The sequence below is a fragment of the Heterodontus francisci genome, chromosome 37, assembly GCF_036365525.1.
Source record: "Heterodontus francisci isolate sHetFra1 chromosome 37, sHetFra1.hap1, whole genome shotgun sequence".
Classification (NCBI taxonomy): Eukaryota; Metazoa; Chordata; class Chondrichthyes; order Heterodontiformes; family Heterodontidae; genus Heterodontus; species Heterodontus francisci.
The window spans coordinates 45,281,306-45,425,484 of record NC_090407.1 but is presented as its reverse complement, the minus strand read 5'-3'; the positions used below and the strand labels follow the sequence as shown (position 1 = coordinate 45,425,484).

The 144,179-nt window shown below is 44.9% G+C and overlaps 1 protein-coding gene across 1 annotated transcript; it reads left to right on the top strand.

The window, feature by feature from the left end:
- Window positions 1-39,067: 39,067 nt before the first annotated feature.
- Window positions 39,068-117,680, top strand: LOC137352033 (uncharacterized). The gene is made up of 37 exons (XM_068017008.1): window positions 39,068-39,211; window positions 39,731-39,862; window positions 39,983-40,093; window positions 42,860-42,991; window positions 43,763-43,999; window positions 49,220-49,351; window positions 50,123-50,233; window positions 52,348-52,458; window positions 52,600-52,815; window positions 53,587-53,697; window positions 55,664-55,774; window positions 59,650-59,760; window positions 61,603-61,723; window positions 64,055-64,212; window positions 67,944-68,096; window positions 68,469-68,663; window positions 69,371-69,523; window positions 72,667-72,819; window positions 75,247-75,399; window positions 77,952-78,104; window positions 82,759-82,911; window positions 84,775-84,927; window positions 86,728-86,880; window positions 89,080-89,232; window positions 91,326-91,478; window positions 93,656-93,955; window positions 94,244-94,396; window positions 96,365-96,664; window positions 96,953-97,105; window positions 98,612-98,890; window positions 99,179-99,331; window positions 99,683-99,835; window positions 101,342-101,620; window positions 101,909-102,061; window positions 102,497-102,633; window positions 116,328-116,411; window positions 117,509-117,680. The coding sequence occupies exons 1-37, from the start codon at window positions 39,068-39,070 to the stop codon at window positions 117,678-117,680; spliced, it is 5,979 nt and encodes a 1,992-aa protein (XP_067873109.1).
- The last annotated feature ends 26,499 nt before the right edge of the window (window positions 117,681-144,179 follow it).

Sequence of the window (144,179 nt, the reverse complement as noted above, 5' to 3'; positions counted from 1 at the left end):
TCAACACTCTGGGATGTAGATCATCAGGTCCAGGGATTTATCAACTTTCATTCCCATTAATTTCTCCAGTACTACTTTTTTATTAATACAAATGTCTTTCAGTTCCTCATTCTCACTAGTCTTTGCTAATCTTTTCCTTTTACATACTTATAGAAGCTTTTACAGTTTGTTTTTCTGTTTCTTGCTGGTTTCCTTTCATTTCTATTTTCTATTTCTTTATCAGTTTATTGGTCCTCCTTTGCTGAATTTTAAAATGATCCCAATCTTCAGGCTTACTGCTTTTTTTGGCAACTTTATAAGCCTCTTCCTTTGATCCAATACAATCTTTAACTTCTCTTATTAGCTATAGTTGGATCACCTTTCCTGCTGGGTTTTTGTGCCTCAAAGGAATGTTCAATTAGTTGTAAGCCATGTATTAATTCTTTAAATGCTAGCCATTGCCTGTCTACCGTCATACCTTTTAATGCAGTTTCCCAAACTACCACAGCCAACTTGACCCTTATACCGTCAAAGTTTCCTTCGCTTCAGATTGAACTGTATCACTTTTAAACTTAAAGCAAATTTTTATTATATTATGGTCACTATTCCCTAAAGATCATTTACAATAAGATTATTGATTAGCCCTTTCTCATTGTACAATACCAGATCCAAACTATCACGTTCTCCAGGTGGTTCCTCAGCATGCCATTTTACAAAACCATCTCATGTACATTCCAGGCATTTGTACTCCACAGCATTAGTGATAATTAGGTTACCCAGTCTAAATACAGATTGAAGTCCCCCATGATTATTGTATTACACTTGTTACATGCATCTTTAATTTCCTGATTTATACAGTGCACTACATAACCACTACTGTTTTGTGGCCTCTCAACAACTCCTACCAAAATTTGCTGCCAATTGCTGTTTCTTAGCTCTACCCAAACTGATTCGACATCTTGATCCTTCAGTCTAAGATCTTCTCTCACTAATGTACTGATTTGATCTTTTATTAACAGTGCTACCCCACCTCCTTTTCCTTTTTATAAAAGCAAAATACTGCGGATGCTGGAAATCTGAAACAAAAACAAGAAATGCTGGAATCACTCAGCAGGTCTGGCAGCATCTGTGGAAAGAGAAGCAGAGTTAACGTTTCGGGTTTCGGGTAAGAAAGTTCCTTTTCCTTTTTGCCTATCCTTCCTAAATGTTGAATACCCTTGAACATTCAGTTCCCAGTCTTGGTCAACCCTGCAGCCATGTCTTTGTAATGGCAATTAGATCATACCTGTTTACTTCCATTTGTGTTGTTAATTCATTTACATTGTTGGGAATGCTGTGTGCATTCGGATAGAGTGCCTTTAATTCTGTCTTTTTATTATTTTCACAACCTCTAGCCTTACCTGCTGGCACACTCTTGGGTTTTTACACTCTGTCCCTTCCTGCCACACTCAGATTGTCAATTCCATTATTGCTACCTTGCTCTCTTGCCTTCTCCTCTCTCTTTAAACTATCACATCTTCCCTCACTTGATCACTCGGCCCCATTATTTAGTTTAAAGCTCTCTGTACCGCCCTAGTTATACAACTCGCCAGAACACTGGTCCTAGCACAGTTCAGGTGAAGTCTGTCCCAATGTTGGAGCTCTCACTTTCTCCAGTACTCGTGCCAGTGTCCCATGAATTGAAACCCCTTTCTCTCACACTTTGAGCCACATATTTAACTCTCTAATCTGATTTATCCTACTCCAATTTGCTTGTGACTCAGATAATAATTTGAAGATTATTACCTTTGATTTTCTGCTTTTTAATTTAGTCCCCAGCTGCTCATACTCCATGTGCAGAACCTCTTTCCTCATCCTAGCTGTGTCGTTGATACCTACGTGGACCACGACAGCTGGATCCTTCCCCTCCCACTGCATGTTCCTCTATAGCCTTGTGCAGATGTCCCAAACCCTGGCACCAGGCAAGGAACACAGCCTTCTGGACTCTCACTCTTGGCTGCAGAAAGTTGTGTCTATTCCTCTGACTATAGTATCCCTTACCACCACTACAATCCTGGTCATTACCACCAGCAGTGTAAGAAAGTTCTTCCTCATATTGCCCCTGCATCTTCTGCCGAAAAGTTTCAGTCTGTGCCCCCTTGTCCTAACCTCCACCCTATATAACCCCCACATTCTTTAAGCCCACCCTGTGTAAAACCCCACCCTGTATAAACTCCTCATCCTGAATAACTCCTGCCTCCGTATAAACCCCTCACACTGTCTAAACCCCCAACCAGTATAAACGCCCCTCCACATATAACCCCCACCCTGTATAAATGCCCTTCCTCATATAACCCCTAACAAAGAACAACAAAGAATAGTACAGCACAGGAACAGGCCATTCGGCCCCCAACAAGCCTGCGCCGATCTTGATGCCTGTCTAAACTAAAACCTTCTGCACTTCCGGGGTCTGTATCCCTCTATTCCCATCCTATTCATGTATTTGTCAAGATGCCTCTTAAATGTCACTATTGTACCTGCTTCCACCACCTCCCCCGGCAGCAAGTTCCAGGCACTCACCATCCTCTGTGTAAAAAACTTGCCTTGCACATCCCCTCTAAACTTTGCCCCTCGCACCTGAAACTTATGTCCCCTAGTAACTGACTCTTCCACCCTGGGAAAAAGCTTCTGACTATCCACTCTGTCCATGCCGCTCATAACTTTGTAAATCTCTATCATGTCACCCCTCCACCTCTGTCGTTCCAGTGAAAACAATCTGAGTTTATCCAGCCTCTCCTCATAGCCAATGCCCTCCAGACCAGGCAACATCCTGTATAAACACCCCCCCACATATAAGCACCCACCCTGTATAAACAGCACCCCCCCCCACCCCCCATAAACCACCCACCCGGTATAAGCCCCCACCCTGTATAAACTCCTCAACCCTGTATAGCTCCCACTCTGTATTAACCCCACTCTTTATAAACCCCTATTCTGTATAAACCCCACCATTCTGTATAAACCCCACTCTTTATAAACCCCCCATCCTGTATAAATCCTCCACTTTGTATAAACCCACCACATTTATATACCCCACCCTGTATAAATCCCTTACCCTGTATAAACCCCACCACCCTTTATAAATCCCCACTCCATATATAACCCCTACCCTGTATAAACACCCCACCCTGTATGAAACCCCTCACCCTGTGTAACCCTCACACTGTATAAACCCCAACCTGTATATCTCCTTATCCTGTAAAAACCTTCACCCTGTATAAAGCCCCACCCTGTATCAACCCCACACTGTAAGAAACCCCTCACCCTGTGTAACCCCCATGCTGTATAAACCCCAAATAAAAACAAGAAATGCTGGAAACACTCAGCAGGTCTGGCAGCATCTGTGGAGAGAGAAGCAGAGTTAACGTTTCTGGTCAGTGACCCTTCTTCAGAACTGTATAAACCCCAACCTGTATAACTCCTCATCCAGTATAAACCCTCACCACGTATAACCCTTCACCCTGTATAAACCCCACACTGTGAAAACCCCTCACCCTGTGTAACCCCCATGCTGTATAAACCCCAACCTGTATAAAGCCTCACCCTGTAGAAACCCCCCCTGTGTAAACCCCTGTATAAACCACCACCCTGTATAACCCCCCCTGAATAAACCCTCCACACTGTATAAACCCCCAACCTGTATAATCACCACCCAGTATAAAACCTCCCTCACCCTGTATAAACCCCCCCTCCACATATGAACCCCACCGGATAAATCCCCACACTGCATTACCTTTCCCGCAGCAGAGAGAGGAGCAGCAGAGTTGCAGCTTGCAGCAGACACAACCCGTGAAACAGGTTCCAGGCAGAGGATCAGTCTCCTCGACCTGTTTGAACACCAGTGTCTCAGAAGCTCAGCCTATCACGTGAGGTTTTATCAAATAGCTACAGCTCCTAAAAGAAGACCTGCTGCGTGCTGGACCCGGTGACCACAAGTTGCAAGGAGCTGCCAAAATCACCTCCACCCTCAACAATTTTGCCTCTGAATCCTTCCAGGTCTCTGCTGGAGACATATCCAGAAACTCTCAGTCAACGATCCACAAATGCTTAACACATGTGACTGATGGGTTGTTTGCTAAGGCAGCAACTATGACAACTTTTCTGTAATGATGCCAGTCAGAATGAACAGGTACTCAGGTTTGCAACTTTGGCTGATTTCTCATTGGTGCAACCAACCAACCACCCTTTGTATATCCCCCATTGGTCTCCATTAATTCATATCTTCCCATTTATGCTCACGCATGCTTAAAACTGTCTTACCACCCATCGCTCAAGAAAGGACAAGATGGGAAAGTGGTGAAAATGAATAACATTTATGTGAGCTAAATAAAGAACAGAAACTTATCAAAACTACATTTCCTCAGTCACCCAAGTCGATACCCCTGTGTAACTACAAAACATTCCCCTTCCTTTTCCTTATACTCAAATGTGGTGTAACCCTGGTGGCTCGAGCAGAGTTAGATGCAGATCTCTGCTGTGACTGCTCAGATGCACTTAGTCAATGTCCTCTGGATTTTGGAGCCCAGGAAGGGCCCTGTCAAAGACTGCACCATCTGCACCTGCACAGGGGCAGGCTCAGCCATGGGGAGATGAGGCAGCATGCAGGCTACTGCCTGAGAGGGAAGAAATGGGTGAGAAGTGGAAGCGTTTTGAGCGGAGTTCTTCATTTCCATGTCCCCATCATCCTTGTCATGGCCCAGTTACACGTCACTGCTGAAGACTACTTACTGCAGATCAGTGTTGTGCTGTAAGTCCAAGACTAATATTTCAGCCATCCAATTTAAGGTGGCAGGCACGTTGGCATCTAGAGTCTACACTGTGGTGTTGAGGGTCTGCATGGACTCATTTGATTGGATTGTACGATGTCCCCTGGCGCTGGCCACTTTAACAGTGGAAGAAGACAACATCAGCCCCTGATGTTTGAGATGGAGTCTTCTATTCTCTATGTTATCATGGTGATTCCACTTTGAAGGCCTGTCTTCATTGATGACCCCCATGATACAGCATCTGTGTCCAGTTGAGCAGAGCTTGGAGGGCTGCACCCTCTGACACAGTCTCCCCACAACAATCCCTGCCACCACCATCCGCTCTTGCTCACTTCTGAAGTGTGAGTCACCCTGGTGAAAACCCAGCTGTCTCTCTGACTGGTCCCACCGAAGTGTAACTGAGCTGGTGCCTGGTCTGCATGAATCCTGTGATGGTGCATCCTTAGAATGAATCAGCTTCTCTGAGGAATTGTCAGTGACCTCCACTGACTGCTGCATGCATGTCTGGCCCTGTTAGAGATAACAGACGGGAATGTGTCCTGGCAAGGTAAGAATGTTGCAAGTTATCACTACGAAGGTGATCATATTTCACTCGCTGTTGAAATCAATCCAACATGACTGGGTGCTGAATGATATGTGGTCTGCTGATAATTAATTGTGAAACCAGGCAGCTCGGAGCTCCCCATTTGCCTCGCTCCAACAACCAGGGATGATGAAATTCCAACATCTCCTCCTCTCTGCTTGTCCGTTGTGAGATGCTTGGAGAGTTCTCTCTGGTGCTCTCCCTCTCCCTCGTGTTCTGTGCTCTTGTCTCCAGCAAGGAGGGAAAGAACAGACCTATGAATAAGTCTACTGGTGTGTGCTCACCCAATGGATGCAGTGCATTTGTTGAGGGTAACAATGAGGGAGAGGTAATAAATTGCTTAAGGATGAGGCTGAGTGTCCGTGGTGGATGAATAGATGGGGATCTGTGAAGTGCTTAGAAAGAGAAGGGTGGGTGGGTGTCAGAGGTAAGTGGATATGTGGAGTGATGTGCTGGAGGAGGCTTAAAAAGGCAGAGTGAGGGCTGGGGTGATACACAGGGCAGGATGTTGATGAATATGTAACTGTACATACCTTTCCTGAAATGGTTAGGTCATTAAAGTACTTCTGGCACTGAATCCAGCGGTGTGATACCACACTCCTTCTGCTGACCTCCACCACAACCTCCAATCACTCCTTCTTGAACTCCAATACAGGTTTCTTCCTCCCATTACCAGGGAAGAGTATCTGTCTCTGACTCCAAACATCCCCCAGCAGCACATCCAGGGAGAAGTCACTGAAACAAGACACAGCCTTTATCCATGTAGTCTTTTCTTCCCGACTCTAAACTCCTTCAACTTGCATCTGTGGGCTGTTGCTTTAGAAATCACATCATGCAGGTCCTCATCACACACGCTGCCACTGATTGGTCGGGAAACACGGAAGTAAAATGCTAATGAGCTGCCTGCGTTAAAAAGACACTGAAAAATTCTGTACTTACTTTCGGATTTTCTGTGTGATATCGGGTGCTGCCACTCCCAGCACGTCATAGGATTAAAATCAGGGCCTTAGATTCAGAATAAAATGTCAGTCATGGAACAACACTGATTGTTTCCTTAAGTAAGATATTGAGTCAACTGTACTCAAAGAATCAACGATTCTTCATTTGTAGTTTATATTATTGCGAATCAGAAATTCACATAAATTCTGAGGTTTTGATGAAATGATTACAGATAATATATTTCATTTTTCAAAGGGTGTAAGTTAAGATAGCAGCTAACAGCATATGCAGAGTCTGAGATGCTCAACTCAGCCCCTCATAGGACACTGAACCATTCTACTCAGATATTTGGGGGAAATTGATAAGATGGGTGGGTTTGCGAATGGGCGACAGGTTAAAAGAGCTGAAATTGACAGAAACCAGTCAACTTCCACCTTTAACCGGAGCAGGATCAGCCGTGTATAGGAAACACCTGTGCTCTTTCAATACATAAAGTGTTCATTATCTGTTTCTTTAACACTGAGCTTACAGTTTCCTGGGCTTCCCAGAACACACCAGGGAACACAAGGCACGAGGACAGCAGGTATTGATGGGGCTGAACAATTGATATGCAAGAATGGCTGTAGACACATGGACTGCAGCGGTTCAAGAAGGCAGCTCACCACCACCTTCTCAAGGGCAATTAGGGATGGGCAATAAATGCAGGCCTGGCCAGTGACAGCCACATCTCATGAATTAATAAAAAGAAACAGAGATCTCACACCTGCTACCTCGCCTAAATGAAAGGCTTTTGCTCATAGGGATGGTTCTGAGAATGTGATTTCACTGCTTTAACGATAACTGCTACTTGCTACTTTGGCTCAGTTGATGTACTCTTGCTTCTGAATCAGAAGTTTCTCAGTTCTACCCCAATCCTGAGCAAAAGACAAGTCTGATGTTCCAGTGTAGTGCTGCTGGTGATGCTGTCTTTCAGAGGAGCTGTAAAACTAAGGCCCTGTCTGCTTTCTCAGGTGGATGTAAAACGCCTCTGTCCACTATTTCAAGGAAGAGTAGCTGAGTTCTTCTTGGCTAATATTTATCCTTCAAACAAAATCAATTAGCAGGTCATTATCACATTGCTGCTTTCTGTGGTGCAAATTGGCTGCTGCATTTCCTACATTACAACAGTAACTGTACTTCATTAGGTATAATGGTTTTTGAGAAGTCCAGTGGTTGTGAAAGGTGCCATATAAATGCAAGTCTTTTGTTTTTTGCCTTTGATCTACATTTCCTAGCCTTCAGGCTTCACAGCAACATGGAAGCAGCTTATGCAGCTCTACCTTGGACCTCTGATGAGGAACAAGAGGAACATCAGCAGCAGGAGCAGCAGCCCTGTCCTCAACCCACTACTACTCCACAGAACAGAGGTGAGAAACATGGGGCTCCAGCATGTAGGAGGTGATACTCCAACCCAGGGTATGCAGGCAGAGGATCAGCTTCCTGAACATGACTGAGTACCAGTGTCTCTGGAAGCTCAGATTTTCCCAGTAGGTGGTTGCTAGCGTTTGCAGTCTCCTGGAAGAAGATCTCTTTCCAAGTGGACCGGGCAGACATGCATTGCCAATGGCCATCAAGGTCACAACAGCCTTTAATTTGCTCTCCTCCAGCCCCTTCCAGGGATCTGCTGGTGATATTTGTTAAAACTCACAATCTGCTGCCACAAGTCCATCTCACAGGTGACTGATGCCATGTTTGCCAGGGCTGGTACATACGTGCACTTCTCAACAGATGAGGCCAGTCAGAATGAGCAGGCACTGGGATTTGCTGCTCTGGATGGATTCCAATGTTCCAGGAAATCATCAACTGCACACATGTGGCAATCAAGGTGCCTCCAGATCACCCTGAAGTCTTCATCAATTGAAAAGGATTCCAATCCTTCAATATTCAGCTGATCTTCAACCATCAAAAGATCATCATGTGTGTCTGTACAAGACACCTAGGGAGCTGCCACAGTGCGTGCATCCTATACCAGTTCAGTTTCCCACAGATATTCACACTTTCAAGCCGAGTGAACAGATGGCTCCTTGCAGACAAGGGCTACCCTCTGAAGGTTTGACTGATGACACCTTTGAGGAGCTCAAACAATGACACCCAGGAAAGGTGCAATGGAAGCCACATGATCAAACAATCAGGATGCTGAAGATGCCATTCAGGTACCTGGACAGATCTGGGGCCTTCTGCAGTATGCACCAGTCAGGGCATCCGGAATGATAGTCCTCTGCTGTGGCTTGCACAACATCGCACTGCAGTGAGGATGGGAGCTCCAAGAGGTGGAAGGTGATGAGTGCCCTGCATCTTCAGAGCAGGAGGAGGAAGAATAGCAACAGGAGCAGGAGGGAGAGCATGATGTGTTAAGGACACCTGGAGCCACATACTTAATTGTCTGGAGTGCCCATGTGCAAGTATAAATCCTTTCTCTTCCTTTTTCTACTATTACGTGGTCAGCCTCTGTGGCTCCCACAGAGCTAGAGGCAAGCTGCTCATATCCCTGCTCTGACCGCTCAGATGCTCTTGGCCGATATCCTCTGGGTTTTGGACCTGGGCAAAAATTGCCCTACCTGCACCTGTGCAGGGGCAAAATTGGCCATCAGGACAGGAAGCAGCATGCGGGCACTGAATGAGGGAGCAAGGAGTCTGAAGCCAAAGGGCTTTGAGCAGGGTCCCCACTTCCATGTGCCCTTTCTCCATCTTCCCTGTAATGGTTCACCCGCACGTCCCTGCTAGCCAAGAGCTGGAGAGAATTTTTCTGCACTTCAGTGAGGGTCTGAACTGCCAAGGCAAGGTTTTCCTCAATCAGTTCCAATGAAGGGTCACTGACCCAAAACGTTAACTCTGCTTCTCTTTCCACAGATGCTGCCAGACCTGCTGAGTGGTTCCAGCATTTCTTGTTTTTATTTCAGATTTCCAGCATCCGCAGTATTTTGCTTTTATTTTAAGGTTTTCCTCAATCCTGCTTAAGATGGCATTCTGAGTGTGCAGGCCACTGGTGAGGGCCAGCATGCACTTGGTTACTTGCTGCATCTGATGCTCCATGCAAGTGGCCATTCTTTCCATGGACCTAGACAGCAGCATGAAGGCCTGAGACATCATGTTTCATCCTAGAGATGGACTCTTCCAATCTCTCCCCAATTGTGAGTAGTGTGTCTGGAAAAGCTGACAAAACCTCACCCATTTCCTGCTGCTGCTGCAGAATTGACCTCTTCATTGATGGTTCCCAAGGCTCAGCATCTGTGTCCAGCTGAGCAGAGCTTGGAGGGTCCTACGCTCTCTGATGGGGATTCTTCACGGCTGCACCTATCTCCACTATCTGCTCCTGCTCATTTTTGTGAAACACCATGTAACAACCCAACTACCTGTCATGGTCACCCGACCAAGGTGTGTGTGTATCTGAGCTGGTGGAGGGTATGCATGAGTTATGTGTTCGTGCATCCTGAGAGAGCTGGTCCTCCTCTGAGGAGTCTTTGTACTCCTCCTGCACCACCTCTTCAGGGGTGCTTGAAGAGACTGTGGAAGATGAAAGACATGAATTAGAATTGACAAGTTGAGAGGTTTCTAACTCATCATTGTGCAGATTATCACATTTCAATGGCTGCTGGCATCAAGTAAATATGAGTGAGTGTTGTTTGCCATGTGGCTGTGTGAAACTTAATTCTGTCACCAAGTAGCTGGGAGTCCTCCATATCTCCATTCCAATGGCCATGTATGTCATGGCCCAGCTTATCTCCAGCATCTCCTGGAGCTCTCAATGTGGCAATGACTGGAGGGTCATTTCTGATTCTCTGCCTCTTCCTGGTGTTCTGTGCTCTGTTCTCCTACTAGTCGAGAAAAAGAGACCTATGAGTGCAAAGAATTGAATGCTTTGAGAGGATGGAAGGACAATATTTGTGTGGTGTCACTGTCAGGGCTCGGCGTGACTTTGCTCCAAGATGAGGGTGAGTGTCAGTGGTGATGGTCAGATGGGGATATAAGGAGGTCCCTTGACAGAGAGAAATGGGTGTAACTGCAAGATCTGTTGGTTTGAGGGGTAATGTTTAGTTTAGAGATACAGCACTGAAACAGGCCCTTCGGCCCACCGAGTCTGTGCCGACCATCAACCACCCATTTATACTAATCCTACACTAATTCCATATTCCTACCACATCCCCACCTGTCCCTATATTTCCCTTCCACCTACCTATACTAGGGGCAATTTATAATGGCCAATTAACCTATCAACCTGCAAGTCTTTGGCAAGTAGGAGGAAAGCGGAGCACCCGGAGGAAACCCACGCAGACACATGGAGAACTTGCAAACTCCACACAGGCAGTACCCAGAATTGAACCCGGGTCGCTGGAGCTGTGAGGCTGCGGTGTACGCCACTGCGCCACTGTGCCGCTGGGCAGGAGAAGGCTTGGGAAGGCATAGTGAGGGGTTCTGGAGTATGACGCGGATCAGGATCTACTTGAATGTGATTTCCACTCACTTAAAACAGATTGCAAGAGCTTTTACAAGTACATAAAAAGGAAGGGAGTAGCAAAAGTAAATGTTGGTCCTTTAGAAGCAGAGACAGGGAAAATTATTATGGGGAATAAGGAAATGGTAGAGACATTGAACAAATATTTTGTGTCTGTCTTCACAATAGAAGACACACGTTGCATACCAGACATAGAGGGTAACCCATGGGCTAAAAAGAGTGAGAAAATTAAGGTAATTAATATCAGTAGAGAAAAATTATTGGAGAAATTTAAGAGACTAAAATCTAACAAATCCCGAGGATCTGATGGCCTACATCCTGGGGTTCTAAAAGAGGTAACTGCAGCAGTAGTGGATGTGCTGGCTATGATTTTCCAATATTCCCTCGATTCTGGAACGGTCCCAGCAGATTGGAAGTTAGCAAATATTCAAGCAAAGAGAGAGAGAGAAAACAGGAAACTACAGGCCAGTTCACCTGACATCAGTCATTGGGAAAGTGCAGGAATCTATTATTAAGGATGTCTTAACAATGCACATAGAAAATCATAGTATAATTAGCCAAAGTCAACATGGTTTTATGAAAAGAAAATTGTGTTTGACATATTTATTAGAATTTTTTGAGGATATAACTAGCAGGGTAGATAAAGGGGCACCAGTAGATGTAGTATACCTAGATTCCCAAAAGGCATTTGATAAGGTGCCACACAAACAGGCAGGAGAAGGGCTCATGGAGTGGGGAGTAATATATTAGCATAGATAGAGGATTAGTTAATGGGCGGGAAGCAAACAGTAGGCATAAACGGGGAATTTTCAAGTTGGCAGGCAGCGACTAGTGGAATGCGGCAAGGATCAATGCTGGGGTCTCAGCTATTTACAATCTTTTTAAATTACTTAGGCAAAAAGACAGAAAGTAATGTATCAAGTTTGATGACAATACAAAGGTACGTGGAATGCAAACTGTGAGGAGGACACAGAGAGGCTGCAAAGAGATATATACAATTTAGGTGAGTGGTCAACAAGATGGCAGATGGAGTATAATGTGGGGAAATGAGAGGTCGTAAGAATAGAAAAGCAGAATTTTTTTAAAAAGGCGTCAAACTTTTGAATGTTCGCAGAAACTTGGGTGTGTTCGTACAAGGAGTACAGAAAGTTGGCACACAGGTAGAGCAAGCAATTGGGAAGGCAAATGGCATGTTGGTCTTTATTGCAAGGCGATTGGAGTACAAGAATAAGAAAGTCTTGCTACAAATGTGCAGGGCTTTGGTGAGACCACACCTGGAGTACTTTGGACAGTTTTGGTCTGCATATGTAAGAGAGGATATACTTGCATTGGAGGTGGTACAGAAAAAGTTAACTAGATTGGTCCCTGGGATGAGGGGGTTGTCCATTGATGAGAGGCTGAGTAAATTCGGCCTATATTCTCTGGCGTTTAGAAGAATGTGAGGTGATCTCATTCAAACTTACAAGATTCTGAAGCAGCTTGACAGGGTAGACACTGAGAGTTTGTTTCTGCTGGCTGGGGAATCTAGAACATGAGGGCATAGTCTCAAGGAAAGGGGCCGATCATTTAGGACTGAGATGAGGAGAAATTTCTTCACTCAAAGGGTTGTGAATCTTTGGAATTCTCTACCCCAGAGGATAGTGGATACTCCATCGTTGAATATATGTAAGGCTGAGATAGATAGATTTTTGATCTCTCAGGAAATCAAGGGATATGGGTGAGTGGGCGGGAAAGTGGAGTTGAGGAAAAAGACCAGTCACTAATTGGCTGAGCAGGCTTGATGGGCCATATGGTCTATTCCTGCTTCTATTTCTTTTGTTCTTAAATTCTTTCCTGCCCTGATTAGTTTTTTGATCCTTTTGCAGAATTCTATCCTAGAGCGAGGCACTACACTCCTGCTGTTGACCTCCTTAGCCACCACCTATACCTCCTACTTTCCAGCAGCAGGTCTCTTCCTCCCATTGGTGCGGAACAGAATTTCCCTGCAAACCCCTACAGCTTGTATCATCATTCACAGAGCTGCAGTGCTGAAGTTTGTGCTACCTTGTAATGTTGTGCCTTCATTTCTGCAGTTTCTGACTCGAACTAGCTCTACCATGCTTCAACTTTGATCCTCACATGTTCCCTTTTAAATACTTCAGTTGAAATACACTGCTGTGGGTTGTCGTCACACCCGCTCTCTCCAATCGGTCCAGAAACCTGGAAGTCAGATGCAAAGGCAGTGACTGGGTTAAAAAGCCGCTGACAAATGCGCTGCTGAAACCTCTCAGTTTCCCACGCGCTGCTGGGCTACCTGCTGCAAGCGGCCCGGAGAGTTAAAATTCAGCTCTTAGAATTTGAGAGTCAGTGTATTCTGATATTTTAGGGCAATATTTGAGTGCTATTCCTCATCCTCTGACACACTCACTCACAGTTATATGCAGGGAGTTACGGCTTGGCATTCTCAAATGGAAAACATAACAGCCACAATTTCAAATTTTTTAAAGTAATTTCTCTGAAGTAGTTAAGTAGTGTAAAGTATGATGGAAGTCTGGTAATTCCAGTAGTGAATAATTTATCACATTTCTAAGCATCCAATGTGCGACTGGAATTACCTTAAAGTAAAAAGCAATGGACATGGGAATGTTCGATTGCCATTACAATTTAATGTGCCTGTTGATGAAATGGCCTTGGGAGCTGGTTGAACAAAATGAGATGAGGCAGACATCAGCAAGGCATGAAGATGGGGTCACTCAGTCTTCATTCTTCAAAGCTGAAATTTCTCAAGAAGAGAATTTTATATTGCATCCTTAATACAAAGTGAAAACCATATTCAAACACAAATAGAAGCAGAGTGTTCGAGAAATAGCCTTTTAGGTTTTACAGTGGACATTGGGTTGGATGTTCTCTCCTGTCTGACAAATTGGAAACTTCCAAATGACCTATTTTTGCCAGAAATTTGAAATGCTAAATAAAAATAATTTGTGAATATTAAAAAGTATAATTAAAGAAGTGATAAAGTAATTGTATATTTGCTGATTTTTTTCATTTGCTGTTGTGGAATTGCCAGCTGGCACATCAGCATTTCATACCCATCCCTATTTGTCCTGAGGGCACAAAGAATCAGCTATATAAGGCAGTTAAATTGGGCTCTATACACCTATTTGTTAGGTGCTACACAGCCTCCTAACACTCAAAAACAGGGTCCGAGATGTGCACACACACCACCAGCAAGAAGTGTGCTGGACTCCATCTTGGTAAAGGGACATATAACAAGTGACGGCAGCAAGCAGAGCAGGCAGGTGTGATGTCAGTCAGTATGCAATACTGATCTGAAGCCAGTGCTGTCATTTACAGATCCATGCTCCAGCCTACTGCCTGAGCCTTCCACATTAAACGACATGAGGGACCGCTCACTGCATTACCTGTAGGAATCATAAACCACTTGCAGGTTAATTCTTGGACTATTTCTTTTGGCTGCTGGTGTAATTCTGTGTGTTTCTGGAGCTTTCCTATACTTGGCTAAAGTTTCAATAGTTTACAGGGATGGTCTTGGTGCTGAAGTACATTTATATTGTTTTAAAAGTTGTGCTGAAACATGTTGCTTCCAGACATGAATAGTCCGGTAGGCTTTCCTCTTGTAATTGAGCTTGACTGTGCGATTGAAGAGAGGCTACATAGAGTAGGTCAAGCTGCTAGAAGAGGGAGGAGGAAGAGGGAAAGAAGGGCTCTCAGCAGGAGGCCATATCTGAAGAGTATCTTCAGAAAGCAAATTTCTGACCTCAACTTCAGTTATGACCAATGGTTGAGATGTCTTCACTTCAACTAAAATGATTATGACTGAACTCTGCCACTGCTACAACCACGACTCAGAGCAAGGACATTGTCTGTGACTGAGAAAGTGACCGTGGCTTTGAACTTTCATGTGATGCTGCTGGAGATAAGAGAAACATCTCACAGATTGCAGTGTACTACTGCATAAGGGAGGTCACTGACACTCTCTAACCACAGGGAGACAGCTTAAAGAGACAGCCAGAGTCAAGCAGGCGGAGCAAGCATGAGGGTTTGCATGGATTGCAGTCTTCCCCATGGAGCAGTGTGCCAATGACTGCATGCACACTGTCTCATCTGAGCTGGGCCACTTTCATGAACCGAAAGGGAATCCATGCTTTCAACGTGCCCATCTTTCCCGAAATCCATGTTTGAATTCCTCCAATTAGGTTTCCACCCTTGCCACATTACCAAATGGTTCTTATCAAAATCATAAATGACATCCTATGTGACTATGACAAAGGCAAACTATCCTTCCTTGTCTTTCTCAACCAGTTTTCAGTCTTTGACATGGTTGACTACACCATCCTGCTCCAATGCCTCCCCACTGTCGTCTGCTGGGTGCGACTGCTCTCACCTGGTTCCAATCTTATCTATCCAGTCATAGCCAAAGAATCACCTATAGAATATTTACAGCATAGAAGGAAGCCATTCTGCCCATCATGTCCATGCCAGCTGTCTGCAAGAGCAATTCAACAACTCCCACTCCCCCTCCCTTTCCCCGTAGCTCTGCAATTTATTTTCTCTTCCAATTCTCTTTTGAAAGCCATGATTGACACTGCCTCCACCACACTCTCAGGCAGTGCATTCCAGATGCTAACCACTCGCTGTATAAAAAGGTTTTCCTCATGTCCCCTTTGGCTCCTTTGCCATAAAACAGTGTCCACTGGTTCTTGTTCCTTCAGCCAATGGGAGCAGCTCTATCTGCTCTGTCTAGACTCCTAATGATTTTGAACTCCCCTGCCAAACCTTCTCTTAACCTTCTCTACTCAAAGGAGATCAGCCTCAGCGTCTCCAATCTCTCCATGTATCTGAAGACCCTTATCTCTGGAACCATTCTCATAAATCTTTGCTGCACCCTTCCTAAAGTGTGGTGCCCAGAACTGTGCACAATACTCACAGAATCACAGAATTGTTACAGTGCAGAAGGAGGCCATTCGGCCCATCATATCTGCACCGGCTCTCCGAAAGAGCACTCAATTCTATTCCCCCGCCTTCTCCCCGTAACCCTGCAAATTCTTCCTTTTCATAGAAAATTTTCTCTATGTCTACCCTATCAAACCTTTCCAGAATCTTAAAGACCTCTATTAGGTCGCTCCTCAGCTTTTCCTTTTCTACAAAAAAGAACCCGAGCCTGTTCAGCCTTTCCTGATAAGTATATCGTCAGTTCTGGAATCATCCTTGTGAATCTTTTTTGTACTTTCTCCAGTGTCTCTGCATCCTTTTTATAATATAGAGACCAGAACTGTGCACAGTACTCCATGGGGTCTAACCAAGGTTTGATACAAGTTTAACCTCTTTGCTTTTAAATTCTATCCCTCTAAAAATGAACCCCACTGCTTGGTTTGTTTTTTTGCAATGCTGAAAGTTCAACAGTGTAAGGGAAGCGAGTAATGAAAAATAAAAACAATAAATAAAAGTGCTTAGAGATAAATAAATGACAGAAAATCAGACAGGCCTCCTTTTGGGTGTGCAATCCTTCCATCTAATTTTCCCAATGCACTGCAACCTGGCAATCCAATATGCCCAAGTGTAGAAACAGGAAAATCTATCCCATGCACTTCTAGAAAAAATTACATTGCTTTCATGGCGATAGGTGTTGGATTTGGCAGAACTTCCATTCATCATACTCCAGTTAAAGCCGAAACAGAGTTTATTAAGGTTCATTATACCTTCCTTGCTTTTAAACTCTATTCCTCGATGTATAAAGTCAAGGTTCCGATATGCCTTGTTAACCGCTTTCTCTTCCTGCCTTGCCACCCTCAATGAATTGTGCACATATAATCCCAGGCCACTCTGCCCTTGTACCTCCTTTGGAATTGTATCTTTTATTTTATATTGCCTCTCCTTGTTCTTCCCTCCAAAATGTATCACTTCACACTTCTCTGCATTAAATTTCATCTGCCACATGTCCATCTATTCCACCAGCCTCTCCATGTCCTCTTGAAATCTATCACTATCCTCCTCAGAGTTCACAAAACTTCCTTTTTTTTTATTCACTCAGGGATGTGGGAGTCGCTGGCTAGGCCAGCATTTATTGCCCATCCCTAATTGCCCTTGAGAAGGTGGCGGTGAGCTGCCTTCTTGAACCGCTGCAGTCCATTTGGGGGCGGTATACCCACAGTGCTGTGAGGAAGGGAGTTACAGGATTTTGAGCCAGCGACAGTGAAGGAACGGTGATATAGTTCCAAGTCAGGATGGTGTGTGACTTGGAGGGGAACTTGCAGGTGGTGGTGTTCCCATGCATTTGTTGCCCTTATCCTTCTAGTTGGTAAAGGTCGCGGGTTTGGAAGGTGCTGTTTAAGGAGCCTTGGTGCATTGCTGCAGTGCATCTTGTAGATGGTACACACTGCTGCCACTGTACGTTGGTGGTGGAGGGAGTGAATGTTTGTAGATGTGGTGCCAATCAAGCGGGCTGCTTTGTCCTGGATGGTGTCGAGCTTCTTGAGTGTTGTTCGAGCTGCACCCATCCAGGCAAGTGGACAGTATTCCATCACACTCCTGACTTGTGCCTTGTAGATGGTGGACAGGCATTGGGGAGTCAGGAGGTGAGTTACTTGCCTCAGGATTCCTAGCCTCTGACCTGCTGTGGTAGCCACGGTATTTATATGGCTACTCCAGTTCAGTTTCTGGTCAATGGTAACCCCTAGGATGTTGATAGTGGGGGATTCAGCGATGGTAATACCATTGAATGTCAAGGGGAGATGGTTAGATTCTCTCTTGTTGGAGATGGTCATTGCCTGGCACTTGTGTGGCGCGAATGTTACTTGCCACTTATCAGCCCAAGCCTGGATATTGTCCAGGTCTTGCTGCATTTCTACACGGACTTCTTCAGTATCTGAGGAGTCACGAATGGTGCTGAACATAGTGCAATCATCAGCGAACATCCCCACTTCTGACCTTATGATTGAAGGAAGGTCATTAGAATTAGAATTAGAACATTACAGCGCAGTACAGGCCCTTCGGCCCTCGATGTTGCGCCGACCTGTGAAACCATCTGACCTACACTATTCCATTTTCATCCATATGTCTATCCAATGACCACTTAAATGCCCTTAAAGTTGGCGAGTCTACTACTGCTGCAGGCAGGGCGTTGCACGCCCCTACTACTCTCTGCGTAAAGAAACTACCTCTGACATCTGTCCTATATCTTTCACCCCTCAACTTAAAGCTATGTCCCCTCGTGTTTGCCATCATCATCCGAGGAAAAAGACTCTCACTATCCACCCTCTGATTATCTTGTATGTCTCTATTAAGTCACCTCTCCTCCTCCTTCTCTCTAACGAAAACAACCCCAAGTCCCTCAGCCTTTCCTCGTAAGACCTTCCCTCCATACCAGGCAACATCCTCGTAAATCTCCTCTGCACCCTTTCCAAAGCTTCCACATCCTTCCTATAATGCGGTGACCAGAACTGCACGCAATACTCAAGGTGCGGCCTCACCAGAGTTTTGTACACCTGCATCATGACCTCGTGGCTCCGAAACGCGATCCCCCTACTAATAAAAGCTAACACACCATATGCCTTCTTAACAGCCCTATTAAGCTGGGTAGCAACTTTCAGGGATTTATGTACCTGGACACCAAGATCTCTCTGCTCATCTACACTACCAAGAATCTTCCCATTAGCCCAGTACTCTGCATTGCTGTTACTCCTTCCAAAGTGAATCACCTCACACTTCTCCGCATTAAACTCCATTTGCCATCTCTCAGCCCAGCTCTGCAGCCTATCTATGTCCCTCTGTACCCTACAACACCCTTCGACACTATCCACAACTCCACCGACCTTCGTGTCATCCGCAAATTTACTAACCCACCCTTCTCCACCCTCATCCAGGTCATTTATAAAAATGACAAACAGCAGTGGCCCCAAAACAGAACCTTGCGGTACACCACTAGTAACTAAACTCCAGGATGAACATTTGCCATCAACCACCACCCTCTGTCTTCTTTCAGCTAGCCAATTTCTGATCCAAAGCTCTCAGTCACCTTCAACCCCATACTTCCGTATTTTCTGCAATAGCCTACCGTGGGGAACCTTATCAAACGCCTTACTGAAATCCATATACACCACATCCACGGCTTTACCCTCATCCACCTGTTTGGTCACCTTCTCGAAAAACTCAATAAGGTTTGTGAGGCACGACCTACCCTTCACAAAACCGTGCTGACTATCGCAAATGAACTTATTCTTTTCAAGATGATTATAAATCCTATCTCTTATAACCTTTTCCAACATTTTACCCACAACCGAAGTAAGGCTCACAGGTCTATAATTACCAGGGCTGTCTCTACTCCCCTTCTTGAACAAGGGGACAACATTTGCTATCCTCCAGTCTTCCGGCACTACTCCTGTCGACAATGACGACATAAAGATCAACAACAACGGCTCTGCAATCTCCTCCCTGGCTTCCCAGAGAATCCTAGGATAAATCCCATCTGGCCCAGGGGACTTATCTATTTTCACACTTTCCATTGATGAAGCAGCTGAAGATGGTTGGGCCTAGGACACTACCCTGAGGAACTCTTGCTGTGATGTCCTGGAGCTCAGATGATTGACCTCCAATAACCACAACCATTTTCCTTTGCGCTGGGTATGACTCCAGCCAGTGGAGGGTTTTTCCCCTGATTCCCATTGACCTCAGTTTTGCTTGGGTTCCTTGATGCCATACTCGGTCAAATGCTGCCTTGCTGTCAAGGGCAGTCACTCTCACCTCACCTCTTGAGTTCAGTCCTTTTGTCCATATTTTTACCAAGGCTGTAATGAGGTCAGGAGCTGAGTGGCCCTAGCGGAACCCAAACTGAGCATCACTGAGCAGGTTATTGCGAAGCAAGTGCCGCTTGATGGCACTGTTGATGACACCTTCCATTACTTTACTGATGATTGAGAATAGGCTGATGGGGCGGTAATTGGCTGGGTTGGACTTGTCCTGCTTTTTGTGTACAGGACATACCTGGGCAATTTTCCACATTGCAGGGTAGATGCCAGTGTTGTAGTGGTACTGGAACAGCTTGGCTAGGGGCGCGGCAAGTTCTGGAGCACAGGTCTTCAGTACTATTGCCGGAATATTGTCAGGGCCCATAGCTTTTGCAGTATCCAGTGCCTTCACTCGTTTCTTGATATCACGCAGAGTGAATCGAATTGGCTGAAGTCTGGTACCTGTAATGCTGGGGACTTCAGGAGGAGGCCGAGATGGATCATCAACTCAGCACTTCTGGCTGAAGATTGTTGCAAATGCTTCAGCCTTATCTTTCGCACTGATGTGCTGGGCTCCCCCATCATTGAGGATGGGAATATTTGTGGAGCCACCTCCTCCAGTTAGTTGTTTAATTGTCCACCACCATTCACAGCTGGATGTGGCAGGACTGCAGAGCTGAGATCTGATCCGTTGGTTATGGGATCGCTTAGCTCCGTCTATCGTATGCTGCTTCTGCAGTTTGGCACGCAGATAGTCCTGTGTTGTGGCTTCACCGGGTTGACATCTCATTTTGAGGTATGCCTGGTGCTGCTCCTGGCATGCCCTCCTGCACTCTTCATTGAACCAGGGTTGGTCTCCTGGCTTGATCGTAATGGTAGAGTGGGGGATATGCCGGGCCATGAGGTTACAGATTGTGGTTGAGTACAATTCTGCTGCTGCTGATAGCCCACAGCGCCTCATGGATGCCCAGTTTTGCATTGCTAGATCTGTTCGAAATCTATCCCATTTAGCATGGTGGTAGTGCCACACAACATGGTGGACGGTATCCTCAATGTGAAGGCGGGACTTTGTCTCCACAAGGACTGTGCGGTGGTCACTCCTACCAATACAGTCATGGACAGAAGCATCTGCGGCAGGCAGATTGGTGAGGACGAGGTCAAGTATGTTTTTCCCTTGCGTTGGTTCCCCCACCACCTGCCACAGACCCAGTCTAGCAGATATGTCCTTTATGACTCGGCCAGCTCGGTCAGTAGTGGTGCTACTGAGCCACTCTTGGTGATGGACATTGAAGTCCCCCACCCAGAGTACATTTTGTGCCCTTGCCACCCTTAGTGCTTCCTCCAAGTGCTGTTCAACATGGAGGAGTACTGAGTCATCAGCTGAGGGAGGGCGGTAGGTGGTAATCAGTAGGAGGTTACCTTGCCCATGTTTGACCTGATGTCATGAGACTTCATGGGGTCCGGAGTCGATGTTGAGGACTCCCAGGGCAACTCCCTCCCTACTGTATACCACTGTGCCACCACCTATTGTGGGTCTGTCCTGCCGGTGGGACAGGACATACCCGGGGATTGTGATGGCAGTGTCTGGGAAATTCTCTGTCAGGTATGATTCCGTGAGCATGACTATGTCAGGCTGTTGCTTGACTAGTCTGTGGGACAGCTCTCCCAACTTTGGCACAAGCCCCCAGATGTTAATAAGGAGGACTTTGCAGGGTCGACAGGGCTGGGTTTGCTGTTGTTGTTTCCGGTGCCTCGGCCGATGCCGGGTGGTCCGTCCGGTTTCATTCCTTTTTATAGACTTTGTAGCGGTTAGTTTAGTTTTAGTTTAGAGATACAGCACTGAAACAGGCCCTTCGGCCCACCGAGTCTGTGCCGACCATCAACCACCCATTTATACTAATCCTACACTAATTCCATATTCCTACCACATCCCCACCTGTCCCTATATATTTCCCTACCACCTACCTATACTAGGGACAATTGCTAATGGCCAATTTACCTATCAACCTGCAAGTCTTTGGCATGTGGGAGGAAACCGGAGCACCCGGAGGAAACCCACGCAGACACAGGGAGAACTTGCAAACTCCACACAGGCAGTACCCAGAATTGAACCCGGGTCGCTGGAGCTGTGAGGCTGCGGTGCTAACCACTGCGCCACTGTGCCGCCCATAGGTACAACTGAGTGGCTTGCTAGGCCATTTCAGAGGGCATGTAAGAGTTAACCACATTGCTGTGGGTCTGGAGTCACATGTAGGCCAGACCAGGTAAGGACGGCAGATTTCCTTCCCTAATGGACATTAGTGAACCAGATGGGTTTTTACAACAATCGATAATGGTTTCATGGCCATCATTAGACTTGCTTTTAATTCCAGATTTATTAATTTAAGTCAAATTCCAAAGCTATTTCTATCATCCACACATTTTGAAATTGTGCCCTGGGCACCAAAGTCTAGGTTATTAATATAAATCACAAAAGCATCCTACAATGGTTTCTCTTCCCGCTCCAGTACTGGTGACCCTCAAGGATCTATCTTTGGATCCATTCAATTTTTCATCTATGCGCTGCCTCTCTCTGACATCATCCGGAAACACAACAGGTTCTACATGTACACTGACAACACCCACCTCTACCTCACCACTACTAAATTATCAGACTCCTTACCCGACATCCATTACTGGATAAGCAGAGATTTCCTCCTAAACATTGGGAAGACCAATGTAATGTAACCAAGCTAATGTTACCCCACTATTTAAAAAGGGAGGTAGAGAGAAAACAGGGAATTATGGACCAGTCAGCCTGACATCAGTCGTGGGGAAAATTCTGGAGTCCATTCTGTAAGATTTTATAGCAGAGCACTGGGAGAACAGTGGTAGAACCGGACAAAGTCAGCAAGGATTTACGAAAGAGAAATAAGGCTTGACAAATCTACTAGAATTCTTTGAGGATGTAACTAGTAGAGTTGATGAGTGGGAGCCAGTGGATGTGGTTTATTAGGACTTTCAGAAGACTTTCGACAAAGTCCCACAGAAGAGATTAGCGTGTAAAATTAAAGCACATGGGATTGGGGGTAGTTTATTGCTATTGATAGAAAATTGGTTGGCAGACAGGAAATGAAGAGTTGGAATAAACGGGTCTTTTTCCAAATGGCAGGCAGTGACTAGTGGGGTACCGCAGCTATTCACAATATATATTAATGATTTAGATGAGGGAACTAAATGTAATATCTCCAAATTTGCAGATGACACAAAACTGGGTGGGAGGGTGAGTTGTGAGGAGGATGCAGAGAGGCTTCAGGGTGATTTGGACAAGTTAAGTGAGTGGGCAAATGCATGGCAGATGCAGTATAATGTGGATAAATGTGAGATTATCCACTTTGGTAGCAAAAACAGGAAGGCAGATTATTATCTGAATGGCTATAATCTGAGAGGGGAATATGCAACGAGACCTGGGTGTTCTCGTACACCAGTCGCTGAAGGTAAGCATGCAGGTCCGACAGGCGGTAAAAAGGGCAAATGGTATGTTGGCCTTCATAGCGAGAGGATTCAAGTACAGGAGCAGGGATGTCTTGCTGCAATTATACAGGGCCTTGGTGAGGCCACACCTGGCATATTGTGTGCAGTTTTGGTCTCCTTATCTGAGGAAGGATGTTCTTGCTATAGAGGGAGTGCAGCAAAGGTTTACCAGACTGATTCCTGGGATGGCGAGACTGACGTATGAGGAGAGATTGAGTTGGTTAGGATTATATTCGCTGGAGTTCAGAAGAATGAGGGGGATCTCATAGAAACCTATAAAATTCTAACAGGACTTGACAGGGTAGATGCAGGAAGGATGTTCCCGATGGTGGGTGTGTCCAGAACCAGGGGTCATAGTCTAAGGATACGGGGTAAACCTTTCAGGACTGAGATGAAGAGAAATTTCTTCACCCAGAGAGTGGTGGAATTCACTACCACAGAAAGCAGTTGAGGCCAAAACATTATATGTTTTTAAGAAGGAGTTAGATATAGCTCTTGGGGCGAAAGGGATCAAACGATATGAGGGGAAAGCGGGAACAGGTTACTGAGTTGGATGATCAACCATGATCATAATGAATGGCGGAGCAGTCTTGAAGGGTTGAATAGCCTACTCCTGCTCCTATTTTCTATATTTCTATTGTTTCTATGACCAAAGTCTTTTCCTTCGTCTCATCACAAACTCCATTCCCTAGCCACCAACTGCATTCCTCTCCCTGGTGACTGCCTGAGGCTGACCAGATTGTTTGCAACCTTGGTGTCATATTTGACTCTGAAATGAACATCCACACTATCATGAAGACAACGCCATAACATTGCCAACTGCATCCCCCTCCCCCCACCTCAGCACATCTTCTCTGAAACCTTCATTCATGCCTTCGTTACCTTCAGACTTGGCTATTCCAATGCATTCCCACCTTCTTTTCTCAGTAAATTTGAGGTCATCCAAAACTCTGCTGCCCATGTCCTAACACGAACCAAGTCCCATTTACACATTAATCCAACATTGTCTCCCAGTTAAGCAATGCTTCACTTTTAAAATTCTCAACCTTGTTTTCAAAACCCTTCATGGTCTCACCCCTCTCTAGCTCTGTAATCTCCTCCAACCCCACAACCCTCCAAGATCTCTACGCATCCTCAACGAACCTGATTTTACTCACTCCATCATTGGTGGTTGTGTCTTCAGATGCCTAAGTCCTAAACTCTAGAAATTCATCCTTCAACCTTTCCTCCTTTCTACCTCTCTCTTCTCCTTTAAAACCTACCTCTTTGACCAAGCTTATAGTTATTTGTTCTCATATCTCTTTATGTGGCTCGGTGTCAAATGTTGTTTGATTAAGCTCTCTTTTTCATTCAGATGTAAAATTGTTGAATAAACAGCAGGAAGGGGGAGGCAGGAGGTGCAGAAGTCTTCGGGGGTGTGTGCCATTCCCAAACTGGTGCTCAGCATTGGACACCGTTGGGAGTGACAACACCTTGAAGGAGTGCAGTCCAGTCCTTGGCACCAATGGGCAAGGGACTGCACAGGAGGGAACAGCAAAATGTAGAAATGCAGTCAGTATAGGATATTCCATAGTTCGGGGGACAGATAGGCGTTTATGTAACTATCATCATCAATCCTGCATGGTGTATTACCTCCCTGGTGCCAGGGTAAAGGACATCATGGAGAGTGTGCAGAATATTCTGCAGGGAGAAGGGAGTCAACCAGAAGTTTTGGTACATGTCAATACCAAAGGCATAGAGAGGGCAGTTATTGAAGTCTAATGGTCAGACTTTCAGCAACTAGGGAGAAATTTAAAAAGTAGGACCGCGAAGGTAGTAATCTGTGTATTATTCCCAGTGTCACATGCTAGCAAGAGTAGAAGTTGAAAGATAGGGAGGATCAATGCGTGGCTTGAGGCATGAGCAGGAGGGAGGGCTTCAGATTCTTGGGACATTGGGAACAGTTCTGGGGCAGGAGGTAACTATTCAAAAGGGACGGGTTTCACCTCAACAGGACTGGAACCAATGTCCTTGTGGGGAGTTTCACTAGTGTGGTTGGGGAGGGTTTAAACTAAATTGGCAGGGAAATGGGCACCAACATCTCAAAGAACAAAAGAGGAATAAGATGCATAAAGGAGCAAGTGTGCAAGGTAGTATTAGAGAAGGAAGTAGTAACATATTAATATAAAAGCAAAATACTGCGGATGCTGGAAATCTGAAATAAAAACAAGAAATGCTGGAACCACTCAGCAGGTCTGGCAGCATCTGTGAAAAGAGAAGCAGAGTTAACGTTTCGGGTCAGTGACCTTCTGAAGAAGGGCCACTGACCCGAAAGTTAACTCTGCTTCTCTTTTCACAGATGCTGCCAGACCTGCTGAATGGTTCCAGCATTTCTTGTTTTTATTATAGTAGTAACATATTAGATAGGAACAGACTAAGAAGGACTGTAAGGAATACAAAGACAGGTTTAGAATGCATGTATGTGAATGCACAAAATGTGGTGAATAAGATTAGTGAGCTACAAACACAAATAGCCAGATGGGAATATGATGCAGTGACAATAACGGAAACATGGCTTAAAACTGGTGAGAATGCTTAATATTAAGTGTTCAGAGAAGATAGAGAAGAAAAAAAGGGAGATGGGGTGGCAGCACTGATTATTGAAGACATTGTAGTGTTGGAAAGAAATGATGTCCTTCAGGGGGAAAAGACAGAATCCATTTGGTTAAAGTTAGAGTTGAGAAGCAAAAAGGGGATATTCACATACTGGGAGTATTCTATAGGCCTCCAAATAGCGAGAGAGAGAGATAGAAGAGCAAATCTGCAGGAAAATCAGACTTGCAGACTGGTGACTTTAATTACCCACACTGCTGCCACTGTGTGTCAGTGGTGGAGGGAGTGAATATTGAAGGTGGTGAATGTGGTGCCAATCAAGCAGTCTGCTTTGTCCTGGATGGTGTTGAGCTTCTTGAGTGTTGTTGGAGCTGCACCTATCCAGGCAAATGAAGAGTATTCCATCACACTCCTGACTTGTGCCTTGTAGATGGTGAACAGGCTTTGGGGAGACATTATTTATGTGGCTGGTCCAGTTCAGTTTCTGGTCAATGGTAGCCCCCAGGATGTTGATAGTGGGGGATTCAGTGATGGTAATGCCATTGAATATCAAGGGAGATGGTTAGATTCTCCCTTATTTGAGATGGTCATTGCCTGGCACTTGTGTGATGCAAATGTTACTTGTCACTTGTCAGCCCAAGCCTGGATGTTGCCCTCCATCCCAGAACCATAATAGGGTTCCTCTTATCCTCACCTTCCACCCCATCAACCTCCGTATTCAACGGATCATCCTCCAGCATTTCCACCACCTTAAGCTCGATGCTACCACCAAACACATCCTCCCCTCCCCTTTCAACATTCCAAAGGGATTGTTCCCTCCGTGACACCCTGATTCACTCCTCAGTATTCCCCAACACCTCCCCCCTTTGCTGTGACATCTTTCCATGCAAGCACAGGAGATGCCAAAGCTGTTCTTTAACCTTTCTTCTCACTGTCCTGGGGGCCAAACATGCTTCCAAGTGAAGCAGCGATTTATGCATACTTCTTACATTTTTTTTTACTGTACTCGCTGCTCTCAATGTCTCCTCTACACTGGGGAGACTAAACGCAGACTGGTGACCACTTTCTGGAACATCGTCAGTTCAGTCTGCAAACACAACCCTGAGCTTCCTGTTGCTTTTCGTTTTAATTCTCCACCTTGCTCCCACTCTGTCGGTTTTGTGCTTGGCCTGCTATAGTGTTAGAGTCATAGAGTCATAAAGTCTTAGAGTCATAGGGTCATTTACGGCACATAAGGAAGCCATTCGGCCCATTGAGTCCATGCCAGCTCTCCGCAGAACTATGCAGTCAGTCCCACTCCATGGCTCGATCCCCACAGCCCTGCAAGTCTATTTCTCTCAGGTGGCCATCCAACTTCCCCTTAAAGTCATTGATTATCTTCGCTTCCACCACCCTTGTGGGCAGCGAGTTGCAGGTCATTACCACCTGCTGCATAAAAAGGTGTTTCCTCATGTTTCCCCTTCAACCTTTGCCCAAGACTTTCAATCTGTTTCCCCTCGTCCTTGTACCATTTGTTAATGGGAACAGTTTTTCCTTGTCTAACTTATCTAAGCCTTTCATAATCTTGTATATTTCTATTAAATCTCCTCTCAATCTCCTTTGTTCCAAGGAGAACAAACCCAGCTTTTACAATCTAACATTGTAACGAAAATCCTCCATCCCTGGAACCATTCTGGTGAATCTCCTCTGCACCTTCACAAGGACCCTCACATCCTTCCGAAAGTGTGGTGATCAGAAATAGACTCCAGTTGGGGCCTAACCAGAGCTTTATAAAGGTTCAGGATAATGTCCCTGCTTTTGTACTCTATGCCTTTATTTATGAAGCCAAGATCCCTTATGCTTTACTAACCACTCTCTCAGTATGTTCTGCCACCTTCAAAGATTGCTGCATCTGTACCCCCAGGTCTCTCTGTTCCAATGAAGCTCAACACAAGCTCGAGGAACAGCACCAAATCTTTTGACTTTACAGCCTTTCGGACTCAACATTAAGTTCAATAATTTTAGATCATAGCCTCTGCCCCCACTTTTTTTCTTTTATTGTGTTGTTTGCTGGTTTGACCCCCCCACCCCCACCACCACCACCCAGAACCTTGTTTCTTTCTTAATCCCTTTACTTTGTGTTCAGCTGGCTGCTGTCCTGCCATCTACACCTCATCCAGACACATCCTTTGTTTCTTTACTTGACTTTGTACCATGAAATCTTTTATCTTTTAATTTCTCCTACCCTCTACCCTATCACAGATATTCCCTTTTGCTCTCTTTCTGCCATCTCCCTTTCACTTGCTCAACACCCAATACATTTCTAACCTTTGTCAGTTCTGATGAAAGGCCACATGGATCTGAAACGTTAACTCGACACATGCTGCCTGTCCTGTTGAGTATTTCTAGCATTTTCTGTTTTTGTTTTGGAACATTGTGAGTCAATTCAGCTACCCGACATTGTCCCTGCCTCTGAGCAATCTTGTCAAAGGCAGAGTCAACATGGCAGAGGCCACCTGCCCGGCAAGATGATTGGTACCACCAGGATCTTACAGACGGTGGACGGGCCCCCCAATGAGGCCAGAGCCCTAGAGGCGGCCTCCTAGTGGCAGGCCAAGGGGCTATCAATGCCTCCTCTCCTTCACCCCAGCACAGCACCGCTGGGATGCGATAGCCATAGCCGTGGCTGCAAATCATCCTGTGGAAGGGCTCCCCATCCACAATGATGGCCTGACTGCTGTGGCCATACAAGAGTTATAACTTTTTACAATGTTACAGAGGCACCCTTGCTGTATCCTGCCTTCCTCAGCAGTGCCCACCTTTCCCATTGGGGCTGCCAGACAGACATCCCAGTGGGGCCTCTGATTGGCACTGCTGCTTCCCTGCTCCACCTGCTGTAATTGGACGGGCTCCCAGAGATGGATTCTTAATTGGTCGCCTCCGGGAAGATCACAAGTGACGTCTTGACATGGCGTCAATCCAGTACCTGACCCAGAATTGAGAACAATGTCAGGATTGCGCCCAACCGGGAAAATCCAACCCAATGAGAGAGATTTTCGAAATTAATCCTATTTATGCTAATCCCTGATAGTTCCCAATAAAATTCAGTCAGGAGCTGGCCTCTATCAAGGCAGTGCTATCCCATGGCAAAGTTACTGTTGAGGAAGAGTCAACCATTGCTATTACAGCAGATCTTTGCTGTTTAGGCTCAGGCTGTCCGTCCTGTTCAGTGAAGCAATATTGTCTTGCTTGGTGCCTTTCCCACCCTTGAGGAAGTTTGTGCCGCCAGAAAGAAAGTTTTAAACTGTGAGCTGTAAATTATTGTGTATGCACATGGGACCATTTATTTACAGTAAATCTTTGGCCCTGAATCCAGATTTCCCAATAATGATGGATAGTTAAGCCATTTGGCTTGTTTGTGTGGAAAATGTCAGTGAACTACTAACATCATGTTTTATACTTTAGGATAATATTTGTCCTTCCATCCAAATTGCTATTTCCAATGAACTTTTGTGCTGGATTAAACTGCAATACTATTCTTTTGGGAAAAAGGAAACAGTGAAACAGGCAAAAATTACACAGCACGTTATTGAAAATGTATCTTCTTATTGATACTTTATCAGCTTGTTTTCCTTTTGAACAAGATTGCTATTTAAATTGGAAGTGTTCATTGGATGCTAGCTGCCTTGTAAAACAATCTTTCTCACCTGGAATTTAACTGAATAGAAAACCTCGTTTTTACCTTGTTAAAGTTCATAGGGAGTAGCAATTTCATCCAGTCCCCAGTAAATGCAGTACAAAACTCCCTGCAATAGGCAGAAAACTTGCATTTTAGGATCATGCTTTCCCTTGAATTGTAATATCAGTGAACAAGCAGACATGGGAGGAAGGCCAGTAGAGTGTGGCGCTGGATTTTAACTCCATTCTTTTCGCCAAAACACATGAACAATATCAGCTAAAATAACATTGTTCGAAGACTATTACTCCTTTGTTCAAGAGCAATCAAAATTTCTCCTGGGAATGAGAATACAAATGAAAATGGAGAGTTCCAAGTCAGGCCAGTCAGTTTATTATGTGAAGGGAGGTCAAACCATAACAATTTCTTCCCCCACACCTCCTTAACTTTAATAGGGACTAAGATAGATCATAGGGTTAAATGTTGCTAATGCAGACTTCAACTGTTTGAGACTGGTGTCAATACTAATGTATTCATGGCATCTTTATTTGGAAGCAAGACATATTGAAGCTCAGCTTGCCATTTCTATTTTTTGTAGTTGTGCAATTCATAATGTTATATTTTTCTTGCTGCACATTTAAAGTGTACATCATACACAAAGGGTTACACATTTGCAGCTTGAAAAATCATTCTTCACACTTTCCTGACTGGCTTAAGTAACTGGATTGATTCTATAGGTTTATGGCCCTGTGGTTCACATAAATTTACTGATTTACCCAAATATCTGAAGGTAGGAAAAGCTGTCATTACCAATAACAAGCAAGGAACCCACAGAAGTTCATCCTATTAAATTATTTCCAAAGCTAGGAATTCTGAAGCCAATAATAGTCATAACATAAATTAACTTCCTTCCACGCTCAACCTAGCATATAATTGAGAATAGCATAAAGTACAAAATTACACAATTCTAAAAAATATATAATTAAATGTATCCATCAATGTATATTAGCAATACTGGCAAGGCATCTCCCACCTACATGCCTGTAGCTCTCTTAGAATCCACTTCAATGCCAAGGTTAGAATTTTCACCTCGGGCTTACATGCCGAGGACCTCCAGCTTCTATTCACAAATTGATTTGGAGGTATGGGACAGAGAGTAGGGATAAAGGGCGAGTACTCTGATTGATGAGATGTGATAAGTAGTGTTCCCCAGGGATGTGTACTGGGGCCTCAGCTTTTCACCATATAAATTTATTAAAGACTTGGAAGAAAGGAACAGAGAGTTGTATTTCCAAAATTGCAAATGACAGTAAATTAGGAGACAAATGATGTTGAGCTAATAAGAGCAGAAAGTTACAAAAAGATGTAGACAGATTTAATAAGTTGGCAAAACTGTGTCAGATGGAGGGTAATCTGGGGAAGTGTGAGGTCATCCATTTTAGATCCAGGTAAGACAAATGGGAATATCTTTTTAATGACGACAAACTAAAAACTGCAAAGTAATTAACGGATTTGGGTGTCCATGTAAACAAATCACTAAAAACTAGTGCACAGGTACACAAAAGGCATCAAAAGGGTTAATGGGATGTTGGCCTACATCTGAAAAGGATTGGAATACAAAGGGAAGAATCCATGCTTCAGTTGTACTGAGCCTTGGTCAGAATCTGTTTGAGTCTTGTGTTTAGTTCTGGGCACCTCACAAAGGCTATATTGGCATTGGAGGGGGTACAGTGCTGATTTACCAAACCATACTGAGGCTTAAAGGACTTTTTTTATTCATTCATGGGATGTGAGTGACACTGGCAAGACCAGCATTTGTTGCCCATCCCTAATTGCCCTTGAGAAGATGGCAGTGAGCCGCTTTCTTGAACTGCTGTGGTCCATCTGGTGTCGGGAGATCCACAGTGCTATTCGGGAGGGAGTTCCAGGATTTTGACCCAGTGACAGTGACGGAACGGCGATATAGTTCCAAATCAAGAAGGTGAGTGACTTGGAGAGCAACTTGCAAGTGGCAATTTTCCCATGCGTCTGCTGCCTTTGTCCTTCTAGGTGGTAGAGGTCGCGGGTTTGGAGGGTGCTGTTGAAGGAGCCTTGGCGAGTTGCTGCAGTGCATCTTGTAGATGATAAACACTGCTGCCGCTATGTGCTGGTGGTAGAGGCAGTGAATGTTTAAAGAGAACATATGAACATATGAATTAGGAGCAGGACTAGACCACTTGGCCCTTCAAGCCTGCTCCGCCATTCAATAAGTTCATGGCTGAATACTCCACATTCCCGGCTACCACCAATAACCTTTCATCCTCTTGCCTAACAAGAATCTATCTACCTCTGCCTTAAAAATATTCAAAGACTCTGCTTCCACCACCTTTTGAAGAAGATAATTCCAAAGACTCCATACTCTCTGAGGGAAAATTTCTCCTCATCTCTGTCTTAAATGGGTGACCCCTTATTTTTTAACAGTGACCTCCAGTTCTAGATTCTCCCACAAAAAGAAACACGTGGCTGAATTTTTTTCAGCGGGCCACACTCCGCAGCGGCGTGCTGTGGAAGTGGCAGCTTTCCGACACGGAAAGGCCACCGCACGGCCCCTGTGATATTACACACAGGAGCTGATTTAAATGGAGGGGGCGGAACAGTCGCCCCCGATGCTGGAGAGCACGGGCGCCATTTTTAAAGGACTTCAAGCACTTAGCAAAAATTTTCCATTTTTAAAGGCATATTACATTTCATTTGTTTTTCAGAAATAATCAGAGGATGGAGACCCTTTCCCAACCCCCCAATGATTTTTCCATTGCCCTTTATTCTGAAAACTTACTTTATTCCTGACCCGAACATACCCCCCGACCTTCTCACATTTGCCCTTTAACACCTTCCCACCATTCCTACAGCCAATAAAAAGTGTTTTCCCCGCTTCCCCACCCCTCCTGCCCTGATAATTTTATTCCTCCCCCCTGCCCACCAGTGTCATGCCTCGGAACTCCAATGGAGTCTGAAGTAAGGTAATTTCCATTTAATTAATGTTCATTTAAATATTTACATGAAGGCCCCATCAGGGGCTGCAGTGAGGCCTCGCTACCACTGCTAATATCCGTCGGGGCCTTCTTGATGCTGGGGTCAAGGTGGGAATCTCACGGCCACGGCCCTAGATGTCCACATCCTCCCTGTCAAAACCCCTCAGGATCTTATATGTTTCAATCTAGTTGCCTCTTACTCTTCTAAACTTCAGTGGATATAAGCCTAGCCTGTCCAACCTTCCCTCATAAGACAACCCATCCATTCAGGTATTAGTCTAGTAAACCTTCTCTGAACTGCTTCCAATGCATTTGCATCCTTCCTTAAAAAAGGAGAACAATACTGTACACAGTACTCCAGATGTGGTTTCACCAATACCCTGTCGAACTGAAGTATAACCTCCTTATTTTTGTATTCAATTCCCCTCGCAATAAATTATAACATTCTATTATATTTCCTAAGTACTTGCTGTACCTGCATACTAACCTTTTGTGATTCATGTGGGACATCAATTTCTCACCACTTAGATAATATGCTTCTTTTTTATTCTTCCTGCCAAAATGGGCAATTTCACATTTTCCCACATTATACTCCACTTGCCAGATATTTTCCCACTCACTTAACCTATCTATATCCCTTTGAAGACTCCTTATTTTCTCTTCACAACCTACTTTCCTACCTATCTTTGTGTCATCATCAAATTTAGCAACCATACCTGCGGTCCCTTCATTCAAGTCATTTATATCAAGCGGGCTGCTTTGTCCTAGATGGTTTGAGCTTCTTGAATGTTGTAGGAGCTGCACTCATCCAGGAAAGTGGAGAGTGTTACATCACACTCCTGACTTGTGCCTTGCAGATGATGAACAGGCATTGGGGAGTCAGGAGGTGAGTTACTCACTGCAGAATTCCCAGCCTCTGACCTGCTGTTGTAGCCACAGTATTTATATGGCTACTGCAGTTCAATTTCTGGTCATTAGTAACCCCCAGAATGTTGATGGTGGTGGATTCAGCAATGGTAATGCCATTGAACATCAAGGGGAGATGGCCATTGCCTGGCACTTGTGTGGCGTGAATATTACTTGCCACTTATCAGCCCAAGACTGAATGTTGTCCAGGTCTTGCTGCATATGAACACGGACTGCTTCAGTATCTGAGGAGTCATGAATGGTACTGAACATGGTGCAATCATCAGAAAACATCCCCACTTCTGATCTTAAGATGGAGGGAAGATCATTGCTGAAGCAGCTGAGGATGATTGGCCTCGGACACTCCCCTGAGGAACTCCTGCAACGATGTCCTGGGGCTGAGATGATTGATGTCCAACAACCACAACATTTTCCTTTGTGTTAGGTATGACTCCAATCAGCAGAGAGTTTTTCCCCCTGATTCCCATTGACTTCAAAGATAGATAAAGGAGATGCAAATTTAAACAGCCTCCATGGATGGGCCATTGACAGCAGTGAGCTTTACCTGACTGCCCTGGCTAGGCCATTAAACATCTTCCAGCACTGCAATGGTCTTCTAGAAGTCTAGAGGTCAAGGAGGTGGCACATACTGTCATATCAGAGGTGTCATATCTCTTATCCGAAACTGTCAGTTCTTCCCACTCTGCATTTCAGTGAACAGGATATTAGGAATGATTCTGATAGGTTTACTGATCTCCTGTCGGAGCTGGACGACACCATTCTCTTCCAGGTTACCTATTTCCTCCAATGCTGTCATTGCTCCTTTGAACAGCAGCAGCAGCAGGTTTTATATTCAGCTGCTGCTACCTCCACCCCTCCCTTGAATTTCTGCATCCCCTTTATCCACACATGTGTTATGGTCAGGTGAAGAGTGGTCTCCTTGTTTGACCACAACAGGTTTAATTCTTTCTGAAAGTGGATGTACCGGCCAATTCAGTAGCTGTTTGATTACTTACTTGCTATGATGATAACAAGAACCAATTGGACAGGTTTTCTTGAATTTAACAAAGAAAGATGTTAACTTTATTGTACTTAAACCAAGCTAATTAAAATAATAAACTACGCACCAACTTTCACTCACACAAACACTCTAGAGTTTCACACACAAATAGTTTCAGAGTGGGGAAGAGTAGATTGGTTGAGTTACAATCCATAAAAGAAAAAAGGTATACAGTCTGTGGAGTTTGATGATTCAGCTGGCTTCTAGCTGAATTCGGTGGTCCTGAGGTTTTTAATTTGAAGAGATAGATGATTGATTCGGTGGGTCTCTTGGAGACAGTAATGTAGATGATTTCCTGCAATGGGGTTTCTGAGTGTAGCCAGAGTATGCAAAGGTGGTGAGTCAGCAGGCAGAATTTGAAACTTGCATGCTGGAATGGAGAGAGAGAGAGAGAGAAAAAGGGAGAGGAGGGGCTCCCACTTGGGTCTGCACATGTCAGAGTCCAGATGCTTCTACTTGTTGCTGCAGAGAAACATCATCTTAAAATCCCAGGGTGGGGTGGGGGGCTTGTCACATGACAGTCATTCAGTGATTCAAGCACAGTAGTTAGCAGTATTTTTTTGCTAAATAAAAAGAACAAGCAGTTCCCTTAAACTTCCTGGTCTTGGTTCTTGCTGTGATGAGCAGACATTTTGTCTCCCTCCTCACAGGCTTTGCAATGTAGGATAGAGTGTTGCAAATTAGGTGGCCATCTTAAGTTGCCATAAAGTCATGTTGTATCTGTTTTTAAAAATTTTCTTGAAAAGAATATAAATTCAGATCTCCAGTCAGTAGATCAAAGAAAATTATCATTCAACAAAGCACATTGGTGTGACACTTGTTAAACTGTATTCTCACTGCCCCACTTGTTTGCCACCCCATCTCCCCTGGTCTAAGTGTGGTTCTGAGGTACATTTACACAGCCTGCCCACCTGATTATTTAAATTAGCTAATCCTGTGATTTCTGGTGAGGTTAGCCGCAGAGCAAAACTGTAGCCTGTCTCACGTCTGGATAAGTAACTGGGGGAGAATAAAGCACAGAGATGGATGGTACTAGCAGTCAACTTTGGGAATGGCACCTATTTTCCCCAATGAACTTGGTATTGTTGAGTTCCTGAGGAGCTTCCTCAAAGGCTGATAAAATGAAAACCTCCTTCGATATTGCACCTCGTGTGATGACTCATCTTGTTGTTTGACCAACGAAGTAATTTATTTTTTTATTTATTTCGAGATACAGCACCAAAACAGGCCCTTCGGCCCACCAAGTCTGTGCCGCCCAACAACCACCCATTTATACTAATCCTATATTAACCCCATATTCTCTACCACATCCTCACCATTCTCATACCACCTACCTACATTAGGGGCAATTTACTTTGGCCAATTTACTTACCAACCTGCAAGTCTTTGGCTGTGGGAGGCAACCAGAGCACCTGGCAGAAACCCACGCAGACACAGGGAGAACTTGCAAACTCCACACAGGCAGTACCCAGAACTGAACCCCGGGTCGCTGGAGCTGTGAGGCTGCGGTGCCAACCACTGCACCACTGTGCCGCTTGTGGTTTTAGGAGCACCTAAAGTGATAGTGAAGTACTCATACTGGATCCCAGTGTGCTTCTGAGTAAATTAACATGTATCATGCAGTTAGATTTTGTTGCAAGAGTTGTTTCCAAGATAGCTAAAAGGCTATGGGCCCTAGCAATGTATTGGCTGTAGTGCTGAAGATACATTCATCAGCCTTAGCTGCTCCCCTCACAAAATCAATCCGGTATGACTCTGCCTTCTACACGACAATTTGATAGATAATCCAAGTATGTCCTACCGCTAACAACAGGATAAATCCAATCTGACCCAATTGCCACCCTTAACTTCTTCCCAGCCTTCACCAAAATATTGGAAGGACGCATAAGTAGCACTATCTAATGGCACCTACTTACCAATAATCTGTTCACTGATGCTCAATTCACACTTTGCCAGAACTTCCAGACTTCATCACATGATCCAGATATGAACACAGGGAGGAATTTCATGGAAGAGGTGAAAGTAACTCTGCCATTTTCAAAATATCGTGCTGCTGAGTGTGGTGTTAAAGAACCGAGGGGAACTGCGGTAAATGGAGCTCAGGGTCAAAGGGAAAACATCTGCAGTGACTGGAGTTATACAGAACACAAAGGAAGATGGCTGTGTATGTGGAGGCCAATTAGTGAAGCCACAGGGTACCACTGCAAGGAAGTGTCCTTGACCCAACTATCTTCAGCTGCTTTCCATCACAAGTGCAGTGGGACAGGATGCCAGAGGTGCCAACTCATCGTCAGGTGAGATGACACACTACGTCAACTGCAGAGGACTCATGCTGACTTTTAGACTATCAAAGAAGGCTAATGGGTATCTACCAGGAAATGCCTGGAACACTAGGCAGCTTGCCAGATAGCTTGTATACAATGGCTGAGAGAATGATGGAGTCCAGCTCCAATTTGTGTCAAGGCTTTTAGCAGAGCATGGAGAATGCTCTGTTAAGCATGTAACAAGTGGTTGGCTCCATCAACACCACTAAGGCAACCACCATTATGGAGCCTCTGCTGAGCTGTCTCAGCTTCCATGGTAACTTAGACTACTGCTGTGGAAACTCAGGCCGGAATTTTACTCCCCCCCCCCACCCAAAGAGCAGGTGGCAGTGGCGGGAAAAGGACCACCTGCCCCAGGTTAATCAAGGCCCTTGTGGCCAATTAATGGCCACTTAAGTGCCTCCGCCCACTGCCACGTGGATTTTACCATTGGCAGGCGGGAGGGCCCAGGTCTGAGAAAAGCCGCCTGATATGAAAAGCCTACTGAGGTTCTGGGGGGCAGGGGCCGTGCTGATTGGGAACCCTGTACCCAATGGAGGGCTGCCGGAATGTCCCAACCACCCCCAATCCCCACCTTGACTCGCTGGGACCTGACTGATCACCCCCGGCAAGGCCCCAAAAACCTAGCTTTTTGTGCGGCTGTCCTTCCTCTTCATGTGGAAACTGGGTTGCAGTCCCAGCATGTGGCCACCACGCCCAGTGACTACTGGGACTAAGAGTGGCTAGCCTGTTGATTGGCCAGCAGCTCCATTAGGAAGGATTTCCTGCCTGAATGAGGTGGAAGACATGCTTAAGACCAATTCAGGGCCTGGGTTCGTAAAAGCCGGACGGGATCCACAGGCCGGCGCAAGCAGGATTGCCACTGACATTTCGCTTGGTGGATGGCTCCCATCCGCCAAGCAAAAAATTCCAGCCTCAGACTGCTACAATGGACATTCAGACTGCTGCAATGCAAACTCAGATTGCTGCAATGGAAGCTCAGATTGCTGCAATGGAAACTCAGATTGCTGCAATGGAAGCTCAGATTGCTGCAATGCAAACTCAGATTGCTGTAACAGAAGCTCAGATTGCTGCAATGCAAACTCAGATTGCTGTAACAGAAGCTCAGATTGCTGCAATGCAAACTCAGATTGCCGCAATGGAAGCTCAGATTGCTGCAATGGAAACTCAGATTGCTGCAATGGAAGCTCAGATTGCTGCAATGGAAGCTCACATTGCTGCAATGGAAGCTCAGATTGCTGCAATGCAAACTCAGATTGCTGCAATGCAAACTCAGATTGCTGCAATGCAAACTCAGATTGCTGCAATGGAAGCTCAGATTGCTGCAATGCAAACTCAGATTGCTGCAATGGAAGCTCAGATTGCTGCAATGGAAGCTCAGATTGCTGCAATGCAAACTCAGGTTGCTGCAATGCAAACTCAGATTGCTGCAATGGAAGCTCAGATTGCTGAAATGGAATCTCAGACTGCTGCAATGCAAACTCAGATTGCTGCAATGGAATCTCAGACTGCTGCAATGGAAACTCAGATTGCTGCAATGGAAGCTCAGATTGTTGCAATGCAAACTCACATTGCTGCAATGGAAGCTCAGATTGCTGCAATGCAAACTCAGATTGCTGAAATGCAAACTCAGATTGCTGCAATGCAAACTGAGATTGCTGCAATGGAAACTCAGACTGCTGCAATAGAAACTCAGATTGCTGCAATGCAAACTCAGATTGCTGCAATGGAATCTCAGACTGCTGCAATGGAAACTCAGATTGCTGCAATGGAATCTCAGACTGCTGCAATGGAAGCTCAGATTGCTGCAGTGCAAACTCAGATTGCTGCAAAGCAAACTCAGATTGCTGCAATGGAAGCTCAGATTGCTGCAATGCAAACTCAGATTGCTGCAATGGAAGCTCAGATTGCTGCAATGCAAACTCACATTGCTGCAATGGAAGCTCAGATTGCTGCAATGCAAACTCACATTGCTGCAATGGAAGCTCAGATTGCTGCAATGCAAACTCAGATTGCTGCAATGGAAGCTCAGTTTGCGGCAATGCAAACTAAGATTGCTGCAATGGAAACTCAGACTGCTGCAATGGAAGCTCAGATTGCTGCAATGGAAACTCAGACTGCTGCAATGGAAGCTCAGATTGCTGCAATGGAAACTCAGACTGCTGCAATGGAAGCTCAGATTGCTGCAATGGAATCTCAAACTGCTGAAATGGAAGCTCAGATTGCTGCAATGGAAGCTCAGACTGCTCCAATGGAAGCTCAGATTGCTGCAATGCAAACTCAGATTGCTGCAATGCAAACTCAGATTGCTGCAATGGAAGCTCAGATTGCTGCAATGCACACTCAGATTGCTGCAATGCAAACTCAGATTGCTGCCATGGAAGCTCTGATTGCTGCAATGGAAACTCAGATTGCTGCAATGGAAGCTCAGATTGCTGCAATGCACAATCAGATTGCTGCAATGCAAACTCAGACTGCTGCAATGCAAGCTCAGATTGCTGCAATGGAAGCTCAGATTGCTGCAATGCAAACTCAGATTGCTGCAATGCAATCTCAGATGGCTGCAATGCAAACTCAGATTGCTGCAATGGAAGCTCAGATTGCTGCAATGCAAACTCAGATTGCTGCAATGGAAGCTCAGATTGCTGCAATGCAAACTCAGATTGCTGCAATGGAAGCTCAGATTGCTGCAATGCAAACTCAGGTTGCTGCAATGCAAACTCAGATTGCTGCAATGGAAGCTCAGATTGCTGCAATGGAATCTCAGACTGCTGCAATGCAAACTCAGATTGCTGCAATGGAATCTCAGACTGCTGCAATGGAAACTCAGATTGCTGCAATGGAAGCTCAGATTGTTGCAATGCAAACTCACATTGCTGCAATGGAAGCTCAGATTGCTGCAATGCAAACTCAGATTGCTGAAATGCAAACTCAGATTGCTGCAATGGAAACTCAGATTGCTGCAATGGAAGCTCAGATTGCTGCAATGCAAACTCAGATTGCTGCAATGGAAGCTCAGATTGCTGCAATGCAAACTCAGATTGCTGCACTGCAAACTCAGATTGCTGCAATGGAAGCTCAGATTGCTGCAATGCAAACTCAGATTGCTGCAATGCAAACTCAGATTGCTGCAATGGAAACTCAGATTGCTGCAATGGAAGCTCAGATTGCTGCAATGGAAACTCAGATTGCTGCAATGCAAACTCAGATTAATGCAATGGAACCTCAGATTGCTGCAATGCAAACTCAGATTGCTGCAATGGATACTCAGATTGCTGCAATGCAAACTCAGATTGCTGCAATGGAAGCTCAGATTGCTGCAATGCAAACTCAGATTGCTGCAATGCAAACCCAGATTAATGCAATTGAAGCTCAGATTGCTGCAATGCAAACTCAGATTGCTGCAATGGAAACTCAGATTGCTGCAATGCAAACTCAGATTAATGAAATGGAACCTCAGATTGCTGCAATGCAAACTCAGATTGCAGCAATGGAAGCTCAGATTGCTGCAATGGAAGCTCAGATTGCTGCAATGCAAACTCAGATTGCTGCAATGGAAACTCAGACTGCTGCAATAGAAACTCAGATTGCTGCAATGCAAACTCAGATTGCTGCAATGGAATCTCAGACTGCTGCAATGGAAACTCAGATTGCTGCAATGGAATCTCAGACTGCTGCAATGGAAGCTCAGATTGCTGCAGTGCAAACTCAGATTGCTGCAATGCAAACTCAGATTGCTGCAATGGAAGCTCAGATTGCTGCAATGCAAACTCAGATTGCTGCAATGGAAGCTCAGATTGCTGCAATGCAAACTCACATTGCTGCAATGGAAGCTCAGATTGCTGCAATGCAAACTCACATTGCTGCAATGGAAGCTCAGATTGCTGCCATGCAAACTCAGATTGCTGCAATGGAAGCTCAGTTTGCGGCAATGCAAACTCAGATTGCTGCAATGGAAACTCAGACTGCTGCAATGGAAGCTCAGATTGCTGCAATGGAAACTCAGACTGCTGCAATGGAAGCTCAGATTGCTGCAATGGAAACTCAGACTGCTGCAATGGAAGCTCAGATTGCTGCAATGGAATCTCAAACTGCTGAAATGGAAGCTCAGATTGCTGCAATGGAAGCTCAGACTGCTCCAATGGAAGCTCAGATTGCTGCAATGCAAACTCAGATTGCTGCAATGCAAACTCAGATTGCTGCAATGGAAGCTCAGATTGCTGCAATGCAAACTCACATTGCTGCAATGGAAGCTCAGATTGCAGCAATGCAAACTCACATTGCTGCAATGGAAGCTCAGATTGCTGCAATGCAAACTCACATTGCTGCAATGGAAGCCAAGTTTGCGGCAATGCAAACTCAGATTGCTGCAATGGAAACTCAGACTGCTGCAATGGAAGCTCAGATTGCTGCAATGGAAACTCAGACTGCTGCAATGGAAGCTCAGATTGCTGCAATGGAAACTCAGACTGCTGCAATGGAAGCTCAGATTGCTGCAATGGAATCTCAAACTGCTGAAATGGAAGCTCAGATTGCTGCAATGGAAGCTCAGACTGCTCCAATGGAAGCTCAGATTGCTGCAATGCAAACTCAGATTGCTGCAATGCAAACTCAGATTGCTGCAATGGAAGCTCAGATTGCTGCAATGCACACTCAGATTGCTGCAATGCAAACTCAGATTGCTGCAATGCAAGCTCAGATTGCTGCAATGGAAACTCAGATTGCTGCAATGGAAACTCAGATTGCTGCAATGCAAACTCAGATTGCTGCAATGGAAACTCAGACTGCTGCAATGCAAACTTAGATTGCTGCCATGGAAGCTCTGATTGCTGCAATGGAAACTCAGATTGCTGCAATGGAAGCTCAGATTGCTGCAATGCAAACTCAGATTGCTGCAATGCAAACTCAGATTGCTGCAATGGAAACTCAGACTGCTGCAATGGAAGCTCAGATTGCTGCAATGCAAACTCAGATTGCTGCAATGCAAACTCAGATTGCTGCAATGGAAGCTCAGATTGCTGCAATGCAAACTCAGATTGCTGCAATGCAAACTCAGATTGCTGCAATAGAAACTCAGATTGCTGCAATGGAAGCTCAGATTGCTGCAATGCAAACTCAGATTGCTGCAATGCAAACTCAGATTGCTGCAATGGAAGCTCAGATTGCTGCAATGCAAACTCAGATTGCTGCAATGGAAGCTCAGATTGCTGCAATGCAAACTCAGATTGCTGCAATGGAAGCTCAGATTGCTGCAATGCAAACTCAGATTGCTGCAATGCAAACTCAGATTGCTGCAATGGAAGCTCAGATTGCTGCAATGGAAACTCAGATTGCTGCAATGCAAACTCAGATTGCTGCAATGGAAGCTCAGATTGCTGCAATGCAAACTCACATTGCTGCAATGGAAGCTCAGATTGCTGCAATGCAAACTCAGATTGCTGCAATGCAAACCAAGATTAATGCAATTGAAGCTCAGATTGCTGCAATGCAAACTCAGATTGCTGCAATGGAAACTCAGATTGCTGCAATGCAAACTCACATTGCTGCAATGGAAGCTCAGATTGCTGCAATGCAAACTCAGATTGCTGCAATGCATACCCAGATTAATGCAATTGAAGCTCAGATTGCTGCAATGCAAACTCAGATTGCTGCAATGGAAACTCAGATTGCTGCAATGCAAACTCACATTGCTGCAATGGAAGCTCAGATTGCTGCAATGGAAGCTCAGATTGCTGCAATGCAAACTCACATTACTGCAATGGAAGCTCAGATTGCTGCAATGCAAACTCAGATTGCTGCAATGGAAGCTCAGTTTGTGGCAATGCAAACTCAGATTGCTGCAATGGAATCTCAGACTGCTGCAATGGAAGCTCAGATTGCTGCAATGGAAACTCAGACTGCTGCAATGGAAGCTCAGATTGCTGCAATGGAAACTCAGACTGCTGCAATGGAAGCTCAGATTGCTGCAATGGAATCTCAAACTGCTGAAATGGAAGCTCAGATTGCTGCAATGGAAGCTCAGACTGCTCCAATGGAAGCTCAGATTGCTGCAGTGCAAACTCAGATTGCTGCAATGCAAACTCAGATTGCTGCAATGGAAGCTCAGATTGCTGCAATGCACACTCAGATTGCTGCAATGCAAACTCAGATTGCTGCCATGGAAGCTCTGATTGCTGCAATGGAAACTCAGATTGCTGCAATGGAAGCTCAGATTGCTGCAATGCAAAATCAGATTGCTGCAATGCAAACTCAGACTGCTGCAATGCAAACTCAGATTGCTGCAATGGAAGCTCAGATTGCTGCAATGCAAATTCAGATTGCTGCAATGCAATCTCAGATGGCTGCAATGCAAACTCAGATTGCTGCAATGGAAGCTCAGATTGCTGCAATGCAAACTCAGATTGCTGCAATGGAAGCTCAGATTGCTGCAATGCAAACTCAGATTGCTGCAATGGAAGCTCAGATTGCTGCAATGCAAACTCAGGTTGCTGCAATGCAAACTCAGATTGCTGCAATGGAAGCTCAGATTGCTGCAATGGAATCTCAGACTGCTGCAATGCAAACTCAGATTGCTGCAATGGAATCTCAGACTGCTGCAATGGAAACTCAGATTGCTGCAATGGAAGCTCAGATTGTTGCAATGCAAACTCACATTGCTGCAATGGAAGCTCAGATTGCTGCAATGCAAACTCAGATTGCTGAAATGCAAACTCAGATTGCTGCAATGGAAACTCAGATTGCTGCAATGGAAGCTCAGATTGCTGCAATGCAAACTCAGATTGCTGCAATGGAAGCTCAGATTGCTGCAATGCAAACTCAGATTGCTGCAATGCAAACTCAGATTGCTGCAATGGAAGCTCAGATTGCTGCAATGCAAACTCAGATTGCTGCAATGCAAACTCAGATTGCTGCAATGGAAGCTCAGATTGCTGCAATGGAAGCTCAGATTGCTGCAATGGAAACTCAGCTTGCTGCAATGCAAACTCAGATTAATGCAATGGAAGCTCAGATTGCTGCAATGCAAACTCAGATTGCTGCAATGGAAACTCAGATTGCTGCAATGCAAACTCAGATTGCTGCAATGGAAGCTCAGATTGCTGCAATGCAAACTCAGATTGCTGCAATGCAAACCCAGATTAATGCAATTGAAGCTCAGATTGCTGCAATGCAAACTCAGATTGCTGCAATGGAAACTCAGATTGCTGCAATGCAAACTCAGATTAATGCAATGGAACCTCAGATTGCTGCAATGCAAACTCAGATTGCAGCAATGGAAGCTCAGATTGCTGCAATGGAAGCTCAGATTGCTGCAATGGAAACTCAGATTGCTGCAATGGAAACTCAAACTGCTGCAATAGAAACTCAGATTGCTGCAATGCAAACTCAGATTGCTGCAATGGAATCTCAGACTGCTGCAATGGAAACTCAGATTGCTGCAATGGAATCTCAGACTGCTGCAATGGAAGCTCAGATTGCTGCAGTGCAAACTCAGATTGCTGCAATGCAAACTCAGATTGCTGCAATGGAAGCTCAGATTGCTGCAATGCAAACTCAGATTGCTGCAATGGAAGCTCAGATTGCTGCAATGCAAACTCACATTGCTGCAATGGAAGCTCAGATTGCTGCAATGCAAACTCACATTGCTGCAATGGAAGCTCAGATTGCTGCCATGCAAACTCAGATTGCTGCAATGGAAGCTCAGTTTGCGGCAATGCAAACTCAGATTGCTGCAATGGAAACTCAGACTGCTGCAATGGAAGCTCAGATTGCTGCAATGGAAACTCAGACTGCTGCAATGGAAGCTCAGATTACTGCAATGGAATCTCAAACTGCTGAAATGGAAGCTCAGATTGCTGCAATGGAAGCTCAGACTGCTCCAATGGAAGCTCAGATTGCTGCAATGCAAACTCAGATTGCTGCAATGCAAACTCAGATTGCTGCAATGGAAGCTCAGATTGCTGCAATGCAAACTCACATTGCTGCAATGGAAGCTCAGATTGCTGCAATGCAAACTCACATTGCTGCAATGGAAGCTCAGATTGCTGCAATGCAAACTCAGATTGCTGCAATGGAAGCCAAGTTTGCGGCAATGCAAACTCAGATTGCTGCAATGGAAACTCAGCCTGCTGCAATGGAAGCTCAGATTGCTGCAATGGAAACTCAGACTGCTGCAATGGAAGCTCAGATTGCTGCAATGGAAACTCAGACTGCTGCAATGGAAGCTCAGATTGCTGCAATGGAATCTCAAACTGCTGAAATGGAAGCTCAGATTGCTGCAATGGAAGCTAGACTGCTCCAATGGAAACTCAGATTGCTGCAATGGAATCTCAGACTGCTGCAATGGAAGCTCAGATTGCTGCAGTGCAAACTCAGATTGCTGCAATGCAAACTCAGATTGCTGCAATGGAAGCTCAGATTGCTGCAATGCAAACTCAGATTGCTGCAATGGAAGCTCAGATTGCTGCAATGCAAACTCACATTGCTGCAATGGAAGCTCAGATTGCTGCAATGCAAACTCACATTGCTGCAATGGAAGCTCAGATTGCTGCCATGCAAACTCAGATTGCTGCAATGGAAGCTCAGTTTGCGGCAATGCAAACTCAGATTGCTGCAATGGAAACTCAGACTGCTGCAATGGAAGCTCAGATTGCTGCAATGGAAACTCAGACTGCTGCAATGGAAGCTCAGATTACTGCAATGGAATCTCAAACTGCTGAAATGGAAGCTCAGATTGCTGCAATGGAAGCTCAGACTGCTCCAATGGAAGCTCAGATTGCTGCAATGCAAACTCAGATTGCTGCAATGCAAACTCAGATTGCTGCAATGGAAGCTCAGATTGCTGCAATGCAAACTCACATTGCTGCAATGGAAGCTCAGATTGCTGCAATGCAAACTCACATTGCTGCAATGGAAGCTCAGATTGCTGCAATGCAAACTCAGATTGCTGCAATGGAAGCCAAGTTTGCGGCAATGCAAACTCAGATTGCTGCAATGGAAACTCAGCCTGCTGCAATGGAAGCTCAGATTGCTGCAATGGAAACTCAGACTGCTGCAATGGAAGCTCAGATTGCTGCAATGGAAACTCAGACTGCTGCAATGGAAGCTCAGATTGCTGCAATGGAATCTCAAACTGCTGAAATGGAAGCTCAGATTGCTGCAATGGAAGCTAGACTGCTCCAATGGAAACTCAGATTGCTGCAATGGAATCTCAGACTGCTGCAATGGAAGCTCAGATTGCTGCAGTGCAAACTCAGATTGCTGCAATGCAAACTCAGATTGCTGCAATGGAAGCTCAGATTGCTGCAATGCAAACTCAGATTGCTGCAATGGAAGCTCAGATTGCTGCAATGCAAACTCACATTGCTGCAATGGAAGCTCAGATTGCTGCAATGCAAACTCACATTGCTGCAATGGAAGCTCAGATTGCTGCCATGCAAACTCAGATTGCTGCAATGGAAGCTCAGTTTGCGGCAATGCAAACTCAGATTGCTGCAATGGAAACTCAGACTGCTGCAATGGAAGCTCAGATTGCTGCAATGGAAACTCAGACTGCTGCAATGGAAGCTCAGATTACTGCAATGGAATCTCAAACTGCTGAAATGGAAGCTCAGATTGCTGCAATGGAAGCTCAGACTGCTCCAATGGAAGCTCAGATTGCTGCAATGCAAACTCAGATTGCTGCAATGCAAACTCAGATTGCTGCAATGGAAGCTCAGATTGCTGCAATGCAAACTCACATTGCTGCAATGGAAGCTCAGATTGCTGCAATGCAAACTCACATTGCTGCAATGGAAGCTCAGATTGCTGCAATGCAAACTCAGATTGCTGCAATGGAAGCCAAGTTTGCGGCAATGCAAACTCAGATTGCTGCAATGGAAACTCAGCCTGCTGCAATGGAAGCTCAGATTGCTGCAATGGAAACTCAGACTGCTGCAATGGAAGCTCAGATTGCTGCAATGGAAACTCAGACTGCTGCAATGGAAGCTCAGATTGCTGCAATGGAATCTCAAACTGCTGAAATGGAAGCTCAGATTGCTGCAATGGAAGCTAGACTGCTCCAATGGAAGCTCAGATTGCTGCAATGCAAACTCAGATTGCTGCAATGCAAACTCAGATTGCTGCAATGGAAGCTCAGATTGCTGCAATGCACACTCAGATTGCTGCAATGCAAACTCAGATTGCTGCAATGCAAGCTCAGATTGCTGCAATGGAAACTCAGATTGCTGCAATGGAAACTCAGATTGCTGCAATGCAAACTCAGATTGCTGCAATGGAAACTCAGACTGCTGCAATGCAAACTTAGATTGCTGCCATGGAAGCTCTGATTGCTGCAATGGAAACTCAGATTGCTGCAATGGAAGCTCAGATTGCTGCAATGCAAACTCAGATTGCTGCAATGCAAACTCAGATTGCTGCAATGGAAACTCAGACTGCTGCAATGGAAGCTCAGATTGCTGCAATGCAAACTCAGATTGCTGCAATGCAAACTCAGATTGCTGCAATGGAAGCTCAGATTGCTGCAATGCAAACTCAGATTGCTGCAATGCAAACTCAGATTGCTGCAATGGAAACTCAGATTGCTGCAATGGAAGCTCAGATTGCTGCAATGCAAACTCAGATTGCTGCAATGCAAACTCAGATTGCTGCAATGGAAGCTCAGATTGCTGCAATGCAAACTCAGATTGCTGCAATGGAAGCTCAGATTGCTGCAATGCAAACTCAGATTGCTGCAATGCAAACTCAGATTGCTGCAATGGAAGCTCAGATTGCTGCAATGCAAACTCAGATTGCTGCAATGCAAACTCAGATTGCTGCAATGGAAGCTCAGATTGCTGCAATGGAAACTCAGATTGCTGCAATGCAAACTCAGATTGCTGCAATGGAAGCTCAGATTGCTGCAATGCAAACTCACATTGCTGCAATGGAAGCTCAGATTGCTGCAATGCAAACTCAGATTGCTGCAATGCAAACCCAGATTAATGCAATTGAAGCTCAGATTGCTGCAATGCAAACTCAGATTGCTGCAATGGAAACTCAGATTGCTGCAATGCAAACTCACATTGCTGCAATGGAAGCTCAGATTGCTGCAATGCAAACTCAGATTGCTGCAATGCAAACCCAGATTAATGCAATTGAAGCTCAGATTGCTGCAATGGAAACTCAGATTGCTGCAATGCAAACTCACATTGCTGCAATGGAAGCTCAGATTGCTGCAATGGAAGCTCAGATTGCTGCAATGCAAACTCACATTGCTGCAATGGAAGCTCAGATTGCTGCAATGCAAACTCAGATTGCTGCAATGGAAGCTCAGATTGCTGCAATGGAAACTCAGATTGCTGCAATGCAAACTCAGATTGCTGCAATGGAAACTCAGATTGCTGCAATGGAAGCTCAGATTGCTGCAATGCAAACTCAGATTGCTGCAATGCAAACTGAGATTGCTGCAATGGAAACTCAGATTGCTGCAATGGAAGCTCAGATTGCTGCAATGCAAACTCAGATTGCTGCAATGCAAACTCAGATTGCTGCAATGGAAGCTCAGATTGCTGCAATGCAAACTCAGATTGCTGCAATGGAAGCTCAGATTGCTGCAATGCAAACTCAGATTGCTGCAATGGAAGCTCAGATTGCTGCAATGCAAACTCAGATTGCTGCAATGCAAACTCAGATTGCTGCAATGGAAGCTCAGATTGCTGCAATGGAAACTCAGATTGCTGCAATGCAAACTCAGATTGCTGCAATGGAAGCTCAGATTGCTGCAATGCAAACTCACATTGCTGCAATGGAAGCTCAGATTGCTGCAATGCAAACTCAGATTGCTGCAATGCAAACCCAGATTAATGCAATTGAAGCTCAGATTGCTGCAATGCAAACTCAGATTGCTGCAATGGAAACTCAGATTGCTGCAATGCAAACTCACATTGCTGCAATGGAAGCTCAGATTGCTGCAATGCAAACTCAGATTGCTGCAATGCAAACCCAGATTAATGCAATTGAAGCTCAGATTGCTGCAATGGAAACTCAGATTGCTGCAATGCAAACTCACATTGCTGCAATGGAAGCTCAGATTGCTGCAATGGAAGCTCAGATTGATGCAATGCAAACTCACATTGCTGCAATGGAAGCTCAGATTGCTGCAATGCAAACTCAGATTGCTGCAATGGAAGCTCAGATTGCTGCAATGGAAACTCAGATTGCTGCAATGGAAACTCAGACTGCTGCATTGGAAGCTCAGATTGCTGCAATGGAAACTCAGACTGCTGCAATGGAAGCTCAGATTGCTGCAATGCAAACTCAGACTGCTGCAATGGAAGCTCAGATTGCTGCAATGGAATCTCAAACTGCTGAAATGGAAGCTCAGATTGCTGCAATGGTAGCTCAGACTGCTCCAATGGAAGCTCAGATTGCTGCAATGCAAACTCAGATTGCTGCAATGCAAACTCAGATTGCTGCAATGGAAGCTCAGATTGCTGCAATGCACACTAAGATTGCTGCAATGCAAACTCAGATTGCTGCCATGGAAGCTCTGATTGCTGCAATGGAAACTCAGATTGCTGCAATGGAAGCTCAGATTGCTGCAATGCAAAATCAGATTGCTGCAATGCAAACTCAGACTGCTGCAATGCAAACTCAGATTGCTGCAATGGAAGCTCAGATTGCTGCAATGCAAACTCAGATTGCTGCAATGCAATCTCAGATGGCTGCAATGCAAACTCAGATTGCTGCAATGGAAGCTCAGATTGCTGCAATGCAAACTCAGATTGCTGCAATGGAAGCTCAGATTGCTGCAATGCAAACTCAGATTGCTGCAATGGAAGCTCAGATTGCTGCAATGCAAACTCAGGTTGCTGCAATGCAAACTCAGATTGCTGCAATGGAAGCTCAGATTGCTGCAATGGAATCTCAGACTGCTGCAATGCAAACTCAGATTGCTGCAATGGAATCTCAGACTGCTGCAATGGAAACTCAGATTGCTGCAATGGAAGCTCAGATTGTTGCAATGCAAACTCACATTGCTGCAATGGAAGCTCAGATTGCTGCAATGCAAACTCAGATTGCTGAAATGCAAACTCAGATTGCTGCAATGGAAACTCAGATTGCTGCAATGGAAGCTCAGATTGCTGCAATGCAAACTCAGATTGCTGCAATGGAAGCTCAGATTGCTGCAATGCAAACTCAGATTGCTGCAATGCAAACTCAGATTGCTGCAATGGAAGCTCAGATTGCTGCAATGCAAACTCAGATTGCTGCAATGCAAACTCAGATTGCTGCAATGGAAGCTCAGATTGCTGCAATGGAAGCTCAGATTGCTGCAATGGAAACTCAGATTGCTGCAATGCAAACTCAGATTAATGCAATGGAAGCTCAGATTGCTGCAATGCAAACTCAGATTGCTGCAATGGAAACTCAGATTGCTGCAATGCAAACTCAGATTGCTGCAATGGAAGCTCAGATTGCTGCAATGCAAACTCAGATTGCTGCAATGCAAACCCAGATTAATGCAATTGAAGCTCAGATTGCTGCAATGCAAACTCAGATTGCTGCAATGGAAACTCAGATTGCTGCAATGCAAACTCAGATTAATGCAATGGAACCTCAGATTGCTGCAATGCAAACTCAGATTGCAGCAATGGAAGCTCAGATTGCTGCAATGGAAGCTCAGATTGCTGCAATGCAAACTCAGATTGCTGCAATGGAAACTCAGACTGCTGCAATAGAAACTCAGATTGCTGCAATGCAAACTCAGATTGCTGCAATGGAAGCTCAGACTGCTGCAATGGAAACTCAGATTGCTGCAATGGAATCTCAGACTGCTGCAATGGAAGCTCAGATTGCTGCAGTGCAAACTCAGATTGCTGCAATGCAAACTCAGATTGCTGCAATGGAAGCTCAGTTTGCTGCAATGCAAACTCACATTGCTGCAATGGAAGCCAAGTTTGCGGCAATGCAAACTCAGATTGCTGCAATGGAAACTCAGACTGCTGCAATGGAAGCTCAGATTGCTGCAATGGAAACTCAGACTGCTGCAATGGAAGCTCAGATTGCTGCAATGCAAACTCACATTGCTGCAATGGAAGCTCAGATTGCTGCAATGCAAACTCACATTGCTGCAATGGAAGCTCAGATTGCTGCAATGCAAACTCAGATTGCTGCAATGGAAGCCAAGTTTGCGGCAATGCAAACTCAGATTGCTGCAATGGAAACTCAGCCTGCTGCAATGGAAGCTCAGATTGCTGCAATGGAAACTCAGACTGCTGCAATGGAAGCTCAGATTGCTGCAATGGAAACTCAGACTGCTGCAATGGAAGCTCAGATTGCTGCAATGGAATCTCAAACTGCTGAAATGGAAGCTCAGATTGCTGCAATGGAAGCTAGACTGCTCCAATGGAAGCTCAGATTGCTGCAATGCAAACTCAGATTGCTGCAATGCAAACTCAGATTGCTGCAATGGAAGCTCAGATTGCTGCAATGCACACTCAGATTGCTGCAATGCAAACTCAGATTGCTGCAATGCAAGCTCAGATTGCTGCAATGGAAACTCAGATTGCTGCAATGGAAACTCAGATTGCTGCAATGCAAACTCAGATTGCTGCAATGGAAACTCAGACTGCTGCAATGCAAACTTAGATTGCTGCCATGGAAGCTCTGATTGCTGCAATGGAAACTCAGATTGCTGCAATGGAAGCTCAGATTGCTGCAATGCAAACTCAGATTGCTGCAATGCAAACTCAGATTGCTGCAATGGAAACTCAGACTGCTGCAATGGAAGCTCAGATTGCTGCAATGCAAACTCAGATTGCTGCAATGCAAACTCAGATTGCTGCAATGGAAGCTCAGATTGCTGCAATGCAAACTCAGATTGCTGCAATGGAAACTCAGATTGCTGCAATGGAAGCTCAGATTGCTGCAATGCAAACTCAGATTGCTGCAATGCAAACTCAGATTGCTGCAATGGAAGCTCAGATTGCTGCAATGCAAACTCAGATTGCTGCAATGGAAGCTCAGATTGCTGCAATGCAAACTCAGATTGCTGCAATGCAAACTCAGATTGCTGCAATGGAAGCTCAGATTGCTGCAATGCAAACTCAGATTGCTGCAATGCAAACTCAGATTGTTGCAATGGAAGCTCAGATTGCTGCAATGGAAACTCAGATTGCTGCAATGCAAACTCAGATTGCTGCAATGGAAGCTCAGATTGCTGCAATGCAAACTCAGATTGCTGCAATGGAAGCTCAGATTGCTGCAATGCAAACTCAGATTGCTGCAATGCAAACCCAGATTAATGCAATTGAAGCTCAGATTGCTGCAATGCAAACTCAGATTGCTGCAATGGAAACTCAGATTGCTGCAATGCAAACTCACATTGCTGCAATGGAAGCTCAGATTGCTGCAATGCAAACTCAGATTGCTGCAATGCAAACCCAGATTAATGCAATTGAAGCTCAGATTGCTGCAATGCAAACTCAGATTGCTGCAATGGAAACTCAGATTGCTGCAATGCAAACTCACATTGCTGCAATGGAAGCTCAGATTGCTGCAATGGAAGCTCAGATTGCTGCAATGCAAACTCACATTGCTGCAATGGAAGCTCAGATTGCTGCAATGCAAACTCAGATTGCTGCAATGGAAGCTCAGTTTGCGGCAATGCAAACTCAGATTGCTGCAATGGAAACTCAGACTGCTGCATTGGAAGCTCAGATTGCTGCAATGGAAACTCAGACTGCTGCAATGGAAGCTCAGATTGCTGCAATGGAAACTCAGACTGCTGCAATGGAAGCTCAGATTGCTGCAATGGAATCTCAAACTGATGAAATGGAAGCTCAGATTGCTGCAATGGAAGCTCAGACTGCTCCAATGGAAGCTCAGATTGCTGCAATGCAAACTCAGATTGCTGCAATGCAAACTCAGATTGCTGCAATGGAAGCTCAGATTGCTGCAATGCACACTCAGATTGCTGCAATGCAAACTCAGATTGCTGCCATGGAAGCTCTGATTGCTGCAATGGAAACTCAGATTGCTGCAATGGAAGCTCAGATTGCTGCAATGCAAAATCAGATTGTTGCAATGCAAACTCAGACTGCTGCAATGCAAACTCAGATTGCTGCAATGGAAGCTCAGATTGCTGCAATGCAAACACAGATTGCTGCAATGCAATCTCAGATGGCTGCAATGCAAACTCAGATTGCTGCAATGGAAGCTCAGATTGCTGCAATGCAAACTCAGATTGCTGCAATGGAAGCTCAGATTGCTGCAATGCAAACTCAGATTGCTGCAATGGAAGCTCAGATTGCTGCAATGCAAACTCAGGTTGCTGCAATGCAAACTCAGATTGCTGCAATGGAAGCTCAGATTGCTGCAATGGAATCTCAGACTGCTGCAATGCAAACTCAGATTGCTGCAATGGAATCTCAGACTGCTGCAATGGAAACTCAGATTGCTGCAATGGAAGCTCAGATTGTTGCAATGCAAACTCACATTGCTGCAATGGAAGCTCAGATTGCTGCAATGCAAACTCAGATTGCTGAAATGCAAACTCAGATTGCTGCAATGGAAACTCAGATTGCTGCAATGGAAGCTCAGATTGCTGCAATGCAAACTCAGATTGCTGCAATGGAAGCTCAGATTGCTGCAATGCAAACTCAGATTGCTGCAATGCAAACTCAGATTGCTGCAATGGAAGCTCAGATTGCTGCAATGCAAACTCAGATTGCTGCAATGCAAACTCAGATTGCTGCAATGGAAGCTCAGATTGCTGCAATGGAAGCTCAGATTGCTGCAATGGAAACTCAGATTGCTGCAATGCAAACTCAGATTAATGCAATGGAAGCTCAGATTGCTGCAATGCAAACTCAGATTGCTGCAATGGAAACTCAGATTGCTGCAATGCAAACTCAGATTGCTGCAATGGAAGCTCAGATTGCTGCAATGCAAACTCAGATTGCTGCAATGCAAACCCAGATTAATGCAATTGAAGCTCAGATTGCTGCAATGCAAACTCAGATTGCTGCAATGGAAACTCAGATTGCTGCAATGCAAACTCAGATTAATGCAATGGAACCTCAGATTGCTGCAATGCAAACTCAGATTGCAGCAATGGAAGCTCAGATTGCTGCAATGGAAGCTCAGATTGCTGCAATGCAAACTCAGATTGCTGCAATGGAAACTCAGACTGCTGCAATAGAAACTCAGATTGCTGCAATGCAAACTCAGATTGCTGCAATGGAAGCTCAGACTGCTGCAATGGAAACTCAGATTGCTGCAATGGAATCTCAGACTGCTGCAATGGAAGCTCAGATTGCTGCAGTGCAAACTCAGATTGCTGCAATGCAAACTCAGATTGCTGCAATGGAAGCTCAGTTTGCTGCAATGCAAACTCTGATTGCTGCAATGGAAGCTCAGATTGCTGCAATGCAAACTCACATTGCTGCAATGGAAGCTCAGATTGCTGCAATGCAAACTCACATTGCTGCAATGGAAGCTCAGATTGCTGCAATGCAAACTCAGATTGCTGCAATGGAAGCTCAGTTTGCGGCAATGCAAACTCAGATTGCTGCAATGGAATCTCAGACTGCTGCAATGGAAACTCAGATTGCTGCAATGGAATCTCAGACTGCTGCAATGGAAGCTCAGATTGCTGCAGTGCAAACTCAGATTGCTGCAATGCAAACTCAGATTGCTGCAATGGAAGCTCATTGCTGCAATGCAAACTCTGATTGCTGCAATGGAAGCTCAGATTGCTGCAATGCAAACTCACATTGCTGCAATGGAAGCTCAGATTGCTGCAATGCAAACTCACATTGCTGCAATGGAAGCTCAGATTGCTGCAATGCAAACTCAGATTGCTGCAATGGAAGCTCAGTTTGCGGCAATGCAAACTCAGATTGCTGCAATGGAAACTCAGACTGCTGCAATGGAAGCTCAGATTGCTGCAATGGAAGCTCAGATTGCTGCCATGGAAACTCAGACTGCTGCAATGGAAGCTCAGATTGCTGCAATGGAATCTCAAACTGCTGAAATGGAAGCTCAGATTGCTGCAATGGAAGCTCAGACTGCTCCAATGGAAGCTCAGATTGCTGCAATGCAAACTCAGATTGCTGCAATGCAAACTCAGATTGCTGCAATGGAAGCTCAGATTGCTGCAATGCAAACTCAGATTGCTGCAATGGAAGCTCAGATTGCTGCAATGCAAACTCAGATTGCTGCAATGGAAGCTCAGATTGCTGCAATGCAAACTCAGGTTGCTGCAATGCAAACTCAGATTGCTGCAATGGAAGCTCAGATTGCTGCAATGCAAACTCAGATTGCTGCAATGGAAGCTCAGATTGCTGCAATGCAAACTCAGATTGCTGCAATGGAAGCTCAGATTGCTGCAATGCAAACTCAGGTTGCTGCAATGCAAACTCAGATTGCTGCAATGGAAGCTCAGATTGCTGCAATGGAATCTCAGACTGCTGCAATGCAAACTCAGATTGCTGCAATGGAATCTCAGACTGCTGCAATGGAAACTCAGATTGCTGCAATGGAAGCTCAGATTGTTGCAATGCAAACTCACATTGCTGCAATGGAAGCTCAGATTGCTGCAATGCAAACTCAGATTGCTGAAATGCAAACTCAGATTGCTGCAATGGAAACTCAGATTGCTGCAATGGAAGCTCAGATTGCTGCAATGCAAACTCAGATTGCTGCAATGGAAGCTCAGATTGCTGCAATGCAAACTCAGATTGCTGCAATGCAAACTCAGATTGCTGCAATGGAAGCTCAGATTGCTGCAATGCAAACTCAGATTGCTGCAATGCAAACTCAGATTGCTGCAATGGAAGCTCAGATTGCTGCAATGGAAGCTCAGATTGCTGCAATGGAAACTCAGATTGCTGCAATGCAAACTCAGATTAATGCAATGGAAGCTCAGATTGCTGCAATGCAAACTCAGATTGCTGCAATGGAAACTCAGATTGCTGCAATGCAAACTCAGATTGCTGCAATGGAAGCTCAGATTGCTGCAATGCAAACTCAGATTGCTGCAATGCAAACCCAGATTAATGCAATTGAAGCTCAGATTGCTGCAATGCAAACTCAGATTGCTGCAATGGAAACTCAGATTGCTGCAATGCAAACTCAGATTAATGCAATGGAACCTCAGATTGCTGCAATGCAAACTCAGATTGCAGCAATGGAAGCTCAGATTGCTGCAATGGAAGCTCAGATTGCTGCAATGCAAACTCAGATTGCTGCAATGGAAACTCAGACTGCTGCAATAGAAACTCAGATTGCTGCAATGCAAACTCAGATTGCTGCAATGGAAGCTCAGACTGCTGCAATGGAAACTCAGATTGCTGCAATGGAATCTCAGACTGCTGCAATGGAAGCTCAGATTGCTGCAGTGCAAACTCAGATTGCTGCAATGCAAACTCAGATTGCTGCAATGGAAGCTCAGTTTGCTGCAATGCAAACTCTGATTGCTGCAATGGAAGCTCAGATTGCTGCAATGCAAACTCACATTGCTGCAATGGAAGCTCAGATTGCTGCAATGCAAACTCACATTGCTGCAATGGAAGCTCAGATTGCTGCAATGCAAACTCAGATTGCTGCAATGGAAGCTCAGTTTGCGGCAATGCAAACTCAGATTGCTGCAATGGAATCTCAGACTGCTGCAATGGAAACTCAGATTGCTGCAATGGAATCTCAGACTGCTGCAATGGAAGCTCAGATTGCTGCAGTGCAAACTCAGATTGCTGCAATGCAAACTCAGATTGCTGCAATGGAAGCTCATTGCTGCAATGCAAACTCTGATTGCTGCAATGGAAGCTCAGATTGCTGCAATGCAAACTCACATTGCTGCAATGGAAGCTCAGATTGCTGCAATGCAAACTCACATTGCTGCAATGGAAGCTCAGATTGCTGCAATGCAAACTCAGATTGCTGCAATGGAAGCTCAGTTTGCGGCAATGCAAACTCAGATTGCTGCAATGGAAACTCAGACTGCTGCAATGGAAGCTCAGATTGCTGCAATGGAAGCTCAGATTGCTGCCATGGAAACTCAGACTGCTGCAATGGAAGCTCAGATTGCTGCAATGGAATCTCAAACTGCTGAAATGGAAGCTCAGATTGCTGCAATGGAAGCTCAGACTGCTCCAATGGAAGCTCAGATTGCTGCAATGCAAACTCAGATTGCTGCAATGCAAACTCAGATTGCTGCAATGGAAGCTCAGATTGCTGCAATGCACACTCAGATTGCTGCAATGCAAACTCAGATTGCTGCAATGCAAGCTCAGATTGCTGCAATGCAAACTCAGATTGCTGCAATGGAAGCTCAGATTGCTGCAATGCAAACTCAGATTGCTGCAATGCAAACTCAGATTGCTGCAATGGAAGCTCAGATTGCTGCAATGCAAACTCAGATTGCTGCAATGCAAACTCAGATTGCTGCAATGGAAGCTCAGATTGCTGCAATGGAAACTCAGATTGCTGCAATGCAAACTCAGATTGCTACAATGGAAGCTCAGATTGCTGCAATGCAAACTCAGATTGCTGCAATGGAAGCTCAGATTGCTGCAATGCAAACTCAGATTGCTGCAATGCAAACCAAGCTTAATGCAATTGAAGCTCAGATTGCTGCAATGCAAACTCAGATTGCTGCAATGGAAACTCAGATTGCTGCAATGCAAACTCACATTGCTGCAATGGAAGCTCAGATTGCTGCAATGCAAACTCAGATTGCTGCAATGCAAACCCAGATTAATGCAATTGAAGCTCAGATTGCTGCAATGGAATCTCAGACTGCTGCAATGCAAACTCAGATTGCTGCAATGGAATCTCAGACTGCTGCAATGGAAACTCAGATTGCTGCAATGGAAGCTCAGATTGTTGCAATGCAAACTCACATTGCTGCAATGGAAGCTCAGATTGCTGCAATGCAAACTCAGATTGCTGAAATGCAAACTCAGATTGCTGCAATGGAAACTCAGATTGCTGCAATGGAAGCTCAGATTGCTGCAATGCAAACTCAGATTGCTGCAATGGAAGCTCAGATTGCTGCAATGCAAACTCAGATTGCTGCAATGCAAACTCAGATTGCTGCAATGGAAGCTCAGATTGCTGCAATGCAAACTCAGATTGCTGCAATGCAAACTCAGATTGCTGCAATGGAAGCTCAGATTGCTGCAATGGAAGCTCAGATTGCTGCAATGGAAACTCAGATTGCTGCAATGCAAACTCAGATTAATGCAATGGAAGCTCAGATTGCTGCAATGCAAACTCAGATTGCTGCAATGGAAACTCAGATTGCTGCAATGCAAACTCAGATTGCTGCAATGGAAGCTCAGATTGCTGCAATGCAAACTCAGATTGCTGCAATGCAAACCCAGATTAATGCAATTGAAGCTCAGATTGCTGCAATGCAAACTCAGATTGCTGCAATGGAAACTCAGATTGCTGCAATGCAAACTCAGATTAATGCAATGGAACCTCAGATTGCTGCAATGCAAACTCACATTGCTGCAATGGAAGCTCAGATTGCTGCAATGCAAACTCAGATTGCTGCAATGGAAGCTCAGTTTGCGGCAATGCAAACTCAGATTGCTGCAATGGAATCTCAGACTGCTGCAATGGAAACTCAGATTGCTGCAATGGAATCTCAGACTGCTGCAATGGAAGCTCAGATTGCTGCAGTGCAAACTCAGATTGCTGCAATGCAAACTCAGATTGCTGCAATGGAAGCTCATTGCTGCAATGCAAACTCTGATTGCTGCAATGGAAGCTCAGATTGCTGCAATGCAAACTCACATTGCTGCAATGGAAGCTCAGATTGCTGCAATGCAAACTCACATTGCTGCAATGGAAGCTCAGATTGCTGCAATGCAAACTCAGATTGCTGCAATGGAAGCTCAGTTTGCGGCAATGCAAACTCAGATTGCTGCAATGGAAACTCAGACTGCTGCAATGGAAGCTCAGATTGCTGCAATGGAAGCTCAGATTGCTGCCATGGAAACTCAGACTGCTGCAATGGAAGCTCAGATTGCTGCAATGGAATCTCAAACTGCTGAAATGGAAGCTCAGATTGCTGCAATGGAAGCTCAGACTGCTCCAATGGAAGCTCAGATTGCTGCAATGCAAACTCAGATTGCTGCAATGCAAACTCAGATTGCTGCAATGGAAGCTCAGATTGCTGCAATGCACACTCAGATTGCTGCAATGCAAACTCAGATTGCTGCAATGCAAGCTCAGATTGCTGCAATGCAAACTCAGATTGCTGCAATGGAAGCTCAGATTGCTGCAATGCAAACTCAGATTGCTGCAATGCAAACTCAGATTACTGCAATGGAAGCTCAGATTGCTGCAATGCAAACTCAGATTGCTGCAATGCAAACTCAGATTGCTGCAATGGAAGCTCAGATTGCTGCAATGGAAACTCAGATTGCTGCAATGCAAACTCAGATTGCTGCAATGGAAGCTCAGATTGCTGCAATGCAAACTCAGATTGCTGCAATGGAAGCTCAGATTGCTGCAATGCAAACTCAGATTGCTGCAATGCAAACCAAGCTTAATGCAATTGAAGCTCAGATTGCTGCAATGCAAACTCAGATTGCTGCAATGGAAACTCAGATTGCTGCAATGCAAACTCACATTGCTGCAATGGAAGCTCAGATTGCTGCAATGCAAACTCAGATTGCTGCAATGCAAACCCAGATTAATGCAATTGAAGCTCAGATTGCTGCAATGGAATCTCAGACTGCTGCAATGCAAACTCAGATTGCTGCAATGGAATCTCAGACTGCTGCAATGGAAACTCAGATTGCTGCAATGGAAGCTCAGATTGCTGCAATGGAAGCTCAGATTGCTGCAATGGAAACTCAGATTGCTGCAATGCAAACTCAGATTAATGCAATGGTAGCTCAGATTGCTGCAATGCAAACTCAGATTGCTGCAATGGAAACTCAGATTGCTGCAATGCAAACTCAGATTGCTGCAATGGAAGCTCAGATTGCTGCAATGCAAACTCAGATTGCTGCAATGCAAACCCAGATTAATGCAATTGAAGCTCAGATTGCTGCAATGCAAACTCAGATTGCTGCAATGGAAACTCAGATTGCTGCAATGCAAACTCAGATTAATGCAATGGAACCTCAGATTGCTGCAATGCAAACTCAGATTGCAGCAATGGAAGCTCAGATTTCTGCAATGGAAGCTCAGATTGCTGCAATGCAAACTCAGATTGCTGCAATGGAAACTCAGACTGCTGCAATAGAAACTCAGATTGCTGCAATGCAAACTCAGATTGCTGCAATGGAAGCTCAGACTGCTGCAATGGAAACTCAGATTGCTGCAATGGAATCTCAGACTGCTGCAATGGAAGCTCAGATTGCTGCAGTGCAAACTCAGATTGCTGCAATGCAAACTCAGATTGCTGCAATGGAAGCTCAGTTTGCTGCAATGCAAACTCTGATTGCTGCAATGGAAGCTCAGATTGCTGCAATGCAAACTCACATTGCTGCAATGGAAGCTCAGATTGCTGCAATGCAAACTCACATTGCTGCAATGGAAGCTCAGATTGCTGCAATGCAAACTCAGATTGCTGCAATGGAAGCTCAGTTTGCGGCAATGCAAACTCAGATTGCTGCAATGGAATCTCAGACTGCTGCAATGGAAACTCAGATTGCTGCAATGGAATCTCAGACTGCTGCAATGGAAGCTCAGATTGCTGCAGTGCAAACTCAGATTGCTGCAATGCAAACTCAGATTGCTGCAATGGAAGCTCAGATTGCTGCAATGCAAACTCTGATTGCTGCAATGGAAGCTCAGATTGCTGCAATGCAAACTCACATTGCTGCAATGGAAGCTCAGATTGCTGCAATGCAAACTCACATTGCTGCAATGGAAGCTCAGATTGCTGCAATGCAAACTCAGATTGCTGCAATGGAAGCTCAGTTTGCGGCAATGCAAACTCAGATTGCTGCAATGGAAACTCAGACTGCTGCAATGGAAGCTCAGATTGCTGCAATGGAAGCTCAGATTGCTGCCATGGAAACTCAGACTGCTGCAATGGAAGCTCAGATTGCTGCAATGGAATCTCAAACTGCTGAAATGGAAGCTCAGATTGCTGCAATGGAAGCTCAGACTGCTCCAATGGAAGCTCAGATTGCTGCAATGCAAACTCAGATTGCTGCAATGCAAACTCAGATTGCTGCAATGGAAGCTCAGATTGCTGCAATGCACACTCAGATTGCTGCAATGCAAACTCAGATTGCTGCAATGCAAGCTCAGATTGCTGCAATGCAAACTCAGATTGCTGCAATGGAAGCTCAGATTGCTGCAATGCAAACTCAGATTGCTGCAATGCAAACTCAGATTGCTGCAATGGAAGCTCAGATTGCTGCAATGCAAACTCAGATTGCTGCAATGCAAACTCAGATTGCTGCAATGGAAGCTCAGATTGCTGCAATGGAAACTCAGATTGCTGCAATGCAAACTCAGATTGCTGCAATGGAAGCTCAGATTGCTGCAATGCAAACTCAGATTGCTGCAATGGAAGCTCAGATTGCTGCAATGCAAACTCAGATTGCTGCAATGCAAACCAAGCTTAATGCAATTGAAGCTCAGATTGCTGCAATGCAAACTCAGATTGCTGCAATGGAAACTCAGATTGCTGCAATGCAAACTCACATTGCTGCAATGGAAGCTCAGATTGCTGCAATGCAAACTCAGATTGCTGCAATGCAAACCCAGATTAATGCAATTGAAGCTCAGATTGCTGCAATGCAAACTCAGATTGCTGCAATGGAAACTCAGATTGCTGCAATGCAAACTCACATTGCTGCAATGGAAGCTCAGATTGCTGCAATGGAAGCTCAGATTGCTGCAATGCAAACTCACATTGCTGCAATGGAAGCTCAGATTGCTGCAATGCAAACTCAGATTGCTGCAATGGAAGCTCAGTTTGCGGCAATGCAAACTCAGATTGCTGCAATGGAAACTCAGACTGCTGCAATGGAAGCTCAGATTGCTGCAATGGAAACTCAGACTGCTGCAATGGAAGCTCAGATTGCTGCAATGGAAACTCAGACTGCTGAAATGGAAGCTCAGATTGCTCCAATGGAATCTCAAACTGCTGAAATGGAAGCTCAGATTGCTGCAATGGAAGGTCAGACTGCTGCAATGGAAACTCAGACTGCTGCAATGCAAACTTAGATTGCTGCCATGGAAGCTCTGATTGCTGCAATGGAAACTCAGATTGCTGCAATGGAAACTCAGATTGCTGCAATGCAAACTCAGATTGCTGCAATGGAAACTCAGACTGCTGCAATACAAACTTAGATTGCTGCCATGGAAGCTCTGATTGCTGCAATGGAAACTCAGATTGCTGCAATGGAAGCTCAGATTGCTGCAATGCAAACTCAGATTGCTGCAATGCAAACTCAGATTGCTGCAATGCAAACTCAGATTGCTGCAATGGAAGCTCAGATTGCTGCAATGCAAACTCAGATTGCTGCAATGCAAACTCAGATTGCTGCAATGGAAACTCAGATTGCTGCAATGGAAGCTCAGATTGCTGCAATGCAAACTCAGATTGCTGCAATGCAAACTCAGATTGCTGCAATGGAAGCTCAGATTGCTGCAATGCAAACTCAGATTGCTGCAATGGAAGCTCAGATTGCTGCAATGCAAACTCAGATTGCTGCAATGCAAACTCAGATTGCTGCAATGGAAGCTCAGATTGCTGCAATGCAAACTCAGATTGCTGCAATGCAAACTCAGATTGCTGCAATGGAAGCTCAGATTGCTGCAATGGAAACTCAGATTGCTGCAATGCAAACTCAGATTGCTGCAATGGAAGCTCAGATTGCTGCAATGCAAACTCAGATTGCTGCAATGGAAGCTCAGATTGCTGCAATGCAAACTCAGATTGCTGCAATGCAAACCCAGATCAATGCAATTGAAGCTCAGATTGCTGCAATGCAAACTCAGATTGCTGCAATGGAAACTCAGATTGCTGCAATGCAAACTCACATTGCTGCAATGGAAGCTCAGATTGCTGCAATGCAAACTCAGATTGCTGCAATGCAAACCCAGATTAATGCAATTGAAGCTCAGATTGCTGCAATGCAAACTCAGATTGCTGCAATGGAAACTCAGATTGCTGCAATGCAAACTCACATTGCTGCAATGGAAGCTCAGATTGCTGCAATGCAAACTCACATTGCTGCAATGGAAGCTCAGATTGCTGCAATGCAAACTCAGATTGCTGCAATGGAAGCTCTGTTTGCAGCAATGCAAACTCAGATTGCTGCAATGGAAGCTCAGATTGCTGCAATGGAAACTCAGATTGCTGCAATGGAAGCTCAGACTGCTCCAATGGAAGCTCGGATTGCTGCAATGGAAGCTCAGACAGCTCCAATGGAAGCTCAGATTGCTGCAATGGAAGCTCAGATTGCTGCAATGGAAGCTCAGATTGCTGCAATGGAAGCTCAGACTGCTCCAATGGAAGCTCAGATTGCTGCAATGGAAGCTCAGATTGCTGCAATGCAAACTCAGATTGCTGCAATGCAAACTCAGATTGCTGCAATGCAAGCTCAGATTGCTGCAATGGAAACTCAGATTGCTGCAATGGAAACTCAGATTGCTGCAATGCAAACTCAGATTGCTGCAATGGGAGCTCAGATTGCTGCAATGCAAACTCAGATTGCTGCAATGCAAACTCAGATTGCTGCAATGGAAACTCAGACTGCTGCAATGCAAACTCAGATTGCTGCCATGGAAGCTCTGATTGCTGCAATGGAAACTCAGATTGCTGCAATGGAAGCTCAGATTGCTGCAATGCAAACTCAGATTGCTGCAATGCAAACTCAGATTGCTGCAATGGAAACTCAGATTGCTGCAATGCAAACTCAGATTGCTGCAATGGAAACTCAGATTGCTGCAATGCAAACTCAGATTGCTGCAATGCAAACTCAGATTGCTGCAATGCAAACTCAGATTGCTGCAATGGAAGCACAGATTGCTGCAATGCAAACTCTGATTGCTGCAATGCAAACTCAGATTGCTGCAATGGAAGCTCAGATTGCTGCAATGGAAACTCAGATTGCTGCAATGCAAACTCAGATTAATGCAATGGAAGCTCAGATTGCTGCAATGCAAACTCAGATTGCTGCAATGGAAGCTCAGATTGCTGCAATGCAAACTCAGATTGCTGCAATGGAAGCTCAGATTGCTGCAATGCAAACTCAGTATGCTGCAATGCAAACCCAGATTAATGCAATTGAAGCTCAGATTGCTGCAATGCAAACTCAGATTGCTGCAATGGAAACTCAGATTGCTGCAATACAAACTCACATTGCTGCAATGGAAGCTCAGATTGCTGCAATGCAAACTCAGATTGTTGCAATGCAAACCCAGATTAATGCAATTGAAGCTCAGATGGCTGCAATGCAAACTCAGATTGCTGCAATGCAATCTCACATTGCTGCAATGGAAGCTCAGATTGCTGCAATGCAAACTCACATTGCTGCAATGGAAGCTCAGATTGCTGCAATGCAAACTCAGCTTGCTGAAATGGAAGCTCTGTTTGCGGCAATGCAAACTCAGATTGCTGCAATGGATGCTCAGATTGCTGCAATGGAAGCTCAGATTGCTGCAATGGAAACTCAGACTGCTGCAATGGAAGCTCAGATTGCTGCAATGGAAACTCAGATTGCTGCAATGGAAACTCAGATTGCTGCAATGGAAGCTCAGATTGCTGCAATGGAAGCTCAGATTGCTGCAATGGAAGCTCAGATTACTGCAATGGAAGCTCAGACTGCTCCAATGGAAGCTCACATTGCTGCAATGCAAACTCAGATTGCTGCAATGCAAACTCAGATTGCTGCAATGGAAGCTCAGATTGCTGCAATGCAAACTCAGATTGCTGCAATGCAAACCCAGATTAATGCAATTGAAGCTCAGATTGCTGCAATGCAAACTCAGATTGCTGCAATGGAAACTTAGATTGCTGCAATGCAAACTCAGATTAATGCAATGGAACCTCAGATTGCTGCAATGCAAACTCAGATTGCAGCAATGGAAGCTCAGATTGCTGCAATGGAAGCTCAGATTGCTGCAATGCAAACTCAGATTGCTGCAATGGAATCTCAGACTGCTGCAATGGAAACTCAAATTGCTGCAATGGAATCTCAGACTGCTGCAATGGAAGCTCAGATTGCTGCAGTGCAAACTCAGATTGCTGCAATGCAAACTCAGATTGCTGCAATGGAAGCTCAGATTGCTGCAATGCAAACTCAGATTGCTGCAATGGAAGCTCAGATTGCTGCAATGCAAACTCACATTGCTGCAATGGAAGCTCAGATTGCTGCAATGCAAACTCAGATTGCTGCAATGGAAGCTCAGATTGCTGCAATGCAACTCACATTGCTGCAATGGAAGCTCAGATTGCTGCAATGCAAACTCAGATTGCTGCAATGCAAACTCAGATTGCTGCAATGGAAACTCAGACTGCTGCAATGGAAGCTCAGATTGCTGCAATGCAAACTCAGATTGCTGCAATGCAAACTCAGATTGCTGTAATGGAAGCTCAGATTGCTGCAATGCAAACTCAGATTGCTGCAATGCAAACTCAGATTGCTGCAATGGAAACTCAGATTGCTGCAATGGAAGCTCAGATTGCTGCAATGCAAACTCAGATTGCTGCAATGCAAACTCAGATTGCTGCAATGGAAGCTCAGATTGCTGCAATGCAAACTCAGATTGCTGCAATGGAAGCTCAGATTGCTGCAATGCAAACTCAGATTGCTGCAATGCAAACTCAGATTGCTGCAATGGAAGCTCAGATTGCTGCAATGCAAACTCAGATTGCTGCAATGCAAACTCAGATTGCTGCAATGGAAGCTCAGATTGCTGCAATGGAAACTCAGATTGCTGCAATGCAAACTCAGATTGCTGCAATGGAAGCTCAGATTGCTGCAATGCAAACTCAGATTGCTGCAATGGAAGCTAAGATTGCTGCAATGCAAACACAGATTGCTGCAATGCAAACCCAGATTAATGCAATTGAAGCTCAGATTGCTGCAATGCAAACTCAGATTGCTGCAATGGAAACTCAGATTGCTGCAATGCAAACTCACATTGCTGCAATGGAATCTCAGATTGCTGCAATGCAAACTCAGATTGCTGCAATGCAAACCCAGATTAATGCATTTGAAGCTCAGATTGCTGCAATGCAAACTCAGATTGCTGCAATGGAAACTCAGATTGCTGCAATGGAAGCTCAGATTGCTGCAATGCAAACTCAGATTGCTGCAATGCAACCTCAGATTGCTGCAATGGAAGCTCAGATTGCTGCAATGCAAACTCAGATTGCTGCAATGGAAGCTCAGATTGCTGCAATGCAAACTCAGATTGCTGCAATGCAAACTCAGATTGCTGCAATGGAAGCTCAGATTGCTGCAATGCAAACTCAGATTGCTGCAATGCAAACTCAGATTGCTGCAATGGAAGCTCAGATTGCTGCAATGGAAACTCAGATTGCTGCAATGCAAACTCAGATTGCTGCAATGGAAGCTCAGATTGCTGCAATGCAAACTCTGATTGCTGCAATGGAAGCTCAGATTGCTGCAATGCAAACACAGATTGCTGCAATGCAAACCCAGATTAATGCAATTGAAGCTCAGATTGCTGCAATGCAAACTCAGATTGCTGCAATGGAAACTCAGATTGCTGCAATGCAAACTCACATTGCTGCAATGGAATCTCAGATTGCTGCAATGCAAACTCAGATTGCTGCAATGCAAACCCAGATTAATGCATTTGAAGCTCAGATTGCTGCAATGCAAACTCAGATTGCTGCAATGGAAACTCAGATTGCTGCAATGCAAACTCACATTGCTGCAATGGAAGCTCAGATTGCTGCAATGCAAACTCACATTGCTGCAATGGAAGCTCAGATTGCTGCAATGCAAACTCAGATTGCTGCAATGGAAGCTCTGTTTGCGGCAATGCAAACTCAGATTGCTGCAATGGAAGCTCAGATTGCTGCAATGGAAACTCAGATTGCTGCAATGCAAACTCAGATTGCTGCAATGCAAACTCAGATTGCTGCAATGGAAACTCAGATTGCTGCAATGGAAGCTCAGATTGCTGCAATGCAAACTCAGATTGCTGCAATGCAAACACAGATTGCTGCAATGGAAGCTCAGATTGCTGCAATGCAAACTCAGATTGCTGCAATGGAAGCTCAGATTGCTGCAATGCAAACTCAGATTGCTGCAATGCAAACTCAGATTGCTGCAATGGAAGCTCAGATTGCTGCAATGCAAACTCAGATTGCTGCAATGCAAACTCAGATTGCTGCAATGGAAGCTCAGATTGCTGCAATGGAAACTCAGATTGCTGCAATGCAAACTCAGATTGCTGCAATGGAAGCTCAGATTGCTGCAATGCAAACTCAGATTGCTGCAATGGAAGCTCAGATTGCTGCAATGCAAACACAGATTGCTGCAATGCAAACCCAGATTAATGCAATTGAAGCTCAGATTGCTGCAATGCAAACTCAGATTGCTGCAATGGAAACTCAGATTGCTGCAATGCAAACTCACATTGCTGCAATGGAATCTCAGATTGCTGCAATGCAAACTCAGATTGCTGCAATGCAAACCCAGATTAATGCATTTGAAGCTCAGATTGCTGCAATGCAAACTCAGATTGCTGCAATGGAAACTCAGATTGCTGCAATGCAAACTCACATTGCTGCAATGGAAGCTCAGATTGCTGCAATGCAAACTCACATTGCTGCAATGGAAGCTCAGATTGCTGCAATGCAAACTCAGATTGCTGCAATGGAAGCTCTGTTTGCGGCAATGCAAACTCAGATTGCTGCAATGGAAGCTCAGATTGCTGCAATGGAAACTCAGATTGCTGCAATGGAAGCTCAGACTGCTCCAATGGAAGCTCAGATTGCTGCAATGGAAGCTCAGACAGCTCCAATGGAAGCTCAGATTGCTGCAATGCAAACTCAGATTGCTGCAATGCAAACTCAGATTGCTGCAATGGAAGCTCAGATTGCTGCAATGCAAACTCAGATTGCTGCAATGCAAACTCAGATTGCTGCAATGCAAGCTCAGATTGCTGCAATGCAAACTCAGACTGCTCCAATGGAAGCTCAGATTGCTGCAATGCAAACTCTGATTGCTGCAATGCAAACTCAGATTGCTGCAATGGAAGCTCAGATTGCTGCAATGCAAACTCAGATTGCTGCAATGCAAACTCAGATTGCTGCAATGCAAGCTCAGATTGCTGCAATGGAAACTCAGATTGCTGCAATGGAAACTCAGATTGCTGCAATGCAAACTCAGATTGCTGCAATGGGAGCTCAGATTGCTGCAATGCAAACTCACGTTGCTGCAATGGAAGCTCAGATTGCTGCAATGCAAACTCAGATTGCTGAAATGGAAGCTCTGTTTGCGGCAATGCAAACTCAGATTGCTGCAATGGAAGCTCAGATTGCTGCAATGGAAGCTCAGATTGCTGCAATGGAAACTCAGACTGCTGCAATGGAAGCTCAGATTGCTGCAATGGAAACTCAGATTGCTGCAATGGAAACTCAGATTGCTGCAATGGAAGCTCAGATTGCTGCAATGGAAGCTCAGATTGCTGCAATGGAAGCTCAGATTGCTGCAATGGAAGCTCAGACTGCTCCAATGGAAGCTCACATTGCTGCAATGCAAACTCAGATTGCTGCAATGCAAACTCAGATTGCTGCAATGGAAGCTCAGATTGCTGCAATGCAAACTCAGATTGCTGCAATGCAAACCCAGATTAATGCAATTGAAGCTCAGATTGCTGCAATGCAAACTCAGATTGCTGCAATGGAAACTTAGATTGCTGCAATGCAAACTCAGATTAATGCAATGGAACCTCAGATTGCTGCAATGCAAACTCAGATTGCAGCAATGGAAGCTCAGATTGCTGCAATGGAAGCTCAGATTGCTGCAATGCAAACTCAGATTGCTGCAATGGAAACTCGGACTGCTGCAATAGAAACTCAGATTGCTGCAATGCAAACTCAGATTGCTGCAATGGAATCTCAGACTGCTGCAATGGAAACTCAGATTGCTGCAATGGAATCTCAGACTGCTGCAATGGAAGCTCAGATTGCTGCAGTGCAAACTCAGATTGCTGCAATGCAAACTCAGATTGCTGCAATGGAAGCTCAGATTGCTGCAATGCAAACTCAGATTGCTGCAATGGAAGCTCAGATTGCTGCAATGCAAACTCACATTGCTGCAATGGAAGCTCAGATTGCTGCAATGCAAACTCAGATTGCTGCAATGGAAGCTCAGATTGCTGCAATGCAACTCACATTGCTGCAATGGAAGCTCAGATTGCTGCAATGCAAACTCAGATTGCTGCAATGCAAACTCAGATTGCTGCAATGGAAACTCAGACTGCTGCAATGGAAGCTCAGATTGCTGCAATGCAAACTCAGATTGCTGCAATGCAAACTCAGATTGCTGTAATGGAAGCTCAGATTGCTGCAATGCAAACTCAGATTGCTGCAATGCAAACTCAGATTGCTGCAATGGAAGCTCAGATTGCTGCAATGCAAACTCTGATTGCTGCAATGCAAACTCAGATTGCTGCAATGGAAGCTCAGATTGCTGCAATGCAAACTCAGATTGCTGCAATGCAAACTCAGATTGCTGCAATGCAAGCTCAGATTGCTGCAATGGAAACTCAGATTGCTGCAATGGAAACTCAGATTGCTGCAATGCAAACTCAGATTGCTGCAATGGGAGCTCAGATTGCTGCAATGCAAACTCACATTGCTGCAATGGAAGCTCAGATTGCTGCAATGCAAACTCAGATTGCTGAAATGGAAGCTCTGTTTGCGGCAATGCAAACTCAGATTGCTGCAATGGAAGCTCAGATTGCTGCAATGGAAGCTCAGATTGCTGCAATGGAAACTCAGACTGCTGCAATGGAAGCTCAGATTGCTGCAATGGAAACTCAGATTGCTGCAATGGAAACTCAGATTGCTGCAATGGAAGCTCAGATTGCTGCAATGGAAGCTCAGATTGCTGCAATGGAAGCTCAGATTGCTGCAATGGAAGCTCAGACTGCTCCAATGGAAGCTCACATTGCTGCAATGCAAACTCAGATTGCTGCAATGCAAACTCAGATTGCTGCAATGGAAGCTCAGATTGCTGCAATGCAAACTCAGATTGCTGCAATGCAAACCCAGATTAATGCAATTGAAGCTCAGATTGCTGCAATGCAAACTCAGATTGCTGCAATGGAAACTTAGATTGCTGCAATGCAAACTCAGATTAATGCAATGGAACCTCAGATTGCTGCAATGCAAACTCAGATTGCAGCAATGGAAGCTCAGATTGCTGCAATGGAAGCTCAGATTGCTGCAATGCAAACTCAGATTGCTGCAATGGAAACTCAGACTGCTGCAATAGAAACTCAGATTGCTGCAATGCAAACTCAGATTGCTGCAATGGAATCTCAGACTGCTGCAATGGAAACTCAGATTGCTGCAATGGAATCTCAGACTGCTGCAATGGAAGCTCAGATTGCTGCAGTGCAAACTCAGATTGCTGCAATGCAAACTCAGATTGCTGCAATGGAAGCTCAGATTGCTGCAATGCAAACTCAGATTGCTGCAATGGAAGCTCAGATTGCTGCAATGCAAACTCACATTGCTGCAATGGAAGCTCAGATTGCTGCAATGCAAACTCAGATTGCTGCAATGGAAGCTCAGATTGCTGCAATGCAACTCACATTGCTGCAATGGAAGCTCAGATTGCTGCAATGCAAACTCAGATTGCTGCAATGCAAACTCAGATTGCTGCAATGGAAACTCAGACTGCTGCAATGGAAGCTCAGATTGCTGCAATGCAAACTCAGATTGCTGCAATGCAAACTCAGATTGCTGTAATGGAAGCTCAGATTGCTGCAATGCAAACTCAGATTGCTGCAATGCAAACTCAGATTGCTGCAATGGAAACTCAGATTGCTGCAATGGAAGCTCAGATTGCTGCAATGCAAACTCAGATTGCTGCAATGCAAACTCAGATTGCTGCAATGGAAGCTCAGATTGCTGCAATGCAAACTCAGATTGCTGCAATGGAAGCTCAGATTGCTGCAATGCAAACTCAGATTGCTGCAATGCAAACTCAGATTGCTGCAATGGAAGCTCAGATTGCTGCAATGCAAACTCAGATTGCTGCAATGCAAACTCAGATTGCTGCAATGGAAGCTCAGATTGCTGCAATGGAAACTCAGATTGCTGCAATGCAAACTCAGATTGCTGCAATGGAAGCTCAGATTGCTGCAATGCAAACTCAGATTGCTGCAATGGAAGCTCAGATTGCTGCAATGCAAACACAGATTGCTGCAATGCAAACCCAGATTAATGCAATTGAAGCTCAGATTGCTGCAATGCAAACTCAGATTGCTGCAATGGAAACTCAGATTGCTGCAATGCAAACTCACATTGCTGCAATGGAATCTCAGATTGCTGCAATGCAAACTCAGATTGCTGCAATGCAAACCCAGATTAATGCATTTGAAGCTCAGATTGCTGCAATGCAAACTCAGATTGCTGCAATGGAAACTCAGATTGCTGCAATGCAAACTCACATTGCTGCAATGGAAGCTCAGATTGCTGCAATGCAAACTCACATTGCTGCAATGGAAGCTCAGATTGCTGCAATGCAAACTCAGATTGCTGCAATGGAAGCTCTGTTTGCGGCAATGCAAACTCAGATTGCTGCAATGGAAGCTCAGATTGCTGCAATGGAAACTCAGATTGCTGCAATGGAAGCTCAGACTGCTCCAATGGAAGCTCAGATTGCTGCAATGGAAGCTCAGACAGCTCCAATGGAAGCTCAGATTGCTGCAATGCAAACTCAGATTGCTGCAATGCAAACTCAGATTGCTGCAATGGAAGCTCAGATTGCTGCAATGCAAACTCAGATTGCTGCAATGCAAACTCAGATTGCTGCAATGCAAGCTCAGATTGCTGCAATGCAAACTCAGACTGCTCCAATGGAAGCTCAGATTGCTGCAATGCAAACTCTGATTGCTGCAATGCAAACTCAGATTGCTGCAATGGAAGCTCAGATTGCTGCAATGCAAACTCAGATTGCTGCAATGCAAACTCAGATTGCTGCAATGCAAGCTCAGATTGCTGCAATGGAAACTCAGATTGCTGCAATGGAAACTCAGATTGCTGCAATGCAAACTCAGATTGCTGCAATGGGAGCTCAGATTGCTGCAATGCAAACTCAGATTGCTGCAATGCAAACTCAGATTGCTGCAATGGAAACTCAGACTGCTGCAATGCAAACTCAGATTGCTGCCATGGAAGCTCTGATTGCTGCAATGGAAACTCAGATTGCTGCAATGGAAGCTCAGATTGCTGCAATGCAAACTCAGATTGCTGCAATGCAAACTCAGATTGCTGCAATGGAAACTCAGATTGCTGCAATGCAAACTCAGATTGCTGCAATGGAAACTCAGATTGCTGCAATGCAAACTCAGATTGCTGCAATGCAAACTCAGATTGCTGCAATGCAAACTCAGATTGCTGCAATGGACGCACAGATTGCTGCAATGCAAACTCAGATTGCTGCAATGCAAACTCAGATTGCTGCAATGGAAGCTCAGATTGATGCAATGGAAACTCAGATTGCTGCAATGCAAACTCAGATTAATGCAATGGAAGCTCAGATTGCTGCAATGCAAACTCAGATTGCTGCAATGGAAGCTCAGATTGCTGCAATGCAAACTCAGATTGCTGCAATGGAAGCTCAGATTGCTGCAATGCAAACTCAGTATGCTGCAATGCAAACCCAGATTAATGCAATTGAAGCTCAGATTGCTGCAATGCAAACTCAGATTGCTGCAATGGAAACTCAGATTGCTGCAATGCAAACTCACATTGCTGCAATGGAAGCTCAGATTGCTGCAATGCAAACTCAGATTGTTGCAATGCAAACCCAGATTAATGCAATTGAAGCTCAGATGGCTGCAATGCAAACTCAGATTGCTGCAATGCAAACTCACATTGCTGCAATGGAAGCTCAGATTGCTGCAATGCAAACTCACATTGCTGCAATGGAAGCTCAGATTGCTGCAATGCAAACTCAGATTGCTGAAATGGAAGCTCAGTTTGCGGCAATGCAAACTCAGATTGCTGCAATGGAAGCTCAGATTGCTGCAATGGAAGCTCAGATTGCTGCAATGGAAACTCAGACTGCTGCAATGGAAGCTCAGATTGCTGCAATGGAAACTCAGATTGCTGCAATGGAAACTCAGATTGCTGCAATGGAAGCTCAGATTGCTGCAATGGAAGCTCAGATTGCTGCAATGGAAGCTCAGACTGCTCCAATGGAAGCTCACATTGCTGCAATGCAAACTCAGATTGCTGCAATGCAAACTCAGATTGCTGCAATGGAAGCTCAGATTGCTGCAATGCAAACTCAGATTGCTGCAATGCAAACCCAGATTAATGCAATTGAAGCTCAGATTGCTGCAATGCAAACTCAGATTGCTGCAATGGAAACTTAGATTGCTGCAATGCAAACTCAGATTAATGCAATGGAACCTCAGATTGCTGCAATGCAAACTCAGATTGCAGCAATGGAAGCTCAGAAAGCTGCAATGGAAGCTCAGATTGCTGCAATGCAAACTCAGATTGCTGCAATGGAAACTCAGACTGCTGCAATAGAAACTCAGATTGCTGCAATGCAAACTCAGATTGCTGCAATGGAATCTCAGACTGCTGCAATGGAAACTCAGACTGCTGCAATGGAATCTCAGACTGCTGCAATGGAAGCTCAGATTGCTGCAGTGCAAACTCAGATTGCTGCAATGCAAACTCAGATTGCTGCAATGGAAGCTCAGATTGCTGCAATGCAAACTCAGATTGCTGCAATGGAAGCTCAGATTGCTGCAATGCAAACTCACATTGCTGCAATGGAAGCTCAGATTGCTGCAATGCAAACTCAGATTGCTGCAATGGAAGCTCAGATTGCTGCAATGCAACTCACATTGCTGCAATGGAAGCTCAGATTGCTGCAATGCAAACTCACATTGCTGCAATGGAAGCTCAGATTGCTGCAATGCAAACTCAGATTGCTGCAATGGAAGATCAGTTTGCGGCAATGCAAACTCAGATTGCTGCAATGGAAACTTAGATTGCTGCAATGCAAACTCAGATTAATGCAATGGAACCTCAGATTGCTGCAATGCAAACTCAGATTGCAGCAATGGAAGCTCAGATTGCTGCAATGGAAGCTCAGATTGCTGCAATGCAAACTCAGATTGCTGCAATGGAAACTCAGACTGCTGCAATAGAAACTCAGATTGCTGCAATGCAAACTCAGATTGCTGCAATGGAATCTCAGACTGCTGCAATGGAAACTCAGACTGCTGCAATGGAAGCTCAGATTGCTGCAGTGCAAACTCAGATTGCTGCAATGGAATCTCAGACTGCTGCAATGGAAGCTCAGATTGCTGCAGTGCAAACTCAGATTGCTGCAATGCAAACTCAGATTGCTGCAATGGAAGCTCATTGCTGCAATGCAAACTCTGATTGCTGCAATGCAAACTCAGACTGCTCCAATGGAAGCTCAGATTGCTGCAATGCAAACTCTGATTGCTGCAATGCAAACTCAGATTGCTGCAATGGAAGCTCAGATTGCTGCAATGCAAACTCAGATTGCTGCAATGCAAACTCAGATTGCTGCAATGCAAGCTCAGATTGCTGCAATGGAAACTCAGATTGCTGCAATGGAAACTCAGATTGCTGCAATGCAAACTCAGATTGCTGCAATGGGAGCTCAGATTGCTGCAATGCAAACTCAGATTGCTGCAATGCAAACTCAGATTGCTGCAATGGAAACTCAGACTGCTGCAATGCAAACTCAGATTGCTGCCATGGAAGCTCTGATTGCTGCAATGGAAACTCAGATTGCTGCAATGGAAGCTCAGATTGCTGCAATGCAAACTCAGATTGCTGCAATGCAAACTCAGATTGCTGCAATGGAAACTCAGATTGCTGCAATGCAAACTCAGATTGCTGCAATGGAAACTCAGATTGCTGCAATGCAAACTCAGATTGCTGCAATGCAAACTCAGATTGCTGCAATGCAAACTCAGATTGCTGCAATGGACGCACAGATTGCTGCAATGCAAACTCAGATTGCTGCAATGCAAACTCAGATTGCTGCAATGGAAGCTCAGATTGATGCAATGGAAACTCAGATTGCTGCAATGCAAACTCAGATTAATGCAATGGAAGCTCAGATTGCTGCAATGCAAACTCAGATTGCTGCAATGGAAGCTCAGATTGCTGCAATGCAAACTCAGATTGCTGCAATGGAAGCTCAGATTGCTGCAATGCAAACTCAGTATGCTGCAATGCAAACCCAGATTAATGCAATTGAAGCTCAGATTGCTGCAATGCAAACTCAGATTGCTGCAATGGAAACTCAGATTGCTGCAATGCAAACTCACATTGCTGCAATGGAAGCTCAGATTGCTGCAATGCAAACTCAGATTGTTGCAATGCAAACCCAGATTAATGCAATTGAAGCTCAGATGGCTGCAATGCAAACTCAGATTGCTGCAATGCAAACTCACATTGCTGCAATGGAAGCTCAGATTGCTGCAATGCAAACTCACATTGCTGCAATGGAAGCTCAGATTGCTGCAATGCAAACTCAGATTGCTGAAATGGAAGCTCAGTTTGCGGCAATGCAAACTCAGATTGCTGCAATGGAAGCTCAGATTGCTGCAATGGAAGCTCAGATTGCTGCAATGGAAACTCAGACTGCTGCAATGGAAGCTCAGATTGCTGCAATGGAAACTCAGATTGCTGCAATGGAAACTCAGATTGCTGCAATGGAAGCTCAGATTGCTGCAATGGAAGCTCAGATTGCTGCAATGGAAGCTCAGACTGCTCCAATGGAAGCTCACATTGCTGCAATGCAAACTCAGATTGCTGCAATGCAAACTCAGATTGCTGCAATGGAAGCTCAGATTGCTGCAATGCAAACTCAGATTGCTGCAATGCAAACCCAGATTAATGCAATTGAAGCTCAGATTGCTGCAATGCAAACTCAGATTGCTGCAATGGAAACTTAGATTGCTGCAATGCAAACTCAGATTAATGCAATGGAACCTCAGATTGCTGCAATGCAAACTCAGATTGCAGCAATGGAAGCTCAGAAAGCTGCAATGGAAGCTCAGATTGCTGCAATGCAAACTCAGATTGCTGCAATGGAAACTCAGACTGCTGCAATAGAAACTCAGATTGCTGCAATGCAAACTCAGATTGCTGCAATGGAATCTCAGACTGCTGCAATGGAAACTCAGACTGCTGCAATGGAATCTCAGACTGCTGCAATGGAAGCTCAGATTGCTGCAGTGCAAACTCAGATTGCTGCAATGCAAACTCAGATTGCTGCAATGGAAGCTCAGATTGCTGCAATGCAAACTCAGATTGCTGCAATGGAAGCTCAGATTGCTGCAATGCAAACTCACATTGCTGCAATGGAAGCTCAGATTGCTGCAATGCAAACTCAGATTGCTGCAATGGAAGCTCAGATTGCTGCAATGCAACTCACATTGCTGCAATGGAAGCTCAGATTGCTGCAATGCAAACTCAGATTGCTGCAATGGAAGCTCAGATTGCTGCAATGCAACTCACATTGCTGCAATGGAAGCTCAGATTGCTGCAATGCAAACTCACATTGCTGCAATGGAAGCTCAGATTGCTGCAATGCAAACTCAGATTGCTGCAATGGAAGATCAGTTTGCGGCAATGCAAACTCAGATTGCTGCAATGGAAACTTAGATTGCTGCAATGCAAACTCAGATTAATGCAATGGAACCTCAGATTGCTGCAATGCAAACTCAGATTGCAGCAATGGAAGCTCAGATTGCTGCAATGGAAGCTCAGATTGCTGCAATGCAAACTCAGATTGCTGCAATGGAAACTCAGACTGCTGCAATAGAAACTCAGATTGCTGCAATGCAAACTCAGATTGCTGCAATGGAATCTCAGACTGCTGCAATGGAAACTCAGACTGCTGCAATGGAAGCTCAGATTGCTGCAGTGCAAACTCAGATTGCTGCAATGGAATCTCAGACTGCTGCAATGGAAACTCAGACTGCTGCAATGGAATCTCAGACTGCTGCAATGGAAGCTCAGATTGCTGCAGTGCAAACTCAGATTGCTGCAATGCAAACTCAGATTGCTGCAATGGAAGCTCATTGCTGCAATGCAAACTCTGATTGCTGCAATGCAAACTCAGACTGCTCCAATGGAAGCTCAGATTGCTGCAATGCAAACTCTGATTGCTGCAATGCAAACTCAGATTGCTGCAATGGAAGCTCAGATTGCTGCAATGCAAACTCAGATTGCTGCAATGCAAACTCAGATTGCTGCAATGCAAGCTCAGATTGCTGCAATGGAAACTCAGATTGCTGCAATGGAAACTCAGATTGCTGCAATGCAAACTCAGATTGCTGCAATGGGAGCTCAGATTGCTGCAATGCAAACTCAGATTGCTGCAATGCAAACTCAGATTGCTGCAATGGAAACTCAGACTGCTGCAATGCAAACTCAGATTGCTGCCATGGAAGCTCTGATTGCTGCAATGGAAACTCAGATTGCTGCAATGGAAGCTCAGATTGCTGCAATGCAAACTCAGATTGCTGCAATGCAAACTCAGATTGCTGCAATGGAAACTCAGATTGCTGCAATGCAAACTCAGATTGCTGCAATGGAAACTCAGATTGCTGCAATGCAAACTCAGATTGCTGCAATGCAAACTCAGATTGCTGCAATGCAAACTCAGATTGCTGCAATGGACGCACAGATTGCTGCAATGCAAACTCAGATTGCTGCAATGCAAACTCAGATTGCTGCAATGGAAGCTCAGATTGATGCAATGGAAACTCAGATTGCTGCAATGCAAACTCAGATTAATGCAATGGAAGCTCAGATTGCTGCAATGCAAACTCAGATTGCTGCAATGGAAGCTCAGATTGCTGCAATGCAAACTCAGATTGCTGCAATGGAAGCTCAGATTGCTGCAATGCAAACTCAGTATGCTGCAATGCAAACCCAGATTAATGCAATTGAAGCTCAGATTGCTGCAATGCAAACTCAGATTGCTGCAATGGAAACTCAGATTGCTGCAATGCAAACTCACATTGCTGCAATGGAAGCTCAGATTGCTGCAATGCAAACTCAGATTGTTGCAATGCAAACCCAGATTAATGCAATTGAAGCTCAGATGGCTGCAATGCAAACTCAGATTGCTGCAATGCAAACTCACATTGCTGCAATGGAAGCTCAGATTGCTGCAATGCAAACTCACATTGCTGCAATGGAAGCTCAGATTGCTGCAATGCAAACTCAGATTGCTGAAATGGAAGCTCAGTTTGCGGCAATGCAAACTCAGATTGCTGCAATGGAAGCTCAGATTGCTGCAATGGAAGCTCAGATTGCTGCAATGGAAACTCAGACTGCTGCAATGGAAGCTCAGATTGCTGCAATGGAAACTCAGATTGCTGCAATGGAAACTCAGATTGCTGCAATGGAAGCTCAGATTGCTGCAATGGAAGCTCAGATTGCTGCAATGGAAGCTCAGACTGCTCCAATGGAAGCTCACATTGCTGCAATGCAAACTCAGATTGCTGCAATGCAAACTCAGATTGCTGCAATGGAAGCTCAGATTGCTGCAATGCAAACTCAGATTGCTGCAATGCAAACCCAGATTAATGCAATTGAAGCTCAGATTGCTGCAATGCAAACTCAGATTGCTGCAATGGAAACTTAGATTGCTGCAATGCAAACTCAGATTAATGCAATGGAACCTCAGATTGCTGCAATGCAAACTCAGATTGCAGCAATGGAAGCTCAGAAAGCTGCAATGGAAGCTCAGATTGCTGCAATGCAAACTCAGATTGCTGCAATGGAAACTCAGACTGCTGCAATAGAAACTCAGATTGCTGCAATGCAAACTCAGATTGCTGCAATGGAATCTCAGACTGCTGCAATGGAAACTCAGACTGCTGCAATGGAATCTCAGACTGCTGCAATGGAAGCTCAGATTGCTGCAGTGCAAACTCAGATTGCTGCAATGCAAACTCAGATTGCTGCAATGGAAGCTCAGATTGCTGCAATGCAAACTCAGATTGCTGCAATGGAAGCTCAGATTGCTGCAATGCAAACTCACATTGCTGCAATGGAAGCTCAGATTGCTGCAATGCAAACTCAGATTGCTGCAATGGAAGCTCAGATTGCTGCAATGCAACTCACATTGCTGCAATGGAAGCTTAGATTGCTGCAATGCAAACTCACATTGCTGCAATGGAAGCTCAGATTGCTGCAATGCAAACTCAGATTGCTGCAATGGAAGATCAGTTTGCGGCAATGCAAACTCAGATTGCTGCAATGGAAACTTAGATTGCTGCAATGCAAACTCAGATTAATGCAATGGAACCTCAGATTGCTGCAATGCAAACTCAGATTGCAGCAATGGAAGCTCAGATTGCTGCAATGGAAGCTCAGATTGCTGCAATGCAAACTCAGATTGCTGCAATGGAAACTCAGACTGCTGCAATAGAAACTCAGATTGCTGCAATGCAAACTCAGATTGCTGCAATGGAATCTCAGACTGCTGCAATGGAAACTCAGACTGCTGCAATGGAAGCTCAGATTGCTGCAGTGCAAACTCAGATTGCTGCAATGCAAACTCAGATTGCTGCAATGGAAGCTCAGATTGCTGCAATGCAAACTCAGATTGCTGCAATGGAAGCTCAGATGGCTGCAATGCAAACTCAGATTGCTGCAATGGAAGATCAGTTTGCGGCAATGCAAACTCAGATTGCTGCAATGGAAGCTCAGATTGCTGCAATGGAAGCTCAGATTGCTGCAATGGAAGCTCAGACTGCTACAATGGAAGCTCAGATTGCTGCAATGCAAACTCAGATTGCTGCAATGCAAACTCAGATTGCTGCAATGGAAGCTCAGATTGCTGCAATGCACACTCAGATTGCTGCAATGCAAACTCAGATTGCTGCAATGCAAGCTCAGATTGCTGCAATGGAAACTCAGATTGCTGCAATGGAAACTCAGATTGCTGCAATGCAAACTCAGATTGCTGCAATGGGAGCTCAGATTGCTGCAATGCAAACTCAGATTGCTGCAATGCAAACTCAGATTGCTGCAATGCAAACCCAGATTGCTGCAATGGAAACTCAGACTGCTGCAATGCAAACTCAGATTGCTGCAATGGAAGCTCAGATTGCTGCAATGCAAACTCAGATTGCTGCAATGGAAGCTCAGATTGCTGCAATGCAAACTCAGATTGCTGCAATGCAAACTCAGATTGCTGCAATGGAAACTCAGATTGCTGCAATGCAAACTCAGATTGCTGCAATGGAAGCTCAGATTGCTGCAATGCAAACTCAGATTGCTGCAATGGAAGCTCAGATTGCTGCAATGCAAACTCAGATTGCTGCAATGCAAACTCAGATTGCTGCAATGGAAGCTCAGATTGCTGCAATGCATACTCAGATTGCTGCAATGCAAACTCAGATTGCTGCAATGGAAGCTCAGATTGCTGCAATGGAAACTCAGATTGCTGCAATGAAAACTCAGATTGCTGCAATGGAAGCTCAGATTGCTGCAATGCAAACTCAGATTGCTGCAATGCAAACCCAGATTAATGCAATTGAAGCTCAGATTGCTGCAATGCAAACTCAGATTGCTGCAATGGAAACTTAGATTGCTGCAATGCAAACTCAGATTAATGCAATGGAACCTCAGATTGCTGCAATGCAAACTCACATTGCTGCAATGGAAGCTCAGATTGCTGCAATGCAAACTCAGATTGCTGCAATGGAAGCTCAGATTGCTGCAATGCAAACTCAGATTGCTGCAATGCAAACTCAGATTGCTGCAATGGAAGCTCAGATTGCTGCAATGCATACTCAGATTGCTGCAATGCAAACTCAGATTGCTGCAATGGAAGCTCAGATTGCTGCAATGGAAACTCAGATTGCTGCAATGAAAACTCAGATTGCTGCAATGGAAGCTCCGATTGCTGCAATGCAAACTCAGATTGCTGCAATGCAAACCCAGATTAATGCAATTGAAGCTCAGATTGCTGCAATGCAAACTCAGATTGCTGCAATGGAAACTTAGATTGCTGCAATGCAAACTCAGATTAATGCAATGGAACCTCAGATTGCTGCAATGCAAACTCAGATTGCAGCAATGGAAGCTCAGAAAGCTGCAATGGAAGCTCAGATTGCTGCAATGCAAACTCAGATTGCTGCAATGGAAACTCAGACTGCTGCAATAGAAACTCAGATTGCTGCAATGCAAACTCAGATTGCTGCAATGGAATCTCAGACTGCTGCAATGGAAACTCAGACTGCTGCAATGGAATCTCAGACTGCTGCAATGGAAGCTCAGATTGCTGCAGTGCAAACTCAGATTGCTGCAATGCAAACTCAGATTGCTGCAATGGAAGCTCAGATTGCTGCAATGCAAACTCAGATTGCTGCAATGGAAGCTCAGATTGCTGCAATGCAAACTCACATTGCTGCAATGGAAGCTCAGATTGCTGCAATGCAAACTCAGATTGCTGCAATGGAAGCTCAGATTGCTGCAATGCAACTCACATTGCTGCAATGGAAGCTCAGATTGCTGCAATGCAAACTCACATTGCTGCAATGGAAGCTCAGATTGCTGCAATGCAAACTCAGATTGCTGCAATGGAAGATCAGTTTGCGGCAATGCAAACTCAGATTGCTGCAATGGAAACTTAGATTGCTGCAATGCAAACTCAGATTAATGCAATGGAACCTCAGATTGCTGCAATGCAAACTCAGATTGCAGCAATGGAAGCTCAGATTGCTGCAATGGAAGCTCAGATTGCTGCAATGCAAACTCAGATTGCTGCAATGGAAACTCAGACTGCTGCAATAGAAACTCAGATTGCTGCAATGCAAACTCAGATTGCTGCAATGGAATCTCAGACTGCTGCAATGGAAACTCAGACTGCTGCAATGGAAGCTCAGATTGCTGCAGTGCAAACTCAGATTGCTGCAATGCAAACTCAGATTGCTGCAATGGAAGCTCAGATTGCTGCAATGCAAACTCAGATTGCTGCAATGGAAGCTCAGATGGCTGCAATGCAAACTCAGATTGCTGCAATGGAAGATCAGTTTGCGGCAATGCAAACTCAGATTGCTGCAATGGAAGCTCAGATTGCTGCAATGGAAGCTCAGATTGCTGCAATGGAAGCTCAGACTGCTACAATGGAAGCTCAGATTGCTGCAATGCAAACTCAGATTGCTGCAATGCAAACTCAGATTGCTGCAAGGGAAGCTCAGATTGCTGCAATGCACACTCAGATTGCTGCAATGCAAACTCAGATTGCTGCAATGCAAGCTCAGATTGCTGCAATGGAAACTCAGATTGCTGCAATGGAAACTCAGATTGCTGCAATGCAAACTCAGATTGCTGCAATGGGAGCTCAGATTGCTGCAATGCAAACTCAGATTGCTGCAATGCAAACTCAGATTGCTGCAATGCAAACCCAGATTGCTGCAATGGAAACTCAGACTGCTGCAATGCAAACTCAGATTGCTGCAATGGAAGCTCAGATTGCTGCAATGCAAACTCAGATTGCTGCAATGGAAGCTCAGATTGCTGCAATGCAAACTCAGATTGCTGCAATGCAAACTCAGATTGCTGCAATGGAAACTCAGATTGCTGCAATGCAAACTCAGATTGCTGCAATGGAAGCTCAGATAGCTGCAATGCAAACTCAGATTGCTGCAATGGAAGCTCAGATTGCTGCAATGCAAACTCAGATTGCTGCAATGCAAACTCAGATTGCTGCAATGCAAGCTCAGATTGCTGCAATGGAAACTCAGACTGCTCCAATGGAAGCTCAGATTGCTGCAATGCAAACTCAGATTGCTGCAATGCAAACTCAGATTGCTGCAATGGAAGCTCAGATTGCTGCAATGCAAACTCAGATTGCTGCAATGCAAACTCAGATTGCTGCAATGCAAGCTCAGATTGCTGCAATGGAAACTCAGATTGCTGCAATGGAAACTCAGATTGCTGCAATGCAAACTCAGATTGCTGCAATGGGAGCTCAGATTGCTGCAATGCAAACTCAGATTGCTGCAATGCAAACTCAGATTGCTGCCATGGAAGCTCTGATTGCTGCAATGGATACTCAGATTGCTGCAATGGAAGCTCAGATTGCTGCAATGCAAACTCAGATTGCTGCAATGCAAACTCAGATTGCTGCAATGGAAACTCAGACTGCTGCAATGCAAACTCAGATTGCTGCAATGGAAGCTCAGATTGCTGCAATGCAAACTCAGATTGCTGCAATGGAAGCTCAGATTGCTGCAATGCAAACTCACATTGCTGCAATGGAAGCTCAGATTGCTGCAATGCAAACTCACATTGCTGCAATGGAAGCTCAGATTGCTGCAATGCAAACTTAGATTGCTGCAATGGAAGATCAGTTTGCGGCAATGCAAACTCAGATTGCTGCAATGGAAGCTCAGATTGCTGCAATGGAAGCTCAGATTGCTGCAATGGAAACTCAGATTGCTGCAATGGAAGCTCAGATTGCTGCAATGGAAACTCAGACTGCTGCAATGGAAGCTCAGATTGCTGCAATGGAATCTCAAACTGCTGCAATGGAAGCTCAGATTGCTGCAATGGAAGCTCAGACTGCTCCAATGGAAGCTCAGATTGCTGCAATGCAAACTCAGATTGCTGCAATGGAAGCTCAGATTGCTGCAATGCAAACTCTGATTGCTGCAATGGAAGCTCAGATTGCTGCAATGCAAACTCACATTGCTGCAATGGAAGCTCAGATTGCTGCAATGCAAACTCACATTGCTGCAATGGAAGCTCAGATTGCTGCAATGCAAACTCAGATTGCTGCAATGGAAGCTCAGTTTGCGGCAATGCAAACTCAGATTGCTGCAATGGAAACTCAGACTGCTGCAATGGAAGCTCAGATTGCTGCAATGGAAACTCAGACTGCTGCAATGGAAGCTCAGATTGCTGCAATGGAAACCCAGACTGCTGCAATGGAAGCTCAGATTGCTGCAATGGAATCTCAAACTGCTGAAATGGAAGCTCAGATTGCTGCAATGGAAGCTCAGACTGCTCCAATGGAAGCTCAGATTGCTGTAATGCAAACTCAGATTGCTGCAATGCAAACTCAGATTGCTGCAATGGAAGCTCAGATTGCTGCAATGCACACTCAGATTGCTGCAATGCAAACTCAGATTGCTGCAATGCAAGCTCAGATTGCTGCAATGCAAACTCAGATTGCTGCAATGGAAGCTCAGATTGCTGCAATGCAAACTCAGATTGCTGCAATGCAAACTCAGATTGCTGCAATGGAAGCTCAGATTGCTGCAATGCAAACTCAGATTGCTGCAATGCAAACTCAGATTGCTGCAATGGAAGCTCAGATTGCTGCAATGGAAACTCAGATTGCTGCAATGCAAACTCAGATTGCTGCAATGGAAGCTCAGATTGCTGCAATGCAAACTCAGATTGCTGCAATGGAAGCTCAGATTGCTGCAATGCAAACTCAGATTGCTGCAATGCAAACCCAGCTTAATGCAATTGAAGCTCAGATTGCTGCAATGCAAACTCAGATTGCTGCAATGGAAACTCAGATTGCTGCAATGCAAACTCACATTGCTGCAATGGAAGCTCAGATTGCTGCAATGCAAACTCAGATTGCTGCAATGCAAGCCCAGATTAATGCAATTGAAGCTCAGATTGCTGCAATGCAAACTCAGATTGCTGCAATGGAAACTCAGATTGCTGCAATGCAAACTCACATTGCTGCAATGCAAACTCAGATTGCTGCAATGCAAGCTCAGATTGCTGCAATGGAAACTCAGACTGCTCCAATGGAAGCTCAGATTGCTGCAATGCAAACTCAGATTGCTGCAATGCAAACTCAGATTGCTGCAATGGAAGCTCAGATTGCTGCAATGCAAACTCAGATTGCTGCAATGCAAACTCAGATTGCTGCAATGCAAGCTCAGATTGCTGCAATGGAAACTCAGATTGCTGCAATGGAAACTCAGATTGCTGCAATGCAAACTCAGATTGCTGCAATGGGAGCTCAGATTGCTGCAATGCAAACTCAGATTGCTGCAATGCAAACTCAGATTGCTGCCATGGAAGCTCTGATTGCTGCAATGGATACTCAGATTGCTGCAATGGAAGCTCAGATTGCTGCAATGCAAACTCAGATTGCTGCAATGCAAACTCAGATTGCTGCAATGGAAACTCAGACTGCTGCAATGCAAACTCAGATTGCTGCAATGGAAGCTCAGATTGCTGCAATGCAAACTCAGATTGCTGCAATGGAAGCTCAGATTGCTGCAATGCAAACTCACATTGCTGCAATGGAAGCTCAGATTGCTGCAATGCAAACTCACATTGCTGCAATGGAAGCTCAGATTGCTGCAATGCAAACTTAGATTGCTGCAATGGAAGATCAGTTTGCGGCAATGCAAACTCAGATTGCTGCAATGGAAGCTCAGATTGCTGCAATGGAAGCTCAGATTGCTGCAATGGAAACTCAGATTGCTGCAATGGAAGCTCAGATTGCTGCAATGGAAACTCAGACTGCTGCAATGGAAGCTCAGATTGCTGCAATGGAATCTCAAACTGCTGCAATGGAAGCTCAGATTGCTGCAATGGAAGCTCAGACTGCTCCAATGGAAGCTCAGATTGCTGCAATGCAAACTCAGATTGCTGCAATGGAAGCTCAGATTGCTGCAATGCAAACTCTGATTGCTGCAATGGAAGCTCAGATTGCTGCAATGCAAACTCACATTGCTGCAATGGAAGCTCAGATTGCTGCAATGCAAACTCACATTGCTGCAATGGAAGCTCAGATTGCTGCAATGCAAACTCAGATTGCTGCAATGGAAGCTCAGTTTGCGGCAATGCAAACTCAGATTGCTGCAATGGAAACTCAGACTGCTGCAATGGAAGCTCAGATTGCTGCAATGGAAACTCAGACTGCTGCAATGGAAGCTCAGATTGCTGCAATGGAAACCCAGACTGCTGCAATGGAAGCTCAGATTGCTGCAATGGAATCTCAAACTGCTGAAATGGAAGCTCAGATTGCTGCAATGGAAGCTCAGACTGCTCCAATGGAAGCTCAGATTGCTGTAATGCAAACTCAGATTGCTGCAATGCAAACTCAGATTGCTGCAATGGAAGCTCAGATTGCTGCAATGCACACTCAGATTGCTGCAATGCAAACTCAGATTGCTGCAATGCAAGCTCAGATTGCTGCAATGCAAACTCAGATTGCTGCAATGGAAGCTCAGATTGCTGCAATGCAAACTCAGATTGCTGCAATGCAAACTCAGATTGCTGCAATGGAAGCTCAGATTGCTGCAATGCAAACTCAGATTGCTGCAATGCAAACTCAGATTGCTGCAATGGAAGCTCAGATTGCTGCAATGGAAACTCAGATTGCTGCAATGCAAACTCAGATTGCTGCAATGGAAGCTCAGATTGCTGCAATGCAAACTCAGATTGCTGCAATGGAAGCTCAGATTGCTGCAATGCAAACTCAGATTGCTGCAATGCAAACCCAGCTTAATGCAATTGAAGCTCAGATTGCTGCAATGCAAACTCAGATTGCTGCAATGGAAACTCAGATTGCTGCAATGCAAACTCACATTGCTGCAATGGAAGCTCAGATTGCTGCAATGCAAACTCAGATTGCTGCAATGCAAGCCCAGATTAATGCAATTGAAGCTCAGATTGCTGCAATGCAAACTCAGATTGCTGCAATGGAAACTCAGATTGCTGCAATGCAAACTCACATTGCTGCAATGGAAGCTCAGATTGCTGCAATGGAAGCTCAGATTGCTGCAATGCAAACTCACATTGCTGCAATGGAAGCTCAGATTGCTGCAATGCAAACTCAGATTGCTGCAATGGAAGCTCAGTTTGCGGCAATGCAAACTCAGATTGCTGCAATGGAAACTCAGACTGCTGCAATGGAAGCTCAGATTGCTGCAATGGAAACTCAGACTGCTGCAATGGAAGCTCAGATTGCTGCAATGGAAACTCAGACTGCTGAAATGGAAGCTCAGATTGCTCCAATGGAATCTCAAACTGCTGAAATGGAAGCTCAGATTGCTGCAATGGAAGCTCAGACTGCTGCAATGGAAACTCAGACTGCTGCAATGCAAACTTAGATTGCTGCCATGGAAGCTCTGATTGCTGCAATGGAAACTCAGACTGCTGCAATGCAAACTTACATTGCTGCCATGGAAGCTCTGATTGCTGCAATGGAAACTCAGATTGCTGCAATGGAAGCTCAGATTGCTGCAATGCAAACTCAGATTGCTGCAATGCAAACTCAGATTGCTGCAATGGAAACTCAGACTGCTGCAATGGAAGCTCAGATTGCTGCAATGCAAACTCAGATTGCTGCAATGCAAACGCAGATTGCTGCAATGGAAGCTCAGATTGCTGCAATGCGAACTCAGATTGCTGCAATGCAAACTCAGATTGCTGCAATGGAAACTCAGATTGCTGCAATGGAAGCTCAGATTGCGGCAATGCAAACTCAGATTGCTGCAATGCAAACTCAGATTGCTGCAATGGAAGCTCAGATTGCTGCATTGCAAACTCAGATTGCTGCAATGGAAGCTCAGATTGCTGCAATGCAAACTCAGATTGCTGCAATGCAAACTCAGATTGTTGCAATGGAAGCTCAGATTGCTGCAATGCAAACTCATATTGCTGCAATGCAAACTCAGATTGCTGCAATGGAAGCTCAGATTGCTGCAATGGAAACTCAGATTGCTGCAATGCAAACTCAGATTGCTGCAATGGAAGCTCAGATTGCTGCAATGCAAACTCAGATTGCTGCAATGGAAGCTCAGATTGCTGCAATGCAAACTCAGATTGCTGCAATGCAAACTCAGATTGCTGCAATGCAAACCCAGATTAATGCAATTGAAGCTCAGATTGCTGCAATGCAAACTCAGATTGCTGCAATGGAAACTCAGATTGCTGCAATGCAAACTCACATTGCTGCAATGGAAGCTCAGATTGCTGCAATGCAAACTCAGATTGCTGCAATGCAAACCCAGATTAATGCAATTGAAGCTCAGATTGCTGCAATGGAAACTCAGATTGCTGCAATGCAAACTCACATTGCTGCAATGGAAGCTCAGATTGCTGCAATGCAAACTCACATTGCTGCAATGGAAGCTCAGATTGCTGCAATGCAAACTCAGATTGCTGCAATGGAAGCTCTGTTTGCGGCAATGCAAACTCAGATTGCTGCAATGGAAGCTCAGATTGCTGCAATGGAAACTCAGATTGCTGCAATGGAAGCTCAGACTGCTCCAATGGAAGCTCAGATTGCTGCAATGGAAGCTCAGACAGCTCCAATGGAAGCTCAGATTGCTGCAATGCAAACTCAGATTGCTGCAATGCAAACTCAGATTGCTGCAATGGAAGCTCAGATTGCTGCAATGCAAACTCAGATTGCTGCAATGCAAACTCAGATTGCTGCAATGCAAGCTCAGATTGCTGCAATGCAAACTCAGACTGCTCCAATGGAAGCTCAGATTGCTGCAATGCAAACTCTGATTGCTGCAATGCAAACTCAGATTGCTGCAATGGAAGCTCAGATTGCTGCAATGCAAACTCAGATTGCTGCAATGCAAGCTCAGATTGCTGCAATGGAAACTCAGATTGCTGCAATGGAAACTCAGATTGCTGCAATGCAAACTCAGATTGCTGCAATGGGAGCTCAGATTGCTGCAATGCAAACTCAGATTGCTGCAATGCAAACTCAGATTGCTGCAATGGAAACTCAGACTGCTGCAATGCAAACTCAGATTGCTGCCATGGAAGCTCTGATTGCTGCAATGGAAACTCAGATTGCTGCAATGGAAGCTCAGATTGCTGCAATGCAAACTCAGATTGCTGCAATGCAAACTCAGATTGCTGCAATGGAAGCTCAGATTGCTGCAATGGAAACTCAGATTAATGCAATGGAAGCTCAGATTGCTGCAATGCAAACTCAGATTGCTGCAATGGAAGCTCAGATTGCTGCAATGCAAACTCAGATTGCTGCAATGGAAGCTCAGATTGCTGCAATGCAAACTCAGTATGCTGCAATGCAAACCCAGATTAATGCAATTGAAGCTCAGATTGCTGCAATGCAAACTCAGATTGCTGCAATGGAAACTCAGATTGCTGCAATGCAAACTCACATTGCTGCAATGGAAGCTCAGATTGCTGCAATGCAAACTCAGATTGATGCAATGCAAACCCAGATTAATGCAATTGAAGCTCAGATGGCTGCAATGCAAACTCAGATTGCTGCAATGCAAACTCACATTGCTGCAATGGAAGCTCAGATTGCTGCAATGCAAACTCACATTGCTGCAATGGAAGCTCAGATTGCTGCAATGCAAACGCAGATTGCTGAAATGGAAGCTCAGTTTGCGGCAATGCAAACTCAGATTGCTGCAATGGAAGCTCAGATTGCTGCAATGGAAGCTCAGATTGCTGCAATGGAAACTCAGACTGCTGCAATGGAAGCTCAGATTGCTGCAATGGAAACTCAGATTGCTGCAATGGAAACTCAGATTGCTGCAATGGAAGCTCAGATTGCTGCAATGGAAGCTCAGATTGCTGCAATGGAAGCTCAGATTGCTGCAATGGAAGCTCAGACTGCTCCAATGGAAGCTCACATTGCTGCAATGCAAACTCAGATTGCTGCAATGCAAACTCAGATTGCTGCAATGGAAGCTCAGATTGCTGCAATGCAAACCCAGATTAATGCAATTGAAGCTCAGATTGCTGCAATGCAAACTCAGATTGCTGCAATGGAAACTTAGATTGCTGCAATGCAAACTCAGATTAATGCAATGGAACCTCAGATTGCTGCAATGCAAACTCAGATTGCAGCAATGGAAGCTCAGATTGCTGCAATGGAAGCTCAGATTGCTGCAATGCAAACTCAGATTGCTGCAATGGAAACTCAGACTGCTGCAATAGAAACTCAGATTGCTGCAATGCAAACTCAGATTGCTGCAATGGAATCTCAGACTGCTGCAATGGAAACTCAGATTGCTGCAATGGAATCTCAGACTGCTGCAATGGAAGCTCAGATTGCTGCAGTGCAAACTCAGATTGCTGCAATGCAAACTCAGATTGCTGCAATGGAAGCTCAGATTGCTGCAATGCAAACTCAGATTGCTGCAATGGAAGCTCAGATTGCTGCAATGCAAACTGACATTGCTGCAATGGAAGCTCAGATTGCTGCAATGCAAACTCAGATTGCTGCAATGGAAGCTCAGATTGCTGCAATGCAACTCACATTGCTGCAATGGAAGCTCAGATTGCTGCAATGCAAACTCACATTGCTGCAATGGAAGCTCAGATTGCTGCAATGCAAACTCAGATTGCTGCAATGGAAGCTCAGATTGCTGCAATGGAAGCTCAGATTGCTGCAATGGAAACTCAGACTGCTGCAATGGAAGCTCAGATTGCTGCAATGCAAACTCAGACTGCTGCAATGCAAGCTCAGATTGCTGCAATGGAATCTCAAACTGCTGCAATGGAAGCTCAGATTGCTGCAATGGAAGCTCAGACTGCTCCAATGGAAGCTCAGATTGCTGCAATGCAAACTCAGATTGCTGCAATGCAAACTCAGATTGCTGCAATGGAAGCTCAGATTGCTGCAATGCACACTCAGATTGCTGCAATGCAAACTCAGATTGCTGCAATGCAAGCTCAGATTGCTGCAATGGAAACTCAGATTGCTGCAATGGAAACTCAGATTGCTGCAATGCAAACTCAGATTGCTGCAATGCAAACTCAGATTGCTGCAATGCAAACCCAGATTGCTGCAATGGAAACTCAGACTGCTGCAATGCAAACTCAGATTGCTGCAATGGAAGCTCCGATTGCTGCAATGCAAACTCAGATTGCTGCAATGGAAGCTCAGATTGCTGCAATGCAAACTCAGATTGCTGCAATGCAAACTCAGATTGCTGCAATGGAAACTCAGATTGCTGCAATGGAAGCTCAGATTGCTGCAATGCAAACTCAGATTGCTGCAATGGAAGCTCAGATTGCTGCAATGCAAACTCAGATTGCTGCAATGGAAGCTCAGATTGCTGCAATGCAAACTCAGATTGCTGCAATGCAAACTCAGATTGCTGCAATGGAAGCTCAGATTGCTGCAATGGAAACTCAGATTGCTGCAATGCAAACTCAGATTAATGCAATGGAAGCTCAGATTGCTGCAATGCAAACTCAGATTGCTGCAATGGAAGCTCAGATTGCTGCAATGCAAACTCAGATTGCTGCAATGGAAGCTCAGATTGCTGCAATGCAAACTCAGTATGCTGCAATGCAAACCCAGATTAATGCAATTGAAGCTCAGATTTCTGCAATGCAAACTCAGATTGCTGCAATGGAAACTCAGATTGCTGCAATGCAAACTCACATTGCTGCAATGGAAGCTCAGATTGCTGCAATGCAAACTCAGATTGATGCAATGCAAACCCAGATTAATGCAATTGAAGCTCAGATGGCTGCAATGCAAACTCAGATTGCTGCAATGCAAACTCACATTGCTGCAATGGAAGCTCAGATTGCTGCAATGCAAACTCACATTGCTGCAATGGAAGCTCAGATTGCTGCAATGCAAACGCAGATTGCTGAAATGGAAGCTCAGTTTGCGGCAATGCAAACTCAGATTGCTGCAATGGAAGCTCAGATTGCTGCAATGGAAGCTCAGATTGCTGCAATGGAAACTCAGACTGCTGCAATGGAAGCTCAGATTGCTGCAATGGAAACTCAGATTGCTGCAATGGAAACTCAGATTGCTGCAATGGAAGCTCAGATTGCTGCAATGGAAGCTCAGATTGCTGCAATGGAAGCTCAGATTGCTGCAATGGAAGCTCAGACTGCTCCAATGGAAGCTCACATTGCTGCAATGCAAACTCAGATTGCTGCAATGCAAACTCAGATTGCTGCAATGGAAGCTCAGATTGCTGCAATGCAAACCCAGATTAATGCAATTGAAGCTCAGATTGCTGCAATGCAAACTCAGATTGCTGCAATGGAAACTTAGATTGCTGCAATGCAAACTCAGATTAATGCAATGGAACCTCAGATTGCTGCAATGCAAACTCAGATTGCAGCAATGGAAGCTCAGATTGCTGCAATGGAAGCTCAGATTGCTGCAATGCAAACTCAGATTGCTGCAATGGAAACTCAGACTGCTGCAATAGAAACTCAGATTGCTGCAATGCAAACTCAGATTGCTGCAATGGAATCTCAGACTGCTGCAATGGAAACTCAGATTGCTGCAATGGAATCTCAGACTGCTGCAATGGAAGCTCAGATTGCTGCAGTGCAAACTCAGATTGCTGCAATGCAAACTCAGATTGCTGCAATGGAAGCTCAGATTGCTGCAATGCAAACTCAGATTGCTGCAATGGAAGCTCAGATTGCTGCAATGCAAACTCACATTGCTGCAATGGAAGCTCAGATTGCTGCAATGCAAACTCAGATTGCTGCAATGGAAGCTCAGATTGCTGCAATGCAACTCACATTGCTGCAATGGAAGCTCAGATTGCTGCAATGCAAACTCACGTTGCTGCAATGGAAGCTCAAATTGCTGCAATGCAAACTCAGATTGCTGCAATGGAAGCTCAGATTGCTGCAATGGAAGCTCAGATTGCTGCAATGGAAACTCAGACTGCTGCAATGGAAGCTCAGATTGCTGCAATGCAAACTCAGACTGCTGCAATGCAAGCTCAGATTGCTGCAATGGAATCTCAAACTGCTGCAATGGAAGCTCAGATTGCTGCAATGGAAGCTCAGACTGCTCCAATGGAAGCTCAGATTGCTGCGATGCAAACTCAGATTGCTGCAATGCAAACTCAGATTGCTGCAATGGAAGCTCAGATTGCTGCAATGCACACTCAGATTGCTGCAATGCAAACTCAGATTGCTGCAATGCAAGCTCAGATTGCTGCAATGGAAACTCAGATTGCTGCAATGGAAACTCAGATTGCTGCAATGCAAACTCATATTGCTGCAATGGAAGCTCAGATTGCTGCAATGCAAACTCAGATTGCTGCAATGCAAACTCAGATTGCTGCAATGCAAACCCAGATTGCTGCAATGGAAACTCAGACTGCTGCAATGCAAACTCAGATTGCTGCAATGGAAGCTCAGATTGCTGCAATGCAAACTCAGATTGCTGCAATGGAAGCTCAGATTGCTGCAATGCAAACTCAGATTGCTGCAATGCAAACTCAGATTGCTGCAATGGAAACTCAGATTGCTGCAATGGAAGCTCAGATTGCTGCAATGCAAACTCAGATTGCTGCAATGGAAGCTCAGATTGCTGCAATGCAAACTCAGATTGCTGCAATGGAAGCTCAGATTGCTGCAATGCAAACTCAGATTGCTGCAATGCAAACTCAGATTGCTGCAATGGAAGCTCAGATTGCTGCAATGCATACTCAGATTGCTGCAATGCAAACTCAGATTGCTGCAATGGAAGCTCAGATTGCTGCAATGCAAACTCAGATTGCTGCAATGCAAACTCAGATTGCTGCAATGGAAGCTCAGATTGCTGCAATGCAAACTCAGATTGCTGCAATGGAAGCACAGATTGCTGCAATGCAAACTCAGATTGCTGCAATGCAAACCCAGATTAATGCAATTGAAGCTCAGATTGCTGCAATGCAAACTCAGATTGCTGCAATGGAAACTCAGATTGCTGCAATGCAAACTCACATTGCTGCAATGGAAGCTCAGATTGCTGCAATGCAAACTCAGATTGCTGCAATACAAACCCAGATTAATGCAATTGAAGCTCAGATTGCTGCAATGCAAACTCAGATTGCTGCAATGGAAACTCAGATTGCTGCAATGCAAACTCACATTGCTGCAATGGAAGTTCAGATTGCTGCAATGCAAACTCACATTGCTGCAATGGAAGCTCAGATTGCTGCAATGCAAACTCAGATTTCTGCAATGGAAGCTCTGTTTGCGGCAATGCAAACTCAGATTGCTGCAATGGAAGTTCAGATTGCTGCAATGGAAACTCAGATTGCTGCAATGGAAGCTCAGACTGCTCCAATGGAAGCTCAGATTGCTGCAATGGAAGATCAGACAGCCCCAATGGAAGCTCTGATTGCTGCAATGCAAACTCAGATTGCTGCAATGCAAACTCAGATTGCTGCAATGGAAGCTCAGATTGCTGCAATGCAAACTCAGATTGCTGCAATGCAAACTCAGATTGCTGCAATGCAAGCTCAGATTGCTGCAATGGAAACTCAGACTGCTCCAATGGAAGCTCAGGTTGCTGCAATGCAAACTCAGATTGCTGCAATGCAAACTCAGATTGCTGCAATGGAAGCTCAGATTGCTGCAATGCAAACTCAGATTTCTGCAATGCAAACTCAGATTGCTGCAATGCAAGCTCAGATTGCTGCAATGGAAACTCAGATTGCTGCAATGGAAACTCAGATTGCTGCAATGCAAACTCAGATTGCTGCAATGGGAGCTCAGATTGCTGCAATGCAAACTCAGATTGCTGCAATGCAAACTCAGATTGCTGCCATGGAAGCTCTGATTGCTGCAATGGATACTCAGATTGCTGCAATGGAAGCTCAGATTGCTGCAATGCAAACTCAGATTGCTGCAATGGAAGCTCAGATTGCTGCAATGCAAACTCACATTGCTGCAATGGAAGCTCAGATTGCTGCAATGCAAACTCACATTGCTGCAATGGAAGCTCAGATTGCTGCAATGCAAACTCAGATTGCTGCAATGGAAGATCAGTTTGCGGCAATGCAAACTCAGATTGCTGCAATGGAAGCTCAGATTGCTGCAATGGAAGCTCAGATTGCTGCAATGGAAACTCAGACTGCTGCAATGGAAGCTCAGATTGCTGCAATGGAAACTCAGACTGCTGCAATGGAAGCTCAGATTGCTGCAATGGAATCTCAAACTGCTGCAATGGAAGCTCAGATTGCTGCAATGGAAGCTCAGACTGCTCCAATGGAAGCTCAGATTGCTGCAATGCAAACTCTGATTGCTGCAATGCAAACTCAGATTGCTGCAATGGAAGCTCAGATTGCTGCAATGCACACTCAGATTGCTGCAATGCAAACTCAGATTGCTGCAATGCAAGCTCAGATTGCTGCAATGGAAACTCAGATTGCTGCAATGGAAACTCAGATTGCTGCAATGCAAACTCATATTGCTGCAATGGAAGCTCAGATTGCTGCAATGCAAACTCAGATTGCTGCAATGCAAACTCAGATTGCTGCAATGCAAACCCAGATTGCTGCAATGGAAACTCAGACTGCTGCAATGCAAACTCAGATTGCTGCAATGGAAGCTCAGATTGCTGCAATGCAAACTCAGATTGCTGCAATGGAAGCTCAGATTGCTGCAATGCAAACTCAGATTGCTGCAATGCAAACTCAGATTGCTGCAATGGAAACTCAGATTGCTGCAATGGAAGCTCAGATTGCTGCAATGCAAACTCAGATTGCTGCAATGGAAGCTCAGATTGCTGCAATGCAAACTCAGATTGCTGCAATGGAAGCTCAGATTGCTGCAATGCAAACTCAGATTGCTGCAATGCAAACTCAGATTGCTGCAATGGAAGCTCAGATTGCTGCAATGCATACTCAGATTGCTGCAATGCAAACTCAGATTGCTGCAATGGAAGCTCAGATTGCTGCAATGGAAACTCAGATTGCTGCAATGCAAACTCAGATTGCTGCAATGGAAGCTCAGATTGCTGCAATGCAAACTCAGATTGCTGCAATGGAAGCACAGATTGCTGCAATGCAAACTCAGATTGCTGCAATGCAAACCCAGATTAATGCAATTGAAGCTCAGATTGCTGCAATGCAAACTCAGATTGCTGCAATGGAAACTCAGATTGCTGCAATGCAAACTCACATTGCTGCAATGGAAACTCAGATTGCTGCAATGCAAACTCAGATTGCTGCAATGGAAACTCAGATTGCTGCAATGCAAACTCAGATTGCTGCAATGGGAGCTCAGATTGCTGCAATGCAAACTCAGATTGCTGCAATGCAAACTCAGATTGCTGCAATGCAAACTCAGATTGCTGCAATGCAAACTCAGATTGCTGCAATGCAAACTCAGATTGCTGCAATGGAAGCTCAGATTGCTGCAATGCATACTCAGATTGCTGCAATGCAAACTCAGATTGCTGCAATGGAAGCTCAGATTGCTGCAATGCAAACTCAGATTGCTGCAATGCAAACTCAGATTGCTGCAATGGAAGCTCAGATTGCTGCAATGCAAACTCAGATTGCTGCAATGGAAGCACAGATTGCTGCAATGCAAACTCAGATTGCTGCAATGCAAACCCAGATTAATGCAATTGAAGCTCAGATTGCTGCAATGCAAACTCAGATTGCTGCAATGGAAACTCAGATTGCTGCAATGCAAACTCACATTGCTGCAATGGAAGCTCAGATTGCTGCAATGCAAACTCAGATTGCTGCAATACAAACCCAGATTAATGCAATTGAAGCTCAGATTGCTGCAATGCAAACTCAGATTGCTGCAATGGAAACTCAGATTGCTGCAATGCAAACTCACATTGCTGCAATGGAAGTTCAGATTGCTGCAATGCAAACTCACATTGCTGCAATGGAAGCTCAGATTGCTGCAATGCAAACTCAGATTTCTGCAATGGAAGCTCTGTTTGCGGCAATGCAAACTCAGATTGCTGCAATGGAAGTTCAGATTGCTGCAATGGAAACTCAGATTGCTGCAATGGAAGCTCAGACTGCTCCAATGGAAGCTCAGATTGCTGCAATGGAAGATCAGACAGCCCCAATGGAAGCTCTGATTGCTGCAATGCAAACTCAGATTGCTGCAATGCAAACTCAGATTGCTGCAATGGAAGCTCAGATTGCTGCAATGCAAACTCAGATTGCTGCAATGCAAACTCAGATTGCTGCAATGCAAGCTCAGATTGCTGCAATGGAAACTCAGACTGCTCCAATGGAAGCTCAGATTGCTGCAATGCAAACTCAGATTGCTGCAATGCAAACTCAGATTGCTGCAATGGAAGCTCAGATTGCTGCAATGCAAACTCAGATTTCTGCAATGCAAACTCAGATTGCTGCAATGCAAGCTCAGATTGCTGCAATGGAAACTCAGATTGCTGCAATGGAAACTCAGATTGCTGCAATGCAAACTCAGATTGCTGCAATGGGAGCTCAGATTGCTGCAATGCAAACTCAGATTGCTGCAATGCAAACTCAGATGGCTGCCATGGAAGCTCTGATTGCTGCAATGGATACTCAGATTGCTGCAATGGAAGCTCAGACTGCTGCAATGCAAACTCAGATTGCTGCAATGCAAACTCAGATTGCTGCAATGGAAACTCAGACTGCTGCAATGCAAACTCAGATTGCTGCAATGGAAGCTCAGATTGCTGCAATGCAAACTCAGATTGCTGCAATGGAAGCTCAGATTGCTGCAATGCAAACTCACATTGCTGCAATGGAAGCTCAGATTGCTGCAATGCAAACTCACATTGCTGCAATGGAAGCTCAGATTGCTGCAATGCAAACTCAGATTGCTGCAATGGAAGATCAGTTTGCGGCAATGCAAACTCAGATTGCTGCAATGGAAGCTCAGATTGCTGCAATGGAAGCTCAGATTGCTGCAATGGAAACTCAGACTGCTGCAATGGAAGCTCAGATTGCTGCAATGGAAACTCAGACTGCTGCAATGGAAGCTCAGATTGCTGCAATGGAATCTCAAACTGCTGCAATGGAAGCTCAGATTGCTGCAATGGAAGCTCAGACTGCTCCAATGGAAGCTCAGATTGCTGCAATGCAAACTCAGATTGCTGCAATGCAAACTCAGATTGCTGCAATGGAAGCTCAGATTGCTGCAATGCACACTCAGATTGCTGCAATGCAAACTCAGATTGCTGCAATGCAAGCTCAGATTGCTGCAATGGAAACTCAGATTGCTGCAATGGAAACTCAGATTGCTGCAATGCAAACTCAGATTGCTGCAATGGAAGCTCAGATTGCTGCAATGCAAACTCAGATTGCTGCAATGCAAACTCAGATTGCTGCAATGCAAACCCAGATTGCTGCAATGGAAACTCAGACTGCTGCAATGCAAACTCAGATTGCTGCAATGGAAGCTCAGATTGCTGCAATGCAAACTCAGATTGCTGCAATGGAAGCTCAGATTGCTGCAATGCAAACTCAGATTGCTGCAATGCAAACTCAGATTGCTGCAATGGAAACTCAGATTGCTGCAATGGAAGCTCAGATTGCTGCAATGCAAACTCAGATTGCTGCAATGGAAGCTCAGATTGCTGCAATGCAAACTCAGATTGCTGCAATGCAAACTCAGATTGCTGCAATGGAAGCTCAGATTGCTGCAATGCAAACTCAGATTGCTGCAATGCAAACTCAGATTGCTGCAATGGAAGCTCAGATTGCTGCAATGGAAACTCAGATTGCTGCAATGCAAACTCAGATTGCTGCAATGGAAGCTCAGATTGCTGCAATGCAAACTCAGATTGCTGCAATGGAAGCTCAGACTGCTGCAATGCAAACTCAGATTGCTGCAATGCAAACCCAGATTAATGCAATTGAAGCTCAGATTGCTGCAATGCAAACTCAGATTGCTGCAATGGAAACTCAGATTGCTGCAATGCAAACTCACATTGCTGCAATGGAAGCTCAGATTGCTGCAATGCAAACTCAGATTGCTGCAATGCAAACCCAGATTAATGCAATTGAAGCTCAGATTGCTGCAATGCAAACTCAGATTGCTGCAATGGAAACTCAGATTGCTGCAATGCAAACTCACATTGCTGCAATGGAAGCTCAGATTGCTGCAATGCAAACTCACATTGCTGCAATGGAAGCTCAGATTGCTGCAATGCAAACTCAGATTTCTGCAATGGAAGCTCTGTTTGCGGCAATGCAAACTCAGATTGCTGCAATGGAAGTTCAGATTGCTGCAATGGAAACTCAGATTGCTGCAATGGAAGCTCAGACTGCTCCAATGGAAGCTCAGATTGCTGCAATGGAAGATCAGACAGCCCCAATGGAAGCTCAGATTGCTGCAATGCAAACTCAGATTGCTGCAATGCAAACTCAGATTGCTGCAATGGAAGCTCAGATTGCTGCAATGCAAACTCAGATTGCTGCAATGCAAGCTCAGATTGCTGCAATGGAAACTCAGACTGCTCCAATGGAAGCTCAGATTGCTGCAATGCAAACTCAGATTGCTGCAATGCAAACTCAGATTGCTGCAATGGAAGCTCAGATTGCTGCAATGCAAACTCAGATTGCTGCAATGCAAACTCAGATTGCTGCAATGCAAACTCAGATTGCTGCAATGGAAACTCAGATTGCTGCAATAGAAACTCAGATTGCTGCAATGCAAACTCAGATTGCTGCAATGGGAGCTCAGATTGCTGCAATGCAAACTCAGATTGCTGCAATGCAAACTCAGATTGCTGCCATGGAAGCTCTGATTGCTGCAATGGATACTCAGATTGCTGCAATGGAAGCTCAGATTGCTGCAATGCAAACTCAGATTGCTGCAATGCAAACTCAGATTGCTGCAATGGAAACTCAGACTGCTGCAATGCAAACTCAGATTGCTGCAATGGAAGCTCAGATTGCTGCAATGCAAACTCAGATTGCTGCAATGCAAACTCAGATTGCTGCAATGGAAACTCAGATTGCTGCAATGCAAACTCAGATTGCTGCAATGGAAGCTCAGATTGCTGCAATGCAAACTCAGATTGCTGCAATGCAAACACAGATTGCTGCAATGGAAACTCAGATTGCTGCAATGGAAGCTCAGATTGCTGCAATGCAAACTCAGATTGCTGCAATGCAAACTCAGATTGCTGCAATGCAAACTCAGATTGCTGCAATGCAAACTCAGATTGCTGCAATGGAAGCTCAGATTGCTGCAATGCAAACTCAGATTGCTGCAATGCAAACTCAGATGGCTGCCATGGAAGCTCTGATTGCTGCAATGGATACTCAGATTGCTGCAATGGAAGCTCAGACTGCTGCAATGCAAACTCAGATTGCTGCAATGCAAACTCAGATTGCTGCAATGGAAACTCAGACTGCTGCAATGCAAACTCAGATTGCTGCAATGGAAGCTCAGATTGCTGCAATGCAAACTCAGATTGCTGCAATGGAAGCTCAGATTGCTGCAATGCAAACTCACATTGCTGCAATGGAAGCTCAGATTGCTGCAATGCAAACTCACATTGCTGCAATGGAAGCTCAGATTGCTGCAATGCAAACTCAGATTGCTGCAATGGAAGATCAGTTTGCGGCAATGCAAACTCAGATTGCTGCAATGGAAGCTCAGATTGCTGCAATGGAAGCTCAGATTGCTGCAATGGAAACTCAGACTGCTGCAATGGAAGCTCAGATTGCTGCAATGGAAACTCAGACTGCTGCAATGGAAGCTCAGATTGCTGCAATGGAATCTCAAACTGCTGCAATGGAAGCTCAGATTGCTGCAATGGAAGCTCAGACTGCTCCAATGGAAGCTCAGATTGCTGCAATGCAAACTCAGATTGCTGCAATGCAAACTCAGATTGCTGCAATGGAAGCTCAGATTGCTGCAATGCACACTCAGATTGCTGCAATGCAAACTCAGATTGCTGCAATGCAAGCTCAGATTGCTGCAATGGAAACTCAGATTGCTGCAATGGAAACTCAGATTGCTGCAATGCAAACTCAGATTGCTGCAATGGAAGCTCAGATTGCTGCAATGCAAACTCAGATTGCTGCAATGCAAACTCAGATTGCTGCAATGCAAACCCAGATTGCTGCAATGGAAACTCAGACTGCTGCAATGCAAACTCAGATTGCTGCAATGGAAGCTCAGATTGCTGCAATGCAAACTCAGATTGCTGCAATGGAAGCTCAGATTGCTGCAATGCAAACTCAGATTGCTGCAATGCAAACTCAGATTGCTGCAATGGAAACTCAGATTGCTGCAATGGAAGCTCAGATTGCTGCAATGCAAACTCAGATTGCTGCAATGGAAGCTCAGATTGCTGCAATGCAAACTCAGATTGCTGCAATGCAAACTCAGATTGCTGCAATGGAAGCTCAGATTGCTGCAATGCAAACTCAGATTGCTGCAATGCAAACTCAGATTGCTGCAATGGAAGCTCAGATTGCTGCAATGGAAACTCAGATTGCTGCAATGCAAACTCAGATTGCTGCAATGGAAGCTCAGATTGCTGCAATGCAAACTCAGATTGCTGCAATGGAAGCTCAGACTGCTGCAATGCAAACTCAGATTGCTGCAATGCAAACCCAGATTAATGCAATTGAAGCTCAGATTGCTGCAATGCAAACTCAGATTGCTGCAATGGAAACTCAGATTGCTGCAATGCAAACTCACATTGCTGCAATGGAAGCTCAGATTGCTGCAATGCAAACTCAGATTGCTGCAATGCAAACCCAGATTAATGCAATTGAAGCTCAGATTGCTGCAATGCAAACTCAGATTGCTGCAATGGAAACTCAGATTGCTGCAATGCAAACTCACATTGCTGCAATGGAAGCTCAGATTGCTGCAATGCAAACTCACATTGCTGCAATGGAAGCTCAGATTGCTGCAATGCAAACTCAGATTTCTGCAATGGAAGCTCTGTTTGCGGCAATGCAAACTCAGATTGCTGCAATGGAAGTTCAGATTGCTGCAATGGAAACTCAGATTGCTGCAATGGAAGCTCAGACTGCTCCAATGGAAGCTCAGATTGCTGCAATGGAAGATCAGACAGCCCCAATGGAAGCTCAGATTGCTGCAATGCAAACTCAGATTGCTGCAATGCAAACTCAGATTGCTGCAATGGAAGCTCAGATTGCTGCAATGCAAACTCAGATTGCTGCAATGCAAGCTCAGATTGCTGCAATGGAAACTCAGACTGCTCCAATGGAAGCTCAGATTGCTGCAATGCAAACTCAGATTGCTGCAATGCAAACTCAGATTGCTGCAATGGAAGCTCAGATTGCTGCAATGCAAACTCAGATTGCTGCAATGCAAACTCAGATTGCTGCAATGCAAACTCAGATTGCTGCAATGGAAACTCAGATTGCTGCAATAGAAACTCAGATTGCTGCAATGCAAACTCAGATTGCTGCAATGGGAGCTCAGATTGCTGCAATGCAAACTCAGATTGCTGCAATGCAAACTCAGATTGCTGCCATGGAAGCTCTGATTGCTGCAATGGATACTCAGATTGCTGCAATGGAAGCTCAGATTGCTGCAATGCAAACTCAGATTGCTGCAATGCAAACTCAGATTGCTGCAATGGAAACTCAGACTGCTGCAATGCAAACTCAGATTGCTGCAATGGAAGCTCAGATTGCTGCAATGCAAACTCAGATTGCTGCAATGCAAACTCAGATTGCTGCAATGGAAACTCAGATTGCTGCAATGCAAACTCAGATTGCTGCAATGGAAGCTCAGATTGCTGCAATGCAAACTCAGATTGCTGCAATGCAAACACAGATTGCTGCAATGGAAACTCAGATTGCTGCAATGGAAGCTCAGATTGCTGCAATGCAAACTCAGATTGCTGCAATGGAAACTCAAATTGCTGCAATGCAAACTCAGATTGCTGCAATGCAAACTCAGATTGCTGCAATGCAAACTCAGATTGCTGCAATGGAAGCTCAGATTGCTGCAATGCAAACTCAGATTGCTGCAATGCAAACTCAGATTGCTGCAATGGAAGCTCAGATTGCTGCAATGGAAACTCAGATTGCTGCAATGCAAAATCAGATAAATGCAATGGAAGCTCAGATTGCTGCAATGCAAACTCAGATTGCTGCAATGGAAGCTCAGATTGCTGCAATGCAAACTCAGATTGCTGCAATGGAAGCTCAGATTGCTGCAATGCAAACTCAGTATGCTGCAATGCAAACCCAGATTAATGCAATTGAAGCTCAGATTGCTGCAATGCAAACTCAGATTGCTGCAATGCAAACTCAGATTGCTGCAATGCAAACTCACATTGCTGCAATGGAAGCTCAGATTGCTGCAATGCAAACTCAGATTGTTGCAATGCAAACCCAGATTAATGCAATTGAAGCTCAGATGGCTGCAATGCAAACTCAGATTGCTGCAATGCAAACTCACATTGCTGCAATGGAAGCTCAGATTGCTGCAATGCAAACTCACATTGCTGCAATGGAAGCTCAGATTGCTGCAATGCAAACTCAGATTGCTGCAATGGAAGCTCAGTTTGTGGCAATGCAAACTCAGATTGCTGCAATGGAAGCTCAGATTGCTGCAATGGAAGCTCAGATTGCTGCAATGGAAACTCAGACTGCAGCAATGGAAGCTCAGATTGCTGCAATGGAAACTCAGATTGCTGCAATGGAAGCTCAGATTGCTGCAATGGAATCTCAAACTGCTGCAATGGAAGCTCAGATTGCTGCAATGGAAGCTCAGACTGCTCCAATGGAAGCTCACATTGCTGCAATGCAAACTCAGATTGCTGCAATGCAAACTCAGATTGCTGCAATGGAAGCTCAGATTGCTGCAATGCAAACTCAGATTGCTGCAATGCAAACCCAGATTAATGCAATTGAAGCTCAGATTGCTGCAATGCAAACTCAGATTGCTGCAATGGAAACTCAGATTGCTGCAATGCAAACTCAGATTAATGCAATGGAACCTCAGATTGCTGCAATGCAAACTCAGATTGCAGCAATGGAAGCTCAGATTGCTGCAATGGAAGCTCTGATTGCTGCAATGCAAACTCAGATTGCTGCAATGGAAACTCAGACTGCTGCAATAGAAACTCAGATTGCTGCAATGCAAACTCAGATTGCTGCAATGGAATCTCAGACTGCTGCAATGGAAACTCAGATTGCTGCAATGGAATCTCAGACTGCTGCAATGGAAGCTCAGATTGCTGCAGTGCAAACTCAGATTGCTGCAATGCAAACTCAGATTGCTGCAATGGAAGCTCAGATTGCTGCAATGCAAACTCAGATTGCTGCAATGCAAACTCAGATTGCTGCAATGCAAACTCAGATTGCTGCAATGGAAGCTCAGGTTGCTGCAATGCACACTCAGATTGCTGCAATGCAAACTCAGATTGCTGCAATGCAAGCTCAGATTGCTGCAATGGAAACTCAGATTGCTGCAATGGAAACTCAGATTGCTGCAATGCAAACTCAGATTGCTGCAATGGGAGCTCAGATTGCTGCAATGCAATCTCAGATTGCTGCAATGCAAACTCAGATTGCTGCAATGGAAACTCAGACTGCTGCAATGCAAACTCAGATTGCTGCCATGGAAGCTCTGATTGCTGCAATGGAAACTCACCTTGCTGCAATGGAAGCCAGATTGCTGCAATGCAAACTCAGATTGCTGCAATGCAAACTCAGATTGCTGCAATGGAAACTCAGACTGCTGCAATGCAAACTCAGATTGCTGCAATGGAAGCTCAGATTGCTGCAATGCAAACTCAGATTGCTGCAATGGAAGCTCAGATTGCTGCAATGCAAACTCAGATTGCTGCAATGCAAACTCAGATTGCTGCGATGGAAACTCAGATTGCTGCAATGGAAGCTCAGATTGCTGCAATGCAAACTCAGATTGCTGCAATGCAAACTCAGATTGCTGCAATTGAAGCTCAGATTGCTGCAATGGAAGCTCAGATTGCTGCAATGGAAACTCAGATTGCTGCAATGCAAACCCAGATTGCTGCAATGGAAGCTCAGATTGCTGCAATGCAAACTCAGATTGCTGCAATGGAAGCTCAGATTGCTGCAATGCAAACTCAGATTGCTGCAATGCAAACCCAGATTAATGCAATTGAAGCTCAGATTGCTGCAATGCAAACTCAGATTGCTGCAATGGAAACTCAGATTGCTGCAATGCAAACTCACATTGCTGCAATGGATGCTCAGATTGCTGCAATGCAATCTCAGATTGCTGCAATGCAAACCCAGATTAATGCAATTGAAGCTCAGATTGCTGCAATGCAAACTCAGATTGCTGCAATGGGAACTCAGATTGCTGCAATGCAAACTCACATTGCTGCAATGGAAGCTCAGATTGCTGCAATGCAAACTCACATTGCTGCAATGGAAGCTCAGATTGCTGCAATGCAAACTCAGATTGCTGCAATGGAAGCTCAGTTTGCGGCAATGCAAACTCAGATTGCTGCAATGGAAGCTCAGATTGCTGCAATGGAAGCTCAGATTGCTGCAATGGAAGTTCAGACTGCTCCAATGGAAGCTCAGATTGCTGCAATGAAAGCTCAGACTGCTCCAATGGAAGCTCAGATTGCTGCAATGCAAACTCAGATTGCTGCAATGCAAACTCAGATTGCTGCAATGGAAGCTCAGATTGCTGCAATGCAAACTCAGATTGCTGCAATGCAAACTCAGATTGCTGCAATGCAAGCTCAGATTGCTGCAATGGAAACTCAGATTGCTGCAATGCAAACTCAGATTAATGCAATGGAAGCTCAGATTGCTGCAATGCAAACTCAGATTGCAGCAATGGAAGCTCAGATTGCTGCAATGGAAGCTCAGATTGCTGCAATGCAAACTCAGATTGCTGCAATGGAAACTCAGACTGCTGCAATAGAAACTCAGATAGCTGCAATGCAAACTCAGATTGCTGCAATGGAATCTCAGACTGCTGCAATGGAAATTCAGATTGCTGCAATGGAATCTCAGACTGCTGCAATGGAAGCTCAGATTGCTGCAGTGCAAACTCAGATTGCTGCAATGCAAACTCAGATTGCTGCAATGCAAACTCAGATTGCTGCAATGCAAACTCAGATTGCAGCAATGGAAGCTCAGATTGCTGCAATGGAAGCTCAGATTGCTGCAATGGAAGCTCCGATTGCTGCAATGCAAACTCAGATTGCTGCAATGCAAACTCAGATTGCTGCAATGGAAGCTCAGATTGCTGCAATGGAAACTCAGATTGCTGCAATGCAAACTCAGATTGCTGCAATGGACGCTCAGATTGCTGCAATGCAAACTCAGATTGCTGCAATGGAAACTCAGATTGCTGCAATGGAAGCTCAGATTGCTGAAATGCAAACTCAGATTGCTGCAATGCAAACTCAGATTGCTGCAATGGAAGCTCAGATTGCTGCAATGGAAACTCAGATTGCTGCAATGCAAACTCAGATTGCTGCAATGGAAGCTCAGATTGCTGCAATGCAAACTCAGATTGCTGCAATGCAAACTCAGATTGCTGCAATGGAAGCTCAGATTGCTGCAATGCAAACTCAGATTGCTGCAATGGAAGCTCAGATTGCTGCAATGGAAACTCTGATTGCTGCAATGGAAGCTCAGATTGCTGCAATGGAAGCTCAGATTGCTGCAATGCAAACTCAGATTGCTGCAATGGAAGCTCAGATTACTGCAATGCAAACTCAGATTGCTGCAATGGAAGCTCAGATTGCTGCAATGCAAACTCAGACTGCTGCAATGGAAACTCAGACTGCTGCAATGGAAGCTCAGATTGCTGCAATGGAAGCTCAGATTGCTGCAATGCAAACTCAGATTGCTGCAATGGAAGCTCAGATTGCTGCAATGCAAACTCAGATTGCTGCAATGGAAGCTCAGATTGCTGCAATGCAAACTCAGATTGCTGCAATGGAAGCTCAGATTGCTGCAATGCAAACTCAGATTGCTGCAATGCAAACTCAGATTGCTGCAATGGATGCTCAGATTGCTGCAATGCAAACTCAGATTGCTGCAATGGAAACTCAGATTGCTGCAATGCAAACTCAGATTGCTGCAATGAAATCTCAGACTGCTGCAATGGAAGCTCAGATTGCTGCAATGCAAACTCAGATTGCTGCAATGGAAGCTCAGATTGCTGCAATGTAAACTCAGATTGCTGCAATGCAAACTCAGATTGCTGCAATGGAAGCTCAGATTGCTGCAATGCAAACTCAGATTGCTGCAATGCAAACTCAGATTGCTGCAATGGAAACTCAGATTGCTGCAATGGAAGCTCAGATTGCTGCAATGCAAACTCAGATTGCTGCAATGCATACTCAGATTGCTGCAATGGATGCTCAGATTGCTGCAATGCAAACTCAGATTGCTGCAATGGAAACTCAGATTGCTGCAATGCAAACTGAGATTGCTGCAATGAAATCTCAGACTGCTGCAATGGAAGCTCAGATTGCTGCAATGCAAACTCAGATTGCTGCAATGGAAGCTCAGATTGCTGCAATGCAAACTCAGATTGCTGCAATGCAAACTCAGATTGCTGCAATGGAAGCTCAGATTGCTGCAATGCAAACTCAGATTGCTGCAATGCAAACTCAGATTGCTGCAATGCAAACTCAGATTGCTGCAATGCAAACTCAGATTGCTGCAATGGAAGCTCAGTTTGCGGCAATGCAAACTCAGATTGCTGCAATGGAAGCTCAGATTGCTGCAATGGAAGCTCAGATTGCTGCAATGGAAGCTCAGACTGCTCCAATGGAAGCTCAGATTGCTGCAATGAAAGCTCAGACTGCTCCAATGGAAGCTCAGATTGCTGCAATGCAAACTCAGATTGCTGCAATGCAAACTCAGATTGCTGCAATGGAAGCTCAGATTGCTGCAATGCAAACTCAGATTGCTGCAATGCAAACTCAGATTGCTGCAATGCAAGCTCAGATTGCTGCAATGGAAACTCAGATTGCTGCAATGCAAACTCAGATTAATGCAATGGAAGCTCAGATTGCTGCAATGCAAACTCAGATTGCAGCAATGGAAGCTCAGATTGCTGCAATGGAAGCTCAGATTGCTGCAATGCAAACTCAGATTGCTGCAATGGAAACTCAGACTGCTGCAATAGAAACTCAGATAGCTGCAATGCAAACTCAGATTGCTGCAATGGAATCTCAGACTGCTGCAATGGAAATTCAGATTGCTGCAATGGAATCTCAGACTGCTGCAATGGAAGCTCAGATTGCTGCAGTGCAAACTCAGATTGCTGCAATGCAAACTCAGATTGCTGCAATGCAAACTCAGATTGCTGCAATGCAAACTCAGATTGCTGCAATGGAAGCTCAGATTGCTGCAATGGAAGCTCAGATTGCTGCAATGGAAGCTCCGATTGCTGCAATGCAAACTCAGATTGCTGCAATGCAAACTCAGATTGCTGCAATGGAAGCTCAGATTGCTGCAATGGAAACTCAGATTGCTGCAATGCAAACTCAGATTGCTGCAATGGAAGCTCAGATTGCTGCAATGCAAACTCAGATTGCTGCAATGGAAACTCAGATTGCTGCAATGGAAGCTCAGATTGCTGCAATGCAAACTCAGATTGCTGCAATGCAAACTCAGATTGCTGCAATGGAAGCTCAGATTGCTGCAATGGAAACTCAGATTGCTGCAATGCAAACTCAGATTGCTGCAATGGAAGCTCAGATTGCTGCAATGCAAACTCAGATTGCTGCAATGCAAACTCAGATTGCTGCAATGGAAGCTCAGATTGCTGCAATGCAAACTCAGATTGCTGCAATGGAAGCTCAGATTGCTGCAATGGAAACTCAGATTGCTGCAATGGAAGCTCAGATTGCTGCAATGGAAGCTCAGATTGCTGCAATGCAAACTCAGATTGCTGCAATGGAAGCTCAGATTACTGCAATGCAAACTCAGATTGCTGCAATGGAAGCTCAGATTGCTGCAATGCAAACTCAGACTGCTGCAATGGAAACTCAGACTGCTGCAATGGAAGCTCAGATTGCTGCAATGGAAGCTCAGATTGCTGCAATGCAAACTCAGATTGCTGCAATGGAAGCTCAGATTGCTGCAATGCAAACTCAGATTGCTGCAATGGAAGCTCAGATTGCTGCACTGCAAACTCAGATTGCTGCAATGGAAGCTCAGATTGCTGCAATGCAAACTCAGATTGCTGCAATGCAAACTCAGATTGCTGCAATGGATGCTCAGATTGCTGCAATGCAAACTCAGATTGCTGCAATGAAATCTCAGACTGCTGCAATGGAAGCTCAGATTGCTGCAATGCAAACTCAGATTGCTGCAATGGAAGCTCAGATTGCTGCAATGTAAACTCAGATTGCTGCAATGCAAACTCAGATTGCTGCAATGGAAGCTCAGATTGCTGCAATGCAAACTCAGATTGCTGCAATGCAAACTCAGATTGCTGCAATGGAAACTCAGATTGCTGCAATGGAAGCTCAGATTGCTGCAATGCAAACTCAGATTGCTGCAATGCATACTCAGATTGCTGCAATGGATGCTCAGATTGCTGCAATGCAAACTCAGATTGCTGCAATGGAAACTCAGATTGCTGCAATGCAAACTGAGATTGCTGCAATGAAATCTCAGACTGCTGCAATGGAAGCTCAGATTGCTGCAATGCAAACTCAGATTGCTGCAATGGAAGCTCAGATTGCTGCAATGCAAACTCAGATTGCTGCAATGCAAACTCAGATTGCTGCAATGGAAGCTCAGATTGCTGCAATGCAAACTCAGATTGCTGCAATGCAAACTCAGATTGCTGCAATGCAAACTCAGATTGCTGCAATGGAAGCTCAGTTTGCGGCAATGCAAACTCAGATTGCTGCAATGGAAGCTCAGATTGCTGCAATGGAAGCTCAGATTGCTGCAATGGAAGCTCAGACTGCTCCAATGGAAGCTCAGATTGCTGCAATGAAAGCTCAGACTGCTCCAATGGAAGCTCAGATTGCTGCAATGCAAACTCAGATTGCTGCAATGCAAACTCAGATTGCTGCAATGGAAGCTCAGATTGCTGCAATGCAAACTCAGATTGCTGCAATGCAAACTCAGATTGCTGCAATGCAAGCTCAGATTGCTGCAATGGAAACTCAGATTGCTGCAATGCAAACTCAGATTAATGCAATGGAAGCTCAGATTGCTGCAATGCAAACTCAGATTGCAGCAATGGAAGCTCAGATTGCTGCAATGGAAGCTCAGATTGCTGCAATGCAAACTCAGATTGCTGCAATGGAAACTCAGACTGCTGCAATAGAAACTCAGATAGCTGCAATGCAAACTCAGATTGCTGCAATGGAATCTCAGACTGCTGCAATGGAAATTCAGATTGCTGCAATGGAATCTCAGACTGCTGCAATGGAAGCTCAGATTGCTGCAGTGCAAACTCAGATTGCTGCAATGCAAACTCAGATTGCTGCAATGCAAACTCAGATTGCTGCAATGCAAACTCAGATTGCTGCAATGGAAGCTCAGATTGCTGCAATGGAAGCTCAGATTGCTGCAATGGAAGCTCCGATTGCTGCAATGCAAACTCAGATTGCTGCAATGCAAACTCAGATTGCTGCAATGGAAGCTCAGATTGCTGCAATGGAAACTCAGATTGCTGCAATGCAAACTCAGATTGCTGCAATGGAAGCTCAGATTGCTGCAATGCAAACTCAGATTGCTGCAATGGAAACTCAGATTGCTGCAATGGAAGCTCAGATTGCTGCAATGCAAACTCAGATTGCTGCAATGCAAACTCAGATTGCTGCAATGGAAGCTCAGATTGCTGCAATGGAAACTCAGATTGCTGCAATGCAAACTCAGATTGCTGCAATGGAAGCTCAGATTGCTGCAATGCAAACTCAGATTGCTGCAATGCAAACTCAGATTGCTGCAATGGAAGCTCAGATTGCTGCAATGCAAACTCAGATTGCTGCAATGGAAGCTCAGATTGCTGCAATGGAAACTCAGATTGCTGCAATGGAAGCTCAGATTGCTGCAATGGAAGCTCAGATTGCTGCAATGCAAACTCAGATTGCTGCAATGGAAGCTCAGATTACTGCAATGCAAACTCAGATTGCTGCAATGGAAGCTCAGATTGCTGCAATGCAAACTCAGACTGCTGCAATGGAAACTCAGACTGCTGCAATGGAAGCTCAGATTGCTGCAATGGAAGCTCAGATTGCTGCAATGCAAACTCAGATTGCTGCAATGGAAGCTCAGATTGCTGCAATGCAAACTCAGATTGCTGCAATGGAAGCTCAGATTGCTGCACTGCAAACTCAGATTGCTGCAATGGAAGCTCAGATTGCTGCAATGCAAACTCAGATTGCTGCAATGCAAACTCAGATTGCTGCAATGGATGCTCAGATTGCTGCAATGCAAACTCAGATTGCTGCAATGGAAACTCAGATTGCTGCAATGCAAACTCAGATTGCTGCAATGAAATCTCAGACTGCTGCAATGGAAGCTCAGATTGCTGCAATGCAAACTCAGATTGCTGCAATGGAAGCTCAGATTGCTGCAATGTAAACTCAGATTGCTGCAATGCAAACTCAGATTGCTGCAATGGAAGCTCAGATTGCTGCAATGCAAACTCAGATTGCTGCAATGCAAACTCAGATTGCTGCAATGGAAACTCAGATTGCTGCAATGGAAGCTCAGATTGCTGCAATGCAAACTCAGATTGCTGCAATGCAAACTCAGATTGCTGCAATGGATGCTCAGATTGCTGCAATGCAAACTCAAATTGCTGCAATGGAAACTCAGATTGCTGCAATGCAAACTGAGATTGCTGCAATGAAATCTCAGACTGCTGCAATGGAAGCTCAGATTGCTGCAATGCAAACTCAGATTGCTGCAATGGAAGCTCAGATTGCTGCAATGCAAACTCAGATTGCTGCAATGCAAACTCAGATTGCTGCAATGGAAGCTCAGATTGCTGCAATGCAAACTCAGATTGCTGCAATGCAAACTCAGATTGCTGCAATGCAAACTCAGATTGCTGCAATGCAAACTCAGATTTCTGCAATGGAAGCTCAGATTGCTGCAATGCAAACTCAGATTGCTGCAATGCAAACTCAGATTGCTGCAATGGAAACTCAGACTGCTGCAATGGAAGCTCAGATTGCTGCAATGCAAACTCAGATTGCTGCAATGGAAGCTCAGATTGCTGCAATGCAAACTCAGATTGCTGCAATGGAAGCTCAGATTGCTGCAATGAAAACTCAGATTGCTGCAATGCAAACTCAGATTGCTGCAATGCAAACTCAGATTGCTGCAATGCAAGCTCAGATTGCTGCAATGGAAACTCAGATTGCTGCAATGCAAACTCAGATTAATGCAATGGAAGCTCAGATTGCTGCAATGCAAACTCAGATTGCAGCAATGGAAGCTCAGATTGCTGCAATGGAAGCTCAGATTGCTGCAATGGAAACTCAGATTGCTGCAATGGAAACTCAGACTGCTGCAATAGAAACTCAGATAGCTGCAATGCAAACTCAGATTGCTGCAATGGAATCTCAGACTGCTGCAATGGAAATTCAGATTGCTGCAATGGAATCTCAGACTGCTGCAATGGAAGCTCAGATTGCTGCAGTGCAAACTCAGATTGCTGCAATGCAAACTCAGATTGCTGCAATGCAAACTCAGATTGCTGCAATGCAAACTCAGATTGCTGCAATGGAAGCTCAGATTGCTGCAATGGAAGCTCAGATTGCTGCAATGGAAGCTCCGATTGCTGCAATGCAAACTCAGATTGCTGCAATGCAAACTCAGATTGCTGCAATGGAAGCTCAGATTGCTGCAATGGAAACTCAGATTGCTGCAATGCAAACTCAGATTGCTGCAATGGAAGCTCAGATTGCTGCAATGCAAACTCAGATTGCTGCAATGCAAACTCAGATTGCTGCAATGGAAGCTCAGATTGCTGCAATGGAAACTCAGATTGCTGCAATGCAAACTCAGATTGCTGCAATGGAAGCTCAGATTGCTGCAATGCAAACTCAGATTGCTGCAATGCAAACTCAGATTGCTGCAATGGAAGCTCAGATTGCTGCAATGCAAACTCAGATTGCTGCAATGGAAGCTCAGATTGCTGCAATGGAAACTCAGATTGCTGCAATGGAAGCTCAGATTGCTGCAATGGAAGCTCAGATTGCTGCAATGCAAACTCAGATTGCTGCAATGGAAGCTCAGATTGCTGCAATGCAAACTCAGATTGCTGCAATGGAAGCTCAGATTGCTGCAATGCAAACTCAGACTGCTGCAATGGAAACTCAGACTGCTGCAATGGAAGCTCAGATTGCTGCAATGGAAGCTCAGATTGCTGCAATGCAAACTCAGATTGCTGCAATGGAAGCTCAGATTGCTGCAATGCAAACTCAGATTGCTGCAATGGAAGCTCAGATTGCTGCAATGCAAACTCAGATTGCTGCAATGGAAGCTCAGATTGCTGCAATGCAAACTCAGATTGCTGCAATGCAAACTCAGATTGCTGCAATGGATGCTCAGATTGCTGCAATGCAAACTCAGATTGCTGCAATGGAAACTCAGATTGCTGCAATGCAAACTCAGATTGCTGCAATGAAATCTCAGACTGCTGCAATGGAAGCTCAGATTGCTGCAATGCAAACTCAGATTGCTGCAATGGAAGCTCAGATTGCTGCAATGCAAACTCAGATTGCTGCAATGCAAACTCAGATTGCTGCAATGGAAGCTCAGATTGCTGCAATGCAAACTCAGATTGCTGCAATGCAAACTCAGATTGCTGCAATGGAAACTCAGATTGCTGCAATGCAAACTCAGATTGCTGCAATGGAAGCTCAGATTGCTGCAATGCAAACTCAGATTGCTGCAATACAAACTCAGATTGCTGCAATGGAAGCTCAGATTGCTGCAATGGAAACTCAGATTGCTGCAATGCAAACTCAGATTAATGCAATGGAAGCTCAGATTGCTACAATGCAAACTCAGATTGCTGCAATGGAAGCTCAGATTGCTGCAATGCAAACTCATATTGCTGCAATGGAAGCTCAGATTGCTGCAATGGAAACTCAGATTGCTGCAATGCAAACCCAGATTAATGCAATTGAAGCTCAGATTGCTGCAATGCAAACTCAGATTGCTGCAATGCAAACTCAGATTAATGCAATGGAAGCTCAGATTGCTGCAATGCAAACTCAGATTGCTGCAATGGAAGCTCAGATTGCTGCAATGGAAGCTCAGATTGCTGCAATGCAAACTCAGATTGCTGCAATGGAAGCACAGATTGCTGCAATGCAAACTCAGATTGCTGCAATGCAAACTCAGATTGCTGCAATGGAAGCTCAGATTGCTGCAATGCAAACTCAGATTGCTGCAATGCAAACTCAGATTGCTGCAATGGAAGCTCAGATTGCTGCAGTGGAAACTCAGATTGCTGCAATGCAAACTCAGATTAATGCAATGGAAACTCAGATTGCTGCAATGCAAACTCAGATTGCTGCAATGGAAGCTCAGATTGCTGCAATGCAAACTCAGATTGCTGCAATGGAAGCTCAGATTGCTGCAATGCAAACTCAGATTGCTGCAATGGAAACTCAGATTGCTGCAATGGAAGCTCAGATTGCTGCAATGGAAGCTCAGATTGCTGCAATGGAATCTCAGACTGCTGCAATGGAAGCTCAGATTGCTGCAATGCAAACTCAGATTGCTGCAATGGAGGCTCAGATTTCTGCAATGGAAACTCAGACTGCTGCAATGGAAGCTCAGATTGCTGCAATGCAAACTCAGATTGCTGCAATGGAAGCTCAGATTTCTGCAATGGAAACTCAGTTTGCTGCAATGGAAGCTCAGATTTCTGCAATGCAAACTCAGATTGCTGCAATGCAAACTCAGATTGCTGCAATGGAAGCTCAGATTGCTGCAATGCAAACTCAGATTGCTGCAATGGAAGCTCAGAGTTCTGCAATGGAAGCTCAGCTTGCTGCAATGGACGCTCAGATTGCTGCAATGCAAACTCAGATTGCTGCAATGGAAACTCAGATTGCTGCAATGGAAACTCAGACTGCTGCAATGGAAGCTCAGATTGCTGCAATGGAATCTCAGACTGCTGCAATGGAAGCTCAGATTGCTGCAATGGAAGCTCAGACTGCTGCAATGGAAGCTCAGATTGCTGCAATGGAATCTCAGACTGCTGCAATGGAAGCTCAGATTGCTGCAATGGAAGCTCAGACTGCTGCAATGGAAGCTCAGATTGCTGCAATGCAAACTCAGATTGCTGCAATGGAAGCTCAGATTGCTGCAATGGAAGCTCAGACTGCTGCAATGCAAACTCAGATTGCTGCAATGCAAACTCAGATTGCTGCAATGCAAACTCAGATTGCTGCAATGGAAGCTCAGATTGCTGCAATGCAAACTCACATTGCTGCAATGGAAGCTCAGATTGCTGCAATGGAAGCTCAGACTGCTGCAATGCAAACTCAGATTGCTGCAATGCAAACTCAGATTGCTGCAATGGAAGCTCAGATTGCTGCAATGGAAACTCAGATTGCTGCAATGGAAGCTCAGATTGCTGCGATGGAAGCTCAGATTGCTGCAATGGAAGCTCAGATTGCTGCAATGGAAGCTCAGATTGCTGCAATGCAAACTCAGATTGCTGCAATGCAAACTCAGATTGCTGCAATGGAAGCTCAGATTGCTGCAATGCAAACTCAGATTGCTGCAATGGAAACTCAGACTGCTGCAATGGAAGCTCAGATTGCTGCAATGCAAACTCAGATTGCTGCAATGGAAGCTCAGATTGCTGCAATGCAAGCTCAGATTGCTGCAATGGAAGCTCAGATTGCTGCAATGGAAGCTCAGACTGCTGCAATGCAAACTCAGATTGCTGCAATGCAAACTCAGATTGCTGCAATGCAAACTCAGATTGCTGCAATGGAAGCTCAGATTGCTGCAATGGAAGCTCAGATTGCTGCAATGCAAACTCAGATTGCTGCAATGCAAACTCAGATTGCTACAATGGAAACTCAGACTGCTGCAATGGAAACTCAGACTGCTGCAATGGAAGCTCAGATTGCTGCAATGGAAGCTCAGATTGCTGCAATGCAAACTCAGATTGCTGCAATGGAAACTCAGACTGCTGCAATGGAAGCTCAGACTGCTGCAATGCAAACTCTGATTGCTGCAATGGAAACTCAGACTGCTGCAATGGAAGCTCAGATTGCTGCAATGGAAACTCAGACTGCTGCAATGCAAACTCTGATTGCTGCAATGGAAACTCAGATTGCTGCAATGGAAACTCAGACTGCTGCAATGGAAGCTCAGATTGCTGCAATGGAAGCTCAGATTGCTGCAATGCAAACTCAGATTGCTGCAATGGAAACTCAGATTGCTGCAATGGAAGCTCAGATTGCTGCAATGCAAACTCAGATTGCTGCAATGGAAACTCAGACTGCTGCAATGGAAGCTCAGACTGCTGCAATGCAAACTCTGATTGTTGCAATGGAAGTACAGACTGCTGCCCGCTTGGCTTTGAGGGTGAGTGTGGACAGGGTCTTGTCACCAGTGGGCATGATAAAGGTTAAGGTAGTCGACTAATAATCCAGAGGCCTGGTTTAATGATCTGGAGATATGAGTTCAAGTCCCCCATGGCAGCTGGAGATGTTAATATTCAATTAATTAAATAAGTGTGAGGGGGTAGGGTGGGAAGGTAGTCTTAGTAATTGATGACTGTAAAAGTGCCAGATTTTCATCAAAAATCCATCTGGATCACTAATGAATGGCTTAGATGTGATTTGAGGCCCACAACAATGACTCTAATTGCCCTCTGATAATTTTGGCAGAATGCGGATGTTAGTCTGTGATGCCGACACAACCAAAGCAGAAGCAGAAATGGCCGAGCAAGCCCATCAGTTCAATTCAAGAAGGCAGGTCACAACCACCTTCTCAAGGGCAATTAGTGATAGGCAATAAGTGCTGGCCTGGCCAGCGATGCCTATGTCATAGAGTCGTAGAGTTTTACAGCACAGAAACAGGCCCTTCGGCCCATCGTGTCCGTGCCGGCCATCAAGCACCTATCTATTCTAATCCCATTTCCCAGACTTGGCTTTAGCCTTGTCTACTATGGCCATTCAAGTGCTCATCTAAATACTTCTTAAATGTTGATAGGGTTCCTGCCTCTACCACCACTTCAGGCAGTGTGTTCCAGATTCCAACCACCCTCTGGGTGAAAATCTTTTCCTCAAATCCGGTTTCAATTCTGGGTACTGCCTGTGTGGAGTTTGCAAGTTCTCCCTGTGTCTGCGTGGGTTTCCTCCGGGTGCTCTGGTTTCCTCCCACATGCCAAAGACTTGCAGGTTGATAGGTAAATTGGCCATTAGCAATTGTCCCTAGTATAGGTAGGTGGTAGGGAAATATAGGGACAGGTGGTAGGAATATGGAATTAGTGTAGGATTAGTATAAAATGGGTGGTTGATGGTCGGCACAGACTCGGTGGGCCGAAGGGCCTGTTTCAGTGCTGTATGTCTAAAACTAAAACTAAAACTAAATCCCCTCTAAACCTCCTGCCCTTTACCTTAAATCTAAGCCCTGTTGTTATTGATCCCTTCACTAAGGGAAAACGTTTTTTCCTATCTATCCTATCAATGTCCCTCATAATTTTGTATACTTCAATCATGTCCTTCCTCAGCCTTCTCTGCCCTAAGGAAAACAACCCGAGCCTATCCAGTCTCTCTTCACAGCTGAAATGCTCCACCCCAGGCAATATCCTGATGAATCTCCTCTGCACCCTCTCCAGTGCAATCACATCCTTCATATAGTGTGGTGACCAAACTGTACACAGTACTCCAGCTGTGGCCTAACTAGTGTTTTATACAGCTATGCAAATAAATAAGAAAAAGCTCGGTTCTTGTACAAATAAACAGGTGCGTAGAGGTGCTGTCCAAGACAGTGGCTTTGGCTTTGTGGGAGAGGCTCTTGGTGTGGACTCTTAGCATGCCTGCTCCCCCACCACCCACCCACACAGCCAGGTGGGCCAGTTCGCCGTGGCCCAGGCCGAGAGTCTGCAGTTTGTGGCTGGCCCCTCAAAGCCCAGAGCTGCTTGTGGTTGTCCACCACTGCCATTTGATGTATCCTCAATGGAAGCTCAGCAGCCTCCACCTCCCAAACTAGGGCCATGGAGGAAACTCTTCATTTAAGCAATCGGATTAGGAATTGAGCAAACAAGATTGGAGAGGGAGGATTGCACAAGGGCAATTCTTATGTATTCCAGGTTAGATATATAGAGTCAAAAACAAGAAATGCTGGATTCACTCAGCAGGTCTGGCAGCATCTGTGGAAAGAGAAGCAGAGTTAACGTTTCGGGTCAGTGACCCTTCTTCGGAACTGACAAATATTAGAAAAGTCACAGATTATAAACAAGTGAGGTGGGGGTTGGGCAAGAGATAACAAAGGAGAAGGTGCAGATTGGACCAGGCCACATAGCTGACCAAAAGGTCACGGAGCAAAGGCAAACAATATGTTAATGGTGTTTTGAAAGACAAAGCATTAGTACAGATTAGGTGTGAATATACTGAATATAGAACATCAGCAAGTGCAAACCTGAAGAAAAACTCAATGTTCAGTCCGGCAGGCTGTAGTGTGCCTAATCGGTAGGTGAGATGCTGTTCCTCGAGCTTGCGTTGATGTTCACTGGAACACTGCAGCAATCCCAGGACAGAGATGTGAGCATGAGAGCAGGGGGGAGTGTTGAAATGGCAAGCAACCGGAAGCTCAGGGTCCTGCTTGCGGACTGAGCGGAGATGTTCCGCAAAGCGGTCACCCAGTCTGCGCTTGGTCTCCCCAATGTAGAGGAGACCACACTGTGAGCAGCGAATACAGTATACTACATTGAAAGAAGTACAAGTAAATCGCTGCTTCACCTGAAAGGAGTGTTTGGGGCCTGGGATAGTGAGGAGAGAGGAGGTAAATGGGGGGAAGGGAGGGGAAGATGCGACTGGTAGTGGCATCACGCTGGAGGTGGCGAAAATGGCAGAGGATGATCCTTTGGATATGGAGGCTGGTGGGATGAAAAGTGAGGACAAGGGGAACCCTGTCACGGTTCTGGGAGGGAGGGGAAGGGGTGAGGGGAGAGGTGCGGGGAATGGGTCGGACACGGTTGAGGGCCCTGTCAACCACAGTGGGGGGAAATCCTTGGTTGAGGAAAAAGGAGGTCATATCAGAAGCACCGTCATGGAAGGTAGCATCATCAGAGCAGATGCGTCGGAGACGGAGAAACTGGGAGAATGGAATGGAGTCCTTACAGGAGGTAGGGTGTGAAGAAGTGTAGTCGAGGTAGCTGTGGGAGTCAGTGGGCTTATAATGGATATTGGTAGACAACCTATCCCCAGAGATGGAGACAGAGAAGTCGAGGAAGGGAAGGGAAGTGTCAGAGATGGACCATGTAAAGGTGAGAGAAGGGTGGAAATTGGAAGCAAAGTTGATAAAGTTTTCTAGTTCGGGGCGGGAGCAGGAAACGGCACCGATACAGTCATCAATGTACCGGAAAAAGAGTTGGGGGAGGGGGCCTGAGTAGGACTGGAACAAAGAATGCTCGACATATCCCACAAAAAGACAGGCATAACTAGGACCCATGCGGGTACCCATAGCGACACCTTTTACTTGAAGGAAGTGCGTGGAGTTGAAGGAGAAGTTGTTCAATGTGAGAACAAGTTCAGCCAGGCGGAGGAGGGTGGTGGTGGATGGGGACTGGTTGGGCCTCTGTTCCAGGAAGAAGCGGAGAGCCCTCAAACCATCCTGGTGGGGGATAGAGGTGTCGAGCGATTGGACATCTAGATATATAGAATCATAGGCTGATACAGGACAGAAGGAGGCCATTTGACCCCTCATGCCTATGTCAGTCTTCAGAAAGTTATCCACTTAATCCCATCTCCCCGCCTTTACCCAAAGCTCTGCAATTCCTCTCCTTCAATTATTTATCCAATTCTCTTTTGAAATCTATTATTGAAGCTGATTCCACAACATAAAAATAATTTTTCTCATCTCACCTCTGGTTCTTATCCAGTGATCTTAAATCTGTGTTTTCTAGTTACTGACCCTTCTCCATTGGAAACTGTTTCTCCTTATACACTTTCAAAACCCTTCATGATATTGAATATGGATTTGTTAAGGGCAAATTGTGTTTAACTAATTTGATTGAATATTTTGATGAGGTTACAGAGACGATTGTTGATGATAATCCAGTTGATGCGGTGTACATGGACTTCCAAAAGACATTTGCTAAAGTGCCACATAACAGGCTTGTCAGCAAAGTTGAAGCCCATGGAATAAAAGGAATAGTGACAGCATGATCAAAGAGTCAATGACTGCAGTAAGGAGGGATGATATCTTATAAGGTTCCTCAATTGAGGCCATTTGGTAGAACTTAAAAACAAAAAGGGGACAATCACTTGTACTACAGGCCTCCAAACAGTCAGGGAGAGATAGAGGAGCAGATATGTCAGCAAATCTCAAAGAAGTGTAAAAATAATAGGGTAATAATAGTAGGGGATTTCAACTTCCCCAATATTAACTGGGAGAGCCTTAGTGCAAAAGGCTTAAAGGGGGCAGAATTCTTAAAGTGCATACAGGAGAGCTTTTTGAGCCAGCACGTAGAAAGTCCTACAAGAGAAGGGGCAGTACTGGACTTAATCCTAGGGAATGAAGTTTGACAAATGGTAGAAGTGTCAGTGGGAGAGCATTTTGAGGATAGTACTCTGTAAGATTTAAGGTAGTTATGGAAAAGGACGAAGAGGGACTGGAAATAAAAGTACTGAATTGGGGGAAGGTCGATTTCTATCTGATAAAACAGGATCTGGCCAAAGTGGACTGGGAGCAGCTGCTTGTGGGAAAGTCTACATCAGACCAGTGGGAGTCATTCATAAAGGAAATAGGGAGCATTCAGGGCCAACATGTTCCCGTAAAGGTGAAGGATAGGACCAAAAAGGGGGGTTGTGATACACTTGAGTAAATTAGCATTGAAAGGGAGGAATATTAGCTGTTTTAGCGCCCCAGGCCCAGATGAGATGTATCCCAGGCTGTTATGTGAAGCAAGGGAGAAGATAGCAGGGGGTCTGACACAAATTTTCAAACCCTCTCTGGCCACAGGAGAGGTACCAGAGGACTGGAGGACAGCGAATATGGTGCCATTGTTCAAGAAGGGTAGCAGGGATAAACCAGGTAATTACAGGCCAGTGAGTGTAACATCAGTGGCAGGGAAACTATTGGAAAGAGTTCTGAGGGACAGGATTAATTTCCACTTGGAGAGGCAGGGATTAATCAGGGATAGTCAGCATGGCTTTGTCAGGGCTGAGGGGGGACTTGATTGAGGTATACAAAATTATGAGAGGTATTGATAGGATAGATAGGAAGAAACTTTTTCCCTTAGCGGAGGTGTTAATAACCAGGGGGCATAGATTTAAGGTGCAGGAGGGGATTTGAGGAAAAATGTTTTCACCCAGAGGGTGGTTGGAATCTGGAACACACTGCCTGAAGCGGTGGTGGAGGCAGGAACCCTCACAACATTTAAGAAGTATTTAGATGAGCACTTGAAACGCCGTAGCATACATGGCTACGGGCCAAGTGCTGGAAGATGGGATTAGAATAGATAGGTGCTTGATGGCAGGCACAGACATGATGGGCCGAAGGGCCTGTTTCAGTGCTGTTTTACTCTATGATTCCATGACTCCATGACTCTATGGATATAAAATTGGCTGAGCACCAGAAAACAGACAGTAGTGGTGAATAGTTGTTTATTTGACTGGAGAAAGGTATATAGTAGGGTTACCCAGTGATCGGTGTTAGCACCACTGCTTTCTTAATCTAGATCAATGACCTAGATTTGGGTGTGCAGGGCACAATTTCAAAATTTGCAGTTAACAGAAGACTTGGAAGGATTGTGAACTGTGAGGAGGATAGTGATAAAATTCAAGAAGACATAGATAGGCTGCTGGAATGGGTGGACACGTGGCAGATGAAATTTAATGTAGAAAAGTGTGAAATGATTCATTTTGGAAGGAGGAATGAGGAGAATTAATACAAAATAAAGGATACAATTCTAAAGGGGTGCGGAAGCAGGTGGACCTGGGGGTATTTGTGCACAAATCGCTGAAGGTGGCAAGGCAGGTTGAGAAAGCGGTTAATAAGGTTCATGGGCTCCTGGACGTTCGAGGTTTAGAGTACCAAAGCAAGGAAGTTATGGTGAACCTTTATAAACCTATGATTTGACCACAACTGGAGTATTCGTCCAATTCTGGGCACTATACTTTAGAAAGGATGTGAAGGCATTGGAGACAGTGTAAAAAAGATTTATGAGAATCTTCCAGATATGAGGGTCTTCAGTTATGAGGATAGATTGGAGAAACTCCTTCGAGAAGTGAAGGTTGAGAGGTGATTTGATAGAGGTGTTCAAAATCTTGAGGAATATGGAAAGAGTAGATAGGGAAAAACTGTTCCCATTAGTGCAAGGATTGTGAACAATAGGGCACAGATTTAAGGTAATTGGCAAAAGAACTAAATACGACATAAGGAAAATCTTTACGCAGCGATTGGTCAGGATCTGGAAAGCACTGCTTGAGAATGTGGTGGAGGGAGGTTCAATCATGGCTATCAAAAGGGAATTGGGCAGGGGAGTGGGACTAGCTGAGTTGCTCTCACAGAGAGCTGGTATGGACACAATGGGGCAAATGGCTTCCTTATGTGTTGTAACTATTCTACAATTCTATGAGTCTATGAACACCTCTATCAAATCTCCTTCTTTGTTATAAAGAAAATGATCCTAAATTCTCTAACCACTCCATAACTGAATGGTATCATTCTAATAAAGCTTCTCTGTACCCTCTCTAAGGCTTCCTAATATCCTTCCTGAAGTATCCAGATTTGGACACAATTCTCCAGCTGGGGCATAAGCAGTGGTTCATAAAGGTTTAGTGTATGTTACATTTTATTGTCTATCAATAAAGCCGTGTGTCTTTTTAACAACCTTCTCAACTTGTTCTGTCACCATCAAAGATTTGTGTACATATACCTCTAGGTGTCTCTCCTCCTGCACCCCCTCCAAAATTGTGCCATTTTGTTTATTTTGCCTCTGCTCCTTCTTCTTCCCAAAATGAGTCACTTCACACTTCTATGTGTTACATTTAATCTACCACGTGTCTGCCCATCTCACCAGGCTGTCTAAGTGCTTGTCAAGTATGTTTAAATCCTCCTAATTGTTCACTACATTTCTGTGTTTCATATCATGAGAACATAAAAAACATGAGACATCGGAGCTGGAGGAGACCATTTGGCCTTTCAGCCTGCTCCCCCATTCAACAAGATCACGGCTGATCTTCTACCTCAACTCCACCTTCCTGCACTACCCCTATATCCCTTCATTCCCTTTATACCCCCCAAAAAACTATCAACCTTTTCCTTGAATATACTCATTGACTGAGCATCCACAACCTTCTAGAGTAGAGAATTCCAAAGATTCATAACCCTTTGAATGAAGAAATTTCTCCTCATCTCAGTCCTAAATGGCCAACCCCTTATTCTGAGACTGTGAACCCATGTTCTCGATTCCCCAGTAAGGGTAAACATTTTCTCAGAATCTAGCCTGTCAAGCCCCTTAAGAATTTTAAATGTTTCAAAGAGATCGTCTCTCATTCTTCTTAACTCTAGGGGTTATAGGCCCAATATATTCACTCTCTCTGCATAGGACAATTGCCTCATCGCAGGAACCAGTTTTTGAACCTTTGTTGCTCTCCCTCTCGGGTAAGTATGTCCAAAACTGCAAACAGTAGTTCAAGTGTGGCCTCACCAATGCCTTGTATAATTGCAGTTAGACTTCTCTACTCTGATACACCATTCCTTTGTAACAAAAGTTAACATACCATTTGTTTTCCTAATTGTTTGCGATACCTGCATGTTAACTTTCTGTGTATCATGTACAAGGTCCCCCATGTCCCTCTGAATACAAACATTTCCCAGTCTCTCGCCATTCAAAAAATATTCTGCTTTTTTATTTTTCATACCAAAGTGGATAATTTCACACTTCTTCACATTGTATGCCATCTGCCACGTTCTTGCCCACTCACCCAATCCGTCTATACCCCTTGGCAGCCTCTTTCGCACCTAACTTTGTATTGTCAGCAACCTTGGCTACATTATATTCTGTCCCCTTACCTAAGTCATTAATATAGATTGTAAATAGCAGAGTACTCTGCTAGCCTGCAAACCTGAAAATGCCTTGTTTATTCCTACTCTCTGTTTTCTGTCCATTAACCAATCCTCAATCCATGCTAATATATTACCCCCATTCCCATGAGTCCTAATTTTATGTAACAACTGCTTGTGTGGCACCTTATTGAATGCTTTTTAAAAATCCAAATACTGTACATCTATTGGTTCCCCCTGATCCATCCTATTAGTTACATCCTTAAGAAACTCTAACAGATTTGTCAAACACAATTTCCCTTTCAGAAATCTATGCTTAATCATATTATGATTTTCTAAATGTCATCGTACCATGTCTCCAATAATAGATTCTAGTATTTTGCCTACTACTGATGTTAGACTTCCTGTTTTCTCCCTTGCTCCTTTCTTAACAAAAGGGGTTATGTTTGTTATCTTCCAATCCTTGGGAACTGTTGCAGAATCTAAGGAATTGTGGAAGATCAAAACCACTATCTCCACAACTACCTCTTTCAAAACCATAATCTTGAGAAGTGTGAGGTGATGCATTTAAAAAAAAATCATTCATGGGATGTGGGCGTCGCTGGCCAGTCCAGCATTTATTGCCCATCCCGAATTGCCCTTGAGAAGGTGGTGGTGAGCTACCTTCTTGAACCGCTGCAGTCCATTTGGGGTAAATCTACCCACAGTGCTGTTAGGAAGGGAGTTCCAGGATTTTGAGCCAGCGACAGTGAAGGAACGGTGATATAGTTCCAAGTCAGGATGGTGTGTGACTTGGAGGGGAACTTGCAGGTGATGGTGTTCCCATGTATTTTCTGCCCCTGTCCTTCTAGCTGGTAGAGGTCACAGGTTTGGAAGGTGCTGTCTAAGGAGCCTTGGTGCATTGCTGCAGTGCATCTTGTAGATGGTACACACTGCTGCCACTGTGCGTCGGTGGTGGAGGGAGTGAATGTTTGTAGATGGGGTGCCAATCAAGTGGGCTGCTTTGTCCTGGATGGTGTCGAGCTTCTTGAGTGTTGTGCAGGATTTCAACTACCCGAATATTAACTGGGATAGAATTAGTGCTGTACTTTTTTTTAGCCAGTACATAGCAAGCCCAACAAAGCTCAAGGGTGAGGGGGGTGAGTGGAGGAGTTCTGGACTTAGTTTTAGGGAATGATGCTGGACAGGTGAATGGGGCATCGGGTGGGGAGCACTTTGGTGGAAGTGATCATAATTCAGTTAGATTTAGGGTAGTTATAGAAAAGGACAAAGATAGACCAGGAATAAAAGTTCTCAACTGGAGATAGTGAGGGTTCACAGCAAGTATGTTCCCTCTAAGAAAAAGAATGGGATGAACAAATCCAGAGCCTCCTCGAAATCAAGGGGTTTAAAGGAGATGAAAAAGAAAAAAGGGAAGCTTATGACAGATACCGAGAACTCAATACTGCAGAAAACCTAGAGAAGTATAAAAAGTGTAGGGATAGAATTAAAAAAGAAGCTAGAAAAGTAAAGAGAGGGCATGAAAAAATATTAACAAGTAAAATCAAGGAAAACCCAAAGATATTTTTATAAATATCTAAAGAGCGAGAGGATAACTAAAGAAAGAGTTGGGCCTGTCAGGACCATGTGTGTGGAGGCAGAGGATGTTGGTATAGTTCTTAATGAATACTTTGCATCTGTTTTCACAAAAGAAAGGGACAATACAAACTTTTCAATCGGGGAGGAGAAGTGTGAAATAACAGATGAAATTAACATAGTGAGAGAGGTATTAAGAGATTTAACATAATTGGAAGTGGATAAATTCGCAGGCCCTGATGAAATGGATCGAAGGCTGTTAAAGGAAGCAACCATCTAGGCCCAAGGATCTGCAGCTGCTTCATCAATGACCTTGCCTCCATCATAAAACCAGAAGTGGGGATGTTCACTGATGATTGCACCCAATGTTCAGCACCATTCGCAACTCCTCAGATACTGAAGCAGCCCGTGTCTAGACAACATCCAGGTTTGGGCTGATAAGTGGCAAGTAGCATTCGCATCACACAAGTGCCAAGCAATGACCATCTCAAACAAGAGAGAATCTAACCATTTCACCTTAATGTTCAATAGCATTACTATTGCTGAATCATCCACTATCAACATCCTGGGGGTTACCATTGACCAGAAACTGAACTGGACTAGCCACATGAATACTGTGGCTACAAGAGTAGGTCAGAGGCTGGGAATTCTGCAGTGAGTAACTTAGCTCCTGACTCTCCAAAGCCTGTCCACCATCTACAAGGCACAAGTCGGGAGTGTGATGGAATACTCTCCACTTGCCTAGATGGGTGCAACTCCAACAATACTCAAAAAGCTCGACACCATCCAGGACACAAGCAGCCTGCTTGATTGGCACCCCATCCACCACCTTCAACATTCACTCCCTCCACCACCGACACACATTGGCAGCAGTGTGTACCATCTACAAGATGCACTGCAGCAACTCACCAAGGCTCCTTCGGCAGCATCTTCAAAAACCGCGACATCTACCACCTAGAAGGGCAAGAGCAGCAGGTGCATGGGAACACCACCACTTGCAGGCTCCCCTCCAAGCCATACACCATCCTGACTTGGAACTATATTGCTGTTCCTTCACTGTCGCTGGGTCAAAATCCTGAAACTCCCTTCCTAACAGCACTGTGGGTATACCTACCCCACATGGACTGCAGCGGTTCAAGAAGGCAGCTCACCAGCACCTTCTCAAGGGCAATTAGGGATGGGCAGCCATAAAGACAGGGCTAAAATGTGGCGAGTCGAAGAGACTTAGTAGTTGGCAGGAAAAAAGACAGAGGCGCAAGGGGAGAGCCAACTGTGCAACAGCCCCGACAAACAAATTTCTCTGCAGCACCTGTGGAAGAGCCTGTCACTCTAGAACTGGCCTTTATAGCCACTCCAGGCGCTGCTTCACAAACCACTGACCACCTCCAGGCGCATATCTATTGTCTCTCGAGATAAGGAGGCCCAAAGAAAGAAAAGATTATGGATGGACAATAAATACTGGCCTAGCCAGTGACACCCATGAACGAATAAAAAATAAGATAACAGAGACTCTGACCATCATTTTTTAATCCTCCCTGGTTACAGGCTAGAGGACAGCTAACCTTGTACTATTGTTTAAAAAGGGAGAAAGGGATAGATCGAGTAATTACAGGCCAGTCAGTTAAAAAAAATTGAGGGACAGGAAAAACCTTTATTTGGAAAAACACAGATTAATTAAAGACAGTCAGTACAGATTTGTTAAGGGATGGTCATGTCTGACGAACATGATTGAATTATTTAAGGAGGTAACAAGGAGAGTTGATGAGAGTCGTGTATTTGATGTCTTGTATATGGATTTTAGCAAGGCTTTTGATAAGGTCCCACATAGCAGACTGGTCACGAATGTACAAGCCCATGGGATCAGAGGCAAAGTGACAAGTTCGATGCAAAATTGCCTCAAAGGCAGGCAGTAAAGGGTAATGGCCAATGGGTGTTTTTGTGACTGGAAGGCTGTTACCTGTTGGGTTCTGCAGGGCTCAGTTTTAGGTCCCTTGCTTTGTGTGGCATATATCAATGATTTGGACTTGAATGTAGGGTGGATGATTACAGATTTTGCAGATGATACAAAAAAGTCCGTGTGGTACAAAGGAGATATACGAGGATGTTGCCTATTCCGGAGAATTTTAGTTTTGAGGAAAGATTGGATAGGCTAAGGTTGTTTTCTTTGGAACAGAGTAGGCTGAGGGCAGACCTAATTGAAGTATATAAAATCATGACGGTTCTAGATAGAGTGGATAGGAAGGCCCTATTCCCTTTGGTTGAGGAGTCCATTGCCAGGGGGCATAAATTTATGGTAATAAGTAGGAGGTTTACAGGGGATTTGACGGAAATTTATTTTCAGCCAGAGGGTGGTGGGGATCTGGAACTCACTGCCTGAAACAGTGGTACAGGCAGACACCCTCATAACATTTAAAAGGTACTTGGCTATGCTCTTTAAGTGTTGGAGCCTACAGGGCTACAGATTAAGAGCTAAAAAGTGGGATTAGGCTGGTCTGCGTGCACATGATGGGCCAAATGGCCTCCTTGTGTGCTGTAAATTTCTATGATTCATAGGAGCATAGGAATATCGGAGAAGGAGTCGGTCATTCAACCCTTCGAGCCTGCTCCACCATTCTAGATCATGGCTGATCATCTACCTCAATGCCATATCCCTGCACTATTCCCATTCCCTTGATGTCATTAGCAACTGGAAATCTATCGATCTCTGTTTTGAACTTACTCAGTGAGCTTCCACTATCCTCTGGGGCAGGGAATTCCAAAGTCCACCGTCTGGATTCTATGAGGCAACGCCAGTGGCAAGAGACATTTATGATGGTCCCTGCCAGTTGTGAAGGGGGAGAGATGGCAAATGGAGCTGGGGGAGGGTGGAAGTTTGGCCATTGCATTTTGAGGGGAGGGTGGTTGGCTGAAGGAGGCCTGAGGCCTGTATTCAACTCCTGCCTCCCTTTCACTGCTGGGTTCCCAACCTCTAAGAAACCTCCAAGGCAACAGTAAATTTTAAATAGAGCCCCCAATTAAACTGTTGCTGCTGATTTAAATATGTTAATGAAAGTGCCGCAATCCATGGCAGGGGACAAGGACATTCCAACATTCACCATCGTAAAAATGGCAATGGATGCATGTGCAGTGGGTTAGGTCATGCATCACATATTTTGATGGTTGAATCCCATGGCCCACCCATGACTCTTCTCTATCCATCAAGGTGGTGGGGTGGGGTGGGGGGAAGTTACTATCCAGGTCTATATATATTATATATCTTACCAACTTATAGAACTGGAATTCTATATACATGATATTATATCTCTTTCATATTAAAGTGGTGATTTGACACAAAATTCCTCAGGTATTGCAGCTGTAGTTGGCAGTCCAGGGTAACGTTATGTGACTTATTAAGTCATGCTTGACTACTGTTAATTGACACTGAATCGACTCTCACAGTCATCTGTAACAACCAATTAATGTGCACTGGATCATAAACTTTAGCTTAAAACATTATTTGAAATAGCTGCTCCACATTCTTACCACTCAAATAACTAAGGGGCACCAATTGAAGACCATTATTCAGGGAGAGTTTAGGAGAATTTCTTTATTTTACACAGAGTGTTGTTCAGGCATGGAATTCCCAGCAGAAACAGTGGGGAACGTCAAATCCATAACACCTTTCAAAGGGGAAAGGGAATATATGTTTGGAAAAGAGACAATTGAAAGAGTGTAGGGAAATGGCCAAGAGGGTTAGTCTAAGGGGACAGATTAGACACAATGTGCTGAATAGCTTCCTGCTGTGTTGTAACCTTTCATGACTCATCATGGAAAAGGAATATCCATCAGCTATAATACAAAACAGAGTTGTAGAATTGCCTTTAATAGCTAAAGTAAACTGCAAACGTGCAGCATCAAAATCCACATTTCAGTGCTATCAAAGAGCTAAGTACTCCAAATCTCATTGCAAAAATATACTTTCTGCTTTGATCACTGTGAATATAGAGTGTATATGAGTATCATTTTTAGATTAGATTAGAGATACAGCACTGAAACAGGCCCTTCGGCCCACCGAGTCTGTGCCGAACATCAACCACCCATTTATACTAATCCTACACTAATCCCATATTCCTACCAAACATCCCCACCTATTCCTACCAAACATCCCCACCTATTCCTATATTTCCCTATATTCCTATCATACCCTTGGGTTAGTTATAAACTAACCAGGGAGCAAGAGTTGAACTCCCATAATGGCAAATAGTGAAGCTATGTTCAATAAACCTGGTCATTTTTGAGCTGTGTTGCTTGTTCCTTGAACCTCTGCTTTTGTATAGACTACACAAAGACTGATCACTCAAGATGGGATCAGGAATGCAATATTGTAGGTTCTTTAATGATTACAGAGAGAGCAGTAATTACATTGAGATGGTAACTGTACAGGTGTATCTTCAAGTCTGACTAACATTCAGAATTACATGGTGCGTTACATGACTAACATGATCTTGTAGCCACACCTCTTAAAGGTGTACACACACAACATCCCCCTTTTTCCAAAAGGAGAAGAAGAGGAACGTATTTACAGATTTAAACATCTCCTTTAGGCAAGTAGAAGTTAACTATATACATGTACAGAAAAGTATCAGGAGGTAATATGAAAAGACAACAAGAAAATATAAAAACATAAATCATGAAAACATAAAGGTGTTTTGATAACTGCCAGATTTCGAAGTGTGGTAGCAGTTCTCAGATACTTGTGAATTGGATTTCACAGAAGAAGATTTTGTAGACTCTGTCTGAGATCTAGTCTTCGATTGTGTATAAGTTTGCAATGGAGTCTTCCATGCACTTGGCATAATGAACAGCTCTGATTTGACCTTGGTTACAATGCAGTGTAGCACCAGTAGCTGTAGTAACTGGTCAAACTTTGGAGACTGTTGCAGAACTCCATGTTTCAGTGATAGGCTTTTGGATGATAACTTACTGACCAATAGCTAATTGGGAAGGTCACTCCCAGTGTGATTGTCATGCATTTCTTTCAATTTCCTTCCTTGTTCTAGAAGAATGTCTCAAACTTCAGGATATACAGATCTTTGAAAACCTGTAAGGTCTGTATGAATCTGATGCCTGAACATGAGTTTAGCTGGGGTCTGAAGGGTAGAGCTCAACAGAGTTGCATGGAGGTGGAGCATGGGAATGTGCCCGTCTGCTGGCACTTGAGAATCAATGACTTGAAGGTGCAGATCAGACGTTCCACAAGGCCATTGGAATGTGGGTAGTAGGATAATGATGTACTATGCTTAACACCCTATTTCAGGGACATGTCACAGAATGGTCCGCCAGCATACTGAGGACAGTTATCAGAGATCATCTCCTTTGCTGCTCCAAACAGACTGAAAATAGCACTGAGTGTTCTTGCAACAGTGGAGCTCGACGTGTTGTGTAGGCTGCGGATGATTGGATATTTGGAGAAGTAATCCACGACAACAAGGTAGTCGACGTTGCGAACATGGAACAGATTGGTGGGGCCTTGACCCATGCGGCCGCAGGAATCTGGTGGGGGATGAGGATCTCTCTACACTGGCTTGGCTGGTGAGCCTGACATGCCTGGCAGGCTTGGCCATTGGATGCAATGTCATTGTGAAGCCCTGGCCGCATCCGTGGCCAATTGCCTGGTGCATTCAATGTCCATGTGCAACTGGTGAAGCTGCTGGAGGATATCTGATGTAGTGACACGGGGATCAGGACTTGTCTGCCCTTGAAGATGACGCCATGTGTGATGACAAGCTCATCTATGGAGGCCCAGAATAACCTAATAGACTCGGCAATGTCCTGAATGGAGCTGACCAGCCTTGCACAATGGTCTTCCAGAGCTCCTGGAAAGTGGGGTCTGCTACCAATTCTTCTCACAGCTGGTCACACCTTCGCTGTGTGAAGTGGACTAGATCGATGGGCTTTACGCCTTCTAAGTCAATGTCGACAAAGTCAATATGCCATTTCACTGAAGAAGGGTCACTGACCTGAAATGTTAACTTTGCTTCTCTCTCCACAGATGCTGCCAGACCTGCTGAGTATTTCCAGCATTTCTTGTTTTTATGCCATTTCACTGAAATGTTTTCAGCGTTCACTGGGTTGGGCAATTGGCTCAGTGTCAGAAGTGGTCATCAGTTTGCCTGGCTTGTAGTTCAGTCGTGGCCCTGTATCTTTAGCAGCAGTCGCTGGAGATGTGGATGTGTGGCTCATCAGTGGCTTACGTCAGATCATCTCCAAAGGCTTGTGGTCAGTTTCTGCTACAAAACGTTTGCCAAAAAATACATATGGAAGTGTGTGATGCTAGAAATGAGGGCCAGAGTCTCCAACTCAATATTTGAATAGATAGCTTGGGCTTGTGACATGTCTTTGGACATGAAGGCGACCGGTTGCCCCTTTTGAAGTAAGCAGGCACCCAAGCCCTTCTGTGAGGCATCCACCTCCAGCGTGGTGATCTCTGCAGGCTCATAAAACTGCAGCACTGAAGCACTCTCAGTCACTGAGTTCTTCAGTTGGTTAAAGACATACTGATGGTCTTCGTGCCAGAGAAAGGGGGCATCCTTCTTCAGGAGATCTCTTAGTGGTACCTCCTTTTAAGCAAACCCTGGGATCAGGGGGAGAGGAGATTGAAGAGACATAGGCATTGCTGGAGGTCCTCTTTGTCTTGTGAAACAGGCATCACGTGGACATGGTCCAATTTGTCAGGATCTGGTCGGGTGCCTCGGTCGGTGTAGATGGAGCTGAGAAAGTTAATTTGGCAGACATGAACCTGACACTTTCAGCTATTGAAAACCAAGCCCTCCCTCTGTGCTGTATGCATCAGGGCATGAGGTTGTGATCCTGTTCTGTTCTGGTCCTGCCCATCACGGCAATATCATCAGCGATGCACATGCAGCCAGGCACCGGACTCGTGATGCAGTCCATGTGTTGTTGAAACATATCCCGGCTAATGGCTAAACCAAAGGGAAAGCGCTGAAAACAGTACCTTCCAAAAGGTGTACAGAAGGTAGTGATTTCTTGTGAGCACTTGGCTACATGCACTGACCAGTAGACATTCTTGGCATAAAGTATAGAGAAAAAGTGGGCACCCGCAAATTGGGGTTCAGCTCCTCAAGGGTCGGTATGTTGTGTTGGCAGCTTTTCAGGGCACGATTCAGCCTTCTGGGGGTCCAGGTACATGCGTAGAGAGCTGTCCTTTTCCACCACACATGTGAGGGAGCTGCACCAGTCAGTGTGGTCTTGAACACGATGGATGATGCCGTCTGCCTCCATTTTGTCCAGCTTAGTCTGGAGCTTAGCCTGTATATGAATGCTATGCTTCCGGGAACAGGATCGCAACCTGATGGATGGTGGGTGTAACATCCTCCTGGAGGTGCAGTGTAGCATTCCCTTTGAAGCTACTTATTTTGTCAAAGCAACGTAAGATCTACAATGGAGTGAATTGGGACATCTTCCAGAGTCAGTTCAGTCTTGGGGGTGGTGGCCAATAATGTGCATAGTCACCAGGGTCAGATCCCTGCGTGCCTGTAGTCCAGCGATAGCAGATCTATTGGTTTGAACAACGGAGAAAAGTTGAGGTATCCAATCGGAATCATTATAACAGCACTTAATCGTAATGGATCCAAGACATGGGATCAGGAACCCATGTAAGCAGTTAGCTGAGCGCTGGTCGAAGGTTTCTTGGACTGCCAGTGACCCGGATACATGTGATTTAAGATACATAGGGGTAAAATGTTTGCACTCGCACCCATGTCCACTTTTGCCCAGAGCAAGTGTGTGCCCTCTTTTCCTGGACAGGGAATACGAATGGATGCCAAAGCTTCTAGAGGAGCAATCGAATCAATATGCTCGGGAACATTGACAATATGGAATGACAGTTCCTCTCGCTCACTTGTGCTTTTACTCTGATCTTCAGAATCAGTAGTGTTAGTCATAGAGTCATAGAGAGATACAGCACTGAAACAGGCCCTTCAGCCCAACGAGTCCGCGCCGGCCATCAACCACCCATTTATACCAATCCTACATTAATCCCATTTTCCCTCTCACATCCCCATCTTCCCTCAATCCTCCTACCACCTACCTACACTAGGGGCAATTTTTTTTAATATAATGGCCAATTTACCTATCAACCCGCAAGTCTTTGGCATGTGGGAGGAAACCGGAGCACCCGGAGGAAACCCACGCAGTCACAAGGAGAACTTGCAAACTCCGTTAGTGTCACTCCAAGCTCCATAGATGAATCGGCTGTGTTGTGACAGAAAATTGCAAAGCTTGTTTGGGTGCGAAGCTGTCGTGCTTTTGGACTGTTTGTGTTCAGGACTCTTGCCCACAGTGTCTGTCTTGGCTTTATGACATTGCCATTTCCAGTGGCCCCTGGACAGACTTCAGGCAAATGTAAAAACTCACACCTTGTACATGGTGTCTTGGATTTGGAAACCCTGTTCACTACACTGATGGTCTTTGTAACACATAAAGATTGAAGGCTTTGCGGACCCACAATGGTGGACTCAAATTTGCAGCCATCCTTCAATAAGGCATCAACTGTGTAATCTTTGGCTTGTCCAAAAGATCCTTTTGGTAGAGTTCCATCGATGTGGATGCATTCACAAATTCGATGATGCAATCTGCCATTTTGTCTCAGTAAAATCACACTCTCGGCCTTTGGCATGACAACGACTGATCTATAGATTTGGTCTATAGATTTGCTCAGCTCTTGTCCAAAAGACACGAATTCGAGTCAGTGCACTCAAAAATTGAGCTTGAGGTGTAATTAGTTTTCTAGAGTGGGCCAAATCTTTGCAGCATCCTTCTGCTCTTCATCATTAAGACCAGATGTGTTGAGATGATGTAGACCTTCATTGCCAATAGCTATGCATATCTTTATTGCTTGTTTCTGTGGATCTTCTTCTTCTATGGCCTCCTTGTCTCGAGAGACAAAGGGTAAGCACCTGGAGGTGGTCAGTGGTTTGTGGAGCAGTGCCTGGAGTGGCTATAAAGGCCAATTCTAGAGTGACAGACTCTTCCACAGGTGCTGCAGATAAAATTGGTTATCAGGGCTGTTACACAGTTGGCTCTCTCCTTGTGCTTCTGTCTTTTTTCCTGCCAACAGCTAAGTCTCCTCGAATCGCCACTCTTTAGCCCCGCCTTTATGGCTGTCCGCCAGCTCTGGCGATCACTGGCAACTGACTCCCATGACTTGTGATCAATGTCACAGGACTTCATGTCGCGTTTGCAGACGTCTTCAAAGCGGAGATATGGACTGCCGGTGGGTCTGATACCAGTGACGAGCTCGCTGTACAATGTGTCCTTGGGGATCCTGCCATCTTCCGTTTGGCTCACATGGCCATGTGGATCAGTAATGGCTAAGACATCAAAACAAAGCTTGACTCTCTGCTTGGAAAGATGAAACTCTGAAAGCAGGTCAGATGCTTTTCAATTAATGGAAGGGAAAGGTGTTGCCATGATTGCAAAGACTTTGTGTCATTGTACCTACAGAAGAAAATAACAGAAAGACTTGCTTACACTTCCAAACAGACTTGGATGGTGCTGTCTTCTGCAATGGAAAAAAAAGTAGTTGCAGTTCCATTGGTGGACTGGTTTGGAGGTTGTGTTGTTGTCACTTGCTTGTGGAAACTTGTTGCAATATCACTAATGGACAGACTTGGAGGTTGTGGCACGGTTATTTACCATGAAGTCTGTAGTAGTACCACAGATGAACAGGCTTGGAGGTTGTGGTGGTGTTGCCAAATTTGCGCACTTTTGGTCTAGCCCCACCTACAAAGGGCGTATTTGGCGTGAAGAAAAATCAAAGATCCAAAACTGTAATACCGATTTTCCTTCAAAAAATAACCATAGTGATTATTCCTCACAAAACAACAACCAAGGAATTTCCTCCATTCTGTGTCTCAACTATTGCCCGTTCCACTGTTCACCAATGAATTGTGGCACATATTTGCTCCTCAATTTCCCGTTGACTATCTGGGGGTCTATAATAAACACCTAGCAATGTGGCTGTCCCTTTTTTATTCCTAAACTCTACCCATAAAGCTTCATTTGATGCCCCCTCTGAGATATCATCTCTCCTTACTGCAGTAACTGACTCCTTAACTAATATTGCAATGCCCCCTCCTCTTTTACCCCCTCCTCTGTCTCTCCTGAAGATTCTATATCCCGGGATATTGAGCTGCCAATCCTGCCCCTCCCTCAACCATGTCTCCGTGATGGCTACTATATCACAATTCCACGTGTCAATCCTTGCCCTTAACTCATCCGTTTTACCTGTAATACTCCTGGCATTAAAGTAGAGGCCATCCATCCTGGTCTTACTCCCTTGAAACTTACTTCCGCTGTATTCCCTCTGACTTGTTTGCTTTCCTGTGTTTAGCTGTATACCTATTCTGCTCGGAGTCTGCGTCCCCTCCCCCTGCCAAATTAGTTTAAACTCCTCCCAACAGCACTAGCAAACCCGCCAGCATGGATGTTAGTCCCCCTCTGGTTTAGATGTAGACCTTGTACAGGTCTTGTACAGGTCCCACCTTCCCCAGAAACGATCCCAGTGGTCCAGGAATCTAAAACCCTCCCTCCTGCACCAACTCTTAAGCCACGCATTAATCTGTGCTATTCTCCTATTTCTATACTCGGTAGCACGTGGCACTGGGAGTAATCCAGAGATTACAACCTGAGTGGTCCTGCTTTTTAGTCTGCTGCCTAACTCCCTGAATTCTTGATGCAAGAACTCATCCCTCTTTCTACCTATGTCATTGGTACCAACATGTATCATGACCTCTGCCTTATCACCCTCCCCCTTCAGAATGCCCTGCAGTCGTTCAGTGACATCCCGGACCCTGGCACCAGGGAGGCAACACACCATCCTGGAGTCACGTTGACGGCCACAGTAGCGCCTATCTGTTCCCCTGGCTATAGAATCCCCTATTACTATTGCTCTTCCTCTCTTTCCCCCTTCCTGTGCAGACAGGCTGCTTGTGGTGCCAGAAGCTTGGCTCTGTCCGCACTCTCTGGAGGAACCAGCCTCATGAGCCTCCAAAATGGAATATCGATTTGCAAGCGGGACCCGAGGGGACTCCTGAACTACCTGCCTGTTTCTCTTGGACTGCCTGGTGGTCACCCATTCCCTTCCTTCCTCAATTCCCTTCAGCTGCGAGGTGACCACCTCTCCATACGTACTATCCACAATGCTCTCAGACTCGCGGATTCTCCACAGCCACCGTTCCAGCTCTGAAACCTGAGCTGCCAGTAGCTGCAGCTGGACACACTTCCTGCAAGCATGCTGGTCCCGGGGACTGGAAATGTTCCTGGATTCCCACATGCAGCAAGAGGAGCAAACCACGGCTTTAAGCTCTTCTGCCATGACTAAACCCTTTAAATTTAAAACTTGAGAAGACTACTGAAAAGACAGCAATGACGCAGTCTCTCTGTCTCCCTCTTTCTTTCTCTCTCTCTCACCAGAAAATTACAGAAGGTTACAAGGACGCGAGAGGGCACTGGCAAGCAAGAACCTGGTTTAAAGTGTGTCTACTTCAACACCAGGAGCATCCGGAATAAGGTGGGTGAGCTTGCAGCATGGGTTGGTACCTGGGATCTCGATGTAGTGGCCATTTCGGAGACATGGGTAGAGCAGGGGCAGGAATGGATGTTGCAGTTTCCGGGATTTAGATGTTTCAGTAAGAACAGAGAAGATGGTAAAAGAGGGGGGGGGTGTGGCATTGTTAATCAAGGAGAGTATTACAGCGACAGAAAGGACATTTGAGGACTCGTCTACTGAGGTAGTATGGGCCGAGGTTAGAAACAGGAGAGGTGAGGTCACCCTGTTGGGAGTCTTTTATAGACCTCCGAATAGTTCCAGAGATGTAGAGGAAAGGAAAGCGAAGATGATTTTCGACAGGGGCGAGAGTAACAGGGTAGTTGTTATGGGGGACTTTAACTTTCCAAATATCGACTGGAAATACTATAGTTCGAGTACTTTAGATGGGTCAGTTTTTGTCCAGTGTGTGCAGGAGGGTTTTCTGACACAGTATGTAGACAGGCCAACCAGGGGCGATGCCACATTGGATTTGGTACTGGGTAATGAACCCGGCCAGGTGTTAGATTTAGATGTAGGTGAGCACTTTGGTGATAGTGACCACAATTCGGTTAGGTTTACCTTCGCGATGGGCAGGGACAGGTATATACCGCAGGGCAAAAATTATAGCTGGGGGAAAGGAAATTATGATGCGATTAGGCAAGATTTAGGATGCGTAGGATAGGGAAGGAAACTGCAGGGGATGGGAACAATCGAAATGTGGAGCTTATTCAAGGAGCAGCTACTGCGTGTCCTTGATAAGTATGTACCTGTGAGGCAGGGAGGAAGTTGTCGAGCGAGGGAGCCGTGGTTTACTAAAGAAATTGAAGCGCTTGTCAAGAGGAAGAAGAAGGCTTATGTTAGGATGAGACGTGAAGGCTCAGTTAGGGCGCTTGAGAGTTACAAGCTAGCCAGGAAGGATCTAAAGGGAGAGCTAAGAAGAGCAAGGAGAGGACACGAGAAGTCATTGGCGGATAGGATCAGGGAAAACCCTAAGGCTTTCTATAGGTATATCAGGAATAAAAGAATGACTAGAGTTAGATTAGGGCCAATCAAGGATAGTAGTGGGAAGTTGTGTGTGGAATCAGGGGAGGTAGGGGAAGTGTTAAATGAATATTTTGCGTCAGTATTTACAGTAGAGAAAGACAATGTTGTCAAGGAGAATACTGAGATTCAGGCTACTAGGCTAGATGGGATTGAGGTTCACAAGGAGGAGGTGTTATCAATTTTGGAAAGTGTGAAAATAGATAAGTCCCCTGGGCCAGATGGGATTTATCCTAGGATTCTCTGGGAAGCTAGGGAGGAGATTGCAGAGCCTTTGTCCTTGATCTTTATGTCGTCATTGTCGACAGGAATAGTGCCGGAAGACTGGAGGATAGCAAATGTTGTCCCCTTGTTCAAGAAGGGGAGTAGAGACAGCCCTGGTAATTATAGACCTGTGAGCCTTACTTCGGTTGTGGGTAAAATGTTGGAAAAGGTTATAAGTGACAGGATTTATAATCATCTTGAAAAGAATAAGTTCATTAGCGATAGTCAGCACAGTTTTGTGACCGGTAGGTCGTGCCTTACAAACCTTATTGAGTTTTTCGAGAAGGTGACCAAACAGGTGGATGAGGGTAAAGCAGTGGATGTGGTGTATATGGATTTCAGTAAGGCGTTTGATAAGGTTCCCCATGGTAGGCTATTGCAGAAAATACGGAAGTATGGGGTTGAAGGTGATTTAGAGCTTTGGATCAGAAATTGCCTAGCTGAAAGAAGACAGAGGGTGGTGGTTGATGGCAAATGTTCATCCTGGAGTTTAGTTACTAGTGGTGTACCGCAAGGATCTGTTTTGGGGCCACTGCTGTTTGTCATTTTTATAAATGACCTGGAAGAGGGTGTAGAAGGGTGGGTTAGTAAATTTGCGGATGACACTAAGGTCGGTGGAGTTGTGGATAGTGCCGAAGGATGTTGTAGGTTACAGAGGGACATAGATAGGCTGCAGAGCTGGGCTGAGAGATGGCAAATGGAGTTTAATGTGGAAAAGTGCGAGGTGATTCACTTTGGAAGGAATAACAGGAATGCAGAATACTGGGCTAATGGGAAGATTCTTGGTAGTGTAGATGAACAGAGAGATCTTGGTGTCCAGGTGCATAAATCCCTGAAGGTTGCTACCCAGGTTAATAGGGCTGTTAAGAAGGCATATGGTGTGTTAGCTTTTATTAGTAGGGGGATCGAGTTTCGGAGCCACGAGGTCATGCTGCAGCTGTACAAAACTCTGGTGAGACCGCACCTGGAGTATTGCGTGCAGTTCTGGTCACCGCATTATAGGAAGGATGTGGAAGCTATGGAAAGGGTGCAGAGGAGATTTACTAGGATGTTGCCTGGTATGGAGGGAAGGTCTTACGAGGAAAGGCTGAGGGATTTGAGGTTGTTTTCGTTGGAGAGAAGGAGGAGGAGAGGTGACTTAATAGAGACATATAAGATAATCAGAGGGTTAGATAGGGTGGATAGTGAGAGTCTTTTTCCTCGGATGGTGATGGCAAACACGAGGGGACATAGCTTTAATTTGAGGGGTGATAGATATAGGACAGATGTCAGAGGTAGTTTCTTTACTCAGAGAGTAGTAGGGGCGTGGAACGCCCTGCCTGCAACAGTAGTAGACTCGCCAACTTTAAGGGCATTTAAGTGGTCATTGGATAGACATATGGATGAAAATGGAATAGTGTAGGTCAGATGGTTTCACAGGTCGGCGCAACATCGAGGGCCGAAGGGCCTGTACTGCGCTGTAATGTTCTAAAAAAAATATCAAGAGAAGACCTGGCTGCGACTTGGGAACTGACCCCCACCCCACCACCACAAGCCGACAGACCACTAGAGAATCAACAACCCATTCTGCCTTCAGGAGCACTGAGCAAAACAAGCCAACCACAGTGCACTTGGACCAGCAAGGACTTCAAGACTGCAGCTTCAACCAAAGACTATTGGACTTACATACTGTATTTAAGTTCCATTTATTCTGGACTTTAATGCAACCACCAAATCTGTTTCCCTCTGTCATCTATTTGCGTGTGTGTGACTTTCATGTGAATTTGTGCGTGAATGTGTGGTGTATTTTTAATATTTTAAATCGGGTTAGAGTGTTAAGTGTAATAAACTTACCTCTTTCTTGTTTAAACTCAAGAAAACCTGTCCGATTGGTTCTTTGCAATTACAATAGAGGAAGGATGAAACCCTCACTGAGGTGATAAGCATAACCACTTTTTAAAAAAAGGAATAAACCCTGTTGTGGTCAACGAGAGAAGGGGCGAGAGGGGAGTCTGAGACTCCTCTCTTCATTTGCCCGTAACACTGACTAACACTCAGAATCACGTGGTGTGTTACATCATAGCTCTTCCATGACTAACATGATCTTGTAGCCACACCTGTACATAGACAACAGGCCCCATAAAATTAACATGCTGGATTGTCATAAAAATCTATAGTTCACTAAAGTCCTTCAGCGAACCAGTCACCTGTACTTAGCCCAGTCTACATGTGACTCCTGAACTGCACTATGGCTCAAATCAATGGAACTGCACCTTTTGATTGGAAAATTGTGTATGTCACTCTCACTCTGCTATTTAAGAAAGGTGAGAGAGCAAAACCAGGGACTTACTGACCAGTTAGTCTAACATCTGCGTCAGGAAATTTGCTGAAGTCTATAATTTAGGATAGGATGACTGAACACCTTACAATTTTCAACTGATCAGAGAGAGTCAGCATGGATTTGTAAAGGGTAGGTCATGTCTGAAGAATATGACTGAATATTTTGAAGAGGTGATTAAAGTAGTGGAATGGGGAATGTCTATGATGTTATTTATGTGGACTTACAGAAGGCATTTGATAAAGTCCCTCATAAGAGACTTTTATCGAAAGTTGAAGCTCATGGAATTGAAGGCAAATTACTGGCCTGGTTAGGAAATTGGCTGAGTATAGGAGACAGAGAGTAGCGATAATGGGCAGCTACTCTAATTGGCAGGATGTGATTAGTGGCATCCCGCAAGGATTGGTGTTGGGGCCTCAACTATTCACAGTATTTATTAACGACTAAGATGATGAGATAGAAAGCCACAGATCCAAATTTGTTAATGACTCAAAAATAGGCAGCATTGTAAGCAGATGGGAACATAAAATTGTAAAATCATATGGGGTCTTAGGCTTCATAAATAGAGGTATTTAGTACAAAAGCAGGGAAGTTATGCCGAACCTTTCTAAAACTCTGATTTGGCAACAACTAGAGTATTGTGTCCAGTTCTGGTCATCAAACTTTAGGGAGGATGTGAGAGTCGTTGAGAGGGCGAAGAGGAAATTTAGATGAAATGGTTCCAGGGATGGGGGAGTTTAGTTACAAGGTTAGGTTGGAGAAGCTGGGTTATTCTCCTTGGAACAAAGGAGGTTGAGGGGAGATGTGATAGAGGTGTAAAAGATTCTGACAGGTTTAGATTAGGTAGACAAAGAAATGCTGTTCCCATGAGCTGATGGTACAAGGAGTAGGGGACACAGATTTTTGCTTTTGGGCAGAGATGCAGGGGGCATATGAGGACAAACTATACATTGAGTAGTATTGACCTGGAACTTGCTGTCTACAAGGGTGGGGGAAGCAGAAACAATGAATGATTTCAAAAGGAAACTGGATGGGCACTTGCGGGTAATAAACTTGCAGGGCGATGGGGATAGAGCGGGGGAATGGGACTGGCTGGTTTGCTCTACAGAAAGGTGGCATGGGCCGAATGGCCTCTTTCCATATTATAATGAGTCTATGACTATATGCCTTTATGGCTGGAATTTTACTGACATGTCATGGGTCCCGACATCAGGATCAAATGAGGCCCCTGAGGCCACGCGGGTGGATGGTGGGATGCGGGGGCAATTTTACTGGCTGTAGCCAAATAAAAGACTGCTGCCGAGCCCACTGTCCAATTAAGGACAGAGGCCTACCTCTTGGAGATGCTGGCCCAATCAGAGAGCCAGCAACTCTGCAGCCTCGCCAGCGCCACTGACAGAGGTGGCTGCTGCTGGCGCTGCAAGGAGAAGGAGAGGGCACCTCCATATTGAGGCACCTTCGCAATAATCAGGGAAAACATGAACACATACTTTCGAAACAATAATCAGGGAAAGAATGGAGAGATTCGAATTACTTGAGGATAGCCAGCATTGTTTTGTAAAAGAATTTGTAAAAGGCAGATCATGCTTGACTAATCTAATTGAATTTTTCGATGAAGTAAAAGGGAAGGTTGATGAACAGAAAGCGGTGGATATTGTTCACATGGATTTTAGGAAAGCATTTGATAAGGTGCCACATAAAAGGCTGGTTAACAAAACTGAGGCTCATGGAACAGGAGGGTCAGTGTCCAATTGGATAAAAAAAATTGGCTTAAGGACAGAAAACAGAGAGTCTTAGTAAATGTTTGTTTTTCAGACTGGGGGATGGTAGACAGTGGTGTTCCCTAAGGGCCAGTGCTGTGACCACTGCTTTTTTTTCACTATATATAAATGACTTAGATGTTGGAATACAGAGTACAATGTCAAAATTTGCCGATGACACCTAACTTGGAGTTGCAGCAAACAGTGAGGATGATCTGAATAGGACATAGAGCGGCCAGCAGAATGGGCAGAGAGGTGGCAGATGGAATTTAATACGGACAAATGTGAGGTGATACATTTTGGCAGAATAGGGAGAGGCAATATATACTTAATGGCACAGTTCTAAATAGTGTGCAGGAACAGAGGGATCTGGGGGTGCAAGTGCTTCAATCTTTGAAGCTAGCAGCTGAGAGAGTGGTTAGCAAAGCATATGGGATCTTGGGCTTCATATATAGAGGCATTGAATACAAAAGCAGGAACGTAATGCTGAACCTTTTTAAAGCTCTGGTTAGGCCCCAACTGGAGTATTGCATCCAGTTCTGGTCACCAGACATTAGGAAGGATGTGACGGTCTTTGAGAGGCTGCAGAGGAGATTTACCAGAATGGTTCCTGGGATGGAGGATTTTAGTTACAAGATTAGGTTGGAAAAACTGCGTTTGTTCTCCTTAGAACAAAGGAGATTGAGGGGTGATGTAATAGAAATGTACAAGATTATGACAGGCTTAGATAAGTTAGTCAAGGAAAGGCTGTTCCCAATAACTAATGGTACAAGGACTAGGGAACACAGATTGAAGGTTTGGGGCAAAACATGCAGTGGGAATATGAGGAAGAACTTTCTTACACAGCGGGTGGTAATGACCTGCAACTCATTGCCCACAAGGGAGACAATCAAGAACTGCAAAGGAACATTGGATGGACACTTGAAAGAAATAAACCTGCATGGCTACATGGATCGAGCAGGGTGTGGGACTGACTGAATAACTCTATGGAGAGCTGGCATGGACTTGATGGGCTGAATGGCCTCATTCTGTGCCGTAAATGACTCTATGACTCTATGTGCCTGGGCTAGGCAGGCAGGCCCCAGTGATTGGAGGGGTGAACCCTCCAGTGGTGGCGTTGGGGCTGCAGGCGTGGCCATTGTCAATGGTGGGCCCCTCCCTGGGGCATGGATCCTCTGGAAATGAAAGCCCCCCACACCCTGGGAAGCCACTGGGAGGCTGCCTCGATGTAGCTGTCAGACTCACCATGTGGTGGGGGCTGTTCCGAGACTTGAAAAATCCCAACAGACTGGTAAAATGGTTGTCAATAGGCCAAATCATTATCTTAATTGGCCCTGCGCCTCTAATCAGCAGGCGGCCGAGCAGCTGCCATTCCCACCACTGGTAATTTCCTGTGGCAGAGGGAACATGTTGGGCTTTCCTCCTGCCACCTTCCATCACCATTTCACCACCCTCCCACCGCCCACTTCCTCTCCAAAGGGCTGGTAATATTCCGGCCTGTGACTCTATAGTAATTAATCAAATGAATGGGCAAAATTGTGACAAATGGATTTCAATGAGACATTTCAATGTAGGCAATGTGAGGTCATCTACCTTGGACCTTAAAAAGAGCGGACTTTCTAAATGATAAAACAGCTAGAAACAGTAGAGGTCCAAAGAGACTTTAGCGTGCAGGTACACAGATCATTAAAACATCATGAAGAGGTACAGGAAATAATCAAAAAGGCTAATGAAATGTTGGCCTTTATATCGAGAGGATTAGAATACGAAGGGGTAGAAGGCACCCTTCAGCTATACAAAGCCCTGGTTAGACCACACCTGAGTACTGTGAGCAGTTCTGGGCAGCCGATTTGAAATATCTCCTGATATTTATTTCTGCCCATTCACTGTCACCCATTTTGCACCATTACTTGTAATCCCAATGTTCCCTATGAGTGGCCAGCCCTGAGGGTTTTAT

Bases quoted from the DNA above. Each gene is read 5' to 3' on its own strand.
- LOC137352033 (XM_068017008.1), top strand. From the start codon at position 39,068: ATGCAAGCTCAGATTGCTGCAATGGAAGCTCAGATTGCTGCAATGCAA. The intron at 39,863-39,982 runs GCAATGCAAACT...ATGCAAACTCAG, and splicing joins CAATGGATACTCAGATTGCT to ATTGCTGCAATGGAAACTCA. The intron at 40,094-42,859 runs GCAATGGAAGCT...ATGCAAACTCAG, and splicing joins CAATGGAAGCTCAGATTGCT to ATTGCTGCAATGGAAGCTCA.